At 40.7% G+C, this 144,179-nt stretch overlaps 6 protein-coding genes and 1 pseudogene across 10 annotated transcripts; 4 read left to right on the plus strand and 3 right to left on the minus strand.

Moving 5' to 3' along the window:
- Nucleotides 1-378: 378 nt before the first annotated feature.
- mamdc2a (MAM domain containing 2a) lies at nt 379-34,746 on the plus strand. 2 transcript variants are annotated; one of them, XM_076731890.1, is made up of 15 exons: nt 503-616; nt 813-938; nt 8,956-9,206; nt 10,882-10,966; nt 11,100-11,237; nt 14,698-14,954; nt 22,624-22,717; nt 23,879-24,025; nt 25,332-25,597; nt 25,731-25,827; nt 28,381-28,527; nt 28,876-29,135; nt 30,296-30,380; nt 30,572-30,634; nt 34,712-34,746. In XM_076731890.1, the coding sequence occupies exons 1-14, from the start codon at nt 589-591 to the stop codon at nt 30,631-30,633; spliced, it is 2,043 nt and encodes a 680-aa protein (XP_076588005.1). In that variant the 5' UTR covers nt 503-588; the 3' UTR covers nt 30,634; nt 34,712-34,746. The 2 variants fall into 2 exon arrangements, with proteins under 2 accessions (XP_076588004.1, XP_076588005.1); XM_076731889.1 differs by lacking the exon at nt 34,712-34,746 and having other exon boundaries at nt 379-616; nt 30,572-33,224.
- Nucleotides 34,747-40,972: 6,226 nt separating this feature from the next.
- zfr (zinc finger RNA binding protein) lies at nt 40,973-62,363 on the minus strand. Of its 2 annotated transcripts, XM_076730214.1 has the most exons (20): nt 62,241-62,363; nt 61,983-62,064; nt 57,368-57,647; nt 55,900-56,038; nt 55,202-55,420; nt 53,178-53,416; nt 52,548-52,751; nt 52,137-52,455; nt 51,388-51,581; nt 51,166-51,285; nt 50,204-50,349; nt 49,250-49,406; nt 48,411-48,613; nt 47,851-48,001; nt 47,465-47,606; nt 45,248-45,345; nt 44,305-44,400; nt 43,351-43,462; nt 41,799-41,896; nt 40,973-41,402 (listed from the first exon to the last, which is right to left on the minus strand). In XM_076730214.1, exons 1-20 carry the CDS (start codon nt 62,275-62,277, stop codon nt 41,220-41,222), a joined length of 3,219 nt encoding a protein of 1,072 aa, XP_076586329.1. In that variant the 5' UTR covers nt 62,278-62,363; the 3' UTR covers nt 40,973-41,219. The 2 variants fall into 2 exon arrangements, 1 of the variants encoding a protein (XP_076586329.1); XR_013077161.1 differs by lacking the exon at nt 45,248-45,345.
- Nucleotides 62,364-66,082: 3,719 nt separating this feature from the next.
- uqcc3 (ubiquinol-cytochrome c reductase complex assembly factor 3) lies at nt 66,083-67,633 on the plus strand. The gene is made up of 2 exons (XM_076731051.1): nt 66,083-66,380; nt 67,403-67,633. Exons 1-2 carry the CDS (start codon nt 66,264-66,266, stop codon nt 67,532-67,534), a joined length of 249 nt encoding a protein of 82 aa, XP_076587166.1. The 5' UTR covers nt 66,083-66,263; the 3' UTR covers nt 67,535-67,633.
- Nucleotides 67,634-71,243: 3,610 nt separating this feature from the next.
- On the minus strand, nt 71,244-78,835 carry LOC143321254 (VIP36-like protein). 2 transcript variants are annotated; one of them, XM_076731483.1, is made up of 9 exons: nt 78,616-78,825; nt 77,889-78,007; nt 77,255-77,372; nt 75,508-75,590; nt 75,327-75,347; nt 74,936-75,097; nt 74,530-74,644; nt 74,146-74,259; nt 71,244-73,439 (listed from the first exon to the last, which is right to left on the minus strand). In XM_076731483.1, exons 1-9 carry the CDS (start codon nt 78,818-78,820, stop codon nt 73,297-73,299), a joined length of 1,080 nt encoding a protein of 359 aa, XP_076587598.1. In that variant the 5' UTR covers nt 78,821-78,825; the 3' UTR covers nt 71,244-73,296. The 2 variants fall into 2 exon arrangements, with proteins under 2 accessions (XP_076587598.1, XP_076587599.1); XM_076731484.1 differs by lacking the exon at nt 75,327-75,347 and having other exon boundaries at nt 78,616-78,835.
- Nucleotides 78,836-101,992: 23,157 nt separating this feature from the next.
- LOC143320641 (RNA pseudouridylate synthase domain-containing protein 1-like) lies at nt 101,993-102,466 on the plus strand (annotated as a pseudogene).
- A 3,464-nt stretch (nt 102,467-105,930) lies between these two features.
- Nucleotides 105,931-112,245, plus strand: tm2d2 (TM2 domain containing 2). 2 transcript variants are annotated; one of them, XR_013077202.1, is made up of 5 exons: nt 106,051-106,406; nt 106,940-107,027; nt 107,115-107,230; nt 109,249-110,126; nt 110,163-112,245. XR_013077202.1 is itself a non-coding variant. In XM_076731316.1 (4 exons), exons 1-4 carry the CDS (start codon nt 106,144-106,146, stop codon nt 109,460-109,462), a joined length of 681 nt encoding a protein of 226 aa, XP_076587431.1. In that variant the 5' UTR covers nt 105,931-106,143; the 3' UTR covers nt 109,463-112,245. The 2 variants fall into 2 exon arrangements, 1 of the variants encoding a protein (XP_076587431.1); XM_076731316.1 differs by having other exon boundaries at nt 105,931-106,406; nt 109,249-112,245.
- A 3,315-nt stretch (nt 112,246-115,560) lies between these two features.
- Nucleotides 115,561-130,191, minus strand: htra4 (HtrA serine peptidase 4). The gene is made up of 9 exons (XM_076731082.1): nt 129,765-130,191; nt 122,675-122,774; nt 122,389-122,593; nt 120,119-120,313; nt 119,953-119,985; nt 119,237-119,351; nt 119,078-119,135; nt 117,693-117,788; nt 115,561-115,726 (listed from the first exon to the last, which is right to left on the minus strand). Exons 1-9 carry the CDS (start codon nt 130,189-130,191, stop codon nt 115,561-115,563), a joined length of 1,395 nt encoding a protein of 464 aa, XP_076587197.1.
- Nucleotides 130,192-144,179: the final 13,988 nt, after the last annotated feature.

A 144,179-nucleotide genomic window follows, 5' to 3' on the forward strand; every position in this document is an offset into this window, starting at 1 on the left:
TCTATACTTATTTCTATACACCTATTCTCACTTACAGTGCGTGTATGCATATAATATTGTTATGCTTATGTATGTCTATTTTTTTTAAATTGTTCTTTTTGTATGTACCCAGAGTGTGTACACATACATGGCCAATAAAGCCAATTCTGATTCTTCCATGAGTCTATGCCTCATGATCTGAGCTTTCTGTGGTCTAACAGCCCACAAAGTAATATGCAACACATGAGAACTTTGCTCAGACTTCTACTGACTCTTTGAAACTCATACTTGTGTTCATGGTGGCGGGGTGGTAGAGGGGACTTCCACAAGGACCCTAAACCAGTCTGGGTGCGGCCCTGGCTCATTAATGCGACGGAGCGGAGCAGCAGAGTGGGCGGAGAGGCGCTGCGACCTGGCCCTCTGCTTCTCCCTCCCGCCTCCGGGACATCCATTCATCCACCCGGATAAACACTCCATCCCTCCTGCTGCCACCGTTACATCATGTGAAAGACAGCCAGTGACGGTTTCGACGACTTGAACGGGAGCTGAACGGCAGACCATCAATAAACTTCAGAGTTGGATCCTAAACTGACTGCAGCGGCAGATACGATGAGTACCGTCTGCCTCACTCTGCAGGGTAAGTCCAAGTCATTTTACTTATCAGGCGAAATGCAGAATTCTGTGCCAGAATTCTGCAATGACACAAAGTTGTTTTCCTAGTTTAGTTTTTGTGCAGTTTAAACATAAGCACAAAACTTGGATGAAAGCAAAGCTGACTTGTGCATATCCCATCAGCTCTGCAGCATGGATGCTTGTCTCTTGTCTTGTTGCAGCGCTGCTTCTGTGTGGATTCGTCAGGGCGCAGCAGCTGCTGCTGCCCGGGTCCTGCAACTTTGAGCTGGGCACCTGTGGCTACGCATCAGACCCAGAGTTCGGCAGCTGGAGAATGAATGAAGAAGGTACAGTGTCAACAATCACCTCAACTTATTGACAGATATAGACGTGCTTGGAGTAGTGCAGCATCACTCATATTTCCATTTAAATATGCATCATGAAATCCAGCCGTTTGGAAAGGTGTGTGGCTTTTAAGTGACTCTGCTGTGGAACCAGGTAACAGATATTCTGTTGTCACACTTAAATCAAATGTTAGATGTGCTGGCCCATCAATCCAGGCAGATGAGATTTAAGAATGTACAATGAATGAATGCTGAATGATATTTAATGTTAATTTAAGCACATACCATCCACAAAGCATCATAAAACACATTTAAACATGGCCGGTGCTTTGTGACTTTCTCTGATGGGTATCAATCTGTGACCCCCCATGAGGCCATAACAGCATTTGATGACTTTGGAGATTTTGGATCAAGCCTAGGTGCTGCTGTGAACAAGACCTGACAGTTGACCCAATAGTTGGTGCAGTTAGCTCCAGTAATGCCCGATCACATGAACTCCCCTCGTCTTCTTTAACCCTTTAAAATCAGCAGACAGTTCATTGAACTGAGAGGTGACTTCACACTGACTTATCTGTCTCTGAGAGGCAAAAACATACATTTTGTCCTATATGACTATATACAGCACTGCAAATTTATTGTCCACAGCCAAAATAAGCTTTCAAAGGCAGATGTTATTAAATTAATATATAAGGAGAGACTACCACTGTGTTTGTAATGTAAGTTATTTTATTCAACAATCAAAACTACGCTTCAAGAATTAGTTTTGATTGTAACTGTCTGATTTGTATTTTATTTATTTATTTATTTTTTTCAGTTGTTGATTAAAATAGTTGCATTTAGGTAGTCATACCAGGACATGTACAATAATGTCTCTACTGTAATGAGAAATGCAATTGTTTTGCTTATATTATACATAAACATTACGGATCATATAAGCAGGATCATTACAGCTCACTGACATGACGGGATCAAATTTACTTTGACAGCCCAGATGAAGTGGGGTTTAGAGATTTGCCTACATTAAAAATGTTGGCTATGCTCCAAATGATCACAGTGTTGAGAAGCTCACAGGTATGCACAGGACACACAGATGGCTAATTACAGTTAGATACTGGAGCTGTATGCAAATACAGATTAGTGACTACGGCTGCAACACACCTTACACACACAGTACCTTTAACTGCATGCAACAGGTGAAACGGGCATTTAATTGACTGAAAAGAGGACTTAATTCATTCTACACACGACACATAAAACAAAACAGAGACTATTGCTCCATGGCACCAGTTTCATGGTAGGGCTTGGACACCATTGGTTAAGCGATGATGAAGTGATTGTTGTCACAAAGCGTCATGTCAGGTCTCCCTCTGGACTCTGCCATTGTGATGGCTCTTGTAGTAAAAGCCTACTTGTTCTGGTGACCCCAGCAGTAGATTAGTTAAACGTGCAATAATAGTGTATAACATTAAATTGTTAGATGGTGGCTAAAATTCTTCAAACCACATCCACTCCTTCCTCAGTGAAAACACTGAGGGTACAGTATTATTATACAAATATGTTTCATTTTAAAAGTTTAACTACTGGACAAAAGATGTGTCCTCCTTCACTGTAAAGTTTACCTACAGGGTCTGAGTGCTGCAGATTTCAAGTTTCCACATCACACTTGTAAATCTCCAGTCAGCGTGGATTTATGTCTCAATGGTAGGTGGGGTGATTTTAACATTAGCTGCAGTGGTCAGGGATTTTAATCCTGTCCAGAGTGCACATGTGGGTCATTTTTCACCCCCACCCCAGTAATACTGTAATTACAGCCACAATTACATACTGTTTGTCTGTGAACTGGCTGGTCCTCCTGTAATTTAGATCCAGTCCAGAGCTACGTCCTTGTATTTTAAAGTGCTCTGAGGTTTTTCCATGTGAGGAGCTGCATGTCCTACCTATTTTATTTTATTTTTTTATCAGCTGAGTGTGAAATGTAGCTTTTGTCTGGAGATGGAGGATGTCCAAAAATGTCCAACAGAGAAGCCTTTTCAGGAACCAGTAAGCCATCAGGAGAGCTGGATCCTGTAAAAACTCTTCAGTGCTGCTGTAATGTCAGCTACTGGTATGTAGTGTATATTCTTTTTGGGCCCTGTTTTTGTTTGTTTGTTTACATTTTGTCATATTGGCACCATTAAAAGTAATCTGAATTAGCTATTAGCAGTTCCTATTTGTAGTGTACCCATGAATGCACAGTGAACTGTCACCAAATTACTGTGATACTGAAGAAAACTTCAACGCGATGATCCACAGGCAGGTTCTGAAGTGTATTTTTTCAATGATTTCTGAGTAGATTTATGGACATTTCTTGGGAGAGACATCATAGATAATGATTTCTTTGGAAGCGTGAGTCAAACTGAATGATATCAGTATGTGGACCATGTCTGTGTTCAGATTTGAGTGAGTTCTGACTCTGAGTATGTCTCATATTACTCCCTCCGTTCCTCACCCCCAGCTCTTCAGTGCCCCCCTGGGGGGACTTCTGCTTTTGTCTTTCAGCTCGGTCCTGCTGAATGTCCATGTCTTCTACAGACGATGGTTAAAATGCTGTCTAGAACAATGAGCTAAATTACAGAGAAGCACAGCGAATGCTTCATTCACCTCCTCCCCCTGTAATGTTAATCCCATCCGAGTGGGTCTAAAGTTGCATAATGGATCATGACTGGCTTCCAAACTAGTTGTGATCCTGCTCATATATTCACATTGAAATGTGAATGTGAAGTGTGAAATATGGTGAGCACAGTGGAAACAGTCTTTGATGCCATGCAGCATTAGAGGCAGGCCTTCATTCCTGCATTTAGAAAATAACTTAAATCAACATCCACTTATTCACCTTTTCAGCAGCTTTCAGCTGCATCCTGCAGTCTACCTGGACCAGGTGGAGTTTGCTCAGTTGTCATGGAGATGTTACAGTTGCCATCAAGTGATCAAAGAGACTGTGATGACAACTGAGCAAATGCTATCCACCACGAGTGGGGGTGTTATTTGCATATTTCCCATGGCTGTTCCAGTGCAGTTTTGTCCTGCTTCCACTCGTTGTACTAAACTAGTTTAAACTAGTCCCTAATCTGCAGTATCTCTTTGATAAGTCTTCTCTCTGCTCCTGTTTCCACCTGGCATTAATATGTGTCTTGGGTGGTCTGAACATAAGTGTTGAGCTGTAAGCACAGGTGTGAATGCACTCAGGATGTATTGAGAATACATAGAGATCTGATGACAGATGACATTCAGGGGTGATCTGACTCTGTGCAGGACTAAAAAGGAGTAGAGCTCAAGGGCAGCGCACACTGATGAAGCACGATGTGTGTCAAAACACCTGCACAGACTGTAGTCAGTGCAAGCCTAGACACCAACTTGATCATCGCAGGTGGACAGGATGCATCGCTAACACAGGATTTTAATGTGGTTGTTCATCACTGCCCAGTTTTCCAGTGTGGATGTGCCTCGAAGCTCCAGGAATCTCCATCTTTTCCATCTGCACGTCCCTGCTGCTGTACCCCGACTACTTCCTCTGTCTCTAGGATGTGTTCGGTGTGCTCTGCAGGCATTTACCCACACATGGCAAATGCAAAAGCAAAAAGCAAAACAAAAAAAATTTGTGGTATATTAAGAATGAAAACAGTCTATTTTGTTCATTTTTTATATTGTCTTGTTGAGTTACCACATGGCTTTTGACAATATTCTTTTGATATTTGTATAAGATCGTCAGAATACAAGAAGGTTTGGACCAAGACCTTCAATTCAATAAGCAGTTGTAGTTGTAGCATTGTAGAATAATGACACAAAGTCATAAGTTAGTAAATGTACCTAGAGAATATAATGAGTCTGGTGGAGAGGTTTAATAGATCCTACTGGTCTGCCTTGATTTCAGTCCCGTTGGTCAGTGTGAGTCAGCCTATACTGCAGCAGAGAAATCATATGATCACTCATGTCATCCTTGCTGTCGTATTACAGAGGAAGTGGTTGAATTGACTCATCAGTGATAACATATTGTGACAGATGACTGCATTTCCACTTTCGTGGCCATGAATCAGAATTTTCCAAAGTGAATCAGATGTTTGTCTCTGTGTTTTTCTTCGTTAACATTGGATTGAGTCGTTGCCGTCACGGTGTGGTCCTTGTCACTTCTGTCTGCACTGCACTGTCCTGAGGATGCTGTAGACAGCTATGCGTCTCCTCTGATACACATGGTCTTACCAGCTGCTTCTTTTTCTGTAGAAGCCATCTGCAACAAAGAAATGCTTCACTGGTTCCCACATGCCAGCATTACCAATTACATTTTTATAGGCTGTTTCTCACTTCTCAAAAGAGAATCTGCAAAACCACTGAGAACAAGCAGTTAATGAAACTACTAGTCACAATGGCTGTGCTGCAAAAGGATGTTGACAATGTGCCATCGTGTTACCTGTCATGTTTGCTGCTTATTTTTGGAGTCGCAGTAAAACGCATTCCTTATGATGAGAACATTGTGCCTTTATGAGCAATTGAAACTGATAGAAACATCTTTTAGAAGCTTCTCCTCAGTATGTGCAGTTGTCAGATTTGGATTTTAGCAATGTCTAATGTGAGCTATTAAGGAAAAGTAAACTATCTCTGAATGTTTATGCTAACTTCTCTGAGTTCATTAGATTCAGGCTCTCTGCGTGCTTGTCACGGTCATGATTTCAGTGGATTAATGTGTACGCATATGTTTACACTGTGCAAAAGAACAGTAAAGTAGAAGAGCTCGGACAGTCCTTTTCTGTCGTAAGTCAGCCAATTTGAGACTTAGTCATTATATGAATACAGTTTCATCTTTTTACAAACAAATGCATTTTAACCTGTAGAGTTTAGAACCTTTAAGCAATAGCAGTGCAGTTACATTTGACACTACCAGTGTAGTCTTCAGTCAGAATCTGTTGTTGGTGAAGTGTAGTGTGGTGGCACTGAGACTCTTTAAATGGGTCAAACGCACCGGAATGCCAAGCCACAATATTCCAGGGTAGCTGTGTTTCCACAGGCAGAGCTGCCAGGCAGGAGTCAGGTGGGCTCTGCCCTACTTTTTTCATTTTTGGGTTAAGAGACGAAGGGGGTGTGATACAAATGGCTGCAAACTGGACATACAAGGTGAAACCAGAGTGCCAGATTTGTTGGTGAATCTGGTGCTGGGGAAGAATTCAGTCCGGGTATGCTGTGAAAATGTGCTCATTCACACATACATGATCGGATTCACTTGAAACACACCTGCACTGACGTCACAGCTGAAGCTCATTTAATTCATATCAGTAGGCAGAGGGAAGGGAGGTGACACTGACCAGAGCTGTACACACATCACAGGACAGTGTCTCACATGGAAAATAGGAACTGAATGTTGTAACAGGCACAAAATGAACATGCTCTCAAACCTACCCAATCTGACTCGAAACTGTGAATGACATTCTGTTGAATGAATGATGTAACTCGCACAATATTTTGATTTGTCTCACAAAATTAGAGAATGATTCTGGAGATATTAAATAATTTTCTCATAACATTATGAGAAGAAATTTGTTATCATACCTTTATAACATTTTTATGTAAAATTAGGACTTTTACAATTTTACTTTGAAAATCCCAACTTCATTCTCATGACATCATAACTCCTTTCTATTCTTGATATATATTTATATGTGTGTGTGTGTGTGTGTGTGCATGTGTGTGTAATTTTGGTAAAACTACAACTTTATCATCATAGTCTTAGAACTTTTTGAAAGTTACAACTTTATTTAAAGTTTTCTTTAAAAAAATCCCTAAATTTATATACATTTTTCCTCATTAGTGGTTTCCTCTATCCATTTTCTATCAGAGAAAAGTTTTTTTTTTTTTTTTCTCATATTATGTCTGAGCTCTGACTCGTGATAACAAGGCAGCCTAAGTTGACCTGACTTGAAACCTTACGCCGTCCATATGTAACTACACTGAGTTATTGGCAAAAGATCATTTGATTAGGAATTTTACAGTGTGAGGATGTGCTGAATTTTCGTCTCCTGCATTATATAAGTGTGTCACCACATTCCACATGTCAAGTCAGACATTCCGATCGACTCCCCCTTTTGTCTTGTTTTCCACCAGCTGCTGCACTGTGTGAATCAAGCCACAAAGCGCCCCAAAGCAGCTCCCCCTGTTTATGATGATCTGTCAGCACAGTTTATGTTCCCCCTGTTAAGACAAGTGGCGGTCCTGAAAATTGTGTGTGCCATCTCTCTTCCAGCCAAGCTTTTAGATCTCGGTGTGAACTCACTGTAGCTAGAAGGCCTGCGACACAGAAAACAGCTCTACCCCAAACAGAAGCTCCTGCAGAGAACCAGCGTGGTTTGCACTAAACCCATAACCAGACTGAGATGGAATGAACTTGGAGATGGTGATAGACTACACCCACTGTGGCAATAAATAGGCTCATAAAAAGAAGACGGGACCACGGTGGTGTTTTCTGTTTGGTTGCCATGGCAATGTGGGCTTGAGCTGAGGAAGCTGCACCGAAAAAAGAACCCAAGGCAGAGTTTGTGGTTAAAGCCAGGATGGATGTCCTAGGTGATTATATCCACTAAACAGAGACATCAGAGACAAAGACTTCAGGCTGTGCTGGAACAGGATAAACAGAAGGACAGGGATGGATGGAGAGAGGTGGAGAGCTGTCAGGGTCTCGCTGCTGTGTCACAGACCACCACGATGAATACTCCTTATCTCCCTCTCTGGACTGTTAAGAGCTTCTCTTGGCCAATTTCTGACTTCAAATATGTTGACGACTTAAGGTGAAAAGTTCTGCTAATATTAGTGGCACTTCAGTCTGCAGAGTACTCCATAAACACTCCTCTCCTCTCCTCTCCTCTCCTCTCCTCTCCCTTCCCTCTGCTGGTCGCAACTGAACAAAAGTTGAATTCACAAGAACGAACAGTGCCCCATGTTGTGCTGCCGAAAATGCCGGATTCATGCAGTAGTTGTCGCTGATAATGGAACAGAGCAAATCACTGCTGAAAGTCTACTTGTAAGATTCTCCATGAACTTCATTTGACCAAATAAGGGATCACAGATACAACTGTAAATCCCCCTGCCTCCCCTCCCCAACCTGATTTAGAACTGAGGGCACGTAAACCAGCTTTCTATAAACACAGTTTATATCCACTAAATTACCTCTCTGCTCTCTCAGACCTGCGTGAAAGAAGTCTCTCAGCTGTGACATACAGGGAAGATGGAAACTCTACTTCAGGGTCACCTCATTACTAATTTCCTCCAGAAAATACATCATTGTCTCTCTTTAATTGGTACTACGGCCAGTAAGTAATACACATATCCCAAGCCTGACGTGCATCTCTAGTCTGCACTTTAATGACACTGTCCACTTTTCCTCTCAGCACCTTTCTGTGTCCACCTTTTGTTCTCCCCTTTTTTTCTGGAGCTCCAGTGGTGCACTCAGTCAGCAGCCTGCACTAATGACAGTACACTGCAGAGCAATGTCGAGGTTGTGAGTTCACCTGGAGCAGTCTTTCACATTCATCATCAGAGTGAAGAGCTTTCTGTTCTCATGAAGCATCGTCACTGCGACAGCCCTGCTTTTAACTCCCTCCATGTCTTCACAATCTTTCTGTATTAGTGTCCAGACCGTTCAGTTTGAGTTCAAGTTCATTTCATGGTTGTGTATCACTGACTCTGCCAGAGGATTCTTGAGCTCAAAGACAAGCCTCTTAAGCAGATTTGTTTTTGAGCTCAAATACATGTGGCTGTTGCAGTAAATACACAGTTTTATAGGTTTATAGGTAATAACACACCTCCTATTCCTGATCACCAAAAAACAACAGCTGAAATCTCTAGATATAAACAAAATGCAAATATGAACATAACCACCTTTAGCTGTCTGTAGATAATGTAAAAAATAACCATTGGGAGATGATCAGTATGTGTATCCATCACAGCAGCTGTCAGTCTGTGTAATATTCATGAATATATGTTCATTTTGTTGTCATAGGACATCTGATAACAGTGGACGCAGCCTTCTTACATGATCAAGAGCAGGCAGTTCTTGTCAGTCCAGTTCTGGACCATCAGGAGTGGAGCTGTGTGAGGCTGGTGTACCAGATCACTGGGCAGGGTTCCCTGCAGCTTGACCTCAGACCAGATGGCGATAACTTTGACTACCGGCTCTGGACAGCCAGCAAAGCCTCCGACAGCTGGCTCATCGCTAGTGTGGACCTGCCCAACACCACAATCCCCTATCAGGTGGGTTTGGCTGGAAAGAGTTAGGATAAGTTACTTTTAACTAATATTTTGCATTGCAAAGTTAGTTTGAATTCACTCACTGTGTGATGGGAATGGGTTCCATTCATTCACAACTCTGCTTTATATAAGCTGTTTACAGATTGGTGGTTAGGTGGTATTGGTGCTTGCTGTTAAGTCTAAATCCAGTTCCTCAGCCATAGCTGGTGGTTTCGACAGCCCGCCGCACCGAGTGTCACTGGAATTGATAGGACGAAGGACATAGAGGCAGCGTGTGTGATTGATCTGAAAGCACTAACAAATCAGACATCAACCATCATAAAAGTTAGTAAACAAGAGACACAAGAACTAATTTGCTAATTGTTTCATGGTGGAAACCTCTTAAAGCAGAAATAAATGATCATCAGACACAGACACTTTTGCATATCTCATTTTCATCCAATCATTACATCCATTCAGTGAAGTAAATCGAAAATAAATACAAAGAATAGCACCACTTGACACTGACTGTGTTCCTGCTTTAGTTCTTCAGTTGAATTGCAAGGCTACATTACAATTTCCTCTATACAAGACCTACTTGAAAGAATCCCAACCTTGACACTGATATAAGCCAACTTCATCTTCCTTTCCACAGCATGGTTGATTGTCTATCCATAAATCATAGAAGTCTTCCAGTCAGGTTTTTCAGGAACTGTAGAAATGAAAGAGATGTGTCCTGCAGTGGTGGACTTGAGTACAGTTTAATACACTTTAATTGTAATATAAATATATATTATTTTTGCTTGCTAATCTAAATTTAAAGAAAGCTAACCCTCCTTCAGTACAGAGTGAGTTTGAGGCTGAGGCCCACAAGTGCTTTAAAAGAAGCAATGATGCCATCTGAGCCTCTTTCTAAATTTAACTAGCTTCTTTATTGTTAACCAGAGCGCTAACCTCCTCCATAACAGCCCCGTTTAGAGGAACACTTCTTAAAATGAATATACAGAACCTGAGAAAGAATAAATGGCATAACAGGGTGACTGTGAGGTTGTTCCACATGCCAGTGCTGAGGGGAAAACAGAACGACATGATGTTGGTATTTAAAGTAATGGCATGACAAACATTTCAGGGCTGCCTCCATCGTTATCTTAAATTACTCAAGTATGGCTACAGACCAGGGTTTATAGCTCTAGACTTAGAACTTGCATTACTGGCCCGTGTGCTCCAAAGCACTGACTGAAAGGGTCGTCTGTCTGTGGGCAGACATGGGCACATTTACAGTTTGTTAGTTTGTCAGAGTTCATTCTCTACACTGCCAATAACAGAGCAAACTTCAGACTTAGTTGGCATTTTAAAGAGGTGGAGGTGATGTGTTGATGTGATATGATGTGATGTGCTAAGTGATATGGTGACATAACAATCATTCTGAAGTCTCTGATTTTAATTTACTGTTTACTAATACTATCACTGACTGGACTCAGACCAAATGATATCTCTGACATGCTTTCTCCATAACCTCTAGAACACTCCATTCCTCAGAAAACACGAGGAAGCTGCATGTTGTCAATATGCTGTGCTACAATGTGATGTGATTTTGGCATCATGGAATGTAGATCTAATTGAATGTAATATGACTTGTTGCAATTTTACTGGCTGCCTTATATCCCAGTGTGGTGTAAGTCTGTTTTTTCTTCCACAGATTTTGCTGGAAGGTCGACCTGGACGTGGCTCAGGGAATAGCGTGGCCATCTTTGAAATTCACATTGTTCCTGGTTACTGTATAGGTCAGTGTCAGCATTATATCAAGTCAGATGTTTCACCTTTGATGTATAGTCTGATGTGAAGCTGTATGTCTTCCTGTAAAATATGTAAGATATAGTAAGGAGTAAGGGTTTTCTTTGCTGTTCTTGTTACCAGAGTGTAATTTTGAGGAGCATCACCTTTGTGGCTACAGCAACAGCTGGAACCCAAATGTCAACTGGTATGTTGGGGGGAGTGTGACTAGAGAGCCTGACTCTAACCTGCTGGCAAACCACACCAACAATAACCAGAGAGGTAAATACACACGTACATGCACACACAAATGCATACATATACACAGAGAAAAGATAAGCCTCTTTATAGTATCAGATATTCTTCTTCCTTCTATTCTCTTGAAAAGTTCGAGCTTGCTCCGGCAGTCAAATTTAAGTAGAGTTTGGATTACAGTGGATTCTAACAGCAGTCCCATTAGACAAAAAAAGTATCAAATGTCCATAGAAACGTTTCAAACCATTACTGCAGCATAAGCCACTTCCTGTCTGTCTGTTTCTCCCCAAACTAAAATATGCTAAATATACAGCTTCCATATGTCACTTGTGTGGTTTACTGTATACATCTGTAGCTCCCAACTGGTTATTACTGTGCAGAGAGCTGCGCAGTACTGAGGTTTGACTTCTGCATCTGACAACTGCATTTTGCAATTTTCAGTCATGACTGCATCGTAACAGTGTACTGACATGGCTTAATTTGTGAAAGAGGAGCAAACAAGCAAACATTTTTATTATCAACCCAGAGTAAATCATGTTACAGGAGTACCAAGGCTTTCACAGCAGAGTGGATAAATGCATTTAGAAGAGTAAACTTAAGAAATTAGGCAGCTGCCTCAGCGTCTTTATACAGATCACTGTCCCCATGAGCATTCTCCATTATAACAACTGACAGTGTAATATCATCTACTGTATAATTTAACGAATTGTGTCATCCATGTCCATGACTGTCAAGTCAATTTGACTGTCTACCACCTGAATCATGCACCACTTTGCTTTAGCGATACATTTTTTTGCTTTTTCATGTCATGTTGAGTATTCCTTTTTTGTGTGTGTGTCACAGTTCGGCTCTATGATGGCAGGGTGTTGACAGCTATAGTAACATTTTCTCTCTTTTTTGATTCCCTAATATTACTACTTACACTGTCACATTTCTTCTGTTTCCATCTGATGGTTACAGAACTTGAAACTTATTTGTTAGCTTTTGTTCATCAGTTATGCTCATGATCAAATTTCATAACTCTACACCTCCTCATGAACCGGTGGTGTTAATCAACAGTCATTGGGTCATTCACAGAACACACAGTATATAGAATATGTACAGTATGTGTGGAGGGTGGAGGATGAGTTGAGGAGTCTCACAGACTGAGGAAAGAAGCCGCTCTGTAATCTGGTGTATCAGCAGCAGATACTTATGTATTGCTTGTCAGAGAGCAACAGGCTGTGGCTGGGGTGAGTATTGTCTTTTAGTAGCCGTTGGGCTCTGCACAGTCACCTCACCTCACTGACATCACTAATGCTCTATATGCATTGTTCATTTGCAAATACTAGCCACATTCTAATGATCCAAATTTTGTATGTAAGACACTTTTAGAGGTCTTTGAAGTGACTATAGACCCCTGCCCTGATATAACTCTTTTTGGTGTACCCTCTGCCTTCAGCAGGACTTCTTGGCGTGCTATATGTTGCTTGCTCATAGTCTAATCCTTCTGAAACGGAAAGGCGCAATTCCTCCATCTCATACGCAGCGGATCAGGAATGTCTTATATAATACGAGGGTAGACAAAAGTAAGCACACACTGTGAGGTTTGTCTGGTAAATTCTCTGAGATATGGTGACCTTTTCTGACATAGGTAGAGTGCGAGCGAGACCTACATGAGAATCCTCCATGCAAGTGTGATGATTTTTTTTGTCTTAATTTCCTGGTTATGTAAAATAAACAGATTTCTACTTACAACTGTTGTGTGTTCTTGTCTTCGTTGTTTGAGCTGGGTTATGACAAAATGGGGGCTTGTCTGGAATGTAAGCCTGTTTGGTAAAGATTAAATCCAGCCTTAGTATGACAAATGAGGAATTTGGTTTGTAACACTTTTGGTTTGTATTCTAAACTGAGTTTAGGCGCTGTTTAAAAGTGTAGATTAAAATGATGTTAGTATCTGTCCAAAGACTAGGGCTGAGACCACTCAGATACTGCATGAATGAAAGAGCTGAGGAGCTCTGACTCTGTTGTGGCCATCCTTGAATTTGCCACAGTACATGTCCAGTACATGCATTCATGTTGTACTCTGATGTGTTTGTAATAACCACAATGGCTAATACTTTAAAAAAAATAAACAAAAGGTGTCCTTTGTCTGGTCTTGCTGGTGTGTTACATTATCAACTTTGTTCCAGCCTGGCACGTCTCAAGAAGGCTAGGGATGTTGTAGAATCTGCTTTGAGGAAGTTGTTACCTCAGATGTTGTTTTCAGGTTGGCCGTTTGGTCAAGCAGCTTTGGGAGGCAGTGCTCTAGCTCATGCTTTGGCTGGTTTTGTTAGTGTGAGCGATGTTGTAGCTTGGGCTCCTCTTTGTGTAGGGCATCTTGGAATGATTTGGTTTACTTCTGAGCCTTTGTTTTAGAGGAACCGTTGGGTAGCTGCTTTAGTTCAGCGTTGCATGTCAATTCCAGTTTTGTGTGCATTTGGTAGCTGGAATTTTTGGAAAGGCAGCGCTTCTTAAATTATAGTTTGTTGCCTCCCCTTGTCTTGCATTCTGTTGTGTTCTGGCACAGAACACAATCAGCCTGTTGATTGGAATAGTTTTATGTGGGATGTTGTGATTTAGCCAGATCTCGAGAGACTCGCAATCATGAGCACAATAGTCTCTGATCTCCCTTTACTTGGTTAGTCTTATTTCATCCATTTTATTTTCCTGTAACCAGAAAGCATGCTTATGGTGCCATTTGGTCTGGCTGGGTGGTCAGAAAATGCTGTGGACAGTGATTGTCTCAAGGTCCACTGCGCTTAATCCAGTTCTTGCATTTTCTTTCTTGATGTTGAGTGTTTCGTTCTTCTGTGCTGTGTAATATGTGCTACGAGCCACTGACCGCGTCATCTGCATGCACCGCCATCACCATGGTGATAGTGGTAATGAGCTTCATTTAAATAATCTTCAACTTGAATGAGGCAAAATCCCTGGCCACAACACAATCTGTGTGGAACCTGAACTATTCCCACTTCTAATCAGTTCATGGTCATGGTCTTTGTGGTGCCGAATCCAACCGTATATCAAGTTGCAGAGACAAGTAGTGCTCTGTAGTTTGGCAGTCAGTTTAGATTGATGGTTCTGGAGGCAGAATCTGTAATCAGGAAGGTGTGCTGGCCAGTAAAATGAGCTACTGTATTGTTTGGTTAGAATAAAGACCTGCATGTGTTGACCTCTGTGGCTTGTGGTTATATATCTCATACGTATTTAACAACATGCTGTAGTCAGCGCTCATTGCAGTCTGTAAAGAACACATTTGTTTAATCTCCAAACACTGATGGAAGTGTTATGAGAATCACTGTTCATGAGTCATCATAGCAATCAATTAGTGAATGTCTTTTTCATTTGCACAGTCTTATGACAATTTGGAAATTCACACACATCCTGTATATGTGACTGTATCAGCCCATTACCATTTACCTCCAGCTCATCTATCTTATCTCATCTATCTTCCTGTCTGCTCTAGGTCATCACATGTATGTGGACTCTGTGTACGCCAAGGACTTTCAGGAAGTGGCCAAGCTGACCTCACCTATGACTACGGTGCCCATGGCCGGCTGTCTGTCCTTCTACTACAACCGAGACCAGGAGAGAGGAAACATCTTCTCAGTTTACACCCGAGACCAGCTGGGCCACTACGAGGAGATCTGGAGACCGGAGGTGTATGCTACCGCTGGCTGGACTCTGATCAGTGTTGACATCAAGGCCCCACACCCACTGGAGGTCAGTACTGGAACCAACATGCACAATTATATTATTATAAACAGAAGTTTATCCAGATTATCAAAACCACTTTATCTGGACAGGAACTTCCACAACTACAGTAAGTACAGTAGGTGAAAGTGTGCTGGTATCAATTTTCAGTATCATTATTGTAGCCAAAAATATCTTGGGAAATGGTATTATCACAATCATTATCCAACTATCATGAAATGCTACTATTAGAGTTGAAATGCAAAATGACTCGACACCATGTTTGCCTTGGATTTTATCAGACCTAACAACCGCTGAACAGTGAACAGCACACTGCAAGTTTGATGGACTCTGCAAAAGCATGAAGACAAAGCACACCATCAAAAAATTCAGTTGACTGGGAAAGACTTTGAATGCGGTGTGGTGTCTGTGTGTCTTCATGCATCTGCTCATTTTTTCATGCATGCTCTGATTTCTTTTGGGTGTTAATTACAGTGTGTCTGAGAGCTCAGCACACTGCAACCAAAACAGAAAACACAGCCATATAAAGAAACTCTGCAAGTGTCACAGACAGCAAGGCAAAGTGTATCCAGGCTGGGACATGCTTGTTGAAAAAACTTACAGTTAAGCTCATTTTTCCAACTTCAGTAACTTCAAACCAGGCAACAACAAGCATGTCCAGTTTCTGTTGTCATCTGTGGGACTGACACCTTTTCTGTATTTGGTTGAGTTTTCTCTCTTTGTAGTATCTTCACTAAATGCTGCACATGTGTTAAGCTTCAGGGCCACCACAGTTAGTGGTTAAAATAACATTTCAAAGACACAAAAACACACAGAACACAAAGTAATAGCAATGGACCGTTGCAGAGTAACACTTGGTTCCTATAAGCCACCTGCACCAGCGGCTTCTCTGCACACTACCACCTCAGTGCCAGTAGACATATCCTATAATATCAAGTAATATGAGCAGTATGTCCCTCCAAAGCTGATATGAAACCTTCTCCACAGGCAGAGCTGAAGCTGACGCATGAGGAATGCCATGTGTGTGATATTGAGGTGGCCACATACTGGTTTTGGAGCCTCAAGGAGGACATTCACATCCAACACCAAAATTACAGTCTTACCGAATGCACAACCATTTGTTATCATGTGACCAAAGTTCCATACTTCAGGTCATGTAGGTCATGGTTGAAAGCTCCGAGAAGCTACTAAGTAACCTTGTGTTGAGATTATTTTGTCACACAAGATGAAAGTGGTAATAAACAGAAATTATACTTCAGAGTACACTCAAACTTCAAACCTGCTCTGATTTGTAATATTTATTCTGTTTTTGAAAAATATAAAATCACCCTCTGATGATTAGCAGTGGTCTGTCTGTAGGGAAACAGTGAGTCAGCTGGAGAACTATGGTCTTACTACTCATTTTGGATTGTCATTTTTTGCTTTAATGAGTTGAAGGAAACTGAAACAAATGTCCCTTATTGTCTGTAGAAGCATGGTGCCAGGCTCTCCAGGCTTTTGTGCCACAATACTGATTTATTCTCATACAGCTTCAAGAATGAAACTGTAAACATAGTACTGCTGTATACTTCAACTAAGGAGTTTTAGTTTAACGGTGCAGTGTAGGTGTAGTGCAGTGGTGTATGCTGGCTGCAGGAATGAGACTGAAAAGATGGAGCTAACTGAAATAATGAACTTGTCAATTGCTCCTTTACCAACCATCTCAGCTGCTGATGTTATGAGTTCATGGTATCATGAAGGGAGTGTATAGGTGCAATGAGTACAGCAAACAGGAGATGCTGTGAGGACCAGTGCGAACACAAACATGTCTAATCCTGCAATGAATCATATCAGAAACAAAAAAATAAAAAAGAAGGAAAGAGAAAGAGTAATACAAAACTGTTATCAGCTGTTTCTGCCAGTTTAGTGTCGTAAAATGGAAGGCCAAGGTGTTGCCTGTTTCCACCTCAGTTTGGCTAACATTTCTGTGGTCACTGCCTGGATCTGTTATCAGCTGGTCACACTGTTCATCACTGTTCAATCAATGATTAGTCATGCTATGAAAATACTGTTGACTGTTGATAAAAGTCTCTTTGCTGGCCAGGAAGAGATATGAGGGTTTCTGCAGGATGATATCACAAGGTTCTCAACAGCTTGAGAAATCCCATGCGCTAGCTCTGCAAAATGTTGCCACTCCCAGTTTACAGAAACTTACATTGATGTGTTTCAGTTGTAACAGCTACACTGAATATTTAATTTCTGCCTTAACAAGGTTTTAAAAGTTGACATCTCTGGCTTTTTCTCACCACCTGGCTGGGTATTCACTAATGTGAAACATGATCCCCAAATGTAGAAACAATGAGGCCAGTCATGCCTCTCTCATACCAAATGGGTCTGGCCAAAACAGTGTTCCTGTTTGAATAATTAAAAGCAAACAACAGCCAAATAACCCAATCAATAACCTATCCTAGAATCAGATGCATGCAATATATACAGGCCACTTACATAGAAAGGGGTGCACTATAGAACATTGTACTAAAGAGTTAAAAAATGGCATGAGGAAGTGTCGATGTGAAATATTCCAAAGTACTGTAGAAATATATACACACCCGTACAGTTATTAATATTTATGGTTGTGCAGTATACAAATCAAATCCAAGAACATAACATTAATGATGACTACTTTCCAGCATTTATTGCAGTGCATTTCAGACATATTCAGTTTATATATAATTACTTCTGTGGCTTTGGAGGAGCTTCGTTAAATCTGAAAATAACCCTGATAGTGTCATCAGGGTGATCTCATCTTGGGCTTAGACATTGAACATTTCTAACAGAAACTGCAGAGAAGGGGCCAAAGATGTGGGTGGATGTGGCAACAAAAGATGCCATGAAGTTGCATCATTGGAAATGTAGGATCTAGTGATGTTGGAGCTTGAACCATAGGGACCAGAAGGGATGTTCTTAGCCTCTGTTCCACAGATTTTGCCACTCTTTTTAGATCTGTCTTGTAGTCCCCCAACATCATGAAAACACAATACTACTTGGAGTAACTGGGGTAATCAAAGTACTTTCAGGTGGGAGGTATGTGAAACTTGCTGCACTTCAACCAAATACATCCCTGCTGTCTAAGTGAGCTGTTTGTTCATCGCTGAGAGTGCTGCCTGACCAATGGCAGTTTGAGTATAAATGATCGTTACGGCCTGTGGGAGGAAACTCATCCTCGGCCTGCCTGTGTTGGCCTTGTTACTGTGGAGGAGTTTGTCTGACTGCAGCAACTGAAAAACTGCACTTTTGACTCTCCTTCCCCTCGTTCTGCACAGTCTAGTGTAGATGCGGATGTATATGTAGGTGCAGGCTGACACCACCTTTACAGAGGCATTCTACACCACCCGCACAGGGTTTGTGTCCTGTCTGAATCTTTTCTCTTTCCACATTGTATGTTTTCAGCAAGACATCTTTTTGATTCAAGAACTATAAATATAATGCAGTAATGGTAGATGAGACCTGTACAGTTCAAGTGTCCTCAAGGTAGATAATGATATGCATTCATAAAAAGCTCTTTTGATTTCCAGTTCTTCCAGGACAGACATTCATGAGTCAGATGGTTTGCTTTTTGACAGTGTTCACCGCAGTGAACCAAGCCTTGTCTACTCCTCAGACAGGAAAAAGACTGGAGCACACTGATGTTTTCCAGAGATGTCAGCAGCATATCTCAATGGAATTTGAGTTGAACTATTGAAGAGTAGATTCCAGACTGGGAATTGCCAGAGTTTATGTCCCAGTGCCACCCACTATGTATTGTAATAACCAAATTGTCACAGGAATACAAGTATATTGTAAAGTGACGGACAGTAAAGAACAGAAAGTGCAAGTATTGCAGCAAAGGTTTATAATACAAAGGGGGAAGCATGAAAAATGTATTAAGTTCTGTATGTTCAGGGTATGAGTTCAATATGTCTGCGCACAGTAAATGAATCCTGCTGTCATCGGAACGATTTGTCATTCAGGAGTTCTACACAGCGTTAAACAAGATCTTGTGTGTTCGTACAAAACACACCCATTTTGTTTCTACATGAATAAGATCACATAAAATGATGCAGTTACTTGTTGTTTAGATATATAATAAAGTAAAAATAAACCTATTTGTACAGTTATTTGTATCCATATACATACACAAATAAATAGCTATACATGCATACACCCAGAGAGTATGTACAGTGTGTGTAATGTCAGTGCAAAGGTCCATGTCATTTATTTATGGTGGAGTATGGAGGATGAGTTGAGGAGAAAGAAGCTGCTCTGTAGTCTGATGGTACAGATACTTCTGTATTGCTTGCCAGACAGCAGCAGGGTGAACAGGCTGCGGTTTGGGTGAGTAAAATCGATGATCAGCTCCTTGGTTTTGTTGACAGTGAACAATAGGTTGTTCTCTGTGCACCACCCTGCAAGGCAGGGTTCATTTTCATTGTTCATTTCCTCTTGATATGACTTCTCATTGCTGTTTGAAATCCAGCCAATGGTGATGTTGTCCACAAACATCACAACAGAGTTCCCTCCATGTTGGCGATTGCTGTTGTGGGCGTACAGCATGGGGCTGAGCACACAGCCTGGGATGGCTCCACTGTGGAGTACTACAATGGAGGAGGTTTGAGTGCCAATCCAAACTGTCTGGATCTGTTTGTGAGGAAGTCCAATATCCAGTTGCAGAGTGTGGTACTCAAGCCCAGAGTGCTAAGTTTGCCAATCAGTTTCATGGGAGAGATTGTGTGGAATGCTAAACTGAAGTCAAAAAGCAGCATTTGATGTAGATTTTGTTATTTTCAAGGTGTGTGAAGATTGAGAGGTGGTCAGTGGAGACGGCATGCTCTGTGGATCTATTGGTTCTGATTATAAACTGGTGAGGGTCCAGTCTCACTAGGAAGTTGTCTTGTCTTGATGGATGCTGGAAAACCAGTCTCAATGCATTTCATCAGAATGGGGGTGAGTACCACAGAGCTGCAGTCATTTAGACTGTACACTGCAAACTTTTTAAGTACAGAGACAATGGTGGCTGTCGTAAAGCAGGTGGGAGCGCTTTCAGACAGTCACTCTGAAAGTGATATGGTTAAAATGTCAGTAATGATAATATATAACTAGCTAGTTGGCACATGTTCTGAATACACTGCCAGGAGTATTATCAGGTCTAGCAGCTTTGCTCACATGCACACTGAGAAGGATTCTTCAAACATACTTTCATCCAAGCTTTCTGGTTGGGAATGATTTTATTGTCTCTGTGATCACCACGTCATCAGCACATTTTGCTGATGCATGATTGATGTGGTTCTCCTCGGTTGCAGCTGTCAGGCTGATGTAGCTTTGTCTGTCCACATTTGAAGTATTTTTTCTGATGGTTTGATCCTTTTAATCAGCTTGTAGTAAGTTGGCAGGAGAAGCAGGGAAATGCGGTTTAATTGTTTGAAGTGGAGGTGGGCGGCTCTGTTGCCACCAAGAATGTTTGTGTAAACACGATCCTGGGTATTGTTTCCCTTTGACATCTGGGAAACATTGTCCATCAACTTTGACTATGTGTGAACACCAAGCATCATTAATGTAAACGCAGAGTCCACCTCCCCTCATCTTACCAGAGTCTTGTGTTCTGTCAGTGCTGAACACAGTCCACCTGTCAAGTGCAATAGCTTGATCCAAGATGTTGTGAGGGAGCCAGGTCACTTTAAACATGTGAGCACACCAATTTCTCGTTCCCTGTTGCTGAGTTGCTGGAGTAAGCTGTTCTTGGCTTTTGTGTGTGCTGTCGTTATTAGATGGTGCTGTGTTTTGAATCATCATGTGATAGTTAGGTACACCATGCCATTCTCCCAAATGAACAAGTTGACAGTCCTGTGAGGATGTAAGCCTATGAGTGTGTGTATGTGTGCCTATGTATCACTCACATTGTGGGAACATAACTCAGTTTACAGAGTCACATTGTGAGGACTCACCTTACTTGTGGGGACAAAATGCACATCCCCATAATGCAAATCATTGCAGCTTAGGGTAAAGACTTGTGTTAAGGTTAAGGTAAGGTTAGGGTTAGTTTAAGGTTAGGGTAAGGGTCAGGGTTAGTCAAGTAGTGGTTATGGTTGTGGTTAGGGTAAATCTCCAGGTAATGAATGTAAGTCTATGTAATGTCCCTAAAAGTGAGGAAAGCCTAGGCTATGCTGCCCCATCCTTGGACTGAAGGTTAGAATGAGATTTATTGAGAATGCTGACAAATACTCTTCATGACTCTTCATTTCCTTTACATTCATACTGAGAGTATCAGAGGACTTTGAAATTGATGCATAACAAGCACAAATTGTTACATAAAAGTGCATGCCCACTGGGCATGGGGCCGCTGGGGGCCACTGGCAAGGTGTTTCCACATTGAAGGTGGCAACCCTAGTCTCTTATCCGTCTCTCTTCATCCTCTTCCTGGGTCACGCTTGTGGTGCCGTTAAGTCCGGCTGGTCTGCCTGGGTGGTCGTAAGATTTTTGGGTTTTGGGCAGTGATTGCCTGATGGTCTGCTACACTTAATCCAAACTTTATTCTTCCCTCCCCAATGCTAATGAGTGTTTTTTCAGTCATTGGTAATACATTCACCTCTAATAAGGTTTGAGGTAGCTATACACAGCCATCACCACTATTGAAACCTCTGCAGAGCTAACTTTAGTTTCTTAGGCAGACTGGAGGCCCAGTGCTTCTAAGGCAATAAACTTCAAACAATGATATACCCATGTACCTCCTACAGCTGAAGACACTTTTAAAAATGATGTCATTAAAGTTGTGATTGTTGTGTTTTGAAAATCGCACTTTCACAATTTCAATATAAAAAGGATTCCTCGTTCAGTGCTAGTTGTAGGGTAACCCCTTGGCTGGAGGTGCACTCTCATTTCAACTGATTCAAACTGTAAGTGTGTGTAGCATTGCAGAGTATTGTAAATACTGTGAAAGAGCTGTTGGTCCTGGTCTCAGCTTTCTGAAGTCTGGTCCTGCTTAGTTGGTGTGTGAGAGATAGTTGGTGCTAACCCCTGCTCATTTTCTTTCTAATGAACTTATTTCAAGTGTCTGCTATTAGTCTAGTGTGCTTTCAGACATATCAGTGCGGGCAGACGTTGCTGTGAGCCTCTTGTTTCCGTTCATTTAGTTTCTTTTTATGCTGCAGAAAGATCACATTTTTCCAAATATCATGAAAGAAAAACACATGGTGCTTTTTTTTCTTATTGTTGTGTTGTGCGCAACAGCGTAGACACACGCACTCACATGCAGTCACTCCTCTGTGGCTTTCCACTGCACATTCAACTGTGTATTCTTCCCTATGACTCCACGGTTTCCTCTCCTTGTGCATTCAGCCAGAACACCTCCCACAGCCTTCTGCTGCCTCTGTGGAAAGAAGCTTGCGTAACATTACTAACTGGGTCGGCTCCTCTGTCCAGCCGAGCCAAGAGTTGTACAGAGCTTTTCCACCAAACAGCGCTGACTAACCCATGTTACTGAATTTACTCTGCACTGATGTCACTGTCTGGCTTCTACAGCTGTCTCGTCTATCAGTGTCTGTCATGCTCACAACATGTGTTTAACAATTTGCGGAGCATGTTCTCAGGCTTAATAGGTCTAAGTCATACACTGCTCATTTACCATCTGTTCACGGTTGCTTGTTATGTCTCTGTATGTTACCAGGTGGTATTTGAGGTGGCTTTTAACAGTGCCAGAGGTGGATACGTGGCCATTGATGACATCTCCTTTTCCCCTGAATTCTGCCACACTGACACAGGTTAGAGGAGGCATTTATGTCTTATGGCGGTAAAGGCTGACCACAGACACGGACTGTATTATATCACCATCCGGGTTTAATTTGGCTGGCTGTTACATATAATGGACTCAGTCTGAAATCTGACTTGTGGCCACTAGAGGCTGCACTGTTAATTGCACCTCACAAAGTGTTGGACTTATGGAAGAGTACTAACTATTTTGTTATTAGTATTACAGTTAGGAGTTTAGGCTCTGAGATTCTCAACAGCTCCCCCCAACAAGCCCTCTGGGTGGTACTTCAAACAGGGAGTTGAAGGCAAACCAAAGGCTAGCACATATCACTCATATCAAGAAACCTGGGTAAAATGTACGATGAGTAAGGAAAGGAAATGAATCAGAACTGAGTTAAACTATTGAGTTACATTCAGAAGACAAGAGAAAACAAGGAAGAGTCTGAAAACAGGAAAAAGAGGAAAATGAAGAATGAAGAAGAGAGCTAAAGGAAGTGAAGAATAGGGTTAAAAATATGACAGCCAGGGAGAGAGGAACAGAGGGACAAAAGGTGAGAGATTTAAAGGAAGAAGGGAGGAGAGAGCAAGAGAAAGAGACAAACAGATAATGGCTAGAGTCACACACCCAACATACATAGCATCAGTGTTAACTGTTAACTTTAGGTTAAGTGTAGGGGTTCAGTAAGGGGGACTTAATGACATTGGGACTAGAAGGTAAAGTTTGTCTGACAGTCCTTGGTTATAAACAGGAACCTGAGTATCCTAATTTAACCTGAAAGTGGCACCAAAGTAAAAGCCACAAACTCAACTAAATGGTTATTGTGAATCCTCTTGTTAATTTTATTAAAGTTTTCTCACGAGTGGAGGCTTAAAAAGTCCCATACTCATCAAAGCAAGCTAGCTAGAACAGCAAGTAAGTGATATTTTAAAGTATAAAGAGTGTGACTAGTTCACTCTCAGAACTAATTAGACTTTGGCACACCGCTGCATGGCTTCCTCTCAACATTAAAATCGGTGTACGTGTTTGTGCCTTTTTCCATGATGTTATATCTGTGGAAGGTGTAACCTTAACCCCCACTTCCTGTTTTACTTGGATGATGCACACTATTCATATCACTGACCTCTGTTAAACAGGCAGGTTCATATTGGAGATGCTGTGTTTTGTGTTCCAGAGCCGACCTTTGACCCCTCGATAGCCAACTGTGACTTTGAGAATGGGCTGTGTCTGTACTATCAGGAGAGAGCAGAGAGTAAGGTGTGGAACAGAGTTTCAGTCAAGCCTAATGCCTACAGGATAGGAGACCATACCACAGGAGCAGGTGAGTCACACTGCACCGCAGACTCCAGCACTGACTGCTGCTCCGTAACAACACTGAGATGGATCATTTAGATATGTGGTGTGTAAAACAAATGCCTTCTGTGTTTTTCTGTATATGAGCACAAGCATTATCGTGATCTAGAGTCAACATCTTTCTTTATGACTTCATATCTGTTCTAAAAATAGCAATCCTAGTAAACTTGATGTCATTTATTAATGTACAGAGTAGTGATGTATATGGATCTCATATATCTCGACCAATGAACTGTGTTTTTGAAGTGGTAGGAAAGAAATGCAAAGGTATTTGCCATTGTTTAGCACTTTTACATTGCAGAAATTTCACCAACTGTAACCAGGGCCTCCTCTAACCTGAATTTGATAAACATTGTGAGGCTGTGGCTGAGGTTCCTCCTTGCACTTGTGTTGTATTTCACACGTGGGAACATTTTAGATACACACCACTAAAAAGTTAAAAGGATGAGTGTGTCATTTTCATGGGCTGCTTGGAGAGTGACGTGACCAGTGGTGGGACTTACAGTCATGGAAGGTCCATTTTGTGGTTTCGTTGAATCCAGGCCCTGCTGGCATCACAAGCTGGCCAGAGGCCCAAAACAACATCCAGCACAACAAACCGCTTCAGGGTTTTTCAGTTTACTTCATTGTGTGCATTGTGATCCTTTTTTTCTAGAATCTTGTTCCATCTTTTAAAATACTTTCCCTGCATTGTTTATGTGTACAGTATTAGTATAATCTCCTGGCCAGCATCCTAATTCAGTCCTGGGAGCTCATCCCTGAACTGGGGGGAGAACAGAGGAAACCTGTGATAATTACATTACATTATATTTTGCTAAAGTTATGCAAGTGAGAAATGACTACATTCTAATAAATAAGTATCATGGGAAATTTGGGAAAATGGACACATTTCATCATTCAGAGTTAAAAAATGTGCGGATCATTTCCTTCTAAAATAAAGCTGTGGTGCAACTCGTTATGCAAGGAAAGTACAGTGACCTGGCTTTCATTATCTCCCACATCTGCCACAGTTGATAGGTGGGTTTTAACAGCATACTGCATATTATATATCATCACAGTGTCGTACTGGAATAGGAATTTTGTGAAATTGTTCCACTGTTAGTATCTGTGGTCCTTGCAACTCTACACCCATGCGAGAAAATCAGTGTTCTCATTTGCTGCCTCATGATGCAGAGGGCATTTTACTTTACCATTACCATTGTAGTTAAACACGTATTTGAACTAACTTTACTGCTGCTCTGTCCTTAATGATGTTCTTTGTCTTATTTTCTTAGGTTGTTTCCTCCTGGCAAACACTCGTTTCACTTCGAGGCCTGGTTATATGGGTCGGCTTCATGGTCCCTTTTTACCAGGGAACCACAAATACTGCCTGAGGTTCTACTACCTGCTTCATGGATTTAGGAAAGTAGACAATGCTCTGGTTCTGTACATTTATGACGAGAATAATGTGGCCCAGGAGAAGGTATGGACACTGGCTGACACTTCCAGGGCTGTATGGACCGAGGTGGAGATCACCTACATGAAGCCCATGCTGTCCAAGGTATGAAACAATAGATGGGTGATGCATGTGGAGGTTGTTTTTTTTTATGTTTTTGAATGACCTGAATGGAAGAATTGACTGGGATGCTAACAGGACGAATGTTTCAGTAGCAGTCTTTTTCTCTGTTTCCCAGTTTGTGTTTGCCAGCATATGCAAGAACTTCTGGGAATGTGGCCTGGTGGCCATTGATGACATCACTGTGACCCTGGGGGACTGTCAAATCACAGCAGGTGAAAGACTCACTAAGACATTCACTTTGAAGTTCCAAAAACTTTATATTGTTTTCTTAGATCAGGTCAATACAACACAAGAAAACCTTCTGCCAGAATGGGAAGAACATAAGTATCACAGATTTAATGATAACTTGCAGCCTTCTTGGGCTTATATGGGAGACTAACACTATTAAAGACAGAGAGGTGTTGTGCTTTGGCCCCAGTCTTAACGGGCTGCTATAAGTTCTGCGTTTTAAGAGGGGACCATGTGGAGGTTTATGTTTGCTGTGCTTGAAGCTCCGAAGCTGTAAATCTTTTTTCACTACAAAAAGGCTGAAATTTACAGGAATGGTAAGGGTTTTAAAGGCTCCAGTGTGTGTATTGGGTGTTTATGTCCCACTTAAAGCAATGAAAGACATCACTCAAAGCAAGTCTGGAAATGCATTTTCTGTTTTTTAGTGGACAGCATGTTCTTATTCAGCCATAATGGTACTTGAATATTTAACCTCTTAACCTTGTACGGAGCAACGAAGTCAACAATTCTGTGATAGGAATGTTCAGAATTGGCTCCTCAGTATTCTTAAAACAAACAAACAAACAAACAAACAAACAAACAAAAACGTAGTATTTGATTTGAAAAACACAGAAGTGTAGATATGACATGTATTTGCCATCAAAGGCTGAGGTAAAGGTGAACTGACCTCAGTCACAAATACAGACCAGATGGACAGATGTGCACGTCACTGCATTTGTACTCTGATCTCTATTATCTATATAATGACTTATAGATTAATATCCTCATATTGTTCTGAAAGTTAAAAAAATGTTTCACTTTGTGTGTAAGCTGAGATCAGACAATTGGCTCCTAAAATAGATTTTTCTTCAACTGGTTAAAGGAACTGGTAGGGCCCAAAGCTTAGATGGCTGCGCCTATACTCATAGAATGTGGAGTTACGGTATGTAACCAACATTCACCCTTCATTTAAAAGAGCCACATACCAATGGTGTGACTTCATCACTCTCTCAGTAAGTCACAAACTTTTGTTTATAGGGCTGGCCAGCCTAAAAGAGTGATCACAGCATCAGCGGCAGAGATATCCTAACCTTTATTTCTTATATGGGCCAAAGTTTCCCATAATGCAACTCCTCAATGTGTGTCCTTTCATCAACAGTGTTTTCGTCAGAATTGACAAAGCTCCTCAAGAACCACAGTAGACATTATGTTGTTGTCACAACACTGTTTTTACAGCATGAATAGAGCTAACCATGAATCTATGAATCTGAACTCAATGTATAAAATCAGCGTCTCTCTTTAACTTCATTTTGAACTTGATCTTCATATACAGCACATGTATATATATACACACACACACACACACACACACACACACACACACACAGTGCTTAACAAATTTATTAGACCACCACCGAAAGTATGGTTTATGCCACAACTGCCTAATTAACAGCATTGGTAAATACACCAATATGTAGAAACTCTTTAACCGAAATGATATTTTAATGCTAAAATATAATTATTATTGTTATCCATGAATTTTCAAATGTACTGATTTACTAAAAAAAATGAAAAAATAGTAAAGCACATTATTATTTCTTGATTAATATGTCAAATTATAGTTATTTACTTGCATTCCTGAACAGAAAATTTTGGTTTAGTGGTTGATTAATTTCTGACTTCTCAGAGAAGCCCAGTGAACCGGCTCAAATTTGGGTATAAAAAGGTGAATTCAGTTTGAATTGCTCATTCCTGTTCAAAATGGTAAAATGTCGAGAGCTCACTGAAAATGAACGAGTCCACATTAAAGCACTTCATGATGCTGGATGGTCTCTGACACAAATAGGGAAAGACATAAAGTGTTCTCACAGTGTGGTCAATATGCTTTGGAGTCAATTGCCGAGACCGGTACTTACAAAAGGCGCCAAGGAAGAGGCAGGAAACCAAAGTTAACTGAAGCAGATGTCAGACACCTCAAGATTTTAAGTACTAGAGACAGAAGACTACTGCTGATCTTCAGGCAGAGATGAATGCTTCTAGATCAGAGTCTGAGAAAGTCTCCAGAATGACCATAAGCAGACGACTGACGGAACAAGGCTTAAAGGGAAGAATAGCTGCTAAGAAGCCATTATTGAGGCCTGCAAACATCCATCGTTTTGATGGCAGATGCATTGCACCCACAGTGAAACACGGTGGAGATTCCATTATGGTATGGGGTTCTGTTTGTGGAAATGGCGTCAGCAAATTAGTGAAAATCGATGGTATCATGAACAAGACCGTCTACCACAACATCTTAGTGCATCATGGAATATTTTTTTTTTAATTTATTTTTTACACACACACACACACACACACACACACACACACACACACACACACATACATATAGACAGTTTATGAAGGTGATTGTGGCCAAGTAAATGTTTTAGAATCAATATCATTATGTTATTGTTTTTTCACTGAGCTGTGCGCGCTGTGCCTCCTCTGTTTTCTTAGTAAATGGAGCCTTGAGTGTCCTTGCTCATCTTATACACTGACTGTGTGTGTTTGCTCCACAGGCTCCCTCCCAGGTCAGTGCAACTTTGAAAGTGGAATCTGTGGCTACATCCAGGATAAGACAGAAGACAAAGCCGACTGGATGCGAGTCCGAGGACACACCCCCACCTCCTATACAGGACCCAGAGGAGACCACACCACTGGGGTGGGTGAGTCGTTGCTTTATTCATTCATTCCGGCATGACGGCTGGATGGAACCCCGTGCGCGATGTGAAACAAGAAGGATTAATACATCATCCCACTGTTTAAGATTTTAATCTCAGACCAGCAGACTCTGACAAACATGTAGTCATATAACTCTGCTGAAGACGTCTGAATGTTGGAGCTGCTGGATGTTTATATGCACTCTGTTCTCATTGTTCTCATTTACACAGTAATCTGTTCTTCTTTGTGTGTTGTCCTCTTACAGCTGCAATAACAAGTCTTGGCTGGGATCGAAAAAGTTCCACAATGTAAAGTGTGTTATTCATGGTTCTGTCCGCTCTGTGCTTCTCCAGGGTACTTCATGTACATCGAGGCGTCCCTCATGCGTCCTGGTCACAAAGCTCGGCTGTTGACCTCTGACCTGCGGGGCTCCTCTTCCCCTCAGTGTTTGATCTTCTATTACCACATGTATGGATCAGGCACCGGGATACTGAGCGTGCTTCTGCGTCACAGCAGCAGAGAGCAGGACACGCTGCTGTGGAGACGGCGCGGTGAGCAGAGCGTCAGCTGGATGAGGGCAATGGTGGACTACCACTGTGATGTCCGGCACCAGGTACGTAGATGACACGAGTCACAGACTGTCTCCTAACTTAACAGTAGTGAGAAACACCATGAAATAGCAAACAACAGCTAGTAGCTTTGCTTGTATGTACTCATAATTGAGTTAATCTGGCTTACACAGACTGTGGTACAACAAGCTGTAACTTATTTGTTCTAAGAGTACAAAACCTCCTCGTGCATTATGGTCACATTTCTTGCAAAATATTTTTTATAGCCCTTCTATTTGTATGTTCAAATAATTAAGTATCTGTTATGAGTCTTTGAGTGTCATGAAGAACACTATGTCAGTATAATATAATAATATTATTATTATTATGGCTGATCAAAAGGTCCATTTCCAGTTCCAGGACCACAGCTGGGCCATAGGGTCTCTTGAAAACTTAAAGCTTTTTTATGATATATGATATCACGGCTTATCGTCAAATTTACCTCTGCAATGATATGCAGCATGAATCCATATTTTGTTAGATGTGCCTGTGCATTAGATTCTCTGTCCCCTACAACTGGTCTGTGTCTCGTGATGACAACTTGACATGAACCAAGACAACATAACCTGGCATGAACATGGTATAGCAGGCCTAATTATCAGACTTAAAGAAACTATTGTCATATGTGGTTGGTTTTGACACTGGCTGTCATAATTGTCAGCTGCAGTTGTAATATTGTTCTTCACACCAACTTCAGTGGCATGGTGGCATGTCAGTCTCATGAACACCACTTCACATGGAGTGTTAAACTCTCAGAGTTAAGAAAACAGTCTCACCACAAGGTCTATTCAGGAGCTGCTCTGGGCCTTTTCAAGCCATACTCAGCCCACACTAACAGAGACATACTGGTTATTACTTTGGGTCAGATGTGATTGGTTGTTGTAGTCTCAGGTGAATTAAATGGCTATGCTACACATTACAGCCTGTCTGAAGAAACTCACCAAACATAAACAGTTTCTTATTATCTGTTCTGTAATTTTTCACTTAGTTGCCTGACCACCAACTTTATTTAGCATTCTGAGTCATGTGTCAGAATTGAAATAGAATTTTTAGTCTAAATAAATCAGGTCCATAATGTCACTCTGGTCTGTGGCTAGTGGACATCACAATGTCAGCTTCACATAGTCTTTGGTTAATGTAGTCACATAGTTTCTGTTTCTGGCAGATTATATTTGAAGCCATCCGAGGCCCATCACTACGAAGTGATATCGCTATTGATGACATCCATTTTAAAAGGGGACCGTGTGAAGGTTGGTATAATACATAGTCCGTGTCACTCTGAACAGCTGTTGTCGTGTCTCACTGTCACCTCTCTGTCAGACGTATGCAAATGTATTTTTTTCTGTTCAGACCAAAATTTGAGTTCTTTTTCCTGTGAAACTAGACTTTGAAATGATTAAGATATTTGTACAATAACAGTGTTGTTTTTGTCTTCCTTCAGATCCTGGAGACGTCACTCCATACTCGGGCTTCTCAGAGTATTTCAATGAGATTGAGAACTGAGGTTGGCGAGGAGTCTTTCTCCATAAATGCTTGGTAGTTTTTCAGTGTGGGTGGCTTTCACAAGTATGAATGTGGACAATCGACCATGACAATTTACACAGTTGTAGAGCAACGGTTATGCTGCAGTCAGGACCTCCACCACACTGCACTGCTGTCTCTCTTCTCTTCCCAGTCCAGCAATTTCAATTGTTGTGCTTTAATCCTCAATGTTTCTGTGATCACAGTGCAAGATAATGGAAGTGTGTGATATTATCCAATTACATGTCACAACAGTCGCACCTCATTCTCATGACACCCAATCACACAACTACAATTAAGTCCTCTTGACACTATGCACAAAAAGTTGTACAAATATTTGCCAAATATGCCTGAAGGTGGAGGAAAATAGGTATTTCAGTTACAAAGCAGTACTGCTCTGTCATTTTCATTCACAGCACACACAGACCATAGAAAGATTGACTCCTGGAGGAAACACAGCATTGAGGATTGCCTGACATCACCCAAGGCCGAACACATCTAGATCAAAATTTTTCCTCTAAGGCCTGATAATCATTTAGATCTTTACATTAAAATAGTAGTGCTGGGGGACACAAAGGAGCCTACATGACAAGTTTGGGAGCTCACATTCTTCAAAAATCAGATATGTTTTAGTACAAGTGTGGTCTCGCTCTATTGACATACCAACAGTTAAGTCAAGTTTCTTACTAAGTTCTCGACAGAAAAACTACTCTCAGGAGCACTAAACGCTGATGTTTCAAAGGCAGAGACGGTGACACCATTAGGTCAGGCAAGATGGGACTCGCTCAAGATACAAATTCTGACAGTTTGTACAGTATTTTTTGACGACTATTTAGCTTTTCATTAGCCGTTGTCGCACATTTATCTGCATTCATATGCAGATATTTGTGTGTGGATCCTCTTGAGGGCCCATGAGAACAAACAAAACAAACACATACTAAATGGCTCCATAGAAAACCGAGTAGCACTCCCAGTGACTAGAAAATAGACTTGACATGTAAAATAGCTGGGGCTCAGAAGGAAGTCACAGACTCCAGAAAACGAGTGTATCTGGGAGGTCTGTTGCCAGTGTGACATTTAAGAGTGTGTGACTGTGCACTGCACTAAAAGGCAGAAAATATGTACAGTAAGCTTTATGCATCAGCCATTTAGCCTCCTAAGGGAGGCCTGTATGCCAGATGTCCTGTACCAAAGGAAGAAAAATGGAAACGTTTTAACGTGAACCATATGGAGGAAGTGTTGAATTTGCATGAACAGCAAACAGCAGCAATAGCAAATGAAACACAGCACAGGGGAGGAGATCATAGAACAGGGAGGACACCTCATACTAAAAGATCACATACACTCATAAAGGGGAGGAAACTAGAAACAGGTTTGGTTGTAATTGCCTGTCTCTTGCCTCCCCCATTTAAGAAAAAAGAAATAATGGCTCATTGATTTGTCTTTAAAGATCCTCCCCACACATGTATTAAGTTATACATAAAAAAAATGTGTCTGATGAGATTTTTGAAGAAAACAAAAATACAATCACCACATTAAAATCCTTAAAAATGGCACCTACTCCTTCCCCATTTCACAAGTTTAAGTGCTAGACACAGAATGTCTCCTACTCCACTGTAAAGTCCATTCTCACTGTATGCGCACTGGAGGCCTCAGGTTTCCCCGTCACACTTTGGGACTGTCTGTGACGTTCATAGGGCTGCGTCTTAAACCCAGATTTTCAGTCAGCACAGAGAATTTGTGCACTTTCTGCAGATGAATGTGAAAACAGTCTTCTAGTGTCAAGCTCTGCACATACATCATTCTGCACAGTGAACTCAATCATTCTGTAGGAACGAGAGGAAATACATTTCTAATAGGAGGGGGATTTTTTTCAAAAGCAATGAAGCTCTATGGCACAAACATATCAGGCTTTAATACACACAACACTTGTTAGGAGGATACGTTCATTTTTTGTTTGGATATATTTTGCCAACCTCATCCTACACATGATTTCCAGTCAGGAATTTATGAATTGCATGTTTGATAGTTGATTCCAGCCCAAGGAGGGAGAAGTAAAACTGACTCAAAAGTCAGATAATCAACCTTTCAGCTCAGGGAGCTCAATTGGACTTTAAGAGAACTGGAAAACTGTATGGAAGAAAATAAGGGGTGAAACAAATATTTACACACTGTGGTGCATAGTGGCACGGGGCCTTGACTGCTGCCGTGTAGAGAGGAAGCAAAGTACACAAAGTACACATCCACACAACATTAGCATGAAAGCATTAAGAATCTGCAGTACACTTTGCTTTTGCCGACAAACCTACCATCCCTGTGAGCCTGGAGCTGCCAGTAAGGATCAGACATTCATTTTTAGAACATTAATCTTTTTAACAATGCTTCCTTTATTTGGACTTCCATTACTGCACTGTGTGCTCATTCGCTCTGTTCTGTATATATTTGTTTATAGTATCAGTTGTTTGAATTTCGATGTGGTTTGAGGTCCAGGAGATGGGGATGCTTAGCTATGGACAGGTTTCAACTTTGAATGCCAATACATAAAACTCTGCTGATATTTCTTACATATCTCATCTCAGAAGGCTGCGCTGGTTATTTTTTCATCAGATTTCACTCAGTAATAATTCCACCTCCCCTGGTCTCAGCACTTAGATACTGATCACTTTTTTTTTTTTTTTTGTAATGAATCCTGTGTCATCAGTGCATCTGCATCTTTTCAAAGCATGGATTCAGTAAGGTGCTGGAAACCTTCCCTAGAGGTTTGATCCATGCTAACTCAGTAGCATCAAATGGTTCTGCTTCAAACCTCTGCAAACACCTGACTGCTCAGCTGTGCATGTACTGCAGATGTCCTGTACACCACTGTCGAGCTGTTATTGTACCGTGGTCTTCACTCAGAGGTAACATCTCTGCTGCCCTCTAGACTCTAATTCTTGTTTATCTCACTCTTCTGTTACCTCTAGACACTGTAGTGCATGGACCTGTCATAACTGTTCTGAGATGCTGGAGCCACCATGTCAGGCACGAATAAACATACATCACACTATTGGTCCTTAAAGAATCATTTGATTTTTTACAACTTTCTACAACTCACATGGTACTCACCAAAGTAACTGCCAAGATCTGGGAACACAGTGGCGTTGTTAGAAATACAGACGTTTTTTCACGATTCAAAGTAATGGTGTCAGTATGCTGCAAGTGAAGTGCCTGTCATCTTGAGGAATTGCACAGCTTTGCAGTCACTGATTGGCCTCTCAATAGGTCACAACAAATGATTTCATGTGTGCAGATATTTGTGACTCTAGCCCATCTTTTTATCTCAGAGAATAGAACCCCTTCAGAAGTGTCTCATGTCTCCATAGTGTACATCAGCTTCAGGAAAGCCTGAAACTCCTGCTCTTGATTTGGATGAGATGAGTAGTTTTCATCAGGGTACCCATCACATCACATCCTGACGCAGAGTGCTTTCTGTTGCTGATATTTTGATAGTGACAGCTAGCATTCACAAAACAGAACAGCTTCTTAATGCAGTCAGCAAGCCAAATATCATGTCAGTTTTGAAATAACTCACGGGCCATACAGATTAAGGTGTTGGGCTCCATGTGGCTGCAGGCCAGAGTTTAGACACCAAGATTTAGTTGTCTGCGTTCCATGGTAACAAGTTTTGACAGATACAGAAGGCTGAATGACTTTCCTTCAAGATGTCTGGGCTCAGGCATTCACAACGACTCAAAGTTAAACTGCTGCTCCTTCACATTAAACAGTTGAGGTCTCTCAAGCATCTGATCAGGACGACCCTGGACACCTCCCTGTGGGGGTATTCTGACACGACCAGCGGGGAGCAGATTTGGACCACAAGACTGTAAATTCTCATATAAAAGCTAGTGTTCAAATAATGAATGAGTCTTCAGTAATAGCCAGTACGATCAAATAAAGGCCAGATGAAAAAAACAGCCTGCAGGAGGCTGCAAGACTTGAAAATTCTCGAGGAAATGTTGAAAGTGACCTGACTCTGCTGTTACACTGATGGAATCTGACAGTTTCTTATCTTTCCCATGAGGAACTGGAGCACATGGTTGGGAAGAAGGACACCAGGCTTCCTGTCTAAGCCAATGGATGGACGGAACTCTGGGAGCTTATTTAAAATCTGTATCTTTATGATCATCTGCTATGAAAATAAGACCCAAGTTGTAATAAACTATAAAAAACAGTCACTGACCTCTTGACCCTGTCTGCCTGATTGCTTCTTTATATTTCAGTAACATGATCCTCAGGAGATGCTGCATGTTGACATTAAGCATGATGGACCGGAGAATAGTGATGTTGGTTAATCAGTCTGTCCATCAACAACTGCTATCCATTCACCATGATATATGGATATGTATGGTCCTAATGAGCATGGTGTTACACAAATGATGTAAGAGAAAGTATCTTATGGTTTATTATTATTGTACATTCAATAGTGATCCTAAACTTTGACAGCTGGAGCTAATGATTATCAGTTTTTACACATTTCTTTCCCAACCAAACCTCATTGCTTGTGTGTGCTTTGCTACATTTGGATGAAATTTATCTTCCAAGTAGCATCTTATGGACCACACACACCTAATGTAACACATCATGAGTGTTACTGCAATTAGACAAGCTCATGTTTTGAAGCATTTTATCTTCTTCATCTTCCATTCTTTTTTTTATCCATTCTATGGGCTTCATGTAGGACATAGTGTCAGATAGTATGTAAAGAATTAAGGAGAATTAAGATCAACAGGGTTAGGGTTAGGGTTAGGTAAAAGGGTTAGGGTTAGGGTTAGCCACAGGCAGTTCTGTACTGTTTGATGTGTCATACATCTGTGACTCATACTGCACCACAAAAACCAGTATTTACAAAAGGAATATCACCAAATATTTCTACATTTTTAAGATACTATGAATTTTGCAAAAAGTTGACACTGTGCACAAGCTTCCAATCTGCCATGTTGGTATGTAGCATGTATATCACTCACACATCTGTTATGTCTATTCTATTCACTGAACACATTTTGACATGTGTCAGCCTGGAAAGCACAGGTCTAAATAATTAAATGAATAGTTGCAGTATTGTTAGCTTTAATTTATCTACTGTTAAACCTGACTCAATGATGTGTGAATTCAAGCCTGCAGGAAGCTTTCTATCAGCGTCACCAGAACCAGGATCACCAGAGAGGCTACTAAATAACATTTGTCTGTGGCAAAAATGTCTTTTTCACAACATGTACAGTGTTTAATTAAGAGCCACACATACATTTTCAAGGATCAAGCATCAAGAAAGAATATTATAGTTTGTGTTTTAATTGCATGCGAAGCCATAACTACCCAGGAAAGTTCTGGTCCTTGAACCAGTCGACACAGAGGTCTGTGTGCTACCATCTCTATTCTATCGGGTCACTGATTCTGCCCACATCTGAGGGTGGAGTGGAGCTGAATCCCCTCTCCTGTCTGTAAGGTGAGAGCACCCTCTACTGGTTGGAATATTCCTCTGATCTGAGAGAACAGAATCACTTTCACTCACAGCCTCTGTTCTGTATGGTGTTATAGTGGTATGGTCATTAAGTTTCTCTTATTTTTGTCCTATTCAGAATGTAAGGTTGAAAAGCGCATTGCTACAGAGGCGAATCACAGCTGGATCACCAACCAGAGGAAAGCAGGCAACTGGCCCAGGGCTCCAGACCAACAGCTCCTTATTTGTTGTGTGACAACTGGTATGTGCTGATTTCACAGAAAACGTATTTGAGAATATGCATCACTAAACTGACTTAATAAAAACCTTAACATGGGCCCTGGCTGGAAGGTCCCTGTGTCAAAATCTAGTTTTTAGTCCTTCATTTTTCTCAGTGAAGGATCATGAGGACCGTAAATTGTTATGTATCCAAATGGCCATCATTGTCTGGCCTTTCAGAAAGTTTCTATTAACACTGGGAATAGGCTATTCATCATGCCTGCACTGAGTGGTGCTTTGGGCTAATCCTAGAATAGGTACCTGGGGGGGCTGGAAGGCAGCAGCTGGTCCACATCTTTCCTGTGGGGGTACTCGTTGGAGAAGGAATGGGTTCCTGGAGAACCAGGGGAAAGGGCCCCCCTCAATCCACTGGAACACCCAGATCCATCTCTTCAGCCTTGCTTGGGAAGGCCAGAGTACTCCAACCCCAACTTCCTCATCACCCTCAAAACCATCTCTTCCATCTAACTGGAAACATTGGTGTATTACTACTACCCCACCCAATCCACACAATTAAACCTCTCCCACCTGAACAACCTGCTCCACTGGGTGTGATCCTCAGGGCTACATCTGTCTGAAGTGGTTTGTTAATGAAACAAGAGTTCTCTCCACCATTCCCCCCTCTGTGTCTATGTCCCAGTTTCAATATCATTAGGATGGTTGATTTCACTGAGACAAGGGAATCATTCCTATCATGTATGTTTTATATGAGTCCTTAAAAAAAAAAAAAGTCATTTCAGTGATTTAGAAGACAGAGAGGAGGAGAAATGGACTTCAGTGGCCACACTTTCACAAGTCTTCCCCCCCAATTTTGCCCCTCAAAAAACTTTAGGCCAACTTCAAAACATCTGCACATCATCTTGGTTAGAACTGCATCAGCAGCAAAAACTAGAGGAAAGCAGACCCAGTCCATACTTAACAAAGTCCAACAGAGCAAATCAAATACTTTACACTGGATTGGTTTATACGCGGCATGTTTCATGGCATCTTCTTAATCAAAACCTCCCACTCCTCATCACTCTAGGTCCCAATGCTGCTTTAAGGTCTCCATTACACCACTGAACGAGACAGTGATAGATGGAATTTAGGCCAAGTGGAAGATTACCATGGTCATCAATTTGCGAGACAATATCAGTGAACAGTAGTGGTCTGGATCCTGGACGTCTGTCGAGACCTACACAACAGTCACCAAATTTTCAGAGAAGCAGAGTTACTGAACTTAAATGTTTTCTTCACTTATATGTCACTTAAGATGCCAACAAGTTTTTCCAATATCGAATTTCTTAAGGGTGGAGAATGTTCTGAGACTGAAACATTAGAAAAATCGCCATCAGGCAACAATTAAAAATCCAAACAGGACTTTGTCTTGTGACTTCAACCTACAAAGGACCTGAGCTTTGATAGACTGTGGGAAGCAAATGAAATGCCTTGATGAATAAGTCCTCCAGGCTCAGCACAACAGAAGGAGACACTGAAACTCAGGACCAGTTGAAGTGCCAGTGAGCAGGTTGGGGTCAGTGTATGCTGCTGTAGACCCTGGCCTACAGTTTCAGCGATCTTGGGATTCTGGAACTTAAAGCACCAGGTTTCCATCAGCTCAAGGTTAACAGACTCACAGTCTTCACTGAGGCCACTTTGTGGAATATGGCCCCAGCAGTTATTTATTGTGGGTGAAACTTCTGGTCCAGATTCACATTCCAATTGTACAAGTAGTAGGGGTCCATGTGGTCTTCATCTGAATGCACTTAATACAGACTGGCTCCCACTATAGTTCATAATTTAATGACAATGATGGGCAGATTTTCTCTTTTTGGAGGCTGGTCCCAATAAACACAACAGAGCATCCCAAAGCTTCAAGCTGTGACACAGCGAGGAAGCTGAAGACTTCATGGAGGCTTCAAACTGGAGTCATTATGGACAAATACTAGCTTGTAAAGTAGGCTTGATGCAAACCCTGGCTTACACTGTATGACAGAGAGCAAGTTACTCAGCAAAAGATACACAGTTCTTCAATCTGGAAATGTATTTATTCTGCTACTGGAGTTATAAAGCAGAATGTAGAGCACGGCAAGCATTCACAAGAGAACCTACACTGAAGGGCAATTACATTTCTGTCCCTCCCACTCCCAGTCAGGATTTTTATTCTTATTTCCAGTACTGAACTTAATTTAGCACCTAACCAAGTTAAAAGGCAAGCAAGCCAATAAAGTTCCTCATCAACCGGGAAAACAAAATTTTTAAAAGTCAAAACAGTACGCAATATGAACATGGCTATGTTTTCCACAAACCAAAATGTTTTTCTTTTAATCTATTTAAAGATTATACAAATACTTTCATATATATGAAAGCGAAAAGACGTAACACTGATGTTTAGGGCTGACAACTTCACTACTAACAAAGATCTATCAACACTAAAAGTTCTTCTGAATCTTTGTGCGATGCCTCATAGGTCTTTTATCTTTAGTGTAGCCGAGCGCTGAGACGTAACAAGACCACAGCATCACACGTCACTTGCGTTAAGCACAGTAATTCATATTCAAAAGAAAAACTTTGAAAATCTGGTTGGCCAAATGAACGCTTCACAACACTAACAACATCACAGTCCACCTGAATGCAACTACACAGATGAATGAAGGCATTTACATTGATCACTGCTTTTCCTCCTGACTCACAACACAGGGAGGTCTGGCTCCGTTTTTCATCCTGTGATCTCCACCGACCCCCACGACTTAGAATCAAACAAAACACAGTTTGGAGGGGAGCAGGAGCAGCAGCAGCAGCAGCAGCAGCAGCAGCAGCAGAAGCTTAAGAGGCCACTGTCATTAGCACTTCTATTACTTCTATGTACACTTCCAGGGCTGTCCCAGTTATTAATACAACCCCTTGGATCACTGACAACATCAGACAACAAAGAAGAGGTTATAGGAAGGCCGAACGTAGATGGAAAAAAATCTAAAATTGAAGTTCATCACCTGAAGGAGCTACGGTTTAAACTGAACCAGATTATTTAAGATAGACGAGCTGCCTACTTTTCTGGCTTGTTTAAATAGTAATAAACACAGCCCGGGGCTCCTGTTTATCACCATTAACCAGTTTGTACATCCATCAATGTCCTATCGTTTTATGTTAAGATCAATGGTCTGAGGGACAACTATCAACTGTTCAACCTTCCACACTGTTCAGCCACCCTTCTTTAATGTCTGAACTGGCTCTTATCTCCCTGCAGATCCTTATCAACACTGCAGCTCATATGCATCCCTCCTTCATTTCCTGTGATAGAGTTTCTACAATAGTCCTAAAATCCTTCTTTCTTGTCTTAGGTGTCATCTGGGTCTGCCCCTGACTGTTTTGAAGTTGCCAGTGTTCAGCCACGTATTTAAAATCTCTCTCTAGACCCTAGTTAGAGAACAACAGACCAAGCTACCCTTTTATCAGACCACCCTCTGAGGTCAGCTGAGGGTTGGTCAAGGTCTTTGACAAATTTCAATCTGGCGCTCATCACATGCACAGTACTCAGAGTAACAAATGATATTCTTACGCATGCACACAAAGTTGAATACTCCATTGTTATCCCACTAGAGTGCTGCCTTTGACAGCATTGATCAAGCCATCTTACTCCATAGGCTGGATAACTGTTAGCATTCCTGGGACAGCTTCAAAAAGGTTTCATTCCCATTTGACTGATACTATTTTAATGTCTGGATCAACAGTCACGTGTTCTCCTCAGCTCCCCTGCTGTGTGGGGTCCCTCAGGGTCAGTCCTTGGACCGATCCTTTTTTAATTGTACATGTTTCCTCTGGGTTGTTTAATTAGCTGTTTTCAGGAGGTGTCACTGTACGCTGATGATACACAGATCTATTTCTCTGCTCCACCCAGCAGCCTGAATCAACTGTCACTCCATCCATGATTGCTTAGCTGCCACCAAAGAATGGATGTCTCTTAACTTCCTCCACCTAAACCCTGACAAAAAAGAAATTCTTTAAATTGGTCCTGATAACTTTTCCTCTGCAGTTGATCAGTTTATTGGTCCATTTCACTTTAATATCAAATCTGCTGCCAAGATCTTGGTATCACCTTCGATCAACGTTTGACCAACGTGTTCTGAAGCTGTACCCGTTCTTGTTTCCCTCCACTGGTTTCTTGTAAAATTCAGAATAAACTACAAGATCCTGTTGATTATGAGGCTCTACATGAACTTGCCCCAAGTTACATCTGATCTCCTCAGGCCGCATTCCACTTCGATCCTCTTATCTTGGCTTTTTATCCATCCCAGCTTGGACTGCTATTTGCTGTTTTATCCTCAACCCTCTGGAATCATCTATGCAGTTTACTGAGTCTTGGGACTGTTTTAAGTGGCTTCTAGAGTCTCATCTTTATAGGCAAGATTTTTTATAGATCTGCTTTGCTTTGTTTTTGTATCTCTCATTGTGCTGTGTTTTATATTAGAATTTAGTTTTATCTCATTTGTTCATTAGTATTTTTGTGTACGTGTGTGGAAAGCACTCTGTAACTGTGTGTTTTAAAAAGTGCTATATAAATAAAGCTTTACTTACTTAAGAAGCACATCAGATAAAAACTGCTTTATCTAGTACAGGTTCGAACCCCAACTTTAAGAAATCTACAACTAAAACAGCACACAAATTGACATTTTTTTGTGTAATACAGTGTGAAGCTGCAATTACACTGGTACATCTTAAAAAGGGTGGGGGTCAACAACAGCAACACTGGACTTAAGCCAGTACACAGGAGACAGCGCATACAACATGTTAGTACATTTTTGTATGTAGATTATTTTAAATTAGTAACAGAAAGTTAGAAACTATCATAATCTTTCTTGTCCTTTTTGCCTTCACCCTCGAAGCTGTCTGTCCCATCACTGTTGTCACGGCGACGCTTGCGGCTGTTGCGGATGTTGAAGCGAGGGTTGATCTGCGGCAGAGGGTCCATACCCAAAACTTTGTGGATCTGACGGAATGCCAACAGCCTCAGAGCAAACTGTACAAAAACACAAAGAACATTTCAAAACAATCAGCAGCCAGCAGAGGGCGTCTCAACGTCTTTATGAAAGATATCCCCAAAACATTTCATGTGATGCCTGACATGCCCTGGTGAACAGCTGGTACCAAAGAACAGGTAATGACACCAGACAATTTAATGCCACATTATATCCCAATATTTAAATCAACAATAACTGAACACAACATAACTCTACAATATTCAAATCAAAATTCATAAAAGGTCCTGCTCGACTATCTGACTTTCATTCAGTGCATTCACCATCACATGACAGGTTCAGTCATTTCACCTCTTAAGACTGACCACCACATGACAACTTTCAGTACAATGTCTTCATGTCTCAGTTTGATAAGTTTAGAATTTAAGAGCTTGTACTTGGGCACTTGAGGTAATGTCTTCTCTCTGCTGCTCTCCCATAGGTGTTAGGGTATCAACAGGCTTCTTTTCACAAGGATCAACCAATCCTGGCCCACCTGTTAAAGGAAGTAAAAGAACATTAGGTAAAGTTTTATTTCATCATGTTTTCGGTGTCCTCTCGATGGTAGATGGTAAATGGAGGTCTGTGAGACTTACACAACTGGATTGAATATTCACCAAAATTTGAAATGTACAGATGAAACTCTTAAAATTACTCATATTTTGATCAACACAGACATGTTGCCTGATCTTTTTGTGCATTTTGATCACGCATTTGGTAAGTAAGCTCTATACACACATGTAACAAGATATTTACTGTCACTGTGTCCTACTTTCATGCACAATTTTAGGATGTTTTGGCAGCCTTTGACCCAATACTTCAGGTTTTCCAAATTTTGCAAAGTCAGTCAACTCTTTGACTTCATAACTTTTCATCATCACTATTTAAAGTTCTGAGTGCAGAATTGCTAAAACTTGTTGTTGTTTTTGATAATAAGCTCCACTGTTCAATCACAACCACATTTCAGATGTCGACTTGGACATGACCCTAGATCATAGTATGTAGCGAAAACTTTTTTAGTAAAATTTTGCATTTTGTGGTGAAATGGAGGTTATCACTATAAAGACATGTATGATTTCAGTGAGAAACATGCTGCGTTCACTTAGAGACTATTTTTCCGGAGGAGGACAGAGGTCTGATAGAGAGCTTCATCAGATGAGGCAACGACAATCACCTGACGTTTAATATCAGCAAAACCAGTGAGCTTGTTGTGAACTAAAATGCTTCAAATACGGATGCTGCTGTAAAGAAGCCACAAACTACAACATAGATGCTTCACACTCATCTTCAACCCAGCAGCACAGAAGATCTAAATCACACACAGTTTCAAGATTACTACGAAATTCTTAACAGTTCATCCTTGAATCTAAGTGGACATTTGTGCCAAATATAATGAAATTCCCTCCAGGTGTTCTGGAGATGTTGTGTTCATGAGAATAAGATGGACAGACAACGTAGTAACATAATGCCTCTAGCCACTGCCGTCGCCAGCGTGGGGACCTAAATACATCAGAAATGTAGAGTTTTGTCGAACAGGAATAATGATGTCATAATGAATTCCAAAGTAACGAGTAACATGTTACCTTAGGACAAAGCCAGGATAGCCGTTTCCTCAAAGCTAATAGTCTTTGTGCTAAGATAAGCTAAAGTCTTCTGGCTACCTTCATATTAAAAACGGACATGGTATGTAAAGTGGGCTTATCAGCAAAACCAAAATGGAGCCTTTTCTATCTCAGCACAGGACTCATTGGAGAGAATTTCTTAGAGAACGATATAAGGTTCTAAGTCAGGTTCCATTAGTGTATGTAACTACAGTGAGTGTTAACGCAAAGAACTGTCCCCCTTTCAGCTGAGCCACTTACTGGTCCATGAACAGAGAACCACACTTATTTTATCTAAAGGACAGTAACACTTATCAATACATCAGAAAATGAAGACTAAATATCTTACCAGGGAGTAAAATTCCAGACGAAATACATTCAAAGACACGTCTCAGTGCATCACCTGGGCTGAGGGGGGCAGAGGCGCTGCTGATGGCCTTCTCAACTAGCAGCTCCATGGCCTGAACACAGTGAACAGTGAACATGGCTTACATGCCTGGCAAACACACACAGTCTCTGCTTGCATTAAAATAGTCAGTGTTTAAAGATGACACCAGACTGTAATGACAAGAACTGCTTAAAAAGGTGAACTTGTGGAAATTTTGTGCAAAAAGGAAATAAAACATTACTGTCACACCTCACACCTCTTGGCAGTCATTGTTCAGTTTATATAAAAATTAAATATACAAGACACAACACAACATGTAACATTCTTCATACGGCTATGAGACGGTAATAACTTTGTAGAGGGGCCTTGTGGGCTGCATAAACTATTGCGTAGGTACTCACACACACTAACAACTCTTTTTGAATAAATGGTCAGAGAAACTACAAGAAACTGCATCAGGAGCTAAAGACTCTTTTACTTACTGTTTTCAAAACCCAGGACTTGGTTGAGGCTCCATTTTTGCAAGTGATAAGTCAACAATACAGTCATAAAAGTACTAATATGTAACTCTGAAGGTTTGAAGTTTGGCTGTTGCAAAGGAGATGCGTTCAGAGTGTTTTCTGCTTTTTTTCTGTTTGTGTGCTTAATCACTTTGAAAAAATGAACAGAATAGGTTTTGGTTTCTGCTGCTTGCTTGCTCCTGATCAGCCACTCTTGAGCTTGAGTTTGCAACCTTAAGGAATACTTTACTGTTTTGTTGTAAAGGTTGTGAGACTTCCACTTGAATAATTACAGGGTCATCAGAAAGTCTTGATTTAACAATCAACAACTGCATGTTTTGCTCATTAATGTCAACTCTGATCAGGGACAGACCAGAGTCAAACAGTGCATAGGTGTCTCATGACATATACTTACCCATCCTGGGAAGGGCGACCACGTAGGAACTCGCTGACAGAGATCTCGCAGGATTCGGATGATGATCACACACGACTGAAGTCCATTGGCTCTAGCCTTTTGATGCAATAAAGTTAGGTTTACGGAGTGACCAACAGTGACAAGGGATGGACCAAAAACAAGTGAATCAGTTCTGTCATAGAGGTCCAAACACTACTGTGCATAATGGAAGCTTGAGTATGGTTTGAGGTGTGTATAAGCTGCAAGAGTTTGCAATCAGCTGCCATTCCCAGTAGTCTTGTGCCTCACAGTTAGTAAGGGAGTTCAAAGTTTGCAAGATGCACAAGAAATGAGGACTTTTCTTGCCATCTTCTAAACCCTGACCCCAGGTTTATCCAGGTATCTCACAAACAGGTACTTAAAAGTACAAGAGTACACCTGAGAGGAGAGTATAGGGACTGAAAGAGCCAAGGAAATCTGCTTTACTTTGCCTGTGCTTTAGCTCAGGTAGCAGAAACACAGGAAACTACTCAGATGTTCCTTTTTCTCTCAATCCCCATTCTACAAAAATATATAGAATAAAACAATACAAACGTTGAACATGAAAGCACTTCTTGATGGCACAACTTTGTGCAAGTTATTGTGCAGCCTTATGGAATCACATGTAGCTCTAATGCAGTACTTGGAAAATTGAAAGGGGAATACAAGGATGCCCGTTCTTTGCTACAATTTTTTCATAAGAGCTTCAAATGAACTTCGATTTATAATCAATACATATGATGGACATGAACCAGATCCTTGTTGAAATAAGTGGCATCCTTGAATATTTTTTGCTTCAAATAGTAATAGTTTTCCTCATTATTATAAAATGAAAACCAAATGTGTAAAACACAAATAAATAAATAAACAAATAAATAATGCATCTCATAAGGCTACAATAAGAAAGTAAAATGATGTTCCGAACCTGGAACCACTTAGCGTGGCGCAGAGCAGCCAGAGCGTCAAGGCATTTTTGCCTGTCCAAGACGTCCGCTGGGTCTTTCACCAAACTCGAAGTTACATCTAAAAATGGATTTGAAGTGTCAAAATGGTGATGAGGAATGGGTGTTTGACCAGGTCAGCGAGGCTGGCAAAGAACAAACACATTGCCACACATACCAATGGTTTTTTTCCAAGACAACCTACAGTTGGTTGCTTATTTTGCAATTTCAAAAAGGTTATTGGTATTATTTTAAAAAAAAAAAGAAAAAAAAAAACTGACGACAAAACCAACACACTGTCAACATAAGTGAAGACATTCAGATTGACTGTGTATAATATGTTAAGTCATTCTAATCTGTAAAAAGGGTTATGAATTTACTGACTCAACATTGAAGACAAATGGCCTGATGTGCTTGAAACAATAATGCTAAATTACATGGGTTTAGGTCAGAAATGTCTTGAAGCCAGTACCATTTTATCAGGTAATTGTGCTGGAAACCTTGTGATTACCTTGTAAGTACCATGGTAATTTTGAGTTTTAACAGATCTTCTTTGCTCAAGCATTGTGACAGAGGAGGGTTTCCATGGCTACTGATTATTAGTCTGCCCTTGGTGCAGAGAGAAAGAAAGGGCAAATGGCTAAGAGGGAGCGACCTGATAAAAAGTGGCATGGCAGTAGTAGGTGTGGCAAAGTTTTTGGGATGTGAGAAAACCTTGGTCAAAAATCCTTCCGAAGCCGTTGGGCTAAACCTCTGATGGGAGACAATGTACTGGATTTTTTTTTTCTCCAAAGAAATAATGGGCTCTTTGTGCTGGACTTCTAAAAATTACTACAAATATCAAAAAGGAGGAAGCAATGGGTGCTGAAGAAGAGAAAAAAACATGAGAACTACCAGCAAACAAAAGGGGTTAGGATATCACTGCATGCATACCTAACATCAGTAAGCTGGAATCAGACCCCTAACAATCATTATATACCAAAGGCTGTACTCAGGTCCAACCAAAGATTCCTCAGTCATAGCCTTCTTGCCTGAATCTTTTATAATACTCCCCTAAGAATAATTTGAAATAATCAGGTTTCAAAACAATATTGTTCCTGGTTTAGCTTCATAATTCCATTGTCAATCAATTCAAAAGAGAGAATGGTCCTCTTGATATTATTTATCCTTGTCTTTCCATTGTCGGTGCAATCAAAATGACAAAAACTGGCCAAAAGCTTTCTTTTTGCTGAACCAGTCTGAATATCAACTCCTACTGAGCCCAATTTTGAGTTGTGTGTGTGAAGGAACATGTCAACTCAGGGGAGCACTTCAGAACAGGGGACCTCAGCAAGGTGAACTGTTCACCAGTACACAAAAGGAAGATTTGTTTCCTGTGAGAAAATAACATCCAATGTCCTCTGCCAAATCTGGTTTTCAGAAAGGGTTGCAAAATCCAAATGCATTTGCACAATTCATTCCAAATCAAACTTGAGGACAGAAGTGCCTCCTGTTGTCTATTTGTTCATCTGCAGGAATTGTCTTTTTTTTGTCTCCTCATCTCAGAAAGAAAATTTGGAGAAAAAATACTGTAAATGCATGTCTCCCTTTGAATACAGCTAACAATAAAATGGAACCAGAATGCCCTGGAACACAGGAAACAAAATAGAATCTCACCTGGGAAAAACTAGACTTAACACAATGCAAACACTGATCATGCTTTGTTTAAAGGATATCGATAGCATTTGAGAGGTAGGAGTTACAGAGCAAAAGTCCTAAGAGCAATACTGCTGGCACTTGCCTCTTTCATCAAATTTACACTAGGAGTGATCGGCCTTCACATAAATAGAACCTTAGACCAATAAAGGCAGATTATCTAAATGTAGTGTTTAATTGAAAAAGTTGTTTAAACAAAGATGGTATTAAAAATAAAAATTTTGCCCAAAGAACCCTGAAGGGGTAACTTCACTTCTTCAATTCTAAATGTGATGGTCCTGCACTTCCTTGGTTGCCCTGTCATTTCTGATTTCTGAAGATGATAAATGAAGAGAAGGTTGCCAGGATGATCAAATTTAAAGCCAAACAAAACTATTTTTGGTGGAGTGCCAGCAGGACCGTGCTCTTCAGGGTGTCAACCAACATATTGAAACTGATTTCATAGAAAGATAGCAGAAAGACAAGAAAAGAGGTGCAATGGGAAAGGCTGTGATGGGGTTCCCAACCTCCGTCCCGGCCATTTTCCTCTCTGATGATAGGTGAAGTCAGTGTGATAGTCACTTGCATCTTTGGCTCGGTGGAGGAGGTCAGAATGATGGCTGCTTCCTGGATAGATCCCTTGACTTCATATTTTTCTGGTGTTACCATCTGGAAGAAATGGCGTAGATGCAAATGTGCAAAGATTATTTTAAAGTTCATTGTACACACATTTAGTTGAAAGTCACTCCTCAAAGTAATAGCAGGGACCATACAGTACCTAGTTGTCTACACTATTTTTACATTTTCACACTAAACTATTTAACTAAACCAAAGGCAACGACGTGTCTTACAAAGAAAAGTATCTATTAGAGTAAAGAAATTCATTGTGGTGTGATATTTGTAAAGGTAGTACTGTTAGTTGTTTGGGGAGGTGCTCCACAATGCGGGTGAGGAGGTCCTTGGTGGGCTTCTCAGAGCAGAGCAGGACGAGGTTGACATTCTTGTCCCCACGTAGAAGCAAACCTTTGGCTAGGACTCCAACCCTCATCACTCCCTTCAGGGCTCTAGACAGTTACACAAGGAAGATGGAAAGGGAAAACATGTCATCATTCTGACCATTCTGGCTTGTTCAAATAAACAATGTATATTACTACTTTAAAAAGGAAAGAGGACTTGACTTAATAAGAAAATAACCATTTCGCTCAAGTGTTCTAACAGCCAAATTCAAAAGTGCTGACACTGTTGTGTTCAGAGGACAGATGACATGAGCTGAACCATGAATCATGCTATCAGCTTCATTTGTCCAACTTAGTGTATGAACTAGCCTACAGAATGCAAAAAGTAAGGTAGGCAGATTCACTCCAAAAATGCACTTTTTTAGTATAGTCCTGTACTAGTTTGGATGATGGTAGACAAACCATTCTAACTTAACTGACAGACAATCTGACAGAAAAAGCAGCTCAACCATCACACCTGTCTTTAGAAGGTTCTTTCTTCTCTTTGTCCTCTTCTTTAGTCTTGTCCTGGTCCGTAATAATGTCAGAGACCAGTCTGAGGGCACGTTCTGTGATGGACACGATCTTCTGGATAGACTGGAGCTCATCTTCTGATGGGTAGATGGCTGCATGCTTGGTCATGACATAGCGGTCATCTGAAGAATCAGGTCGACGGGGGGGCTGCAAGAAAGCGCAAACCTGTGTTTAACGGTTATTTTAGCTGGATTAAGATGTTTTGACATTTCTCAAAGAAAATTATATCATTAACACGCCTAGGAGTGCTACTGACACAAAGTTCATCAAAAGTAAATCATAAAACAGATGGCTGGAAGAAGGCACACGCTGCATTACTGATTTACAATTTCAGTTCAAAATCAAAATGAGTGTTCAATTAGTTTTCACAAGTATTTTGACCAATACTATGATCAGACCTCTTAAGGTTCATCTCTCCTCACGTCACTCGACCAGAGCCATTGTTAACATTACAGGTGACCCATAAACATCCATCTCCCATATTTCAACCCTTTCTGTTTATGTTTGTTTGTGTTTTCTTTGTCAATATGTGAAAAATCTTTTGTTTTGATTTAATAATCACAATAAGATCCACATGTATTATGTTTCTAAAATCTTTTAGCTACTTATTTGATTCTGATGAGGCCTCTACAGAAATAGGATTGTTGTACTCTGGTGTTTGTGTGTAGATGGTTTTAACAAAGGTGTATGGGGTTTAGATGTCAACAACCACATAGTAAAGTAAGAGTAAAAAAAGTAAAAAAGTAAAAGTAAGTAAAGTTAAAAGTAACCAAAAAGCCCTACCACAGGTCCCTGGGGCTGCAGGCCAGGCATGCCAGGTCGGACTCCAAGTAGACCAGGAGGCCCCTGTGGATACCCTCCATCTGGTATACGACGTCGGTCATCCCAGTGGTGCTGCTCTTCCTCCATACGTCTCCAGTACATGTCTTCTTCATAACGCCTGAAAATATAAACTACAGCTAGTCTCCTTCCCAGTTTAAAACTGTACAAATGGATGGTTGACAAATTAAAGGAAAAACCAAAGTGAAAGTTTTGCAGCAAGCTGTTGTTCCATCATGACCATGGCAAACAGCTTCAATGCTCCCGGCATAGATTATCCAGGTTTACGAAACTCTACTGGGGGGATAAACACCATTCTTCCAGAATATATTCCCTCAGTTGGTATGTGTGTGAAGAGCCTCAGTCATCTAATGGTACATTCAAAAGCGGCAAGCCAAAAGAAAGCGGCCGGACTTGCCTTTTTTTGCCTCCCATCAAAAAGGCTTCTTCAGCTCTGACTTGAAAGCATGAGGTCCCAGGTGTTTAATCTCTTTAGGGTTGTTTACACCGCGAGTTGTCAAGGTAGGTGGACTGACAACCCATACGTGACCAAAGGGCCTTAAATGCCTGGAATTCAGGCTGCGTTCAGACTGGCTTCAGGCCTGTGTGTAAATAAAAGTCAGTTCATTCAGATGAATGAGACTGCAGTGACACAGAAGACGCCCAGAAGACTCTGGCACAAAATGCAGGGTCACCATGTCGTCTTGCACGGTCCTGTCATAGCCAATCAAATACATGGGAGCACACATCCAACATCATATCGATACCGTCATGGTCACAACAAAATGACTCAGTCAGAACTGAAGAAGCCTTCAACATTGCTGAAACATCTTGTAATATAAAGCAAGTTAAGTAGATATGTATCATCTACTGTGCCTTTCCTCTCTAACAACCATTGGTAAGAAAAAAAGACCATACCGCATCTCCATCCTCCAGCGCTCCTCCTCCTCTCTTCTTCTCCAATACTCCTCTTTCTGCATCTGCTTTCTCATCTTTTCTTCCTGAATCTTTCTGGCTCGGATGCTGGGCTTGACCTCCACCTGCAGATCTGGGTTCACTTTTTTCTACAAAATATGCAATAAACAATTTGACAGGTGCAATATAGAAAATGGAAACAAGCAGTCTCCCTTCAGCTACACTGTGAACTTGAATGTCTTCAGTTTAACATGAACCAAATAGTACTTTTTTTAGTAATAGCCCAGTCAGTATGTCTTTGTTTTTCCCTTAAATTGGTCAATAGGGATTTAAATCAAAGATGTACAGCATCTCCATTATCTATAACCACTTCCCCTTAGAGGGTCATGGAGCCGATCCCAGCTGACATTGGACGAGAAGAGTGGTATACCCTGGATTGGAAAGGCTGGTCGGCAATAACAGGGTTAACACCTTATTCCCTTCCACACATGCAGCCTATCCATGAAATTTTCAGGAATGTTTCATTGCCTAAGAGCAGGGATTGATATTGCTGCCAATTTTACACCTCCTGGTAACATTTCAAGGAAAATTCTGGTTTGGTTGTGTTTTGAATGAAATATCAAATGCACCTGAGCATCATGCACAATCTACATGATGCTCATGCTTTATAGTTTGCAATCCATCCATGTCACTGACGAATGCCATGCTTAACAACATTTTTCAGCTTTATTCACTTCAGGTTGGTCAATGGCCAAAAAAAATGGCCATTCCTGTAGACAGCTTATTATTCAGCTCTGCAGCTCTCAAACAGGATGACTTTTCTTTGTTCATAAATATGAATCACATTACTAAAATATGTACTACAGGAACAAATACGCATCTTCATTTCCTGCTTTGAAACACCTGAGAAATACATGCATGTATTAATATTCTGTGGAGTGGTGCAGGGCATGTCAGCTACAAACCTTGTACTGCAGGCGATGCCTGCGTCCTTTTAGATGCATTTCCTTTGCATTTGGATCATTGAAACTACATTCACACAGTTTGCAATGGAAGCGGATGACTTTGCCTTCATCGTTTCGGACCTAGAAAAGAGTTCCACATATTACACTCAAGATTTAAATGTATATCTGGTCAGTAAGTACACATCTATTGTTGGCTCTAGCCATGCAGCATGAAAAACTTACTTCCTCAACATAGTCATGGCCAACAGGCTGGACGTCACTCTGCAGTGCAGCCAGGGCCGATGTGGACAGAGAATCTGACACTTCAGTCTTCAGGTCCTGACTACCTGAAGAGGGCGTTGCAGGCTTGGAGACCTCCACTTTCGCCTCCGCTCTGGCCTCTTCCATCTTTACGGTGGTCTGTAATTTATTTCCACCTGCAAAGGAATTACATCATTTAATCAGAGTAAAAACAAAACAAAGGTGGTAAGAGCTCAATGTGTTTTTGGATTGATTAAATGGCTTGACAAAAGATTTTTCTAAACAGAACAATCACTAGAATTATTATAGAATTAATGAGTCATCTAAAATGACCACCATCCAGATAAATGTATAGACCTGTAATGAACCTAGTACTGACACTCCAACCATAAAACTCAATGCAGTTTAAGACTTTGGTAAGAGGGGCAAAAAAAAATAAAATTAATTTAATAAAATAAAATTTAAAAAAATCAGCGTACCCCATCATGCCTGACACACTGAAGAGTCACACAAAGATGACCACACAATCACACAGCTGATCTTCTAAGAGATGGATTAATCGTTCAACATTTGACCACAGAAAACATCTGCTTTTTCCGATGAAATACAACAGAAGCTGTAATGTGTGCTTTGACAATAACAAAGCAAGATTATATTTCAAAAAACAAACAAACTGTTATTTAATATTTCATGAATTTCTGAAAAGGTGAGTAAGACATGTGCTTACTAACCAACAAAATTGATCTTAGGCGCGTTGACTTTCTTTCCAGCTGAGGCAGAGCTGGCAGCAGATATGCTGTTGGCCAACGGGTTTTTGACACCTGCCACACCACTGCTGACTATGTTGACGGGTTTCAGGTAGGGGGGGCTGGAGCTGCTGGCAGACGAGGAGGAGGCAGCCATACACAGAGAGCTGGTGGTGCTGGAACTGCTCAGAGTAGCTGTGGTGGTCTTGCTGGGGGCAGCTGTGGTGGAGGAAGATGTCTGAGTGACCATGCTGGGCTCAGTAGAGGGAATGGGTTTACCAAGTTTGGTATGAAGCTTCACAACCTAGAGAAGAGAATTTAGGTTACAGAAGGAACATTTTCAGTAAGTCTGACAACACAGTAAACTACTGATTTCCAACAATACCATATCCATACCTTCTGGTGCTTGGCTCCACGGATATGGGCAGCATAGGCGTCGGCACCAGTACAAGAAACATCACAAAGTTCACAGCGGAGCTGGTTCTGAGCATTGCGGGCCAACACCCCTCCACCACTTCCACTGCTGGTGCTGCTCTGGGAAACCTTCAGTGCCGCTTCCTTCTTCTTGTGCTTCTGGCCTTCTAGATGCTCCTTGTAAGTCTAATGCATTCAATGTTTGGAGGGAGACAAAGCCATTAGTCACACTAATATTTAGTCACTTTATAGGATTTTTAGACCGCAAATCTAAAGACATCAATTGATCTACACTCATCCATGGTTTTCTCTCCTCTTTACATGTTTCTAACCTAAATGACTCTGCAAATATGTGTATGTGTACTGGAAAGTGACTGAAAAGACTGACACTCTGCAGTGACCACAGCAATGTGCCCCCAACAATACTACACTAAGTTACTTTTTTAGCGTGATTTATTCAGGGTCTAAGGCCCTTTGGATTATTTTGCATGATGAAAGGCATTGCCCTGGGGGGTCCTGTGGGGTTACAGGTGTACAACAGAAAACACAGTGGACTGTAAACGCTTAGCACATTTGACAACATTGTGTGATAGTGTGGTATACTGAACTTACCTGCGGGCCAGCACAACTGATCTTACAGACGTCACAATAGTGGATCTGGGGGGGCTTGGGTGGCTGCTTGGGCCGAAGCTGCTTACTCTGAAAGGGGGGTTTCTTGGTGAAAGTGTTCCCCGTCCACGCTGCTGTTGCTGCTACAGCTGCCACTGCCTGCTTCTGCTGCTGCTGTTGCTGCTGGTAGTAGCTGGAGGCTGCTGAGTAAACTGCTGCCTCATAGCCCGAGTATGAGGTTCCTGGAAAGGATAAACAAGGGCCTACTTATAACCGAGTCACTGCTATGTCATTTCAAAGCTGTTTGAAACAGCTCCATGAAAAAGAAAAGGTTGATGCCTTCGGTTGGTCAGACTTGGAGACGAGCACAAAATGATTCTTGTAAGCATAATTTTTATTTGGAAAGCTGCATAGACTTGTGCATCTTGCCCCAATATGTATATGTTGTTTCGCCAGAGTCTCTGTAATATCTCTACTCCCTTAACCTTCCATCCAGCACCATGATCAGGCAAAACTATTGACATTTCCATCAGCCTCAGCTGTGCTATGTCTTTAGCAAAAATTTGCAAATATTAGCATGCTAACAAGCTTAACTAAGATAAACTAAGTAAACATTATACCTGCTGAAAGTCAGCATGTCAGAATTTTGAGCACATCACTTTGAGCATGTTGGCAAGCTGAGCAGTGCTTTCAGCTAAATGCTAACACTCAATAGCACAGGTGTAGTGCTGCTGGAGCACAATGGAACAATGCTCGGCCACTGGTTTCTCCAAGTGAAGAAAGGAAATATTTGCTTGAAGATTCAGTCATCACTAAAGCTATGTCATGCACGAGAGCCAATAAAAATAAATGGAATTGTCAAAACTGTCATATTGCCATTTAAGGTGTGTTTCTTGATGCATAGCATCAACTCATTCATTGAGTAACATGCAAGGAAACATGCAACCTAAAAAGCTGCTGGTAGCCTTTAAGCAGCACACTGCATTAAATTATTTTTCCTCTAGTCTGTAACTGGCTAATGTTAACTAGTAGAGTCGAAAAAGACCCTAAACATCTTTTCATTCACCATTCACTCTTCTGGCAGTTTCTTTATATGTGATGCATTTGCAAAGAAACATTACAATGACAGCCTGCTTAACTTGTCCTGCATCCACAGTGCCTGCAGGAAATGAAAGCTCGCTTCACTGCATTTTCATATTAGATGACACTGACCTCTGCCTGTACTGCAACTTTTCCCCAGAATGAATGTTTTGAATGCAGCTTCACTTGTTTGACGGATGAAAGTAAAATGAAATCCTTCAAAACACAAACTACTTGTGTTTATTCCCCTCATGCAACACCACTTAAAACCTACTACATCCATGATATCGCCTAATACTACTTAGCTAGATGTGCTGGCTGCCATGTACTATTCCCAAAATAATGAAATTGTTCACACAGTAAGTCAAACATCTGATCGTGTGGTCAGTTACAGTTGACTAATGTACTTTATGTAAACTTGCCACCATAGGAACAGTTACATAATCTTCTAAACAAGCATGTGGATGTGTGTGCGTAATAAGTGCACTCTGGCACTGAAACAAAAAGCACTACACCACCTCTGCTCAATCAGCTGTACACTCTTATGGCCCTATCGTCCACAACACAAAGCGGCCCAGACCAAGTGTCATTGCTAGTTGTCATTAATTATCAATGTCTTAACTATACTTTATTTCCCAGTAATGCATCTTACAATGCTGTTTTTTATTGTTTTTAATCAAGACGTTAGTGAATGTAGCACATTAACTAGCTAACTTAATCAAGTATTTTTATTAATTAAAAAAATGGTGTCCATACAAATCATAGGTCAGAATCATGATCTTAAATTTTGTGTGTGTGTGTTTTGATTTCTGTATCTAAACAGGAAAAAATTCTTCTTTTTTTGATACATCATGTACTTACTGGCGTAGCTAAACACTCCTCCTGGTTTTCCCAGAACAATCTTTTGTACCATTTCAAGCAGCACTCCATTAGGTGTCAAAGCTTACCAGAGTAGGTGACAGCATTGGTGCTGTAGGTTGGGCTTTGGGAGTAAGAAGGGACCACAGATGCAGCAGCAGCCACAGGCTGGACAGTGGAGGTCACTGGGTATATGGAGAATGTGGATGAGGCTGGACTGGGAGCAGCTGGCTTTATCACAGTCACCTGTCGAGTCTGCTGGCTCTGGGTGTACGATGTTACCCCCTGGCTATATCCTGGTTTGGGGGCTAGGAAACACCAAAGTGGACATACATATGTCTCAAAATCAAGTTCTTTAAAACACACAGCAAAATGTTGATTGAGTACTATTGAATAAACTTGCTAAGTACATCTACATCATGGCATACAGGGTACATAAATTCAAAAGTTCAAGACTTCCACTTGATCAGTTTTGGCTGTGGGACAGTTGTTGTCAGTTAAGTAACCCATCATAGTTAACACTAGTTAATACCCCATTCAGACCACACGGTGGCGTGATTAAGGGGTTTCTATGAATGGATCGATGCTTGCCAGCTTACCCTCCTCCTAACCATGATTGGGCACAGGTTGGAGGCTGCTGGCAAAAGTAAGGTAACAAGCTGTCTCATACGAATGAGCCAAGGCTGGTTGAACACTCAATTGGTAGAACAGTGTCATATGCATGCTTGTTGTCTGAAAGTGATAAGTATAAGTGAATGAAAATGCAATGAGTGTGCATTTAGCATACCTGTCTGGTAGTAGGAATCTGCCACACTGGGTTGTGGCTGTGCAGCAGCAACAGCTGCTGTCGCAGTGGGCTGTTGGTAGTACTGCTTACTATCATAAGCTACAGCAGGAGCTGTGGACCGCACATACGAGTAAGAGTCCTGTAAAGAGAAACAGTAAAACAGAGTTAAGAGGGCTAGAGGTTGAATCCTCTGCTACTCCGGTCTGCATGTCGAAGTGTCCAGGGAAAGACACTGAACCCCATATTAGCCAAGATGCTGCCATCAGTGTGAGTGGATACAAGGATGGGTGAGTGACAAAAAAAAAAAACTTAAAAATTAAAAAAGGGTTCAGTTCATGTTTTAAAAGTAAAAATAAAATGATTTCAGAGGTCAAGTAAGAGCACAGGCACATGGAAGGGCCCCACTGCTTTACCCTTTGCTTCTTCGTTTACCATTTACCTGACATTCTGTGCCTTGTGCTGGTCAAACAAGGTTAAACAATGCAACAAAGGGTCACCTTTGTGTGTGCTGCTTACGGCGCACAGTAAAAGCTCTGTTGTGTCACGCCTGTACAGTTTGTCATGTTATGTTATGGCCGTAATATGATCCTCTGTAGTACAAATGTAGGCTAGTTGTGTTCAAATAATGTTCGCCAAATTGGTGATCAGCACTGACCACAAAGTCATGTTAAAGTGGACTTCCCATCAGGTATGGAGAACTTAACCAGCTAATGTTAGCTCTCCTGATACACCTGATCATCAGCATAATACTGGTAATAGTTCAAATATCTTTGGAAGCCCACAGACAGTTTTGCGAAACAGTTGAAAAAAGGCAAGAGACAAACAACTGTAAGTCAAATGAAAAATGAATATGAAAAATACAAAAAAGAACAAATGTAATATTTGCATGTGGGCCGCACATGACAATGTTGATTATTTAACTTCATGGATTAGAACACTGTGCCTTCAAAGATTACTGTAATGGAAATATGTAACATGGGGGGTTACTAGTGAGGGTTGATCTGCATTGTTTTACCAGCGCAAGACTCAAAGTGTCATGTAATGGAAGAATAGGGTATACTCTCAATTCAATTTCTGTATCCAGCTAATTTTGTTTTAAAACAAACTTTTCAAATTGACTGTGAAATTTCATTATTTATTTAGGTATTCATTCATCTATTATTAAATGGCATGACTGAATTTTACCCAATTAACTTATTCATAATTAATATTATAAATTGTAGACTCTTTACTTTATTGCTCAATTTATTAATCAATGGAATGCTGTAAAAAGTTCAAACACTGACATGACACCCGCGATCCTCCACAGATTATGACGGCACAACATCTGGTCCCCACTCCACCCACAGAAATATCCGTGCAAATCCATGGTGACTACTAAGAATGTGATCCAAATGATAAAACCAAGTTGTTAAAAAAATTCTGCAATCTGTGCGGCAGTCTTCAAAGGCAAAAACTTGTGATGTACCTGGTAGTTCTGTGAGGTGACCGGTGGGGGTGGGGGTGGGACTTCAGGCTGGCGCTGAGGGTAGCCATAGTCAGTAGCAGCATGAGTTGGCTGGTATCCTCCATAAGCTGCAGCAGTAGCAGCGGCCACAGCGACGGGTGCAGGCCTAGCTACAGCAACAGTGGCTGCAGTGGGAGCATAGGCCGCTGCCACAGTGTGTGCCGCTACAGGTGCTTGATGAACTGTGTAACTGGCCACTGTGGTGGGATGTGTATATGCTACCCCGGCAGCTGGCTGCTGACTGGTTGGGAACACAAATGAGAAATGCAAAAGGTTAGCTTGTCACAACTTGGTATCATTCCTATTGTAAGTGTGTGTGTGTTTGAGAGTGAGAACATGTTTGGCCCCATATACACAGTGTGTGTGTGTGTGTGTGTGAGTGTGTGCTGAAGTGGGACAAGGACAGGCTGTGCATTTAATTTATAGCTTGGTCTCAGATTTCATATGTGGACAGCATCACCTCTACACTAGACAGAGGTATCGTACATGAGTGGGGCATACTGTGCTTTCAAATCAGGTCAAGTTTTACAGTTACATATACTATCACACATAGTGCAACACTGAGTGCAAGTCTTCGGTGCCACAAAAAAAGGTTTAAAAAATTGTTTCTGAAATAAAGGTGACTGCACGACAGCGGTGGTTGAGGGAAGAAAAAAAATAGAAAACAACAACAATCTATTAACATAATGTCAAATCTCATCTCCTATGATTTGGAACGGATTCACAAAATGTCAAAAATCTATTTTCTAATGTTAGTTAACAACATGATGTGCTGTACCCGCACAATCTACAGTGCACACATGCTAGAGCTATCTTATAAGTCATGTTCAAAAAAGGAAGCATTTTCAAGTATGTCTTTATTAAATGACTAAATAATTACCAGTGCAAGACGAATGTGAAGTATATTGTGAACTCTCTATGCCACCACTCAAGACACTAACATGACATGAGTGCAGCAGTGATTAGCAGTGGCAAACGAGACCGAGACCAACACACACTGCAGCATTAAACAACTCAAACAAACACTGGTGTGGAGAAAATAGGTCGGTGCTCTGTCTGTTTCACCTCAAAAACCCTGCACCACTCACGCTTTTTGGAGTTAATGGTGCAGCAGAGAGGCTGCTCTCCACCATTGGAGATATTGACATTAATAACACAGTGAACCACTCCCCACTCCACCTTTGTTATTCACATACAGGCTGAGACTGTAAGATGTTTTCAAATTAATTCATTAATGCTTTCAACATAAAAAGGTTACATATTACTTATCTTAATTCCCAGTTCCCATGTTTCATATTGTATTTCAGTCGACAAAGGACCCCAGTGAATGGTTTGGTATATACTCACTGGAGCAAGAGCCTGAAAATACAGCCCCCTGTTCCAGTCATTCAAACAAGAGTCTATTTTGAACCGAGAATCAATTCTGAATCAAATCTGACACCCAGGAATCAGAATCAAATCAATACTCGTGCCAATACTGTAGGGGGTGACTGTCTCTACATCCCCCCCTCAATATGAACAATGTTGTCCTCACTGTCAACAACTTTCACCGGCATCAGAAATGAGACAACATGAGCAGCCGAAGGTGACCAAATCACAGTCCTCATTGTCTTTTGACGTGTATGTCAACAGCGTCATCGCATAAAGTAACCGTGGTGGCTATGTGTGGCCTCTTGATACACCACTAACCCTGACACTAAACTATCAATCCACAAGGGCTGGGAATCTTATGAGACGCTTCAGACTCTGTGTCACAATTTAATGAATTGAAATACTGAATAAATGGAAAGGGCTGCAACAGTATATTAAATTCATGGTTCGGTATGTAACTCAGTTTTAAAGTCATCGTTCAGTATGTTTTGGTACAGCAGGGAAAAATGAAAAAGTAGAAAATTTGTGTAATTTGGAAGTTGAAAAAAATATTAACATTCAGCAGCGGCTCATTGTCCATAATTCTTACTGCAACAGTTAAGGCACTCAAATACTGTATTCTTCTAGCTGTCACCAATCAAAAATAAACAGAAAATGCCAGTAATGCTCCATCGTTAGACTCTGGCCTGTGGATACTTCCTGAATCACTGCTTGTGCCTATTTATACAGAGCAGCTCAAGCACTTTGGCCATATGCTTAAATACTGTATTCTTTATACTGAGTATGCTCACATATCTGCTGAGACAAACACAGCTATAGCATCAGTGATGACTTTGGTTTGAACCTGCAGTGAACGGCTGCCTGAATGCTGCTGAAGGAAGGACTTGACTGGAAAATCTGTTTTTGTCTCGCTCCACTAATCGACACATTTGGGTAATACCATTGTAAATGACATGTTTGAAGTGTTTTCATAGGCATATCTGACAACAGGTAAACCATGTCGACACACAGTATGACATCACTGTCCATTTTCACCTTACCCAACCGGGAGCCCATAATGGCCCCAAACACTGAAGCAGTGACAGCACAAGAGCTTGACCAATGGTGTTTAAGCTGAGTAGCACGCTACAGCAGATACACAACTGCTGGACTGCCCAAATGTTCCTAGTAAAACTTGTGTTCAAAACTTTCTGCTCTGCACGTGCGTGTGCATGGACAAAAATAGTATCATGATTTCATGATTTAAATGAGTTGTTGTTTGAATTGTGAAATGAAGAAATATTCTGGCTTGTGATGTGACGACGATGCCACAACTCGAGACTGTGGACATGTGTGTTACGGTTTCACAACAAAACCAGTTAACCTGGTCCTGATGAAGGTCACTGTCTGACCGAACAGGAGAATGCAGAGATAAATGCCCGACTTTAATATTTTAAAAATTTGACATTAATTATGCTACCTTGGAAGCATATTACAGTCTTCTACCTGAATAAGGATTTACAGATCATTGGGTAAGAGTTTTTTGCAACACAAAGATTGGTCCGTGTGTTCTGGAGTAAGGGTGTTACAAACACTCTTGGCTTGTAACTTCAGTGTCACATAGAGACACAAAGGGAAATTTTAATTACACATAAAATATTTCTACATAGCTACAAAGACATTTTGCACATGTGCACATTTTATCTCGATACACAAAACTTTAACACATGCACATTTATTAATTAGATAAAATTAATGAAAAAAATAGAACGTGACTGCCCAACAATGATCTTATAGCAGACTTAATGCTGCTGACCTGTCGTGACCATAGACCATATAAAACATGGACATAGTCTCTATGACATCACCCACAGGTGGCTGCAGCTGTCATGCCTTGGCAGTGCCTGGCTCCACCAAACTCCTACTAACCCAAAAATGGGAAAAAAGAGGTGGAGCTGAGTGGAGCTAAATGATGCCTGGTTGCTGCAACCTAGCAGCTAGCTGTCACTCGAAGCTGCCTTGTCCATAATTATGCATAACTTTAAGTCTCATGTTATCTAGACAAGTTAGTTGTATAAAAATTCACCCTACCGCACAGTTGCCAAAAATCATTTTTTGTTCCAGCCTGTTAAGATTTTCCAATGTAAAGTTAGGCATTTTAATATGGGGGTCTATGGGGAATGACTCGCTTGGCAGCAAGCCTCAAGTGGCCACCCGAGGAAATGCAGTTTTGGCATTTTGGTGTTGGCTTCATTTTCCTAGCCCAGATGTTGCTGTGACCAACTATGCACACTTCCAGGAAATTTTGCCCGGCCCTTAGGATGGCGGGTCGAGGGAATTTACAATATTGATTTTTCTTTTAAATAATTAAAACAAATCTCTTAAAGTTCCCATGAAACGGTTCCAGAGTGCTATTTGTTTCTGGGAGCTCCCACTTAACACGGTGGAAGTGGGACCAAACACACTGACGGAGGACAGTTTCATGATTAGGAATACAGTACAGAGGAGGTTCTGGCACTTCGGGGCCAACTGCAGAGTGTACTGCACTGCTAAGAGAGCTAACTAGCGAATGGCAGCCACATTGAGCAGCAGTAAGTGTTGGCTGTAGAAACAAGTAACAAGTGTTTGGATGCAAACTTCATATATTGTAAAATTTATGTATTCTTTTCCAGGCCATGAAAATGAATTTGAAACACTCCTGAATACCATTAAGAATAAAATGATAATATGTGACATAAAACCGAGGGAGGGGTCTGTCAGCTGGCACCACCCGCCGGGTGTTGGCCTCCTTGAGTCCTTGGTCCTTCTAAGCAACATGAATGAAGAACTACGACCGCTTCCATGACTTAGAAATTCCAGCCTCATCGTATTACAGACCGCTGTACAGTACAGTGTTTCGGCGATTGACCACCCCTTAAACAGGTTGATGTATTACTGAGACTGGACTTGCTGTGTAACATTTTCGCTTTGCAAAGGGCATCAACGTAGCCCCTCATGTTTTGTTTGTTTTTCTTTTTTTTAAACGCAGTGCAATTTTCAGCCTGAACTCTGCGTCCAACTGCAGCAGAAGGATAACCGCCCCCTCCCCCAGCTTGAACAATGGCAACAGTGGGAACCATTACAGCCTCTACATGCCTGCACAACATACAAACTCAGCTGACGTTTGAGCTGAAAACAGCATGCAGCATATTGTAAGCGAAAAGCCGAATGTTTGTGCTATCCTTACCTGTACTGGGCGGCAGCGCCATGGGTAAATCCAAAGTAATTGCCGGTAGCCATTTTGGCATCTTCACCAAGCCGGCTGGGCACTGCGGAGGACAGACATACAGGGTGACGCTAAGCTAACGGTTAGCAGCAGGCTCAAATGAGCGGTCCAAGGACTATCCATTAACGTCACTAGCGGAATATTGCTTCTACGCTTGTAACGTTACTTAAGCCTTTCTAGTTGACTGTAAAATAATCTCCACGTTTTAACAATACTCACCATAGGTGAAGGAGACCACTGGACATATGGGAATCATTGGTTTCGTGTATTCTACCAACACCCGCACTGTAGACCAGCCTATTTATATTACGTGTCGTACCCGGAAAAGGCGTCACTGCGTCTGCGCAGAGAAACGGGAGGGGGGATGGGCATGCTTCTCTGGGGTTGTTTGTTTTGTATTCACCAATTTTATTTTATTTTATTTTATGAAAGCTACGAATAACATTACAAGGAGTATTCGAAAAACGGATAACATGAATTCATAAAAACAAAAAGAAAGAAAATGCACAAATGTGAAAATAATAATAATAATAATAATAATAATAATAATAATAATAATAATAATAATAATAATAATAAAGCATTGTACAAAGACAAAATACATAAAATAGAAATAGAAACAACTCAGGAGCAACAGTGTGCAACACTATTTTTCTGTTCTCAAGTCTGCTTCTAGTGATCGGCACCTCACTTTACTATCATAAAATTACTTTACTATCATAACATAAAAAGGAAACAAAGGGTCTAAAAATGTGCAGGCATATGAATTCATTGCTTGAACAGAATCTATGGAAAAGTTTTATATGAATTTCTTTAATTCTATCGGGGACAAGAAAAATCCATTAGATTCTGTCCACACATTCATATTAAAGACAGGGATTACTTCTGAGAATGTACATATGATAACAACATTTTAATAAGAGCCCCCAGTTCAGTGGATTTACGTTGAAGCACTCTGGAATGATGTCAAGGAGAAGTGTGTAGTCCTCTGAAGGTGTCGTCCACCTGTTTTCCTGCATGCCCTTTTGTCCAGGGCGGTGGTTGTTTGGCAACACTGTCTTTGCGCTAGTGTTTGTACAGTGGCGACCTGCCTTGTTTCTTATTTAACTTTTCCAGTAGAGTTTTTAAGGCTGAACCATAGACACTACCTTAAGCAAGCACAATCCAAATCATTGCTAGGTAAATACTTTTTAATGAAGAGAAGACCTTATGTTGACAAGGGTCATTCCACATAAAAGGTATTTTGTGACTCAAACAAGGGCTCAGGCAAACGTTTGTCCTCTGCCTCATGGGGTTGAGAAAAGCTACAGAGCAGAGAGAGATGTAGGGGGTCAAGCAGATCTGTAATGGCCTGACTGATCTGTGTTCAGACACCAATAAAGTTGTGAGAAAAAACAGAACATGCTGACTGACTTACTCTGTCTGACACAGCCATGGCAAAAGAATCTGTGTCTAAGCAAAAGAATCCAGTCTCCTTCCAGCATATAAAGAAATGAAGTCAAGGTCTCATAATCTTTCAGTCTGGGAACCGCCCCAAAAGCCAAGGTCAGTTAACCATGAAAATGCAGAAACACATCCCCACTACAGCTCTCTCAGCTCTCAGTAGACAGTCGCTATCAGTGATTATTATTATCATTATCAGTGCACACAAACATTGAATATTTCATGACATCTCAAACAAAACTCTAGTGTCTCTAATTATAACGTCTGCTTGACACTCAGAATATCTGAACCCTCAGCAGAAAACACACCAGTCCTTCCTCATCTTTTCATCAAAAACCTTCAAGCGTCTGTGCTGATGCCTTCAAGGTTCCATAGCTGTCATAAATTCCACTCATTACACTGATAATCTTTTGTTCTTGCATCTCTCGGGATTGTTAATCACATCATTTACATCTGGAAATGAACAAACCTAACAACACACTCATTCACTGTCTGATGGAATAGATTGTAAGAATCTCCATGCAAATGAAAATAACTGGAAAAGGAATCAATCTTAACCAAATCAGTGTGAACAAACTGTGATTACCGAATATTTGTTGTTAACCAACTACGTCTCCCTTAGCTCCCAGTTGATTTACCATTTATTGACGTGATGATTTTAAATATTTTCACATACAGTGAAATTAAAAGCTAATGCAGTGTTGCCTCAAGGTAACAAGGTATTCTACCACCTTCTTCAAGCCAGTGATTTACCCATATTCATATCCTGAAAGCTAATAGACCTTGAGAATGGTGCTTTGCATATTGTTCCAGTCACACCCTTTGTGATATTAGTTCTATTCTGGCCTCTGACTGTCAGACAAAATGGCATATATTAAATATTTCAAGGACAATTCTTTCTGTTCTTTGTCATGGTCATCAAAATTTACAATATTGATTTTTCTTTTAAATAATTAAAACAAATCTCTTAAAGTTCCCATGAAATGGTTCCAGAGTGCTATTTGTTTCTGGGAGCTCCCACTTAACACGGTGGAAGTGGGACCAAACACACTGACGGAGGACAGTTTCATGATTAGGAATACAGTACAGAGGAGGTTCTGGCACTTCGGGGCCAACTGCAGAGTGTACTGCACTGCTAAGAGAGCTAACTAGCGAATGGCAGCCACATTGAGCAGCAGTAAGTGTTGGCTGTAGAAACAAGTAACAAGTGTTTGGATGCAAACTTCATATATTGTAAAATTTATATATTGTTTTCCAGGCCATGAAAATGAATTGAAACACTCTTGAATACCATTAAGAATAAAATGATAATATGTGACATAAAACTGAAAACTGAAAAATCAGATATAGTCTTGAGGTGGCCATGGTGGTACTCATGAGGTTGAGTAGGTTGGTGGTTCAATAAACAGCTCTTCCTGTCCTTTTGTCAGTGTCCTTGAGAAAGACACTGAACTCCAAATTTCCTTGGATAGGTAGACCAGCACCTTGCATGGCTGCTGCACTGCCTCCAGTGTGTGTGTGAATGGGTGGGCTGAATAAGAGGCAAGCTGTAAAGCAAGTTGTCCAATGAAGGACCAGTGTGTAGTATTTAGTGGTTTAACTGGTTTGAGTCTTTTGGTCCTTCCTAACGTGTTCAGACAACAGAAAACACATGAGTCAGTTCAGTCAGTCAGTGCATGTAGAATGGATTAACATGAGAACCTAGAATACTTACATACAGCACAGCAGGGGTTGGGTGTGAAGATATTCACTTCCCTCCTTGGGAAACAGACTCAGAGCCTACAGGTGGATGCTGAAGTGGAGGTGGTGCTTTTGTAATCTTTACTAACAGCAATGAGAAAGGTGTTCTACTCTTCATCAGAACACTCTTTGGGTGGTCTAACATCCTTGGAAACCCTCTCCACACACACCTTTGCCATGCTACAATTGGGTGGGCTGCATCCTGCAATTTCTGTAAATGTCTGAAACCACAAGGTCAATAGCACACCACATAATCACACCCAGCAGCTGGCAGTTATGCACCATCATGTTTGTCCTGACTTAAAAAGACCAGTAATTACCAATACAATGCTCAAAATATCATTACAAAAGCACTACAAACTGAGTGATGTAAGGAGAGCTAACAAAGCAGAACTGAGTGTAGTGAAAAGTACTGCACATGACAAATAATGAAAACATGCTGGTTTTTACAATGTGGATTATTACAGGGTGAAGAGTTCAGCATGTTATCAGTTAAAGCACATGTCGTAGTCAGAAGAGTCCAGAAAAGCAGAGAAGTAACTGATAAAAAAAAAGATTATTGGCAAAAAGGGAGAAATATTATGGACAATATTAGTGAAGCTGAATAACAGTTTTAAGGAACTTAATGTGGCAGTAAGCTGGACACCATAAAAGACAGAGGCTAGTAAAACAGTTCCTAATAAGCATTGAAAAGTTTGGGAGCGTTGAGTGGTCCTGGTTTACATTGTGGTCTTGCTACAGACCGGTTCCTCTCCACCATTGTTAGTTGTGTCAGTGAAGTGTACTGCACCCTTTTCCTCAGTGCTTTATTGTCATGACTTTACACACTTCCATCCAGCAGGTGGTGGTATACAGCTGGTTTCCGATCCGCCAACGAAGAAGAAGAGGGTCCTCTGGCTGGTCGCTTTAAAGCGAAGAAGAAGACAAACATCCCGGCGAGCACTGCTGCTACTGACTGCTGCTGTGTCCGACGTTACCAAACGACGCTCAGCGGAGTGTGTATGTGAGTGTATCGGCGGTGGATCACACAGGTACTGTGTGGCCTTCACTGCCCGCAGGATGAGCGGCCTGCGGACCTTCCTGAGCTCCTCCATGCTGGTCGGTCTGCTTGGGGTCGGCTATGGGATGTGGTCTTTGATAGTTCCAGGAGAAGAGAGGCGGAAAGAGATCATCAAGGTGATAGTGCTGAATGGCTTTCAGTGTGCAGACAAGCTAAGTGCTGACAAAGAGTGAACTGAACGAGGACTGGTGAAGTGTCTCATTGTGTGGCTGTAGTACCGGTTTGTGTTTCAAGGTCTAATGGGTCTCCGTTGTCTGCAGAAACCAATGACGGTATAACGGAAGTGGTCGTTTGATAACAGTATAGCGTGCAGCTGTCTCTCCTGCTGCTCCTGACGTTTCCTATTGCCGATGGTCATGTGACATATAGCGATAAACATAGAAAAAAGTGGAATTAAATGCAGCCGAACAACAACAATCAAAAGCAAAAGAAACATATGACAGTATATAAAAAAAAACTAGATGGAAATATAAGGAAATAGATAAATATGCTACATAGAGTAAAATGAGTTTTACATTAGTTAATTATGAGCATCCAGACATAAGGCACGCTCTGGGGTCTTGAACCTGAAAACCAGCATCATATGACCTCATTAAATGAATGAGGAATTGGTGCTTAAAAAATCGAATAGAAATGCTTTTGTAAATGTTCCTACAGCTGAAAATGACTGTTTGGGATCACAGTAACCTTCCTGTCACTAATGCATTACAGGTGACAGGTACAGCAGCTCCAGGTGTGACCGCTCATGCACTCTGCTGTCTAATTCTCCTTCTTACTGAAGCGTTAGTCTCATGCAGGCTCAGCACTGAACCTGCTTTTCATATGACTGAGCAGAGATGTGTTCAGGGCAGACCCTGGACCCTGTGACCTACAGAGACCCTATAATGTTCCAAACAGATGAAAACTCAAGACAGGACTGAAAATCGGCTCTGCTCATAGACTGTATGCAATCTATGATTCCTGAAGTATCATGGAGCACGAAAAAGTGGGATGTAACAGTTCTTCAAATAGCACAGCAGTGCAGATTAGAGGCCCTAACAGTCTAATATCTCCAGATCAGTAATGAAAATTGTTGTCTTGTTTTACTGCCCTTCCTCACCTCACGTATTTTGTCTGCTGATTGATGTTCACCCATCAGAATCTGCCTGAATCGAACCCAGTGAGAATGGAAGAGACGAGGAAGAGGAACGCTCTGGTGATGCAGGCGCTGAAGGAGGCTGCTGAAACCAATGAGAATATTGCAAGAGGGCTCGGACCAACGAGGAAATGAACAGTCCCAGCTCTGTGCCCTGTCTGCTGTCTCCATGTATGCAGTGCTGCTGGCGTGCTGCCCCGTAATAAAGATGGACATTACGTTCTTTTACGGGGAGGCTGCTGTCTAATGCAAATCTGTAGTGTTTTCATTGTATGTGACAACAAACCAATGTGTAAGTTTTAGGTAATTAAAACTCTTAACACAACCACATCTTTTCTCTCTTATTCAGAGCTTAGACTTTCCAGGAAATTGCATCTTGCAGTTTTCATTCACTAATTTATTCTGATCACTTTGCTGTCCGTTCGATCAGTATTAAGCTATACACGACAGATAATAACTATAGAGAGGTGATTATTGAATCTCAATAAATTCAATGGCTGTTGACCACAAACAGTATCAAAAATGGCTTTTCAATTCTTGATTACATCTTGAACACCAGTAGCAGAGTTTATTTGAGCGTTAGGGTTGTATGACATGAGTGATATGTTCTACAGAAGAAAAGCCATTATGTTGTATTTTTTAAGGCTGGTAAACACGGAGGAAGTGTTGAGCAACAGCTAATGAGTACAGGGAGGCTTCTTGCTATGGATCAGACTGACTAATACGAATAAAGGTTTGTCTAATTGAATCCTGGCAAAGCTTTTTGTCTGCAGCTGGGGTAAATAATGGCCCCAGCTAGTATTTGAGAATTTACAGGAAGCATTTCACGATGAATAAAAGCAGTGCTTATGGCTATTTTTACAATTTCATTAACTTTTTGCCAAAGAACCATAATGAAGTATTGGGATTCACTTCAGCTCCACATTCTGCAAAGGAAAACAGGAGGTACCTGTTTTATGATTCTGCACGTCTGATATCAAAGCTCTTTATGATGTGGAAATGCATGTAACTTAATAAATACATATTACACCATGCAGTCCTCCTGACGTCTCAGGCCAGAATGAAAACATGACGATCGTACAGCAGCACAGAGTTGTGGTGAGCTAGTTTTGGGCACATGTGTCCTAAAAGCACCTACTTCAAAGATGGCAGAATGTAATGTATTCAACAGGAATCCTGGTGCAATCTGTATGCAACTGTAAATAAGGTGGCACAGCATGTGGGAAGGGAAATTAAAACCACTGTGGTCATTCTGCAAAGCTCTCTAAAAGAAGAATCCTTCCTCAGATAATGATGTCTTGCAGAGAATGTGTCAAAGCCTGGGGTGGAAGAGACAAACGAGTAAAACAAAAAACACATCTGAACCAGAATGAATTTGAAGGCCTCGAGCTGTCTGGTCAGACTCTGCGCTCACCTTTCCGTGTGGCTGATAAAAGTCTACTGGCCGATCCTGCAGTGTTTCACAGAGCATCGCAGACAGCATCACTGCTGCCGCTGAACAACAAACAAACCACATCCCATCAAATACTTCGATACTGCTGTAATGCTTTAGGTGGGAAATATGAATCACAGAAAAGAAATGGAAAGTGTTAAGGTACAGGAAAACTTAAAGTGATGAATTTGCAAAGTGCTGTCATGTCTCGCCATCAGCTGTTAAATTTGTCAATAGTTTTTTTAACTGCCTCTTTACTGAAATTCTATTGTCTTTGGGTCTTGGCTCTGGGAGAGAGCTGATGCTCTCCCCATGGCGTCTGGAGATCGATGCCATTATACAGGCATCAGCTGAGGCTGATGGGAATGTCATTAGTGTTGCAGGTATAGACCATAAAGCAAAGTCCAGGACACATTATAGCACACACAACAACAGAGCATGGCCTTCTTGGTGCTAACCCATATTTCAATTATTCTGATTATTTGTTCATATCTTTACCAATTTATTCGTTTCGTACAAGATTTAATGTACATGCACTGATCTTCCTCGCTGTAATAGAGGCTGGTGTTCACATCAGAGTGATAAACACGCACAAGTGTTCACAAGGTCTTCAACACTGATCGAGTCTCAAACTTGAATCTTTAGCTTGGTTTGTAAAAGTTTCCCTCTATGACACTGATGTTACATGAAGCTTCAGTAGACTCCTGAAATTAGTGGAACTTAATTAGGTTAGGTTCACCAAGTATTTTATTTATACTGTGTTTTGTTTACATTGTAGGCCTACTCCCTTACAAACTGAGTTTTTGAAATACATTTCCACCCACTTACAGAAAATCCTTAATGCCAAGGGCCACCATGGGCCATAAGGATTTTGCCATATACTCAACCAACCTCTGATTCCAGGTTCCTGGACACTTGCCGAATCTGGCCTAGCTAGTACGTCACAGTGTAAATATCCAGTAACACTGCTACAGTGTGACGGGGAGCCTAAAGTACTGTACACTGTTTAGCTACTCCATCCATCTCTGATCTTAGGTGCAACCTTGTGCATTTGTTTTTTTATTCTGAAGTATTTCTGAAGTATTCCTAAAAATCACTTGTAGACAGAGACAAAAACTTGACCAAACCACAAACCACTTGAGCAAAGTCACCATAGAAACTTTTACTGAAATACAAGTAGCATGACAAGAACATGAGAACATGTACTCTTCACTGAATTGGCCTAACACATTAAATAACTAACTACAGGGATGTTTGCTCCAGTGAATTTAATGATTACAACACACAGCTCGACAAAGAGTAAAGAGCAATAAAGACAAAAAGCATCCAGAAAGACAAGGTGAACAGAGAAGTGACAGTTAACCTAAAGGACAGCAATGTTTGAAGACTGCCTGCAAAACCTCAAGAGGCAGGTTTTATTGGTAAAGTTAAAACAAAGCATGTTCATCAAATGCTTCTCAGTTCTACGACTCATCGGATTGATATGGCTTCACGGAGCTATGACAGCCAAAATGGTAATATGGAACAATACACAATACAATCAAATGAAAATCTCCCCAAAAGTTAACACTAAAAAAAAAGCGAATGTGAAAATATGAGCATTAATTCTTGAATTGGGTGCTGGTGCTGTTTGAACCTTCCATACATTTACTGTGAACCCCTGCTGCTTCTCCACAGATAAGCACAGAGATCAAACTTGACAGTAGTTTTTCACCAAATGGGGCTATGCAGTTTTGGCCTCTTTGTTTTTACCCCCCTGGTGTGAGCATGAGCTTTGTTCAGAAAAATACTAAGTCTAAGAGACGGGAGGCCTGCAGACAGGAAGTGCAGATGAACCTTTAGCTTAAATATCTGTATCTGACTTGGTCTGCCTTTAGGTGACATTTGCATCATCATACTGCACCACTCAACCAATAGTATCACATACATATCACACACAAGTGCAAAGACGAATACCACTAAAGTGGACACACAGATCATTCTGCAAGAGTACAGTTTCCTTTAACAGAAAAAAACAAATCAAAGGTCAAGTGATGTCACTTGAGTCAGCGATTGTTGTGGATGAAGATTACAAGTTTGAAAATGAGTTTAACACATCTGCAGTCCACTTCTCACCTCTGCTTCAGGCGAGTGGCTCAGGGCTACATCTGCTACGACTGCCATAACACACTCCAACCTTCAACTGAAATGTTGGCGGCCAAGTTGCATTGTGGGTAATATGAACTTTCTCTCGTGAGTATGTTAAAGTGGTGCAATGCTAAATCAGACTATTCTTTTAATGTCAGCTTTGGCTGTGCCACCGCTCTCTCGCAGGTCACATCCACTGCAAACGTCCATAGTAGAGCAAACAATATTATATTGACAATAATATATATTTCAAGATTGTTTGAAGTTGTTGGGTTTTTAAAAAAAAACATTTTTGTGTTTTACACGCACAGTGAAACATGTTAGCAGCTGATCTGACATGTGGCATATCGACACATGTGACACCGTGGCTCTTTCATGCTAAAGAACGAAAATGGGTTTACTCTACGAACACAAAAGACAAAGTTACAAATGAGATGCATTATTAAAGAGCAACACCCTGTTACAGCTTCTACACACACCCTTAGTTAATTAAAAAACCCTGACACACACCCTCACTCAACCCCATCAGATGGTTTCTCCAGTGTTCCTCCATGTCTCCATCTAAACCATTAGCAGTTACTGCAACTGCTACAGGTAATACTGTGATAATTACTTACTCAAGGATCTGCAATAGTCCTGTTTCTACTACTGCTACACTGCTGACAGCTGACTGCTGTGTATATATGTGGGCATGAACATGCTTTATAGTTCAGAGGTGGAGTTCCAGGGTACTTCATAGATTTCCACTGATTTATTGAAGGTCAAGTGTTTTTCTCTGCTAAAAGGAAACACTTTTGTTGTAATGAACACTATAGAATGGGACTAGGATCTATAGAAAGTAACAGAATGAGATGCAATTTACTACATTAGAAAAGGGCATGAAGTGGAAAGTTACCCCTAAGTGAATGTCAATACATTAAATATTGACATTTATGTAAATTCTAAATTTCATGCATCAGAGACATGAGTTACTTTGGAAAGAAATAGACCGAGAGCATAAAGACAGTGGAGGGCCATGAGTGGGACGCACTGGTCACCAGCCTGATGGACACTGGCAGCCGTGACAACTGTGACACAGCTGCATCCGGTGGACACCGGAGGGTAAGGCACCAACTTGTATGATGGCAGCAGTTATATTCCAGGTTTAACAAATAAAACAGCATTCATATTCACGGACTCTTCGATTTACTTAAACGCACATTTGACTTCATGATGCTGCATATGGCTATTCAATTTCACAGTGCATGCCAGAGCAAAAGCTGAGTTTAAATGAGTTAAACTGATGCAAGAACAACGTGTTTCTTTGAAAAGAGGTCTGATGAAAGTCAGTGCCACAGAAAATGTCAGATTTTGTTAACATGAAAACAGGTGCTGAGAATAACATTCAGTGCACATCAGTGACAAACAGACTTTGAATAAACCTGAAATCCACCGATCATAACTGAGAATGCTCCCAAAAGTAAATGACGCCAAATAACTTGCGATGCCAAATAGAAAAACTAAAAGGGGAGTTCACACCTGCAGAAAGAACTGGAGCATAAAGTAAGAGCCTGTCTTTATTGGTCCTAGCTAGGCACTTCAGACAGCACTGCTAACTCACAGTCCTTCCTTTGACGAACAACATAACAGTACAACGTATCAACGCAATGTATCCATCATACATTTACAAACAGCACGTATAAATCCGCTAAAGCTGATCCAAGTGCTTTGCCTGGCTTAAAGGTGCTCTCAAATGCATGGGAGCGCAATACAATTTGACTTATTCAGTGCAGCAGGAGGTCTACAATGATCCACAGGTTGATTGGTCTTCACAGCAGCGAAAGGTCAGATTCAAGCTGCACAGCGGCAGCATCAAGTGGCAGTAAGAGGTATCTACACATTCAACTTCAGTACCACGATCCCGTAACACCGTCAGTAAACTACACACAGCATCTATGATTGATTCTGAAGTTTTTGTTTGTCTTCTTTTGCTTAAGAGGTGAGCATCTTAAATCTACAGTGTCTCGATGAGTGCAGATGCTGCAGGCTCACTGCACTGTGCTTTAGGCTGAGATGAGTGTATTCTTAGACAAAGAAATTCCACTGAAGCAGTTTTATCTCATCTATCTTCCACGGCACACACACACACACGCACAAAAAAAAAAAAAAAATTCACAGCTGGCTCACCTGTTCATGATCTCCTCACCTGTCCATCTCAGCTGTTCATGTTCTCTTGGCTCTGGTTGAGTTAATGTGATTGTATGGTTCAGTAAAGCTATGGCAGTCTTTGCATTGTTGTGTCCTGTATTGATTAAGAAACACGTATTCTGAAAACATATGTTCATCTGTTGTTCTCTGATCAATAGAAGCGCTTGCGTTTGTTTTCCTTCCAGCGCCCGTAAACCACCAGCCCGATCACTGCCAGCACACCCAGGCCGAGGATGGAGAAGAGGAGGGTGAAGAAGAACTGGACCCCGCTCATCCCTTCTTCCTGGACTTCCACTGCAGAGTACAAGGGTGAGATTCATTATGGGACATAAACTGGCGATCTTCAGAGTACCAGACACTGAATGAAGGGCACATGAGACAACAATTTCCCTAGAAATTTCATGTTTATAGAGTGATTTCAAAGTGTTTTTAAATTCAAATTTAATTGAGCATGAAATCTAATTTACACTAGCAATTCTGTGTATTTGTGAAGGGAATACTACTTAGCCTATAAAACACATGTATAATGTCTTCTGTGGTCCAGGAAAGTCTTTCTAAAGTCTTCAGGGGAGTATTATTGAATAAATGCTGCGTTCATTGAGTGTAAAAGGCTTGGCGAATTCCTTCCCTGTGAAACTTGCAAGTCTATTATTAGAGCGCCCTCACAGAGGCAATATCTAACTAATATTTGTAAATGCACAAAGCATAATTTATAACTGAGCAAAATCACTGCAGCTAAAGTCTGTAATTAGTCTAAAAGATATGGGCAACTCCAAAGAAGGGAAGCGTAATACTGTACTACTGTGTTGCATTATGGTAAGTGAGGGATCCAGTGTTTTTGGAGATATTTAAATTAATTTAATTAATTTTTTTTTAACTTTTTTAATCTTCAACTGGTCATGATGTTGGAAATGATGAGTTTGTAAGTTGGCACAGTATTGAATCTTGGTGTCTACGTTTCTGAACTCATCCAACGTTCTGAGAGAGAGGTGATCACTACCTTGGAACTGTTCCATGTTGTCGACCCTGGGGATGGTGACCTCCTCCTCTTCCTCCTCCTCAGTCCTCTCTACTGCCAGCTGGTACAACTTCATAGAGATGATGTCATGGTTGTCTAGAGCAACACGGATAAGTCAGTAATTACCACTTGAAGAATTCACACAATGCCCATTCGCTGCTTCCTCTGTCATTTCAGCATCGGTGGTGTTGGGGAGGAAAGCTAATATTGCCTCTTAGCTGACAACTGACTAGCATTGCTTTCTAGTGCTGCAGTGCTTGTAAGCCAATTTCCTAGCAGACAGGCTTCAACTTCCATTCCACTCAATTTAATTGGAGAGGTTCCCAGAGGTCAAGCAGCCTGCAGATGACTCTTGAGATTTCATACCTGACAGGTCTCCAGTGGCAGAGGAGGCGCCAATGAAGTAGCCTGTAGGTAGATGCAGTCCTGTGATGTCAGCACAATCTTTCCACTGCTGCTTACCGTCTACGTCCACCTTGAGCTGGAGGGTGAAGGAGGCGTCAGTATAAGTCACCGATGAAGGATGAACAAAGTTGTCTTGACATACTTTTTTTTATTCATAGCTATAATTTCAGAGCCATCAGTGGGATCCTTTAACCTGAAAAGACTTCAACAACAGGAACTCTTTAGAAAACCACTGTTGGTAAACACACCTTGTTTGTAAATGACTGCATTTTGTTTGTGTTTATGTTTGACATAGCATCCAAACATTTTTGGACTTGGGCTTGTGAATATAATGCATCAATTCCAGTGTAATTACAGGGTTTCATACCGTGAGTCTGTTTCTGGAGTATCTGACAAGGAGAAACGTGTCGTAGATCGCGTTGCGCACCATAGCCGTACAGCCTCCGAGCTCAGTGGCCCGTCCATCAAGATCGTGGTCATATGTTAGAGTTCCATTCCCCAGCATCACCGAGACATATGGGAAAGCCCTCTGTGAAGAGGATGGAGGAGTGAAACACAAAATAACATGGCTACAACACAGACACCTTCACTGATCACCCAAATCCACAATTACACCGTTGTACTACTACAATCTGACATCAGGCGACACTGATGAATCAAACAGATGTGTGTCATGAGAGAACATGGGATGGTGAAACGGTGACGATCATGCATGAACACTCTCAGCTCATGGAATAAACTGCTGCCTCAGACGCTACCTGAGTTCCAGGCTGCGTCCTCTGCACATTCAAGAGGGTTGCAGAAAGAGAAATATGACAAGCCTTTCAGATCACTTTGACAGGTAAAGGAAAAGGCATGCACAGCTTTTACATTGTGTGCCGGGACTGTCAATCAATTGTGGGCGTGGTGCAGGGCATGAAGCTACCAGCTGTGACTCACATCATGGCTTTTGTCTGCATTGGGGTAAGTGTCCACAAATATTCCAAGTCCAACAAACTGGTTCATGTTTCCAAACACAGGGCCTGTGAGGAAAGAGTGAGGCACATCAGGGCACAGAACACACAGCACAGAATGTCTGTTTGTTTTTTGTAAATAGCTTTAAAATATTCCCCTTTGTCCCATGTAACAAAAATCGCTGCTATAGACAGCACTGTGGCCACTGGCAAACTGCAGGCGCTGATACTGTGACAGCTAATAATATGCTGTGGGGAAAACCATGCAATCTTCATTATAGGCTACCTTAGTATTATATTTAATGTAAGTAGCATTCAACAGTGGTTATTTAGCTGTAAAAATTAAAAGTATAAAACACACACACACACACACACACACCCACAGAGCTAAAGGCTGCTTAAATGTCTCTTTAAATGTTAATTCGATAGCATGGATTATGCAATATTTAAACAGTTACCTGGTGAGATTTTGAAAGTTACTTTAGATTTGCTCAACAAAATCTGGAATGAAGGAAAGCTCCATGTTGGTGGAAAAGTTCTTTATTGCCTCCAAGTAAGGATCCAGTTAATGCAGGTCACTATAGGCCTAGAGCTGTAACCCCTTTAAAGCTAATTTAAGGAGCATTTCTGAGCGCATGACAAAGTGACTTCCATAGAGTTAGATCCACTATCGATGCCACAGGGATGTAATGACAATGGAAAGACTCTTATGGAAGAAGAGTATTTGTATATTTAGATATTCAAAGAGCATATGACTCTATGTAGAAAGAAGGGCTATTAATGAAAATAAGTCAGCTTGGTATTGAAGGTAATATGTATAATTCAGTATAAGATCTTTGATAACAATGGACAATTTGTCAGTCCATAAGATATTAACAACCAATTCAAATCATTGAATGTTACCATATCTCAAAGACTGACAAATTGTCCATATTTACTGCTATATGTCCACATTGAATGTGTTCTATGTGAAGTTTGAGCCCCTACATTTGCAGACCACCCCAGAGAACTACTGGTACCCGTCAAGGTGGATTGTGATATGGAGACATCGTATTTTTACCGTTGCCTGTGTTTTGTCACTACTGAACTTCTGAAGATGCATAACATTTATTCTACCAAGGCTAAATGTCTTATCTCACAATTAATGAAAGTGAAAAATGTTCTGCAATTTCTGTACGCTCCAAAATGCTACACCACTCCATCCAGGTTACACAGACAGACAGGGGCCAGTACTTTTTATAGTCCTGTTGACAAACAAACCAAAAAGACAACATAAACTCATGGCAGAGGTAATAATAATAATAAAGACTGAAGAGATACACCTTTCAAAGTGAAGTGTTTCTCTGGAGTATTAAAATTACTCCACCTCCACGGACACTAATCCATTCCAAACACTTTTAGAAGCAAAAATCTGAATTTAAGAGATTCACACAAGCCGTTCTTCTTGCTGCTGTCACATTGTATCTTGTGTATTTAATGTGCAGAAACTGAAAATTGAAATTTTAGGAGTAGTTAAGGTTGAAGCTGAGTGCATGCACGCTTGTGTGCAGAAGTGAAGAAGCACATTTCACAAAATGCTGGTTTATTCCTTTAAAAACTGTTCATCGCAACAGCTTTGCTAAGCATAAAGATGATCTCTTAATAATAGGATTTGTAAATGTGGTCCTTTGCAGCATCTCATTCCTTTTCATTGTGAGACATGCCTCCTCTAGAGTGGCCCAATCTCTACCTACCAATCTGCATGCGATCTTTGGTCAACCAGAGGGCCAGACCGTCCCCATTAAAGTTCTTCTTTCCTTGGCCATGGATTTTAAAGTGCACCTTGAGCTCCCAATCCCGCAAGAACAAAGGCTGGAGAGCAACACAAATGAAGATAAGCAGGTTATTCTTGTGCTATGCTGAGCCATTTGTAGCATCATGACATCACAATTCCTGAATTTTAAACTTTGATTTGACACCAGTATCAAATAAAAAAATACTTGACACCAATGCAAAAAGTAATAAAGTCCTGGGCATACAAAACAGGACATTATCCCCCTTTTTTCAAATCAACAACCTGTTTTACAGACCATCGAATAGCTAACTCTAACTTGCTTCTTGAATCATAGTGACAGGTCGCCCGCAGGCTGTTCTGACATCCACTCGTGTAGCGCTGCCTGTTTGTGCCTCTGCCTCCAATCACCTGGTGACAGGTTGGACCAGTTGATGTAATTCCCTGTTGTGTCATGTAATTTTCCTACCATCAAGTGGGCCTGTTAATGTGTACGTCAGAGTAACTTTGTGAGAATGTGGCAGGATGTGATCGGTGAAGGCGTGGGACCTCTGGTAATGACGTGGTGTGCAGGGTGGTTTGGCTGGTCCACTTACAATTCGACTCCACACTGCTCCCTGTCTGCTCTGCAGGTCTGGGGTCAGCCTCACATGGTCAGGTGTAACCACGGCAGTGCCCATCAGATCCCACTGGGAAGAACTAGAGAACCCCAACCCTGCAAAACAGTAATATGTCAGTCACTTAAATATATGTTACCTCCCGCAAAATACACATCAAGTAAACTCCCAACTGCAGACCTTTGTGTTTAACCATTAGTTTATTATGGCCAATTCGGCATGTGAATGATTAGTGTAATTTCAGTAACGTTACTCACTGGTGTAACGGGCGTATAAGGAGCATGAAACCAACAAAATGACGAGACTTTGATTTAGTTACATATTTAACGTAATATAAGCTGCACTTGTCGGAGCTGAGAATAGACAGCTAGCATAACTTAGCGGGTTAAAGTTACGTTGTAAGCTAGCCTTTATAATCACTAACTAGCTAAGTGTAGTGAGCTAACAGTAGCTATCATTTCCCGTACTGTGATATGTAACCACAACAGCCTGATGGGTACAGAGTTCCTCTTAGTTAATCATTATACTCAGCAGCTAATACAGCATTAGCTATCCAAGAATTAGCTTCGGCTAAATTGAGCTAAATGCTACTTTACGATAGTAGGAATTGTTATTGCTAATAATGTTGACTTAGTTTAGCTCAGTTACACTGGTTAGCTAACGTTTGATTTCACGTATCCGCCAGCTGACAGTAAACTAAACTTACCCCGGTACGGCTTTGCCAAAGAATATTCCCGCTTCAAAAACTCCTCCATAAAGTCCTGGTCGTCTGCCAATGACTGGCTCATCAAAATACAAACGGTAACAAACAAGCATGTTAATTCACGGATGTTTTTGAAATAAAACATTGGATATAAAAAATAGAAACTTCTCAATCGATCCAGTTTTGGCTTGGTCTCGGTGTCAACCATCTTTACGCTGCCACAAGTCACGTGGTTTCAAGCAAGCCAGCAGGGAAAAAGAACACTTCCGGTGACTTCTTTTCAAATTAAAACCTCTCTGGCAAACTTCATGAACTTCATTTAAATCAACAGTGAATTTAACAGTATTGGGAAATAGCTTATCTTAAGACCAGAGGTAGGAAAAGTATTCCTATTACTATTTCATATTTACTTCACTTTTCATGCCACTGCAAATAAAGAGAGCAGGGTTAGCTACTGAAAGTGAAGTCAGGCAGTGCAACAGGACTGAAGCTGCTAAATGCATCAGTCAAAGAAAAAAGGAAGCCACAAGACCCTCACTAGGCATGAGAACAGTGTAACAGTACAGCATATCTACCATGTCAAGATGTCAGTTTTTTCACTGCTATCCAGGCGAATCAATGCACCATGAAAAAAGGAGTCCTGCTGACATTACTTTTGAAGCAAGGAGTCCTGCTGACATTACTTTTGAAGTAATTATTGCAACACGAACGTTAATGCTGTTAAGATTTAAAGAAGAAATTGCTCAGTCCTTACTGAACTCAGACACACATATTTAATATTACCACATTGAATTCCCAGAACGCAATAGGCGTGATCCAAAATGCAGATTTTATGTCCTCAACTTCACTGCCAGCAAATTGTGCAGGCCCAGAGAAAGCCATCCACATGATGATGAAGCTGACAGTCTGTCCTTTGGCTTTGTTGCAGTGATGGTCACCTGTATGTCAACTTCAGTGTCCACTTGTAAAGTATAGATGTTTTTAATGTTTTTCAAACATTTGCATCTTTTATTTTGAAGGTTACATCGCTTCTCTTCTTGTTCTACTCTAGATAACTCTGACAAGCTTGACTTAAAAAAAAATAATAAATAAATCCCACAATTTCGATTCTGGTCATTTTCCTATTGGTTGGCTCTTAGATTTTGCTTTTGTTTGTCATTGTGAAATGAACTACCGTTGCCATGATAATTACATTTATATCTGAGCATTTGAAGAGGTCTAAGCAATATATATATTACTGCATGTGTGTATGGGAACTATTGATGTTTCAAAGCTGGTTGGTGCTCTGATAACTTTCATTAAATGCTTTCTGTACAGAATAAAATGTACCAGTAGTTATTATTTAACTCTTCAGAGGGAACTGGGAAAAGTTCAGGTGTTATGTTTGCCGTTATGATCTCAAGTTTCGTATGAGCCTGTTTCTTTGAACAGCAGGATTTTATCAACAGTTAATCCATGCTGGATGATTATATATTCTAATCTTATCATCAAGTTTCTGATTTTGAATTATGGAGAGCAAATCTTCGAGGCTTCTATCAGCCTGGTCAAATCACTCCAGTGTGGAGCAGAGTCAACAGTCTGAGGTAAAGAGCAAACAGTGACATTCCAGCCAGAGATTACCATGTTGTGTTAGTTTTGGTACACTTTGTGCTGCTTACCTCTTTAAGTCATGAATTCATTTTTTGGTCAATTCTTTGGCCATTTGACTGCAGCACAGCAAGGTGTGAACACAGTATTGTCACACTGGCAAACAAGTTTGCAAACAGTTGCTTATTACACATCCAGCAGACACAGAGCAACATCATAAATCATTTGGAGTCTTGTTCCTGTCCACCTGATGAATGTAAGTTAAATATTCAGTCTCCCTTTAACTCTGTTTTTGGCCTCCACCACCCCCTGAGGAAAAATATCTGTCTCTTCAGCAGCTAATTGCACCGCTATGGTCAACATTGTCTGTCTGCTGTTCACTGCTGGAAAGGTCAGTAAAGCTACATGCTCCTCCTTCTCATTATGATCAGTATTATTACTTTTTAAACAATTTTAATTTAACAAGCAAATCCTTAACTCATCCTTAACGCCATAACATAAGGTGCTTGGCTGATTCTCTCCTTGAACAGAGGATAGGGAGGTGCTGATGAAGAATCTGTGCAGGTGGTGGAGCAGCATTTCAATCATTTCAGACCTTTTAAATGATGTGTTTGGTCACACTACTTGCTACTTACAAAAAAATGTGCAATGCTGGAAAATAAAAACAAAACAAAAATAAAAAAAGTTGCTAGCTTCATCTTTCTGTCATTTAGGTGACATACAGCGTGTTTATCAGAGCTTTCTTGCTGTTTCAGCTGCCTCCCGCTGCTGGAAACAAGGCCAGATACAAACAGCATTTGAACAGTTTCTAGATTTGACAGACGTAGATAATCAGTCATTGTATGACCTACACTTTCTAATCCTGCATTTCGTGATTTGCCTCATCACAGAAAACATCTAATGATGGCGTGCAGCTCAGCAGGGAATTACATCTGACTCAGCTCTTTGCAGAGTCTGCTTGCTCGCTCACCCAGCCTTGTTGTGTCTCATAAAAGAATGGTGCTCAGTTCGATTAATGGACAGAGCCAAGTATTGACAGGTAATGCTGGATGCCAGGCTAGTGTCAAGATCCTGGGAGAAATTACAGTAATGCAGTTAACTTGAGAGTGATACTATTGGTCCTCCGAGACAGACAAAGACACGGAGCGGGGATAAGAGGGCAAACATGAGGGTGTTTATGATCCAGTGGTGAATTGGGCCCCTTAGTATTTCCTGTATATGTCCTCTGGGAAGATATTATTCATTTACACAGAGAAAGCTGCACAAGTCCAGCCAAACCTTGAAACCTGAAACACCAGCGTCTAGCACCTCTCCTGACACCCACGCATCACCATTTGTGTATCCCGTAACCAACACATAGTCTGCGGGGCCATAAATTCTGCCTCAGCTTATTGAGCAGAGAGGATCGCAGGGCATGCTGCGTGCAGTCGCCTCCCGCTGTGGCAGACTTGCACTGTAATCCCTGTTTGCAAGGTCAAGAGATATTTTAATGTCCGTTGGTCGCAGTCAGATTCAGTGCTCATCTTTATTAAAACCATCCACACCTGTTCTAGTGTAAACAATTGGGAGCAAATGTTTCCCAGGGGGAGAGAAGCACAAGCCCATGCTCTGTATTTCAGTAACGTAACCTGTGAGTCGTCCAGGTTCGGAGGTAAAGAAACATTATAGTACATTGCTACAATATAATTCAGTACATGAGGGTCAATGTGTTATATCTTTGTCTTTAAGTCATTTAAGTCTGTAAGTACAAAGCACAGCTAACCAAATGGGCAGAGCAGGGAACTGCCTCAGGCCTTACTGTTCCCAACTCGTAACGATTCAGTTTTATTTTGTGCGACTGTCACAAACCAGCTCGATGCATGTGACAAAAAGGGGAGACAAGTCAGGTTAAAGTGTCAAATGAGTTTTTTTTATTTTTTCAGAAATAAACATACAAAGGGAGGCAGAGATGAATTGGATCAGCAGTGAGTGGGATGTATGGATGAATAATTAGTGTGTATGTTATATGTGCTGGAGGCAGTAAAAAGCCCAAAGCCCACTCAAAGCCTGGAGACGTGGAGCCGAGAGCGACAGAGACACGATGAGACCAGGCAGGGAGCTATAGGCTGTATTTGTACTACTCACACTATGATGACGTCAATTTGAGCATGCAGTGCTTTCCAGCTCAGCTGTGGATTTTGTGTTGGCGAGAAATGCCCAGATGTAGACTAGATTAGCAAGAATTTCTGATTATGTGGATATATATTTTTATTTCTTTTATTATTGTAACAACAACAACAACAAGAATTATTATTATTACAATTTTTGCATGTTAATTCATCACTAAATTCAGTTCAGATCAATTTTGAATTGAGAAATCAACTGTGTGGGGGTAGCTAGCGAGCAGTCACTCTCACAGAGCCCTCTTGCTCCACAGTCACTTTTTAATTTGTCTGAAAATAATACTGGAAAATATCACATTGAGTGGAAGAGGTAATATTGATTTACATTTGTGATAGACAGTTTTCATTCATCAGCTCTGGACCAGTAATGTTATGTCATTGTGTGTTATCCAGATAACGTATCCTGGTACAGATCACGTGTCAGTAGGTGTCATGTCATGTAGCACCTCTGCTGTCTTTCTCTGAAGCTTCATGTTATCAGACCACTTCCACACGACTGAAGTTGGTCCATTTTCATATTTTCATGGGCGTTGTTGCTGTACATGGTCACAACATAAACAAACATTTTTTAAATTTTATTTTAATGACATTTTTATGACACAAATAGTGTTCAAGCTGTGGCAAGTACAGTAGGGAGACTATGCAACTTTTGAGAGAGGAAATAATACATTCTTAAAAATGAAAAGTAGAAATGATGAGCAACAAAATGCACCCTTCCTCAGTTTGTTTTTGGCTGATATGTCCTGTCTTGTTCTGGTATGACCAGTAGCTTATGGTAGCTAATGTTAGCTAATCTCAGCAAAATTTAGGTTGATGTTATTGTATAACTGAAGTGTGTTTACCTGCATGCAGTCGGCTTCTTTTAGCATTTACCATCATCTTGTAATTGTCATTTGTGGCCATAGTGGTTGCTGTTCAGCAAATATCGGACCGGACAGGAAATTTTTGGCCTCTGGTATTGCTGCTTGCAGAGTTCTCAAAAAGTGCTCATCTAAACAACTTCACTCTGAACACTGCACTTTCTTGGGGTGCAATATATCCGCAAAGTGTGAAGTCAGTCGGATGAAAGGTTGTTGAGAGATGCATAGGGCAGACAGAGATTCCCTCCATTGTACTTAGATTATTTAAGGGGTGTTTTATAGAAGAAAATCATACTGAAGGCTGTGTTGACAGTTTTTGACAATGACATCAGCTGGATGTGAGCTATTAGCATTAATCACACAGCAGTTTCTTTGAAAAATGGACACTGTGTGGGTTGAGTTTACGCAGCATAGCACACACAGCTAACCTGCTGTGTCCAGCCTCCCGACAAGCCCACAGTGTGAAGCAGCGAATGATTAAATAATGAGGAGACCTTAATGCTTCTTCTGGCAGGACATGCCTGCGTTAATATACGACCACTTACAGCAGACAATAACTGTCCTCTTTGTCTGCTTAAAGACTGCAGACATTAAGAACCGGCAAACACCTCTGGACATAAATATTCACACTATTCAAATCAACAGGCCTGAGAGAATATTGTCAGAGCAGTGAAATATAGTCTCTCCTCATTTCAGATGCACTTTAATGGGCTTTACATCCCCCCTGGATCTTTGTGCTGACAATAAGGAAAACAAATCTTCTTAATTGAAACGCTCATTTCCTACCTATTTTCTCCTCAGGATGTGTTACCTCAGAGACATGCCACTGTCAATAATCCACAGCCATGGTGAGGACATGTAGATGGTTATTTCATGTGTGAAATTTTAATGATAAATCCAAATAATATAGTGATGCTTAAACAAAATTAAAGTCATTCTCCTCTGTTTGCATAGATGTTATAATCAGGAAATAATCAGCAGTTTTATAGTCTGGAAAAATGAATGGAGCAACTTTTTCTGCATCTTGACTCGGCTGGCTGGCAGGTGTAAGATGGATAGCGGCAAGTTGTCTGAGTTTTGGGCAAATTTATAAATGCAGAGAAGGCTTCTTCTTAAACAGATTGACTTCCTCACGCAGTGAAAAGCTACTCCAGAAAATTAGCAACAGTCTGCCAGCTTCTGTAAATTATCCTGAAAAGTGCATGAGTGTTGAGTTCGTAGCACTGAGCCTGAGTGCAAGCTGAAAGGAACGACAGGCGGATGAAGTGCCGTTCACGGGAGCTAAAGTGCCGAGGTGTCAATCAGTGAAACACTTCTGACACTGTGAGAGACAGTGTTTGTCATATTACATTATTTTATATCACTTAGCAGTCAGAATATGAGTCAGTGCTCAGTTGTTTATAATGAGATTGTTTGTGTATATTTGTATAGGCTCCCTATTATAATCAGCATTGAGTGTAAATTGAATATAGCAGTTTACTGTATATGTAAGAACATAAATGTTTAATTAGCTCCACTCGTTCATGCACCTTAACGCTTCAGTATAATGACGGTTGACCAGCTGCGTTCTTTCTGTGTGGAGTTTGCATGTTCTCTTAGTGTCGGCGAGGGATTGCTCCCACAATCAAAGGTATGAAAGTTAATTGAAAATGTAAAATCCCTGTAGTATACTGAATGCTGAAATGAGTCTGTCTGTACGTGATAGACTGTCCAGGGTGTAGCCTGTCTCTCTCCCAGTGGCAGAAATGGATAGAAGAATGAATCCACTTAAAATATTTAGTACTGCTTCAAGCTCAACATCTTTTTCTCACTTTGATAATCTTTGTGGCTGATATTCTTGAAATTAATCAATACTAAAGTGATGATCAGGGGAAACAGTGATCTTTGGCTTCACAGTGACCACTAATGCCAAAATTCTGTTCATGTCAAGTCAGTTATATTTATAGAACCCAAAACCACAAACTGAAATTTAGCCTTAGTCTATACAATTTGCAACACCTTCTATAATTAAACCCTTGACTTGGATTAACAAATCGTACAAACACATCCTTCTACAAAAAAGAAGCGGGAAACCCGAGGCAGAAGAACAGATGGGTTCCCTGCTGCTGCTTGAGATTAAGAGACTGAACCAAAACAGTAAAGCTGCTGGCTGTAAAAAGCAAAACAATGAGCTGAAAGACAAAGCGACACACACTGACGGGTTAGTGCACGATGAGAGACACCTTTCACTTCACACACAATTGACTGATTGCTCTCAACTTTATCTATCATTTAAATCCAATCTGGGCATTTTGTGTCATGTCAAATAGATGTAAACATGCAACACGCTTTAAATAAAATAGTGCATTTGCATTAGTCAGCTATCCAGATTGCTAAATGCTCCACCAGTCACACAGTAAATCATGCTCTTCACACCTCATAGCATAAATTAGTTTTGAAGTGTTGCAATAGGATGTCTAGACTTGACTCCACAGTGGGCACAGAGCCTGGCATGCTTAGAGGCAGAGAAATATAAATACATTTTTCACTTTCAACGTGCATGTCAAATATTGAGAGTCGTACCTAAGAACTTAACTATATTAAAAAGAATGTTTAGTTTAGCTCCTGATATCCATTAGATATAATGCATACAGTCTGTCTAGTTCTTCATCATTTTTCCAAACATCTGTCATCCACCATAAGAAGCAGCAGGAGTTGTTTTAAATGTGTGATCAATGATAACGTCAGCCATGGCCATTTCATTCTGCAGCCGAAGTGTCTTATCGTGGCCTTAAACACAAGCGTAAAGGCTTGTTACACACATGATGCTGACTCCTCGTCTTTCCGCCCATGGACACGCAGTCGTGAGAGATGTTGGAGTGAGGCTCCTCACAGAGCATCACTTTCCACAGAGCTCATCAGTGGAGAAGCTGTTTTACAGTTACAGCTCTCTTTAATGTCCAGCCTTCAATCCATCTTTCACCTCTCAATAAACTAATAGCTCTAATGTGTCAAAATTGATCTCCAGGGGCCGTCTGCCTCCTCCGCCTCCCACAGCTCTCTCTCATCCCCTCTATTTGCTTACCTTCCTATATAGCTGATTTATGGCCCTGTTGGTGCTGGAAACACCACATTGATTTCTCATTCTTTGCATAAACCTTTGTTTTAAAGTTTGCTGTCTGAGCAGAATGAACTGGAAAAAACAAAATTTACTCGAGCTTGGCATTCACACATGCTTCAACAGAGGAGTAAAAGGTTAATCAAAGTTTCTGTGACTTGGCATTCATCACATATTTTAGCGCACTGGCTCATTGTTGATGTAACAAACTTTCACAGCAAATATCTGAAAGTGTTGTTAAAGGTCAGTTTGGATGCTTCCTTGACTTGTTCTCCTCTTTTAATGTAGTTTGAACTATTGTAGTCTTTTTTTTTTTTTTTCCAGCCTACTACAGTTTGCTTTGCGTGTATCACAATATAAATTGTGCTATAAAATGACAATGACAGTGTGACAGGCGTCCCTCGTAGAGATTGTCAGCCAAATCTTCAGCTCCCCTCAACTTTACAGAACTCTATACTGAGTTTCAGCTCATCATTTAGCTGCAGCTTAATATATTATTCTGTCCTTATCATAGGACAGACTACAACAGCTCAGATGGGTATTGCTGTTCACATTCAGACCTACTGGGGAAATATGTCCTAACTGTGTCTGACTTCTTCCAGAGGGGATCTGAGGAGCTGGGAAATGTGCGGAATGCTTAGCATCACCCTGTGAATCCTCTGCTTCAAATCCCCCCACTCATCCCGCAACCCAAAGGTTATCTGCTGCCAGGCTCGTCTGCATACATAGTTGGATTCTGAAACACCTTTCTGGCTGAACCACGCTGGTGTGAATCATGTCCTACAGCCACGTCTCAAATAGACATCACATACTGAGGGCTGCGGCTCTGCCCTCTGCATTCTCCTCTGCTTTGTGTCAGAGAATAGAGTGTAACTGAAACTGATGGAAATACTGCAGTCTACCACTGAAAGAGCATCGTAGTGAAAAAGAGTGTAGTCTGTGTCCAACTGAAAGTACTGCATTGAATGACAAGAGGGGAAAAGAAGATGCTGCAGTCATTCCACGATCATGATCTTGAGAGCAGGGTCAGATCAGCCCACTGGTGGACTCTGAGCCAAAAGTTACAACAACACTGTTGGCCTCCAGCTCTGTGCATTATGCATGTATCAAGCACTATATATATACACACAGTTTAAATATAATTTATTTTATTTCTCCTCTCGTAGCATATTGTTTTCTGCATGTAAACACTTTGTTCACTTTAAATTGATCTACATTAATATTTAATTTTGAGTTACTGTGCTGACGCTTCGTTGAATGACTGGTGCAATGAAAAGCGTTAAAGATGCTCTGTGGAGTTTTCTTGTAAACAAACAAAAAAATCTGTTTACATTCAGTATAAGTTGCAAAAACACGTGCTGTGTACCTTTCAGGTCAAACAAACTTGCTGAATGCATTTCCTTCCTCATTATGTGCAAAGCTGATTTTTAAATATATCATCACTGTGTACATCCATGGAGAGAAAACACTTTTGTTTGTGTAGAACGAAAATAACTTCCAGTAACTAATGATTGGTGATTCTCCCGAATGGCTCCGGTGGAGTTTAGCTGTCCTGCTGCAACATGTAGTGTGTTGATCTGATGGTGACAGACAGATGGCTCATCCAATCACCCACCAAATATTTTTTACATCCCTTCCCTTTCTCCATTCCATTTCCATCGACGACATCCCACATGGTTGTTTATAACAAACCATCAGGCATATCAGGTTCCATTTTTTTGCCTTTCATGGCAAATTCCACACCATGTTCCTTGACGCTGACCAGTCGCAGCACACTGTGTTCTTCTGCGAACATCTGTAAACACAGTGAAGCAAAGAGGAATGATGTTGTTGGTGCCACTAGGTGGAAGCGGAACAGGGGACAAGGCATTTTTTCTTTCTTTTTTCGGGTTTTCCAGATACAAGACCGTATCACACACACTGCTCTGGACGCCATTGTTCCCAGATGGCGGTCCCTATCAATATCCTTCCTGATGGCATCATACAAGCCATGAAAGATGCCAAGCTATGATTGGTTGGGGACCAGCATGTGGTCTATCATGTCTCTCAACCAAGCCAGGATAAGAATTTATGACAAAAGTATTGTATATTCTGAACAAGGTGTCAGTGAGTATGATGAGCTACATGGAAATGAACGCTGTTTTAATTAAGAAAGATAATTAAACTCAATTTGTTTTCCCACTTGGAAGCTAAATTGGTTTGAACCTGTGTGAATGCTGAGAGACATATGACAGATTAACCAAAATTTGAAACGTGAAAATTTCTCTCATAATTACACATTATTTCCCTCTTTTCATTCCATTAGATATTCATACCTTCTTCAGGTCCCTCCATGATTAAAACTGGAAATGAAAACCCTACAACATACATGTAATGTGAGTACTTCTACGGTTCTACTGTAGAGGAGATCTGCGTCACTTTGTTTAAATGAATAGGACATGAAGGGAGTTCTGATAAAACACACTGCGCTCTGATGGCTACACTTGACTTTCTCATTGCTCGTCTTCCAGTCAGCCCCACCTTGAGACCTGTGCCTGCTGTGTGTGTGTGTGTGTGTGTGTGTGTGTGTGTGTGTGTGTGTGTGTTTGATGTCAGCGCAGGCCCCGTCTCTTTCAGCACCTCAGCTCTGCTGTTAAACTACATTCCTCCCACCTCTGAAGGCCAACTATGTTCACTCACACTAACCTGTTACCATTAGGCCATTCATCAATGTTAAACTGTCCAAACATGAGAGGTGTTAGGGAGACAGCGCGGCCAGAGTGCTGTGGAAGCTTTCCAGTGACCCTGGCTGTGGAGAAGATTTCCAGTCAGAGGACATTAAGTCGGCAGGAAAATGAAAGGGATGTTTTGAAATCAGAGATGTTTTCGATTGCAAATTAACATCGTGATCATTCTTGTGAATAAACGATGCTTGATGCTACGGCTGATGAAGCCTACTTTGGATGCACTGACTCAGAAGTATTGATGGCATCTAAAGGGGAACAGTTGCCAGCACACCATGACACAGTGAGCTCCTGATTGACTGAAACATTTCGCAGAAGTGTGTTGTTTTCACCTGTCAGTGTATATTCTTTCACTCTTTCCATCTTGGTGGCTGCAGGGTTCCATTTGATGTTTCAACATGTTCATCATCTCACAGCAGGCTTTTGGTTTTGGAGTTTTTTCCCAAATCCTCTATGATAAAAAAAAAAACAACCTTTTTCTAAGTCAATCATATGTGTGTGTGTGTGTGTATCTATATCTGTTAGGTTTTTGGTAAGAGCATGGACCCAAACACTGTGACTCAGACAAAGAGGCTGGAGATGATGACAAGTTTAAGCAGTTTATTGATCTTTCCAACAGAGTAACACGGTCAAATTTGAGGGATCCAATCACTTGAGCAGACAGGCAGGCCAGAGGGGACAGGTCTGAGGGAATCCAGATTCAGCAACTCACAAGACAGACAGACAGAGCGTAGGTGGAGCACGAGGCAGGCACCTGAACACAGAGGACAAAAGTCAGGGAGGCAGACAGACAAAAAACAAAAAAAGGTTGTTTTGTTCATTCATGAAGGTACCACTTGGGCGAACAGACAATTTGGAAGGCCGGTGTTTATATACTGTGGTAGCTGATGGGTCTGGATTGAGTGGATCAAACCTGCTGGCCACTCCCTGCAGTAATCACATACACGCAGTACAGACGGGGGAGAGACAGACAGGAGACAGACGGAAAGAGAAACACAGGAGCACACAAGGCAATATATATATGTATGTATGTACAGGTCAGAGGATCACCTCAGGATACATTTTCTCGGTAATCTGCGCCAAAGTTTGTACCAATCCATGTAGTAGATGTTCAGATCATCACAGCATAAGTGGAAAATTTGACTTGCTGGTGGTGCTAGAGGAGAAGTCAAGGAATCACCAAAGTCATTAGAATGTATATCCGAGGGACCTTGAATATCTGTTGTAAATTTCATTGCGATCCATCTATTTGGTGTTGACATATTGCAGTCTGAACCACAAATGTCAGCCTCGTGGTGGTACTAGGGGAACATTCAGTTCTCCATATCTCTGTAGCCTTTGTGGTCCCGACGTGCAGTTACATTTTGAGAAAGTTCATGTTAGCTGTAGTGTATCTACGGTGGCTATGTGTGTAGGCTCTGTGGCAACACGGTAATCCCGTACTGCAAAACTACAAATCCCCTTTCACAGAGATGATTGGGTGGGATGGCCAAGGATACAAAGTGATGATCTGCTTGAGGCTAGTGGCATGTCGCTACATCAGCCTCTACTAGCACAACACACCTGAATATACCGTTGGTTGAATTGCACTGTGGGTAAAGGCGCCAGGTGTTGACAAGGAAGAAAAAAACAAAATAAAAGATGATATCTCTTGTTCTGCTGAATTGATTTGTAGAATTTTTTAAAATGTCCATTGTGAGTCTGACAACGTTATAACAGTGCAATGCTGAACTGGTGGAGTACTCTCGTGAGTAAAAAAATGTAACCAAGCAGGGACTGACTCTGAGGTAAGTTTCGCCTGATAAAGGTTCCTTTCCCAGCCCTCCAAGCTGCTTCTGTGTTATGGACCATATCCCCACATCCAAAGGGGTCCGTCCAGTAATGTAGAGGTTTTACCAGGGAGAATGTGTTACTGGGCAGTGCACCAGTGGAGATCTGCGGGTTTATCCTCAGTGACAGGTTTCACACGCAGCTTGTGGGCCAAACCCACAAATAACAGCCAGGCGTCTTGTTTGCCATCATTCTCAGGCCTGTTTCAGATTACTGACTGGCTCTTTGAAGTTGGCTGTTGGACAGGCAGGGTTTTCCCCTGCCTCTCTGCCAGAAAAAGATTGGGTCATCAACAGCTCTGCCACCCACCGCATATCTTGAATGACCTCTGAATAAGAAGTGTGCTTACTTAGGCATCTGATCAGAGAGACATCGGGAAGCTGTAACAAAAGGTCCAGTGTGAGGTATTTCCTGATTTCACAGCAAAGTCTCTGCTGAAATACAAGCCTCGGTGTGTTGCTTTAAGAAAAACCTGCTGTTACCCCTTACCATTGTTTCATCAAAGGCCGCGACTTCGAACTTGTATCAAGCTATAAATAAATGGACAGTCATTGACAATGAACTTTAATTACAATGACAGCAACTCTATGTTCTAACTAAACAACTTCAAATATTGTCATTTCACCACCGTCATTGATAGCACTGTTTAATATGTCTACCATTGAAAATTAGCTGTTTTAAAAAAGCTAAAGTTCATCTTTTTGCAACCTGTGCATCACAAAAGTGTGATGCACAGATGATGAGTGACTGGGTCCAGACACTCGGCTTGACAGCCTCGATGTAAATGAATATAGTGTTTCTGCATGCCAGCTTCAGGAGTTCCATTCTCCCAGCTACAGTATACTGTCCTTCATATCATATCAATAATTACATTTCTATCATTTTGAATGAGGACCTTCAGAATGTTGATCAATTAGCTTGTGAAAAATAACATGAGCTGCTTTTAGTTCACCTATTATTAGAACGTGTCACTGCCCCGAAAAGTAAAAGTAATCTTAAAACCCTGAGAGTCAACACTTAGAGCCCCGTTGTGCACTCTGCAGCCTCAGTCAGATGAAATATCATAAATCGAGGCAAGCTTGTTTTGGTCCAACAAGTTCTATCTTCTTACCAGGTAGATTTTATGTTACAGAATTTCCCTTGTTTCAAGCTTTGTTGTCCTTAACGATCTTGCTAAGATATTATAACTTTTTTACTGAGACTTATTACTTGTTCTAAGTAACTTAATGCTTGAAACTAGAATTTCCAGAATCATAAAGGTGTTTGATCGACACTGACCAGTACAAAACGTCTTTATCAGAGTCAGAATGTCTTTGTATCCACACAAATGTGCTTGTTTTTAGTCAGAGTCATTTTTATGTTATTGTAGCATCTTTCACAATAATCTCCTGGTCTACGTTTTTGGTTGTAGAGAAATGAAACAATGCCAGTGTAAATTGATGCGGTCTTTGTGTTGCTCTCAATGCATGTCACTTATTCCTTCATTAGATCCATGGGGAGATCTACCACACAATCTTGTGCTGTAACCAGGACTTGTTGCCATGTGCGGAGATTGTAGAAAATGAGAATGTGAAAAACACTGGCAGTGATTCTAAAGCAAACAAAAAATAATAATGTAACATAATCCAGGCTTTTTCAGAAACGTCTAAGACAGACATTCTTGTGTGGTGCTAGGTTTGCTTAAAATACACACTCTTTATGTAGTGAATGTGATTTAAGGTGCAAAATCTATGTACTATGATGTAATGAGTGAAATAAAAGAAGGAAAAATCTTAACTTGCGGTCAATTTACTAGATTTCTCTCATTTTTGTCACCTGAATTCTTCATTAACAAATGGAGATGAATGAAAGCAATGAAGGCCACGAGATGATGAAGCTATCTTTGTCAAAACACAGTTTCCAGCGTTAAAAAGAACCTTTGGGCTCACCGCTTAACTTCTAAATCTAAATGTAAACTCAAACCTGATAATAATGGGATAATCTTACAGCAGTAGCGTGTTTCTGTTCTGAAATGCAGCCTGAATATATGTTGAATCAATAAATGTGGCCAATCAACTGATCCAGCAGCAAATCGTTTCTTTTTAGGACCATTCATTTGAGTCATACTGATCACTTTGTTATATTAAACTGACATAGAATAATTGCCTTTCTTCACGCTTTATGGTTTTATGTGGCATCTCCACCGAGCAGCACCACCTCATGTTGACACACTGTCGAGCCCCTGCAGTGCTGAACATCACGGGTGGCACATACAGTATGTATATCCTGAACCTGCCGCCCTCACTCACAGAAAGTCTTCCCTGGGACGTTCCTTTGCTGTCATGGCCCATTGAGCAATAAAAAGCCTGTAACCGAACCCAGAGCCTAATCCAGGCAGGACAATCGCTGGCAGAGGCTGCACCTCCACAGAGCTGAACCCCTTCAGACTGTCCCCATGCAGGGCTGTATGGGAGGGAGAGACCACATCAGTGGAGCTAATGAAACCGCAGGGCACCAGCGGTGGACAAAGTACACAACTCCATTCCTTGAGTCAAAGTATAATCAAAGTATTGCCAAATATTACTCCAGTATACGTGAAAAGTTGTTCACTAGAATTTTTACTTGAGTTAAAGTACTGGAGGACTTACTTCTGCAAATACTTAGGCATTGTTTTATTGCTCAATGTCTTTGAACTTGACTGACAGCAGGAGGAGAGGTTCTTTACTGTGATTGGGTTTTTCCCCTGTGACCAACACAGCAGATGGCCTAGAAAAGAACATTAGTAAATTATTAAATAACGAGTAACAGGAACTTGAATAGAAATGGAGTTAAAAGTACAGTATTTGCCTCTCAAATAGAGTAGAAGTAAATAAAAAAACTTATGTAATGCACATATACTCCAAAAATGTAAGTACTCAAGTAAATGTACGTTGTTACTGCGAGGCATTGGAATGATATGGGAAGACAGGAAATAAGGTCTGTACCAGAATGCTGGACTGTCACTCAGATGTCATGATGGTGCAGATGCGCTGTTCATCACTGTTTGTGGAGGGCTGTCAGATGGGGCAACACACAACACGTTAGCTGAGGGGAACAAAGCAAGAGATGCTCATTTTTGTGCCTATAAAGGTTCCTGTGTGCGCACTTGGTTCAAGTTTGGTGTGTTGTTTTATGCTTGGTAAAGCTAGATTTTAACCAAACGGTCACAAACAACTTCATCAGCCGGTAAAGAAAGTTGATGCAGCTTTTTCCGACACATAAAGTGCAATACCAGGAAAACTCCACCCACTGCTGGGTGTCATGCTGAGTCCAAACGTGTCAAGGAGCAAATCAGCTTGGACACAGGCTGGGAGGCATCAGAGCGCACTGGACAGTGGACAGGATTTTGTAAGACAGGGCATCCAGAGAAAAAGACAAAACAATATTCAAACTGTTACTTTGATGCGTTTTAGTGACTTTAAAACGATGCCGATAGGCTTAGCCTGCAGGTATCAACGTGGCATAAAAGTGTAACCCAACAGAGTCGTGCGTTAAAGTTTATTTTTCCTTTGGAAGTCATGCGCAGTTTCTCCGGGCCATGCGTCTCAGGCGACGTGCCACAAGCCTTTCCAACAAGAGTCGGAGATGTGGCCCTTCACGGGGCTGTCTTGGCCGGACCATCGCTCGTCTCAGCCATCTCCTTATCCTCCCGAGGACCATCAGATCCCAGTTTGGATGCCAGCGCGGACGCGATGATTCGCACGTCGCCAGCAGAGCAGTGTGTGATGTCGTGCCGGCCTGCCGAAATTCTGGAGGGAGGGGAAATGACAGAGGATGAGCCGAAAGTTTATTTGGAAGCCAGGGACCTGTGGAGACAGTTCCACAAATGCGGCACTGAAATGGTCATTACGAAATCTGGGAGGTACGGTAGGATCTAGGTCTAATAATTACGCATGGATAGAAAGTTTTACTGTGGTTTCATGAACGCATGCCTCATGCCGTTCTCTCTTCTCCCTGCAGGCGCATGTTTCCCCCACTGAAGGCCAGGTGCACCGGAATGGACAGAAAAGCCACATATATTCTTCTGATGGACATCGTGACCGCTGATGACTGCAGGTACAAGTTTCATAACTCCCGCTGGGTGGTGGCGGGGAAGGCGGACCCGGAGATGCCCAAACGCATGTACATCCACCCGGACAGTCCGGCCACGGGCGAGCAGTGGATGTCCAAGGTGGTCAACTTCCACAAACTGAAACTGACCAACAACATATCGGATAAGCATGGATTTGTAAGTCTGGATTTTCATTTTAGGAATTTTAAAGACGTTTAGGCTTTAAGAAAGTTTTGTTCAAGGCGTGCAGCAGCTTTAAGTTTAAGGCCTTTTTTGGAGACGTCAAGTGTTTCTCAAACATTTTAATTCAGATTTGTGTGATGCAGAAAGTAATCCTATTGAATTCAGTATTATCTTAATATATGTTTCTATATGTTGCTATATCTTCACCATAACGGTGTAATTCATTTGAATGTAATTTAATTTATTAATTTATTTATTTTTTTTAACTTTGCAGACAATTCTGAACTCCATGCACAAATACCAGCCGAGGTTTCATATCGTGAAGGCCAATGACATCCTGAAACTGCCTTACAGCACCTTCAGGACATACGTCTTCTCTGAGACGGAATTCATCGCCGTCACAGCGTACCAAAATGACAAGGCAAGAGGCTTTTCTTTTCCTGTGATGCCAGCCTTCACTCAACTTTACAGAATTACAGCTGTTCTTTTAAACTGTTTCAGTAATAATAATCAAGCATGTGACACAAAGAGATTCACTTTGCTCTTCTTTTTTCACCATTTTTCAGATTACGCAGCTGAAAATAGACAACAATCCTTTTGCGAAGGGATTTCGAGACACGGGCAATGGGAGACGAGAAAAGAGGCAAGATAATTCTTTTAAGCTCTTTATTCGTTTCATTACAAAGTAAAACTCTCAATATGCAAAAGGCAGATTTCTTTAGTGGCTGAAGACTTTGTTCCGTGCGCTCTGTGCCACATATGACGCGGGATGGAACAAGGATTCAGAGCCTTTAATTAGGCAGAAGTGGCAACACCACTAAGTTAATGTGCGTTATACATGTAGGAGATCTGTCCGCAAAATTTACCTCTGTTAAATTGCAGTATCGTCATGCAAAATGTAGCCAACTGCAAGTATCAGAAGTAAAAGTACGCATTATGCAGAACTTGGCCGCTTTTTATGCTGCTGTTGTTGTTATTATTAATTTTTATTGGTATTATTATTAGGTGGTATTATTATGATGAGTCATTATAGTAATTATTTTTCTGTATTATTACTACTGATGCACTCATGTATAAGCAACATTTCAGTGTTGAAGCTGTTTCCTGTTCTTAATACATTTTTTGTAGTTTAATCTAAAGCAACATATATTCATCATGTTTGGTGTAAAGCCTTTTTCAGTAAAGCTGTCAGATAAATGTAGGCGAGTAAAAAAAAAAGCACAATATTTCCCACTGAAATGTAGTGGAGTAGAAGCAGGGAGTGACAGAAAGGAAATCTGGTAAAATACCTCAAATTTACAGTATTGAGTAAATGTACTTAGTTACCTTCTAATACTCCATTTTTCTTTTCTTCGTAGATTTAGTCTGCTGTCTGCTGCCCCCCCATCAAAATTATTAATATTTGTCTTATTTAATCAGCTAAATGTTCATCTGAGTTTCATGTGTAAATGATTTTTCAAAGGCTTTTCTTCTGAGCCATCAGTACAGTTCTGGTGTGGAAATAGACTGAATCATTTATTCTTCGTAAAAACACTGGAATCAGACTGTAAAATAACCACAAAAAATAAATCAATAATAACCACAGTTTCCTAAAGCCTAAGGTGACGTCTCAAAAAACATAACCTAACAATTAATCCATTATCAAGATAGTTTCCAATTAATTTTCTCCCAGTTGATCAATCGTTTCATATCGCTCACATAGCTGGAACAGATCAACTTTATTCTACAGAATGATACTAAATCACAGAATCACTCAGGGTATTTTCACAATAAGCATTATGCTGACAGGAGCAACCATCACTACAGTTTCATTTTTAGAATTTCAAACAAGTGCAAATTCAAACTGTTTCAACCCTAAACTTGCCAGAGCAGCTGTAGAAAAAGGTTTTTGGATGGAACACACAGAGAGAGCATCTCATGGTCCCAGCCTGTGAACATCAACCACATGAGGCTGTTTGCAGTATTATCAAGCCAGTGAGCAGCCGCTCTGTCAAATCTGAAGAGACAGACTATACCTCACGCCATATTGTCAGCTGTATGGAGATGGTGAATAAGGAGCACAATGGTTCCACTTCCAGCTGACTGATGTCTTTCAGAGTGATTCTAAAATAATGAGTTGCATCTTCAGGAATTTTATGTTTGATTATTGATTGTTTTTTCTTCTACAGAATATAAATTATTATATCAATGACTTTGTTTGTTTTCTTTTATTACTTCAGGAAACTACAACATTCATCACAAAAGTGTAAAGAGATGCGGATGACTGACATGAAATCCGAACCTGTAAAGGAATCATCTGCGCTCTACTCAGACAATTCCAAATCTTCAGGTACAGAAAATCAGTTTTTCACAGACACCGCTTCAACCTTTGTAATACTCAATCTGTCTTTTTGGAGTCTACAAACATGAATCCAAACTTAACTTTCCCATTTATCTGTTTTTTTCTCAAGATTCTCATGAAAGTGACACTGACAAAAACAACCATGCTGAGGACAGTGCTGGACAAGAGGTGCGCAAAACCCACCACGAAACAAAAAGTGAGCCAAAAACTTCTGCAGCAGAGAGGACAGTACAGACTGCAGCTGAGCCCAGTCCAAGCTGTGTTATCACTCCATTAACTGATGGAGCTGGTTGCTGCGAGCCACAAGACTCAGAGAAAGAACAATTGTGCAGATCGTGCTGTGATTTTTCACACTCCTGCATTTATCCACCGGAATTACACAAACATCTGCTGGATCCAAGCGTCTCCAACAGTCTTCTCCATGCTAGCCAGGTGAACACCTGGAGCAGCTGTGCCACCAAAGCAGTGCCGGGTAGACTGAGTCTGACGGCACCTGTGAGGGCTCCAGGAACTCCAGGGTTTCCCCTCAGTCTTCAGCAGCACCCGCTGGTAAAGCTACGCAGACGACCAGCGAACCAGCCACACGCTTATTAAAACACAGAAACACATAAAGAACACATTATTTCATTTGTCGTCCTAAGTTGTTGTAACCAGTGTTGGAAGAATTTGAATCGTACCACTCTATAAAAATACTATTAAAAATCCTGCATTAAAAATAGCAAAGTAGCACCTTAAGTGCAGCACTTGAGTAATCATGATGTAATGAATCCAAGCTGCATAGTAATTTAAACATGAATTACCCCCAAACTGCTCCATTAAAGAACAATTTTACTGGGCAAATAAATAATGTTATAAAATATTATTTCAAATTCAACTGTAAAAAAATATCTGGGTCATTTACATTGAAGAGTTTTTGAGCATGAGTGCAAAAAACAGAATTACTCACCGATTGCCTTTCAAGTGTTATGTGGCCTCATTTCTATATTATGTATTACATTATTACACCATTCTATCAGTATTATAGGCTACTTCAGATCTGAGCTGTTATTTCTAGCCATCAAAGAGCAACTCATAATCTGTTGCATGTATTTTCTCCTCCTGTTAACAGGACCTGGTGAGCCTCTCACACTTTGGAGGCTTTCTGTTTTATCCCTACTCCGGTTTCTCTGCGGCATCAGTCCAGTACCTCGTCCCACCAGTGCGTTCTCGAGTGGATTTCGGAGCCTATCCAAGCGTCCACAGAGCGGACCACTTCACCTCGCCGATGATATCTTCAGCTGTTCCTGCTGTGGGTGGTGGTGGATTGAAATATCTCACCCCTGATCTGCTAATGCGACTCAAAACAGAGCAGAAAAACCAAGCTGAAAGTGACAAGTCACAAACAGGGTGAAAATATTGACTTGCGGGCGGTTATTGCTGCTTTAAAGGGTCCCTGCATGTGGTCTGCCCACTCCCTCCTTCGCTCCTTGTGGGAATGACACTAAACCTAGTGGTAAAGTGGCACACACTTTACACTTTATGCCAAAATTAGTGAAGACTGAATCACTGTGGTGCGAAGAGTATTTTATTTCAATGACTGTAACCTAGATTATTAATAACATATTAGGTTGTGAGTTTATTGAAAGTAGATGCTGCTTGGTGGATTCTAAGTATGCTGAACTAACGGCACTTCTAGATTTATAAAATGTCTGCCTTTGATCCCACAAACATTAAACTGACACATTTTTGACGGAAGTTTGGCAAATGAAATATGAGAGGACCTAAGAAATAACGCAAATACATAAAACCAAACAATGCAAACCTTGTGAAGATATTTCCACAATTTTCAGTGGTGAAACTCCCAGAAAAGTTATTAACCAACTGTTTACCGTTTACCATTTACACACATTTAAAAAAAAAAAAAGATCAAATTCATGGTGAAAAATGATATTTGCGCAAAAGATTCCCTTTGTGTGATTGGTTTTAAAGCCTTTGAAACGCCTTCAGAAAAAAAGAAGAAATCTCTCAGGGCCTTCAAAAAATGAATGTTATATATTACATTTGTCCGGCAGGCGACTTTTTCTAAAGCCTCTAACCCTAACCCTGACATACAGTTTACACACCACAGGGAACTATCTGGGCTTCAGTGTCTTGCTCAAGAACAGTTCGGCATGCCGACAGGAGGACACAAGGATTGAACCCCAACTTACACGCCAGCAGTGCCAACCATGAAATGCAAAAATTGCTTTAAATATGCTGCAAATGTTATTAAAATGTCCGATTTGTAAGACCCCTTTGTGTTTGTCTTTTTCATATCCTGTCCTACGTCATCCAGAGATACATGACCGTCCTGGCTGGCAGCTGCAGTCATTTTTATTAATGCCTATAAGAAACCACACTGTATTTGAAATATTAATGTACTTTAGTCACACTGAGGTCATGAATGAAAGTTTCCTCAACACTCTGCTCAGAAACAGAAGAAAAGTTCTGTTTTGAATTACTTGGATTTTTCACTTTGTATACTAAGTTAGTTACTCAGTTGTATTTTTTGCACATTTCATTTAAATACTGTAGTTCTTTGAAGGACACTCCTCTGGAAATTTAAACTCAACTCACTACTTTTGAACTCTGATAAGTGTCTCAGTATTTTCTCTGTAATTAGCACCACGTCACATGGTTCTTCACAGGAAACTTCTGGAGGGAAATGAATTATGGATATGTAAAATCAAGCACCCCAGCGCCTGGGCTACCAAATTCAAGTACTTCAAGTTTTGTTCTTCTATGGTTTCACAACATTATGTAGTTGTATAGATTTACTGGGATATTGGTGATTTGACATGCTTTCTGAAATATTGCAAGTCATTTTCATAATTTTACCCATGCAACTCTTGCATGGACTTGAAAGTTAGATGCTTCTGTTATTTAGCCTAACCTCATTTAGCCTTTATAGAAGGTGGACAAAATAATAGAGACACCTCTTTGCCAAGTGCAATACACTTCAACAGCATCACAAACTACATCCTCCAAAATGTTTCACCAAAAACTGAATATTTTAAAGCTCATGCACTCTTTCAAATGGCAACTCAAACACACATCTGGCATTCTCCAGCACAGCTGTTACGAGCACACTTTGTCAGTGGTCCATTGAAGAGGAGAGATGGGGCTGAATGTAAGAAAAGAACTTCCATGTTTTATTCTCAGACAGTTGTTAGTCCATATCTCAAAGCTTTACCAACATATACAGACATATACTTTCTTTTGGTAAATGTACTTAGCCTTGCCTAGTTATCGGTGATATTTAACCAGAGAGTCGCAGTATTATGACAGCAGCACATGGCTAGTTATCATAAGCTATTAGCATATAGTCATTAGCAAACCAACGGTGCTAACATGCTAGCTTATACATATTTGCTGCCACTTCACCAAAAAGTTGTCTTTCTGGCTCTTTAAAGCAACGTTAGCTTAATTTATGAGAAACAAGAACACTACGTCCGCTGTAGAAGAGGCTACTAGCAGCTACTTGCTCCTCATGTTAACTTTACTGTTGAGTTGGATGTTGTGTTCATGTTTTTGTGGTTAAAACGATCTTTTACACTAATGTCAATGAGGCTGTTTTACAGCTTTGTGGTTTTTGTTTGCAGTCAGTGTTTTCATTTTGAACCACTCTCTACTTGTTTATATACTGAGTTATATTGTATTTTATTATATTATTATATCATTATAATATTATATAATATGTATTATTATTATATTATAATATATATTATTATAATACATAATGTATCACTATAGTTATACTTAGTTATATTTTAACAAACTGCTGTTATTCTTGTTTATATATTTTGTTACATTTTTAAACAATTGTTGTGTATATTTTGTGTTTGTCTGCATATTTAAATTGCTATTGCAACAGAATAATTTCCCAAATTGGGATCAATAAAGAAAAAGACTCTCTGCCTGCCTGATTGCAGTGCTGGAAACTCAGCACATTTACTCAAGTATATTTAAGTACAACTTCAGGTACTTTTACTTTACCTCCATTGTATTCTTCTTTCTGCTTGTACCCTACATTTCAGGGAGGAATATTGTAGTTGTCACTCCACTTACAGCTACATTTGTTTGAAACTTGATACTGTGCATAATATTGACATTTAACAAACAAAACATATGATTGCTTTATAAACTACGACATATTGTTACAGATTAAACCAACCAAGAGTATACAAAGAAGTTCAGACCTGCTACAACATGAAATGCTGCCGACACATGAAGGCATGAATAATAGTAAAGCCATAATGTCACAGTATGAAAGGGGACATTCTCCATAAAAAGGTATTTTACTCTTGTTTCTGCAAGTTAATTTTGCTGATGATACTTGTATTTTCAGTAGGGTCGTTGTACATGGTCGTATTTATACTTTGATTGAAGTACTTATTGCACCACTGCCTGATTCAGTCAAAATGGGAGTTACACAGTGAAATATGAAGACAGCCACATTGTCTCTGCAGGGCTGTATGAGAGGTGTCAGTTAAAGGCTGACATGATGAGCATGGAGCCTGCCAGCCTGGAGAGCCTGCGTGTGCTATACCAGTGATGACTGCATCGTGGTGGACAAGCACTGGGACATCCGCATTGACAAAAAGATGTGGTATGAGAAACACACCGTGCAGGCACAACTTCGGCAACGCCTCCCTCAGCTGGCAGACCCTCGCACCTACTATGGATTCAGGTCAGAATCCCACCAGATTACCTCACATACATCACGCTCACCAAGAATCACAGCCTCAAATCGTTTTCTCTCTCCCCAACAGGTTCTGTCACCAGCTGGATTTCTCCACAGGCGACGCTCTTTGCTCTTTGTGTCGCCCTCAATAAGGCCGCTGCTGGCCGAGCGTACTGCTGCTTCAAGGGCTGCACTGTCACCAAGGCCGACCTCGCCCTGGTTGTAACACAAGCACAGTCACACAAAATATGTGCACAACAGAGCTCGTATCATATATGTGTCTCTATGTGGGCTGATTAAAAAGATCTGCAAGGATATGAAATGAATTCAGAATTTCTTGCTTCCCAGGTACGTGGCTGGATGGAAGAGGAGACACAAACTTTGGACTTCTCCATTGGCAAGAACTCCACAGGAGGAAAAACACACACGATGTGTATGGAGGGAACAGAAAGATGTTACTTCATATCAGAAGAAAAGTTTGGAATAAGTTTCTATTCTATTCTATTCTATCTGAAACCAAATATAACCATGAACTACAAAGCTTTCTGATCACAAACTCATGTCCATGATACATTCAAAAGCACTCCACTTTATCTTTGTTTAAGTTATTAAATCAGAATGATGTTTTAGTTTTTTCAGGGATGTTTCAATAAAGATTGTGACTTCCTCCACTGCTGCTCCTCATAATGAGAATTAGCAACAACCAGCTCTAAACATAATAAAGGTTGATCTCTTGACTCTTGACTTGTTTTAAAGCAAACCAGCTCTGCTTTGTAGCACATCACATGATTCATGGCCTAAAAGTGTTGTGCCTCCACACAGAGGAGCTGCTTCTACTGCATATTATATGACTCAAGTTTACTTTTGAAATGTGTTTCTTCATCTTTAAACTGTTTAACGCCTCTGTTATATGTAAAATATTGGATTCATCAGGTGTTACATGTACTTGTGTCCACAGATGTGTTATAAAAACAAATGTTTCATTTTCATGGAGGCAAATAAATGCAGCTTGTTGAAAATGGTGTTAATGAACATCTCAACATGCTCGAGGCTCATAATTAAATGGTGTGGTCAGAGTTTTCCACTGGGGACAGAAGGACATGGGGACACTGATAATGGTCACCATATTTACAAATGAACTCTGGCTGTCAGCTGATGCTTTAGAATGGACAGAATCAGAATCAGAATCAGAATCAGAATCAGAACACATGACATCATAATGTCCATTCTAAACCGGGTGTATAAATAGAGAGAGAGCAGCTTCATTTCACCAGAAGATTTCACAGTTTTCACATCGACAACACAGAAATCATTGTATCAAGACAAGTTCAGAGACCCAAACTGAGCGATCCTTGAGCATCAAACCTTTTCAGTAAGTACTTCAACAGCACTGACTGTCATACTTTCACACGCAGGAACAGATCCAGTTAAATCTGTAACAATGCTTTATATTTTATAAAATAATCATTGCTTTTATATCTTAATCTGCCAAGTAACTTGAAACTACAGCTGTAACATAAATGTAGTATAGAAAGTAGAATTTATGCCTCTGAAATGTGGTGGAATAAAAATATAAAGTAGAAGAAAATGGAGCAGTACCTCAAAACTGTACTGACTGTAAAAACATCACTGATATTCAGATTCTACTCAAGTAAAATTGCTAATACTGTAATGTGAAAATACTTCATTATACAAATGTTCCAGCTTCATGCTTCCAACCTTCAGCATGCACTGGGGCGGTTCGCAGCCGAGTGTGAAGCAGCTGGGATGAGAGTCAGCACCTCCAAGTCCGAGGCCATGGTTCTCGATCGGAAAAAGGTGGTTTGCTCCCTCCGGATTGGGGAGAGTTCCTGCCTCAAGTGGAGGAGTTTAAGTATCTTGGGATCTTGTTCACGAGTGAGGGAAGAATGGAGCATGAGACTGACAGGCGGATCGGTGCAGCGGCAGCAGTAATGCGGTCGCTGTATCGGTCCGTCGTGTTGAAGAAGGAGCTGAGCCGAAAGGCGAAGCTCTCGATTTACCGGTCAATCTACGTTCCTATCCTCACCTATGGTCATGAACTTTGGGTCATGGCCGAAAGAACGAGGTCCCGGATACAAGCGGCTGAAATGAGTTTCCTCCGCAGGGTGGCAGGGCGCTCCCTTAGAGATAGGATGAGGAGCTCTGTCACCCGGGGGTAGTTTAGAGTAGAGTCGCTGCTCCTCCACATCGTGAGGAGTCAGCTGAGGTGGCTCGGGCATCTTTATCGGATGCCCCCTGGACGCTTCCCTAGGGAGGTGTTCCAGGTATGCCCCACCGGGAGGAGGCCCCGAAGAAGACCCAGGACACGCTGCAGTGACTGTGTCGCTCGGCTGGCCTGGGAACGCCTCAGGGTCCCCCCGGATGAGCTGGAGGAAGTGTCCAGAGAGAGGGAAGTTTGAGCGTCCCTGCTCAGACTGCTGCCCCCGCGACCCGGCCCCAGATAAAGCGGGTGGAAATGGATGGATGGATGTTCCATCTGCCTTTAAATCGTACTGAGCAAGTAGAGAAATTTAAAAGTCATGTTAAAAGTAAAAGTTCTCATCATGCAGACTGGCTCCTTTCAACAACTCACATTATGACATAATTATAATTTTGGAGTATTATTATTATTTGCATAAACATGTAAGCAGCATTTTAATGTTGGAGCTGGTCCACTTGAAGCTAAATTTAACAACTTTATATGTTGCTGAGGAGTTAAATTCATGTAAAATCCATATTTGTAAAGTAACTGTATCTGCTCCATAAATGTTTTGAACTAAATGAGTATAAAATGCTCTATAATATATGATGTTACTCAGTGTCAAGTGTCTAAAAAGCAGCTTTCTGTCAATGTGTGTGACAGGAGTCCAGTAACCAGACAGTTTCCTCTGGAATAGACCAGGGACAACTAACAGCGGGACAATCGACCATGCTGTCGAGGAGATGAAGTGGGGAGAGGTGGTTTCCACTCTCGAGGCGGCCATCTATGACCTGATGGCCAACCCTCCACCTGCTCCATCGACACCTCCTCCTCTCGTTCCTGTTGGGCTGGAACTCAACATCTCCCCTGAACCAGTAGAGGATCAGGGTCGAGGATATGGTGGGTGTTTCCCTCCACGAGCAGTTCCTCAGGTGGTTGAGCTGTGGATCACCACTGTTCCCAGACAACATCGTGCAGCCAGGTCACCTGTTCTACCATCAGGCTCATGGGCAGGGACAGGTAAGCTACTGAGCATAGATGAGGTCATTAGGAATAGATCAATACCTGTATTGATAAACATACAGATACAGATGAAGCCCTAAAACACATTTGAATGTAAAACCTACAGTTCACAGGTGGATGTTACTTCACGTGTGTTTTTCCTCCACAGAAGTCACAGCAGCTCATTCAAACAGTTCTTAGAGTTTATAGGGAGGGGAAATCCTGACACCTGGTGGACACATGTCGCCATTGCAGCTCATCTAATCACCTGTCCTGTGTGAGGCTCTCTGACGGATTCACCCAAAACCTGCGCTGTGTTGGACAGCTGTAAGTATTCCTAACCCTGTACCCTATACGTTTTTATCTTCACCTAACCTTACCTAACCCGTAACCCTATCCTCAGTCTTCACCCTAAAATTTAATGATTTACATTAAGGGGACTTGCATTTTGTCCCCATAAGGCAGGTGAGTCCCCACAGTGTGACTGTGTAAACAGATTTTTGTCCCCACAACGTGATAAATACCTGGTCATACACACACAGACACACAGACACAGACACAGACACACACACGCACACGCACGCACACACACTACACTGCTCAAACATGTCTTTAAGCTTATTCCAGATGAGCCAGGCCTACGCACCTCTCGACGCGCTTTTTGATGACGTCATACATCAGACCCAAACAAACATCCGAATGTAGCTAGCTAAATGTAGCTGTTAACTAAGCATGGCTATCTCATGAGGATTAATGTGGTATTTTGGGGGTGACAATGATTTCGCTAAGCTATATTCTGTTGTGTGGACAGTTCCTGCTGCTACTGACGGTCATTCTGTTACAATGTCTGGAAGGAATTCACTCCCAAAACTCGTCGACGACGGAGACTCCTGCTGCTTCGCCTGGTCAGGGAGCTACAGCCGTCCCGTTCAGCGAGCAGCCGCCCGAAATAAAATATGAAATACCAGTGGAAAGTGCGAATTATACAGAGCCCTATGAGTACAAACCTCCGTCACCAGTCGTCCTCTGTAACTATCTGTAAGTAACATGGTCAGCGGTCTTGCTAGAAGGCTATCGTTAACATGTTAGCTAATGCTAAGACAGCTGTTGTGAGACTGACACAGCAAACTGGTTTCAGAAATCTGTTGGATCGTGCTGACTTATAACGTTGCGTCAGGAGTCCAGTGCTCAAGCAGCACTTACCACAGAATGTAACTGTTCCTTTAGAATACGTATAATGAAATGGGGCCAACTCTAAAAAAAGATCTTTCACTTAATCCCGTGTTGAACAGCTGCGAGCTGTTGTGGACTGGTCTTTTAATTGAACTAAAATCCCGCATTGATAATGTCTTGTATGCTGATTTACTGTCATAAGAATTAAAAATAGATCCTATGTCATGTTCTACCTATGTTTTTGCGAATCGTAAACAGATTTTATGAATGGAGTTTGGCGTGTGCAGTGTTCAAACCGGAAGTGGTTGAATCCAGTTGTAGGCTGTCAGTTCTTTCACAGCAGGGACATGCTACCTTCCTCACTGTGTCTTTTCTTACACATTGAAAATGCGATGAAGACCGGAGGAGTTCATCTACTGCCAAGACCCTGTCGATCACGCAGGCAACCACAGTGCCTTCCTGGAGATGGGCCATGGTTGTGTCGGGGTAAGTTTTGACTTTTTTGATTTTTTTTAGAGCTTCTTCCGTTGTTAATCACTCTGCACTTAATTCATTTACTGTTTTTATCTTCAGTGGGGCGGCCAGACTCAAAAAGAGGTGAACCACACGCCGGTTATCTGCACTGCACTTGATGATATTGAGTGTGCCGGACCCAGAGAGTTCCTCAGAGGAAACATCCCCTGCATTAAGTAAGGGACACTCTGCTGGACACTGTATGAACTACACATGTCAAAACCATCACACCAATCCTCATGCAAAACTGTATCAATTTAATGTGTGAATTATTAAAATTGGTAAAAATTCTATATTTTTTATAGTAGAAGAAATTTGCAATGAGAATAAAAAATGTGTGTGTGTATACATATATCTATATATATCTATATATACACACACACAAAAATTAGTTTAACCCGAATTACTAAAATGTAACAAAATATAATAACTCAAAACAGACCTTCACATTACTCCTTACAGGCGCTCATTTATTAACGCTCATTCAACACTAACATAATATACACAAAACCTCTGAACAACATGCTTACATGTTACACTCTTGTTAGCAAGTATCTTACTCATTGCTGTCTGGCTAATACTCTGACAGTCCTTTCTGTGTAAAACTAAAGTTCACAGAAAGAACTACTCAGCATGACAGTGCTCGCCAGGACTATGAGCTACAAAATGAAGCTTGCTGCACTTTACACACATCTCAGAATCATGTTACTGTACTGATACTGCATTCAGATCAGATGTCAGCACCAGAGGAAAGGCTGCAGTCACCAAAATCAATAGCTTTCTTGCTGTTGGATGAGTGATATAATTCATACCAGTCTAGCCATGGGTTTTTGAGATGGGCTGGTCACAGAAATCTGATATGGCACTTGCACAACCTTTGCACATTGATGGTGATAATATTGATGGTCAGAGTATTGTCATGTCTAAGCACCTATGCGTTGGGCTTATAGTGATGGTTTAGCTTACAACTGTTGCTTGCTTGCTCCAATGAGATTTAAACTTACTGATCGGCTGTGATCCCTGTCTGTCACACCTAGTATAGATCATAGGTAATGTTGTGGGAAATGATTTCTAGACGAACATGAGGGTCAGGTGGTATGACAGATGAACACACGGCTGAACAATTAATTGTTTTAACATGTTGAATTTAGAGTCTAAACAACTAGTTGATTAACCAATGAGTCTATCAACAGGAATTATTCATTTTTATATTTGATGAATCATGAAGAAAGTACTTTTTAATCGTATCATACTGTTTTATGGTTCTTGCACGGTTTGTCATTTTTTATACTGTTTTTTTGTAGGACTTTTTTGGTTTTCATCAGCTAGTGGTTGAAATATATCCCGTCAACGATAAATGTGTGGATTTAGTTTAGTTGACTTAGTTGACATGCATGGATCTTTGGTGAAGATGGCAGCAGAGATTGAATACAACACCTGTACATGAGCACTGAGGCTGATGCATACACACACAAAAAAATCTAACACAATTGAGGAAATGTTGGTATTGAACACACATGGAGTGTTACAATATGTTCATACATGGACACAGTATGCACTGTTGCTGTACATATTTCCAGATCTGCAAAAGTGTACAGTAACTGATGCAGTTAATTCAGATGACAGTCTTTGGTATCAGGACATCGCCATCAGAGGGCACTGTTTACAAATGTATAGACTCGCCACTTGTCACTTGCCGTGTTTTAACAGTGCACCATGTTCTCGCAGCATCTCTCTGCATTCATCAGCACATGAGATTATTCTCTGTAGTAATTGCATAGAGATCAGAGACATGCAGCGTCCGGACGTAATCAAAGCAGCACCTGTACAAAGACACTAATGCAGTGTGGTGCTTGAATAAATGCTGCCTTTGTGGAGCTTGTAATGTTTAGTTTCGGTTAAACTGTGTCCACCCGTGATATTGTACAGAACAGGTGTTGCTTTTACACAATGTGTGGATCCATCTGCAGGTGTTCTCCACTAACTTCTTTCAGAGTCGAGTAGTTTCTTTCATCATTATTGATATTTACATTTTTCCTGCTTAAATATCGGCATATTTATTTCGTAACTTTAGATAGAAAAAGGATTGAGGATTGAAATCTAACATTAAATGTTCATGATTTATTTTGTACATATTTTGTTCCAGCTATTGCCTTAAACATCCTCTTGTATCTTTTAATGTGGGTCTTCACAGATACACTGGACATTACTTCATCACCACGCTTCTGTACTCCTTCTTCCTGGGCTGTTTTGGGGTCGATCGTTTCTGCCTGGGCCACACCGGCACTGCTGTCGGGAAGCTGCTCACCTTGGGAGGTCTGGGAATCTGGTGGTTTGTGGACTTGATCCTGCTCATCACCGGTGGCCTGATGCCCAGCGATTACAGCAACTGGTGCACATACTACTGAGACCAACAGCAGTGTGACTGAAGCCGCTCCTTAGTCAGATATTATCAGTTAAGCATCGAGAACTCCAGGCACTTAGCCTCAGCCTGCTATGGATATGAGTCTGTGAACTGGCTCGTTCTGAGTGGATTTACAGTTCAGCTGTGCTAAGTGGAGTCCAGGGACCTGCTTAGGACTCCTACAGAGTTCCCAGGGCTCCTGAGAAAAATGAGGACTAATTTGATTTTATTCTAATCTAATTCACTTGAAACTTCCCACTTTGAGAATGCATAAGAATGACTCATAGCTTTCACCAGAGTGTCTGTGATGACAGCATGACTTTGTGCCAATTTGTCAACCATATAGTTCAGTTTATATGGTCTGGATCAAGGAAAGGTGTTTACATTGAGTTCTGGTCTGCTTCATGTTCCCACTGACTTGACTGACAGATGGAGTAGGAAAACCGTCGCAGTACTCCTGTGTTTAACTGATGTATTGGTGAAATTCACTGCACTCACGTGGTGGCGCACATTTGTGTTACCACGATCACCCAGTCATTTGCAAAAAGATACGCATTGCTTATAAGATTGCTTCCTTGACAGTAGACAATCAGTAGGTTTAAAAGCAGTGTAGCTCTTGAATGCCTGCTAAAATCACCTATACCTACCATCCTGAAATCCAGTGGCTGGTCCTTTGGCTTCTGCACCACAAACCACCACCAGAGACCCTCTTAATCACTCTTAGAAGCATACTTTAGGGTGGTTAATTTGTGGTGTGAAAGCAAATCAAACCAACCACACGATCTTTTGATAGTAAATATGTGATTTTAGCTGGAATAAAAACAAGTTGAGACACTCCCTTCTTTCTCCCTCTCTGCTTGTTTGTCACTATATGTAGTATCCAGGCTCCAGTCTGTACAAGCATCAGTTAATTCTTTATGAGCTTTCTGTGACACCAGAGAAAACAGAAATAAACACGTTGTGCTCAGCTTCATCCCCATGTTGGTCCATGTTACAGTAACGAAAGACTGACACCACCCAAAATGTCACACCGGTGAGTTACCTGTCAGTCCATATGACTTCATGTTCATGCTCCTGGTTCGTTTATAACAAGTCAGTGTGAACATGAACCAGAACTAACTTTGTCTTTTTTTCTTTGTTCGGACCAAACAAACTGAAGTACAGGTGAAAGTGACCTGAAATCCCTGAAAATGCTCTTCGAGGGTATATGGCTCCAGTTTGGCAATTAGCCTCCACATCCTGGAAAGTTTAGGGATTTGATGAATGTGTCGTGTAAAATGATAGAAAACACGTTCGGTCTTGATGTACAGTGGAATCCGTGTTTCTGCAGCTGCAGACACTGCAGAGTGACAGCCTCGTTCACAGTCACTGCTCACAGACATAATATTTCATACTGATCATGAATCCTCCATTGCAGTTAAACTCTGAGCAATGATCTTAGAAATATTCTACAATTTCCTGAGGGCAACAGCCGACACAGACTTATCATCACATCTTTCCTCCTTCAGATTACCAAACAGCTCAGCTTTGACGCTCCGCTGTCCTCTTCCACTGATTTCTCTGTCTTCTCTGCTTTTAATAGTCTCAAGCAAGTAGGAACACAGAACTCAAGACAGTGTTCACATAATGCAGCGACGATTCAGTGTTTTTCGGTATTGACTCGAACGTTTTGAGACGGGGGAAAGCAGTAAAGTCCTTAACCTGGAAAAACTGCGTCTGTGCTGTGTGGCAGCTCTTCTCTCCTCTGCATTCAGACGAAGAGCCTGACCCCGTTCAAATGTCTCCCGCTAAAACAAATTTTGATCTGCATTGACTTTCTCCAGCTAGGCTCAGGCCACGCATTAAATATTCAAATCTTCATCTTCCACTTTGCTAAATTCCTCCTCTTTACCTGGGCTGAATGTTTATGTGCTCCTTCACAGATCGAGCAGGTTTCATTACCTAAGGATCCATAAAACCCTCTCAGGTCATAAAGAGTTGAAGAAGACATGATCGTCAACACGTCTGCTCTTCTCATCCAGCAGTGTGTTTTAGCAGGCCGTATATTTTCAGCTGGCTCAACATCTTTTGGGGGGGGGGGGGGGGGCATTAAGACACTGCTTTACATTTCGCAATTTTCCACTTAATTCCCAATACGGCAGTTTCTGTGTCATAATGCACACGTGTAAAAAACTGTACAGAGAGTTCTTCATATATCTTCATTCTGAATGTGATTCTTTGTCCTATTTCATTGTGGAATATAAATGCAGCTCTGCTGAATAGCCCTGTATTAGTTTATGAAAACCGACTGAAATATACTGTGTTCATGCCTCTTTGAAAACTTTTATCGTCTGGAGTCTCTTGGCCTTGTAAAATAAGGTGTGGGTGTGTATCTATATATAATCTTGATCTGCCCAACACAAGCTTCACTTGGGAAGCAGTTTGTATTCTTAACTTCAATCCACACTGCTATTTATTTATGTTTTATGTATTTTGAAAGAAAAAAAGTTTTCCTTAAAATGTTCTTGAGCCTTATGTTGATTATACCATTTCCTTTTCAGATGATCTCCTCCAATAAAACTCCAAAAATAAACTGAAAGGGAGAACATTGAGGGATAGGAGCACTCAGTTAATGAAGAATGTTCTGTTGTAGATCTTTCCTGTGTTCTTCAGCTTTTTAATTAAAGCTGTGTGTGCTCATGAAAAACCCAGATTCCCCTGTTGTGCCGGTGAAAGGGAATCCAAAGTGTCCCACGCTGTATTTATCACTTCACAGTTGTTACGCATCAATAAAAAGGGTCTGGTCCAGTCTGTTTCCTCAGTTCTCAGATTCGGTAATGAGCTCTGGTTGGCGCAGGGTAGAATGTCAATGAAGGAGATGTTGTCTTTAACTCAGCACTTCAAGATATTGACTCAGATTTTGAGACTGGATTGATTGAGCAGCGTGAGTTGCTCCGGTAATGTGATCAACAACAGTGGAAAACATACAGAGAAAAGCGAATACATCTGTGAAGAAGCAACCAGGGTTTTGTGATTCAAACCGATTTGACCAGGAGCTTATGGCGGCTGATGTCAGTTACTCTCAGCTAAATGTAGGTCAATATTACTGTGGCATTGACATCTTCTTTAGTGCTGTTACACTGTGTTTTAGCAAGTCTCATCTTCTAATTGGCCATAGTGGTTGTTGCCATAAAGTTACATCATCTCACTTTAAAGGCAAATTCACTGGTTCAGCACATCAAAGTCTGGGAAGGGGTCTGGAGGAGGACTACTGTATCTGTGAAAAGGTTGTTTGAAGCCGTCAGTGGCTCCGCAGGGAGCTGTGTGAATGCTGCTGAATTGCCTCAAATGATGTCACTTGAGTCAGCATTGGTTGGAGCCGAATACTACAAGTTTCTAAAATGACAGCATCAGTTCTTGTGTGATATTTAATGAAAATGACAATCAATTAAGCAATCAATCAATCAATCAATGGAGCCACTTTATGTTTGTCCTTATGCAAATCTTTCACCTTTATTTATCTCAAGTTTTTATTACATTGACATACATCTGCTCATATTCAAAATCCAATATCAAAGGGATAAATGTAGCATCACCTGCAGTACAAAGAACACAACTCCATACACATAAACCACAATACACACTGGAGATCAGTGTGTTTACACTGGCCAAATGACAAGTATTCAATACTATCGCCTCAAAATATTCCACATACCACCTTTTTAAAACTAAAGTGTATACACAGAGACAGACAGAGCTAGTTTACGATACTACTTTACTCAAGGTTTCTCAGTCTATTATCCTGCAAAATTACCTGAAAAAATACACAAAGTCAAGCTGTTCAAAAATACTGACACTATAGTCAAATGCGGCTCAATCAATAGCTCTCCAAAATATGCTGCCCACACAGTTAACTTTTGAGGGATTGTTTCATCCATATTAAAACCCTCACCTACCTCTGATTGTATCTCGCCATGCAGATTTTTTTGGCCAGGTTTTGAGATATCTGTCTGTGACATTTGTTCAAAATAGAAAAATGTGAGTGGAATTCTTTGCTTACTGAAACATTACAGCACCTCCTTCCACGTACGTTGAGCCTCATGCAAGAACCACTTGTATGCATGAATTTGTTCTTCAGTGGTATGTTCGAGTGGTTTGAGAGAATTTCTCTCATTCACCAGTTTTCTCGTAGAACTTTTCTCTTAGGTACAAACCAAATTCAAGAGTGGGCTAGACCTGTTGTGTGAGTCATGTACAGACAGTTTGCCTTTCGTCACAGGGGAAAACACTCTCACTCACACGCAATATAGAGTAAATGTGATACAGACTTGACTAAGATGAAAACAGACTGAAAGCAAAATGAATATTCCCCATCATGTTTTGCCAATTTACTGAGAGGTTATTATGATTTTATGGGCGTATTGTGACAGCAGCTTCAAACATTCCAGTTGTTTCTGGGGACTTCTCTCACTCAGCTGCTGTCGGTCTGCAGGTCCACCCTCTGTTGCACTGTGTAACATCAGAAACTGTGAGCTGAAAAACTCTCTCCTCTAACACCTCCGTGAGTGTCACACGACCACCTGTCAGGTTAGTCACAGAGCGTTTTACATTGGAAAGGTGCCTTTAGTGTCTAACTTTATGTCAAAGCGTTCCCTCTTATTTCTGTCACAATACTGCTCTGCTCTGGTGACACATTGTTGGCAGCTATATTAATATTTTCTAATTGTTTCAGGTAATATCACTACTGACACTGCTGCGAAATTTGTTATGTTTCTTTTTTCTGCAGAACTTGAAGCTCCCTGGTGTGAAAGTCTTTTTGTTGCCTTATCTTATTAATTGCCATTCTCGTGAATGTGATATCTCAGGAACGCTTCAAGGGAATTGCTTCAAATTTGGCACAAATGTCCACTTGGACTCAAGAATGTAGTGATTAGAATGTGTTGGTCAAAGGTCGCTGTGACCACACAACATATTTTTGACCATGACTCAAGAATTCAAAAGCTAATTATGATCAAATTTCATACAAATATCTCAAAGAATTAAATGAAGAAGTGATGACGTTTTATGTCCAAAAGGTCAAGGGTCAGCTTCACTGTGACATCACAATATTCTGTCTGGGTCTGGACAGATTTAGGTGTAAATACAACTGACTGGTTGGTGGAGGCAGACAAGAGTGATTCTGGTTTTACTCTGATGTCTCGTTTCCTGAATGAAACCTGCCTACAAACAGAGGGGAACAGGCAACATTATACACATCTCCTCATGAAGGTGCTATTTATTCGGTTGCATTGAGCAGTTTACAACTGTGTACAGCTGACAAAGTTTGGTGAATCTGACTCGGAACATTCGTACAAACGAATCTCATGAAAAAAGTAAGCTTCAGCTAAGAATATGAAAATGTTCTTGCGTGAGGCTCAATGCCCATTACTCGAGACAATCCACAGAACACACTGTCAGCAGCTTGTATAACACTTCATAGTGAGGTCTGTGCACAGTAACGGTACATCATCTGTGAATACAAGCCGGTGCTGAAATGTTTCGATGCACCACAAATGGAACTCCACTAAGCACCATTGTACTGCCGTTGCTTTCTTAAGAGCGAGGCAAATAAAAAAATCTGCATGGATTTGGGTCAACTACACCTTTAACGACCTGCTTTTGATGTTCACTGCAATCGAAGAAATCCTCTAATTTTACATCTGTCCTTAATCTCCTTCATTTCTGTCTTTCATAACCAATACAGAGTAGGCTGTGTGGGCATGTCACAGTAGTTCGTGAATACCAAGGTGTGTTTACAACTGTGGCGTTTCACCTCAGTCAGCTGGAACATGATGTGTCTTGCTCCATAATACCATGGGTGTAGAAATTTGCATATCTACTGCTGATGCTTTCATCCTCTATGATTGATGGACATTTATGTTAAATAGTGGCTCCAGAAAGAAGGTCTTGCTCTTTCATTCTCAGAAATTTACAAAATGTGGTTTAGATCACTGAAACATTTTTCTCTAATGTACTCAAAGTATTTTGCTCTCCTACCCACAAAAGAAACGCAGGGCCCATCATAACAGTTCTACCGGTGGCACAGTATAAGTTCACATTTTCTTTAATGGCTGACATTTACAGTCAGTCAGTCTCTTCAGGAACGATAGTTAGCGATACGTCCTGATCTTTTCGTCTCACCACCACTGAAAGCGTGGCACCGCTCTGGACGGCTTTGCTCACTTCCTGCGTGGTGTGGATGGGCTGCCCATTGATGCCGATGATGACGTCGTGATTGATCATGCCAGCGCTGCAGAGGAAACAACGCCATGGATCACTCACACAGAAAGCCTCATTACAACAGATACACCCCTGCTGGGTAGATCTCACACCCTTAGGAAAACGTCATTGACCTTTGGACAAGTCTTTTCCTGTCGGGTTCTTTCCCCCTCAACAGCCAAAGCAAACAATTGGAGCTGTGGTGTCATGGATTTATGATGTGCTGCAGTGCTTGACATTTGCATATGAGGTATTTACTCTTGCTGATGATCTTATGCAAGACTGATTGACAATACATGCAAGACTGTTAGATTAAAGACAACATTCTGATTTCACCAGACAATATTGAGGGCTGCAATGAATAATACAGTGAGCAATTCAGCATTATCATGGTAAACTGACATCCTGCGCTGTATTGGTTGTATGGTAGACTATGATTCTATGCTGTTCAAAGCTTCAGGCTTCAATGTCACGGGAGGTGGTGTTGGACTATTAAAAATATAGAGAGTCTTAAGAGTCAGAGAGAGAGATCCTGTCTCCACAAAGAGAGAGATGTCAGAGCTTTGCCTGTGGGAAGCACAAGTATAATGAGCAACCAGACCACAGTTCAATCTACAGCCTTGAGAACTGCAGGGATGCTCTTATTCCACTCCTCGGAAAATATCCAGAGGCCTCTGAAAGCCAGTTCACAGCACTGCTGTTGCATTTTGTAAAACCTAGTGCCTAAACAAGCTCTTCCTGTGCATCATACTGATTTGCTCCAGGTAACGTTTTCTAATAAAAAAACAACAACTCACTGGTGAGGTATCTTACTTTGAAACTTAGTCCAATGGGAAAAAGACACATTTAATCTTTTAACAATGTATCATCTTTTATGCAAGAGTGAACATTTTAGGTTGACCTTGGTGAATAATATCAACATAGACTGTGTCAATTAGGATTATTCATTGCTAACTATTCCTGCCAGGGTGAGAAAGTCTCTGCTACAATATACAATATGTAACACAGCCTCCTGAAATCCAGTTTAAGAACTTACAAGGGATCAAGTGACTGATGACTCTTAGGGATGAGTCCATACGGAATTACCACCCAGATCTGCACCTTCCCTCATTTCTACAGAGCATTTGAATGTATTTTCAGTTTGTATAGTTTCCCAGCATAAAAAATCTTCTCTCATTTATCCCATTTCAAGTCACAACAGACAGCTATTTCCAGCCAAAAGCCACTAATAAACCCACTGCACCCTATCCTCAAACAAAAAACAAAAGGAGCATTTAGCTTCTAAATATTTTTCCCGATTTGGCCACTGTGTTCACCAGCTACTCACTAACTTTGTCTGTCTGCTGTTTGGCCGGGCAGGTAACGTACAGTGGGTCTATCAGAGAGTTTTTTATTGAAAGTAGCTGTCTGCTGCTGGAAGTGAGTTTGGTGGAAGTGGTGAGACTGAAACAAAACATGTAGGCTCTAAAACTGAAACAAGGAGCCGAGAAATGTTAAAATGTTCCATAGAGCTGAGGGGAACTACAGAGAGCCTGCTGCCTGCAGCTCTTCATCTAACAGTTCACTGTGGCTGCTCCTTATTATAACACTACCCCCTGCAAAATTTCAAATTGATCTGTGGTCAAAGGCACATTTTTGATGTACGATACCGGTAAGTGCTAAGCTCACTCAAATATATAAATATTGCAGTACTTTCATCAGTTGGCCATGGGCTCAGTCACCATTGTGTTACCTCTTTGGCAATAGTGAACAAAGATTTAATTTAACAGAAAGCATTGAGATTAGAGCTTTACGAGGAGGGGACTCGCATAGACAACCAGTAGAATATAAGTTTTACATCCATCACATGAGAGGAGGATCTGATCTATAAGAAAAGCCAATCATCAGTAAGACATATATATATATACTGTTAAATTTTGTCCTTCTTGTTATGTTGCAAGCTGAATGGAATGGGATTTCATATCAGATAGTAGAGGAGATTGTTGCTCAACTCTTACCTGGATGCAGCTGTTGCAGGTATTACCTCATAAACGTAAACCCCTGAGCTCACATCTGGAAAGTCACTCTCACGCTCCTTGAGATCTCGGATCAAACTGGAGAAATGGAGAAGAAGAATTAGAGAAACAGTCTATTCCAACTGAAACAACTCAAATTGGATCAAATGTTGTTCAGAAAGACACATGCAGCCTTGAGAACTGCAGGGATGCTCTTACTCCACGCCTCAGGGAATATCCGGACAACTCCAAATGCCAGTTCACAGCACTGCTGTTGCATTTTGTAAAAGTGCCTAAACTCCTTACTCTGCAGAATACTCACTAACTCCAGGTGATGCTTTCCAATAATAATAATAAAAGAACGCTAACTGCTGTAGTCATCTTACTTTGAATATCTTTCAACAATTGATAGATGGCAAGTCAATTGAATGTAAATGCTTGACTTTATGATATGAATTTTTGAACAAGGAATTATGAAACATTAATGCATTGAAGACCACGTGCATGACAATCATTATGAGAAATCTATCACGGTGTAACATATTACACACCACAGGGAAACTATTTTCAAGGTTGAATTGTTTGTTGAATGGTTTGAATGCTTTGTAACTTGAAGAGTAGGATTGACAGTAACTAGTGAAATAACATTTTCTGATGTGTATGTCATTTGTAAAATTTCTCTAAACTTCTAATGGGATAATATTGAATGGTGCAAAGCATCACAGGCCAGACAGTAAACATTTGCACATACATACATATATATATATATATATGCTGTGATAAAAGGTTTTACTTATATTACCCATCCCTACAATGCTCTTCATGCATGGTGTTTTCATCTTGCACTGTTATCAGGTCAAAATTTAATTTGTCTTTGGCTGACAACCAAATACCTAATACAAAATACAGTCTCAGCTGGCAAATGCTTTACATGCCAACACACTAAAATATAATGGTAAGCACAGTACACATAGTACCAGCTGATCACCAGTGTGTTAGTTTTGTTGCTGTGACAATTTTTTAATGACAAAGGCTTTATATTTGTAATACTTACCAAACCTAGCATAGCAAATTTATATATGTTGATGTTATCCCAGTGTAAAATCTATGAGCCAAGCAGGGCCAATGGGGCAGGTCAAAGATCAGATCACTATTTATCAAATAGAAATAAATCCAAAAGCTTGAAAACCCTTTTGGTTTATGTGCTCATTAACAACTTCCATTGAATGAAAGGACAGCATCTTGGAGTCCGACATCCAGTTGTCATAATACTTCCACGGTACAACTCACAGAGCCATTAGCCTGGACAGAGACTTTTGAGTCTTGTTGGATGTTTTCCGAAAATGAATATATGGTGTTTTGGAAGAGTTTTTCTGATGTTTACTCACGAAGGTGAGAGCTGCAGCATCCGGACACCTATGTATTTCTTTTTTTGTGCTGTATTTCCTAAAGGCAAATGAAATGAATGAGTGAAATATTTGACTGATTGAATGAGATCATATAATAATTCCTAGAAAACACCAACACCAACATGATGTCCGGCTCACCGTTGACTTGTCTGCTGTAGGATTCAGCGAGGAACTGGCGTATCCTGTCCGCTGGGATGGCAAAAGAGATTCCTGCAGCCACTTTCAGAGTATTTATGCCTATTACATCTCCATCCTGTTAAACACACCAAGGAAGGAGAGCCATGAGATTGTGGTCTTAAGTGCTTCATTGATTACATTGCTCTGCTTGGAAAAGCAAAACAGCAGCAAGAGTGTTATGTGTTTTTTTTTTTTTTTCCAATGCACATAAAATAACACATAGTCTATTAAGTGTTCTTTTTACCTACAACAAAAACCATCAGTCTTGGTTATTGCAGTCACTTATCTGTGTTTTCACAGTGAAGGACAATTTATAAAATGCACTGTCGGTATGGCAACTGTTCTCCTTTAGAGAGAACTGCGTTTTTAGGGAAAGGAAGCTGGGGGCAGCAGCCTTGATAAATGATTGTGCCATCTGTATGATTTTATTCCACAGCAACAATGCAAAGGCCTCCATAATCAGGTCCTGTCCTAAAATACTGTGAGGGAGGCTTAATCTTCAAACTGAGCGAACAGACTTGAGACTCTGGGTATTTATTAAAACAAAATCATGACCTCAGTCCTCACTGTCATAAATAAAACAAGAAAGTTTGCCTACATAGCAGAAAGCAGAACAAATATGCAAATTGTTTGGCATTATCCATTTTCATACGATGTAGCACTATAAATCCTCTTACCAAGTTGACAAGCGGTCCTCCAGAGTTGCCGTACTGTGAATCAACAAAAACATTTTTTTTACTCATTATTCAAGGAGAACAAAAACCTGTCAAGATAGATGAAATGAAATGCAGAACCAAGAAAGGCAGTGATTGTATTTGTCATGCTAATTGTGCTCTCACTGACATTAATGATGGCATCAGTTTGGATGTAGTCCATGTCAGAGTCCTTAAAGCCCAGCTCCATGCCATTGCGCTGGGCAGTGCTGATAATGCCGGTGGTGACGGTGTTCTGTAGAGAGAAAGGACTTCCCACTGCCACCACAAACTCACCGGGGCGCAGGTCTGAGGACTGTCCGAGAGGAAGCGGAGGCAGTGGACTCTGCAGCAAGGCACAAAGAGACATAACAACTCACAGAGATGGATAACAATTGATTTTATGAATGGAGCACAGACACAATGTGGGTGAAATAATGTCATTATTTCATTTATTAGCTGATGTTGGCGTTGTCAGACTATTTAAGGTCAGCAGGCTGACTAGCCCTCCTGGACACTGTAACTATAAGTTAGTATAGATTGAACAGAAGGTCAATGAGACTAGAAAGGCTTGATTGACACAAAGAGCTGTGTTTTATTAGAAAAGCCAAGAAGTTCTTGTCTATTCACAAACCTCTCAGAATTCCAACAGACTTGCTTGCTTTAGATTCTTCAAGATATTTCAGCGGCTTCATTCAAACTGTACCAAGCCTTTGGGATGAGAGGTGAAAAAGGCTTGCAGAATGTGAAGTAACTGCAGTTGCCTTTGACTTCTTGACTTCTTGATACAACTCTTTTGGTAACAACACAAAAGACTGGGTGAAGAAACCTACAGCTTATATAGAGCTTAAATACAGCTTAAATACAGGGTTTTAGAACAACAAAGTGTAACAGTTTATGGAGCAGTTTGTCTAGTCTGCCCAAGGGTGAACCCCACCAATTCCACACACCAAAGGCTGTTTACAGGAGTAGGGAATTACTACTGAATGTGTGAAAAAGTCTTTTGTGGCTCAAAAGGGAAATCTAATGAAATACCTCAAATGATGTCACTTGAGTCAGTGTTTGTTGTGTCTGAAGGCTTCAAGTTTGAAAATGAAAAAAAAAATAAAAAAAATCTGGTGTCGTGGAGTTAGAAAGCAGTGAGCTTACCAGACCCGCTCCTCATCTCTGCTTGAGGCTCGCAGCTCGAGGCTACATTAGCTATTAGAAGCATCACACACACGAATGTAAGACCACACTGTGTGTGGTCCAGTTGGATTGTGGATGATGTAGGTGCCAGGTTTTGACAAGGACAGAGAGCGTGTGGAATAAAAGAGATGATGCTTTTTTTTTTTTTTTTTTTTTTAAAAAATAAGTTTTTTTTTCATTATGAATCCAACAGTGCATATTAAAGTGGAGTACTCCTATCATCAGGTTTTCTTCCATCAATGGAAAATTTTTTACTTGCAGCTCTGCCTCTGAGAAATGATTATGGAACTTGGATTTTAATAAGGAAATACTTGTACCTTTTGGTTTTCTCCAAGTGTGCTAATGTACCTAACCTGCTCCTGGGTCTTCCATCATTTTCCATGGACACTCTGGGATATGCGTGTAACCACCAAACTTTGCATCAAATAAAATCATTTCTGTTATTCACAAAGTTTGTCATGGAGGTAATTCAAATCATTTGATTGCTTCTTTTCAAGCTGAACGTGTGTGTTGAATAACCAAACTAAACTAAGCCTTAGCTTGTTTCTGCCTGCCTCCTCTTATTCTAGGCTGAAGCCATTTTTCTCAGAGGGTAATGCTCAGCCAAATTTATGGCCACATTTCCCAGGGCATGGAGCCTTATGAGAAATTTGCCTTTTAGGCAAGCCTTAGAGCACCTTCTACAAGGAATGTAACACGGAGAGATATAGCATCATAAAGCTGTCACCACTCTGTGGTTGTTTTAAGACAAATTCTTTCACCTATAGTGCAGTCAAATAAAGTGATGGTGGTTTACTCTTGATCTTGAGGTATTCTTGTATTCAGATCAGTACTAAAAATGTTAATCATGTACTTCATGCTGAGCGTAGTCTGACTGAAGTGGTCGGAAGTCGAGTCCCCTCTACCATACAAAGCAGCTGGTTGTGTGGACATGTTTTATTCAGAACTGTGCTTGCAAATACACAGAAAATAGCTGAGGCTTTGAATTTACAAGGCATGACCAAATACCACCCCAGAGCAAGTCAGACGACAAATTGACCATGTTAAGGAATAGAGTCTAATTTTGGTGGGCACTAGCCCTCGTTGGCTTCCTCCATGGAATATGCACCCCCTTTATGTTCAGGATTAATAGACTTTGATGTTAGCCATTGATGACAAGCTGCCAGAGGAAAATGCAAGACAGAGTTTAGCCTAAGGTCCTTGGGGAGCTGAGGGGAAACAGTGAGTACTCACATCTGGTTCAATTTTGATGAGTGCAATGTCCATTTTCTGGTCCACGTCCTTGACTGTAGCATCGTACTGTGAACCACTTTTCAGCTCTACTTTGATCCGCTGCTTGTTGGTGAGTACATGAGCATTGGTGATGATCCAGCCGTCCTCTGACACTATAAATCCCGAGCCACTCGACACAGAGACCTCCTCACTGAAAAATGGCAGTCTGGCAAGAGGAAGGGCAAAAGGACTTCATTATTTTGTAGTGTTGAAGTTGTTCTAATTTTCTTGCTTCAGTTGGTTTTACCTTTGGAATAGTTCCAGATGCACCACAGATGGGGCAATCTTATCGACCACGTCTGCAATGAAGTTGAACTTGTAGCGCATACTTCCTGGATGTTGCATTCCTTTGAGGATAATAAAGAATAATAGATAGACAGGTTAGGGCGCTCATTTGCTCTAAAATGTGATAGATTAAATCTATAAAACTTTATTCAAAGCTATGTGTCATAGCTCTATGGACGGCAGAGCCAGTTGGTTGCGTTAGTCCTTTTTGCCATACTGTGGCAGTGCAATGCTAGATCAGTGAAATACTCTTGTCTTTTTTCCTGTTGTAAGTTAATAAGTCATTACCGCTTCATCTTTTCTCTGCAGTAGCCCTTTCCCGCCTTCAGCTTTGACTCCCACATCTGCCTGTGCACCTGTTCCCAATCTCCTACTCAGCTCCTTAACATAGTTACTGGTCACTTTCCCTCACTTCCCACCAGACTGTCTACTGTGTGCTGCTCTGTCCTTAAATATCAGAACAACAGAGTCTCTTGACTGCTTTAAAAGGTCTCTTAAGACCTGCTTTTTCTCCTTTGCCAACCCCTGAAATGACCCTGATAAGATTTGCATTCCGCATGGATACCCATGATTGTCTGTATATGTGTGCATGTGTATGCTAGGTATTATGCTTGTATTTTAAGTACCCATGTTATGTGATAATCTTTCTGTTGTGATAACCACGTAATAAATTATGTTTGTTGTCAAGCACATGCATTTGACCTCTGACCTTGCCTTTCTTGTTGCTTGCTTTGCCCGCTTGCCTTACCCCTTTTTGCTTTACTTGGCTGTTTGGACTGACCACCTGTTGATGAACTGTTGACAGGAAACTTTTAAATTAACCCTGGCTGTCTTGTCTCACCTGCAAGACTGAGCCTGGCCTTAGACTGTGATTAATTAAATGTGGATGCCATTTTTAATATATTCTTTCATTGTTCATTTTAAAACATATTAATGAAATCTGAATTTGCAACCAAAAATAGTGAAAGTCTAGAGAGGTATTCATTTATCTTCATACGAGTAAATTCTAGGCTGCATTTTCAGAGCACATGACTTACAATTAGTCTTACTTTTTAGGCAAGTAGTGGCACATCATTGCTCTACTTTAATTTCACTAAGAGACTACAGAAGAGTACGTGCTAAAGCCACATATTCATCTCTGCTGCCTTGTGCTGCCTTGCCAACACTGTACCTATACAATATATGAACTGATATCAAAAGAGTTGAAGGCTTGAGTGTCCAAAAGAGGAAAAAGAAGGTCAAATCTCAACAGTTTTAGGCTTGTAGTAGGTTGGCTTTCATTTCAAATGCAACCTGCTGTGAGCACCTTTCTTTGTGTCCACTAAGGGAAGTGAAATCTCCTCCCCGATAATCTCTCCAACGTTCTCTTCCTCTGCTCTCTAAGCAAATACACAGTTCCTCCTCTGAAGCCACCACATTCTCAATGATGCTGTGTTTACAGAGTTACATAAATGAACTTGTCTCTGCAGAAACATCCTTAAATGCAAATGAAAGTGAGTCTATTGCCAAGAGGTAGTTTGGCAGAACACCAACTATTTTGCCTGTCAGCGAGCTCTACTAACAAATCAACAGTACGCTTGTCATTGGCAGGCAGATCCTGTAACACTGTCTTCTCAATTACTCTGTATGGTTATGCCAGCTTATGTGACTGTGGATCAACCATCAGATGAATACCACGTATACTTGACATGCCATCATAAACATAACTTTAATCAGCCTGGTTGCAGCATCCTTTTCACATTAGGAATGTTGGGCTAAAAAGAAAGTTTCTATGGGGTACTGTGATTTTCAGAATCAAACCTTTCCAGGTGGCATCCCTCCAGGAAGTTGGCATCAGAAAAACAGACCTTGCCATGTGGCCTGCTTATGGTGGAGGTGATCAAATTTTTGGCCATGCTAGCAGCCTGGCTCTTGGTGTGGCAGTGTTGTTTGGTCACCACTTATGGCCAAATTGAGAGAGGGGAAATCTGAGGTAAAATTTTCATTTCTCCTATACGACAAGATGGATCGGCATGAAGTTTGTACAGACACTCATAGTCCCAGAGGACATGGGTGATCCCATGGCTTTTACTTTTTAGCCAATATGAGGTCAACATTTCTATTTGTCCAATACTTTCGCTGACACTGCTACTGGTGGAAATAATCATTCCACAAAGCCCAGTTTCAGCACAGCAGTTGTGGACATCGACCAATTCACTCTGAACATCTTTTGCCAGAAGAGTGTGTCCAGACAGAAGAGAAAAGGATCTATTCAGATTTTTGAAATATGAATATGTCTAATGTACTTTTACAAAGATTGTACTAAACCCTATATGACTTTTTGCTATTTTTATATGACCATTTATTATTATTCTCTTTATTCATCTTCAAACATGTTTCATGTTTATATTAAAATTTTTTGGTTGTACACACTGTTGTAGACTGTTGAAAGTGCAAGTTCATCTATCTATCTATCGATCTATCTATAGATCATCATATTAGAGCTACAATGATTAGTCGATTAATTGATTGGTTGATCGAGAGAAAATTAAGCCAACTATTTTGATAATTAATTAATCGTTTCAATCATATTTCAAGCAACCATTTGCTACTTTTCTTTTTTTAACTTTACGACAGTTAATGAAGAGTCTTTGGGTTTGGGACTGTTGGTTGAACAAAAGAAGCACTACGAAGACGTCACTTTGGGCTCTGGGAAAATGTAATGAGCATTTTCCATGTTGTTTTTTTTTTTTTTACATTTTATAGACAATTAATCAAATAATTGTGAAAATAATCTGCGCATTAATTGATAACGAAAATGATTACACACATATATATATATACACACACATATTTGTGTATATTATATTTGTAAAAGTGCTTTTAATACATTATTTTAATACATTAATAATACATTTTGCAGTAAATTTAGGGAATTGAGATTGCTTTGACTCCAGCTCCTTTTGAAAGACTATGAGAGACTAGACTATATAAATAAATATCGTTTCACAAAGCTTTAGCAAAGATAACAGGCCATGGCTTTCAACATCATAAAATACTGAATTAACATATCTAACAAGATGTTGACAAGGTTTTCAAAATATTGGAAATTAAGACATTAAGACACATTTCACTTATTAGGAAAAAGCAAAACAGCCAGTGGGGAACACAGTCAGTGGTTCAAGGTATGAGTGGTTTCTCTTTAGTATTATGGTAGATGCTGCAGAGCATACATAAGAAGTGCTTGCTCTTTCTCTCTCTTTCTCTCACTCACACACACACTTACACATGCATTGCATGAAGCAGACAGAGCAGCTGCAGATATACAAACACTTCTGGCCTGTCTGTTTCCAGTTCACCCTGCTTACTGAGCACCAGTGATGGATGGTGATGGAATGCACTGACAGCCCTCTTCACATGCACACTGCCATCTGCAAGTCACAGCCATCGTTTTACCTTGTCTACACTGGTGGCATGGGTTACAGGGGTTTAAGTTTTCTTATTTAAAAATTTCATTCTTTACCTTTAGAGGGTCATTTCACCCAAATTACTTACTCCAAGTTGAATCTAGGATGTGTAAATGGAGATATTTGTTTTGTTAGCTGTGTCTGCCCTAATAGAAGTGAATGGAGATTTTTATTTGAGGTGCTCACAACGAAACATATATTAAAAAGAAGTAATGTCAACATGTCTTTCCATCACAGGATGCACTGTCACTAGTACTTGCCTGGGAACTATTTTTTGGAGAAAGTTGTTCATAAAAGAGAAAACAGTTCACACTGAGGTCTCTGGATTATCCCGAGTGAGTTATCTGTGTTACTTTGAAATTATGTTAACATCTTTTGTATAAGGTTGGGGGCATAAATCTCAGACGTGTCAAAACCTGAAGAAAAAAATATCTGCATCGTTACAAGCAATAACGCCATATATAAATCACTCGGTGAACTGACCCTTTAATGTTAATGCTGACAAATCTGTTTGGTGAAACATCAATTCTGACACATGTAATTAGCATGCATTCTGCTGGAAACCCATTAAAAGAACTGAAACCAATTAAAATAATTATTAATTATATTAATAGAATCTGTTGTGACACTGATGGAGGGCTGTTGGGCTCCTGAAGAGCTGCTTCCACTACATTACTAGTGTACACATAGGTGAAATTTTAAAGGAATAGTTAAACTCATTGGGAAATAATGCTTGCCAGGCCCGACCAAGAAACAGCCCATCATCTAACCTCCTTGTAAAACTGGCTACATATAGACCTTTTTCAACCACACACTATATATCCTCATATTCACTTTCTTAAATGTCATGTTACTCAAGGACTATATGAGATGAAAGTTCCATGTGAGAAACCAAAGTTTTATGAACTGGCTAGTTCATCTTTGTCACATCCTGGCCCATCACAATAGTCAGCATTTTCATCCAGTCATTTGACTACTGTGAATCCAGGCTTGTAAAACACCTCTTAATAAGGAAGTTTCCGTTTATTATGTACTGTTTTATGCCCCCCTCTACATTGTATATCTGTGAGCTTTTACATACCTGCAGGAAGCATACTAATGCATGCTGAATTCTCTAATGAATAACAGTAAGAAGATGCACTTTATAAAAATGGATAGCACAGGATGGGATAATGAAGAGGACATATTTGCAGAGGAGTGTGGTGTTAAGATTCCCTCGGGACAATGAAACACCATCACTGGAGAATTTGTGACTGCGTTTCGTCTTGTTTCTCTTCTGAGCATGAATATGCAAAACATTAGAGGAACGTTATATGAAGCTTTCTGAGAAGACACAGATATACTGTATATGCTTTTCATCCACGGTCTTGCACTTTCCAGAATGGCTTATTAGCCTATCAAGTCAAATTAAAGAGCACATGTGATGATGAGTGGGGTTTACCATACACCGACAGGAAGATATGATCATGTTTTGAACCTTTATTTGTTCACGGAGTATTTACAGAGCATGGTGACTCTTTACTAGCAACATAATTCCTTCAGTACTGACTAATACCACCACAGAACAGGTTTAAAGGGGAACCTCAGTGATTCAGTAATGCACTTCCATAACACAGAGTGACTCAACAGAAGAGGCCAAGGCATCCTGTTTTAGTCTCTTGTATGGGTTGAGCTCCAAATACACTGGATCCTACACTTCCCATAATATAACTCAACAGCTTTCATCAGACTGTACCTGCCTACTTAAAGCCCATGTCTTTCAAACTTCCCATCCCAGTTTGTAATATAGGATTTCTGTTCAAAATGTGTAGCCTCTCAGGTCAGGCTGAGATAATGTGTATGTTGTGGGACTTTGGAAAACTCTTCCAGAGCCACAGATGACATTATACATGTTTTCACAGGCTTGTGAGTGAGTTGTGCTCCTCATAACAAGTAAACTGACTTTCATGTGGAAATTTGCTTCTGTTGCTCTTTAAGTGTCTGTCTGGGAATCTCAGCAGTATTTGTCAGGGCATGGTGGAACTTTCCCCCTGCTGATGTTCCTCGATTATATATTTACACTTTTACCAGGGTGACTTGTATCACGCTTTGTAATCTCTGGCCCTCTGGAAAAGCAGCAGGGATATAATCTGTATCACTACGTTTTGGAATGTTTGATATTTGGGATTTATTTCAGTGGGTCACTAATTGGCCACAGAAGGTGGAAACGTCATTTTCTGCATCACTATCTTGTTTAGTTGGACTTTATTGCAGAGCTAAGATCAATCTCATCTCTCCATGGCACAATCAGACGTTGACAAATTATTAGTTTGATATTATTATTATCAAACTATCTACCTTCAGCATATTGTTCTGTGTGAACTTTGCACCCAATCTTAAGGGATTGCTCATGTGTAGGCTTTAGTCTTTATGACACTGATGTGATGCTGGTACTGATCTTCTCATTAAACTCTTAAGACAAAATTCCCCAAAGCGAACATATTAAAACTGAAAAGTCTGAGTTGAACAGAAGGACTTCATTCTCTTCTTCCCAGTGAAGATCGCAACCAATTTTGCAGATGACTGATGCTTCGAATAGCCAATGAAATTGTGAACACACCGATATGCCACATCAGTGGGTTCTTTACAGCTCCAGTCACCTCAAATCAAGGATTTCAGTGCAAGTAGGGATATTTCACGATTTGAAGTGATATAGTAAATGGTCTAAATATAAAAATATACAGCCAAAAGATCCAATAAAGAAGATAATGTAGATGAATATAAATATAGATATTTATGTAGATGAATATAAAGGAGAACGCTTAGATATATCATTAGAGCAAACATGAAAATATTCAGTTTCTATGGTATTGTTACCAGTTTTTATTAAACTTTTAAGCATCTATTTACAAAAAAAAAAAAAAAAAAGATTCAGGGGAAAATAAACTCCGTCTACTTCAGTGTTCAAACCTCTATCACTCGGTGCCAGTAGCACTTACAGTAATTGCAATTGCTGGGGATAAAAGTTCAGAGTGTTAACATTTCAAAAGAGACCAAAACCGTGCATGTACTCCAAATGGTTCAAGAACAGCTTTCGATTTACTTTGAGTATGTCTTTGAAACATGAATTTTTACTGGACAGCAAGTTACCAGTCGAAGACATACATTCAAAATTATAAATAAAATACCTATTATTAGCAAATCTACTGACTACTGATCGAAGATTAAATATCCCTGTTAGTATTATAGCCCTCCAATTATTATACCATATGTGATTATTATTTATGCATAGCAGGTACACAGCATTTTAATGATAGTGCTGTTCGATTTGTTCGATTAATTTTGTTCAAATTTTTGTAATATACTCTAGTAGTGAGATTTGAATTTATTATTATTACTATTATTATAATTCCTAGTGGAGAAAGTAATGAAACGATAATAGAAGAATTAAGATGAAACAAGTAATTAGAAGTAACAAGAACAATAATAATAGTGTTCAACATCGATCAACAAGTTTACTAATCATACTTGACCGAATTTATTATTATTGTCGACTTCAACGACCTTTGATAAAGATTTCCATCATATAAACTACAGAAAGAAAGAAAAGTTAATGACACAGCTCACCTGAATCACACCAGCCTCTCTGGATGAAAATGACCGGGGGGGTCTGATCGAGCTCGGCTCTCCTGTTCTCGGCTTTGAGGCGGCAGATGCTCGGGTACGTCCTGCCGTCGCTGCCACACACCGGGCCGGATGAGGCGCACACGCAGGAGCTGTGGTGCGCACCGAGCTTCCCCCGCACAGAGTCGCACCGCAGCCCGTCACCGCAGGGGAGGTTACCACCGCTCAGCTCCCCGCAGGCTTCACCCTCCCCGGCCGCGCACACCACGCAGCAGCCGCATCCGTCCTTCACCTGCCCGTAGTAACAGGCCTGCGCCGGGACAGGGCACAGAGAGGCATCGCAAACCTGCGGGCAAGTTTGTCTTTTTCTCAGCAGACCCGCATGAACTGCGGAGGTGAGGAGGATGAAGTAAGCCACAGACTTCAGCATGGCCTCAAACTGATTCACAATAGTCTTCCTCTTCTTGTGCTTATGTCCATACTAATGAAGTTCATCCAGGGACAGCACACTAATACAGTCTCATTGCTGCTGTTGTCATAGCCATAGGACTGGCTAAGGGCAGGTAATTATCTTCTAGTAGCAGCACGCTCATCTTGGATTCTGCTCCACGTTCCTGTTATTATAGAGCCACGATGGAATGCAGCTGCATCAGGTTTTGGTGTACATGTTTTTCTGTACAGACTCAAAGGTCTTCGCCTCCCACTCATGGTAACAAATCTGCGTGTGATGATAGATTCAGTGATGAAGTTTCTTTCTGTGGTTTGGAACTGGCCTTAGAGGTGAAACTGAGGGTCAACACCGTCCCATTTTCACAATTCTAAATAACCTCCAGCTTTAATGACATGGTTTTAATCCATTCTTTGTAAACAAAACACTTAAATATGTTTTCGGAGCTGTCACGACATGTCATCATATGCAGAAGCCCATTTTTGCAGTTACACTCTCAACTCTGTTAAACACTTTACTTTGAGTTGAGATCAGAGACAGGATCTTCAAGCAATGTAGGGTTCTTTGCTCCTGATCTTCTTCTTTGTTTGGGCTTTTCCATGCCATAAATATCTGTCTGCTCTCGTTTTGAGGGAATGGTTATCAATGGATCAGCGCTGGTCTCTCGCTTGTACCTGTTGGAGGGCAGTGTCTTAATATCATCCTCAGCTGGAAGTCATTGACTAACTCCATCGTTACTAACTCTGTGTGACTCATCATGTCATCTTTAAGGGGCTTCTCTGAGAGATCCAGTGCAGCTTTTGATCATAACCTGCAGCTTGGTGATATAGACGGACTGAAATCTAAACTCCTGTGAAATCTAATTTAAACACTCAGGTTGTCGTGATGCCCCTTAAAGTTACGTTGAGTGAGAACACACAGAGCTCAGATGATCTTTGATAGCTGCTTATTGTGCTTTCAGTGAATGGGCAAAATGTCAACAAAAGGTAATAGAAAATACACAGAAACCATTACAAGTGAATAAGAGAAACAAGTGCAGCTCAAAATGGATATACACATACCAACAGGCTTATTTCAGAACTGACAACACTGACAAACCAACAACTAATATTGAGGCTGACACTGGCCCAAGGATGCAGTTTGACTGATTACTTGTTGATTATATAACTGATCAGTTCACTGCAGCATGATGGCCAATACCCCAAGTCATTTTTTAAGTTAATTCACAGCCAAATATCCCAAATTTGTCTTGAGGGGATTCACAATCTGTACAGCATTTGACGCCCTCCATCCGTTGACCCTCGATTTGGATCAGGAAAAATGGACATGCAGTAGATATCATCTGTCCAGAGTATAGGCCAACATAGTAAAATTACATTATGGACAGTAAAAATGACAAACTGGAAACTTATACGAAGAATTTATCTGGCAGGACGTTGAGTGTCTTCAGGTGTCGCCAAACTAAGAACTAAACTAAACTAGCTGCCATAAGTACGTGTAAGTATCTGATTAGGTTCATTATGTTGTTATTATACCAACGTTATTCTCCTGGGGCCGTACTCACATACATTATGAGAATACCCTGAGGGAGCTCCCAGCTCCTAGTTAATAACTAAAAAATTCCAGGAAGGAGTCCTAGCTTAGGAGTGATTAAGGAAAATTCTCCGAGAAACTCTGAAGAGGAAGAGACAAGCTTAGCTGAGTGAGGAGGTGTGGTTGACCCTGCTGCTAGGTATGACACATTCTGACTAGTTGATTAAAAAAAAATGAATGAAAATGCTCTTTTAGTCATAATGGGTACAGAATGGACAGTGAAATATAAAGGCCTAACCACAGAATTCAGTCTTTATTCAAAGACGGTGTAGTAGTGAATACTATTTTATATCATGAACATCTCTCTTCAATACGTTGTAAACTACACTTTAAAAGTTGCCTACAGAATGTTTGAAAGCACACGCTTCTACTTGTGCAGTAACCTGTTCACACGATGATAGTCGTTACATTTATTTACCATGTTGGTCATTTTAGTACTTCATGTATTTGATAGGCCTATTGATGGTGGAAAAATTGGCTCAGCTTTCATCAGTTTCTGTGCCTTTGTTGGCATGTAACTGTATTATAAATCAGCAAACAAGCATTGGAAGCTCAATAGCTCAATTAGTTGACTAGTAAAAAAAAACATTTTAAGTGGAAAATCTGGCCCTGGGGTTACAGCAGAAGCCAAGAAGCAGGTGTGGCAGAATATAGCGCTTCAGATCAACGCCTCATTCCCTCAGGTTGTGCACACAGTCAGGAGTGCAAAAAGCAGTGGTTTGTGATGCAGTCTAAAGCGAGAGGGGCCATTGTAGAATACAAACAGGATTCTTCAGGCACAGGTGGGTGCTATACCACTTGCTTACAACTTCTGGCAAAGTTATCTTAAAAACAGAATTATGTGTGGCTGTAAAATGGATTGTTTTTAGGGGATGGACCACCTGCTAAACAGCTATCTTGAGGAGAAGAGAGTGTATTTAATATCCTTGGACAGTCAGACTTTGGCGTCACTGGGCTGACAGACTGTTCAATGATTCAGCTGATGGAAATATGACAAAGGAAGGACAAGCTGTTTTTCATACACCAACAGACAGATAAACAGAGTGTCAAGAACAGTTTCTATTCACGGGATAGGACACACTGATAGGTCATTTCTCACATTTCTGTTGTATAGCTACATGCTCATTGGCCATGGTGGTATTCTGTGACATGAATGAAAACAAATATAGAACAACAATGAATAAACTGTTCTTTCCCCTTTTCTGCAGCATGAAGCCATCAGAGGAACGGGTTCCCACAATGTCACAGGTGTGCGACCCTCAGCCTGAATGTTTCAATTAAGGCCTGCTGCTGCTGCTCCAGCACCATCCCTGCAGGACTGAAAATTGGAGATTGTGATGGACGTCCTCAGACAGCATAAACAAGCCCCGTATTTACAGGAGGGGTACAAACTACAAATGTAGCTTCTGAAAAACGAAGTGGCAAATAGAAATTATGCATTCAAGTGTCTTAATAACAACATGCGTCTAATGTACGCTTCGTGAAATTGTATGGTATGTTGGTTCAATACAGCCATGAGCTTTTATATTACACTGAGTGTAACTTTCCTGAAATGCAAATTTACAAATTGGGCTCTGTAAGGAAGCCCCCCCTGTGGATGGTGACTTTCTTCATTATCATCCTTGTCTTCACCATTACTGTCCTCAATGGGTTCTGGGATTTGTCTGGCTTTGCAGATGCTGTGAATTACCACACAGGCTGTAATGACTCTACAGACCTTATTTGCCGTTCGCTGCACCTCTCCATGTAACACGTGAAACTGCCTTTTTGCAGCTGATCAATAACCTGCTGAACTACTGTCCCTCTTTTTGTATGGCTTCATACAAATAAATCAGCAGAATTTAATTCAAAGCAACTGAAAATAATGTGAATTTTAATACATGACAGTCCACATACATGGTGGAAATATTTAAACTACTACTACTACTACTACTATACCTCGTATAACTCATTTGACTCATTTGTTGCTTTTTAACTTATATTTCCATGTATAATATCTCTGCGGCAGCCCTCTCACCTATTGGAATTTAGCTGTGGTCCCTGATCTGGATGGAGGTCAGGTATAAGGGGGCATGGTTTGCATGGATAGCTACTGTCCCCTAACAAATGGCAACAACTTGTGGCTGGCCATACTGGCATCTCAGACTGCTCTCAGACGACATCATGTGTTGAGCCTGGCCATTTTGCAAAGATGTCCAAAATCTTATAGCCCACACTGATGCTGTGGTACTTCTCTCTGTCTTCATTTTCTGCGACAATGCAGATGTACTTCCCATTGATTACACCAACAACTTTGGGTAAGCCTGCTATGGCCATGAATGCCCTTTTGTGAGCCTGCAAGATACAGACATCCAGTGGAAATGAGATGAATTATGTGACAATATGAGGCTGTGAAAGCACTGTAATTGCTTGTGTGATCACTCTGCTGGTGGAAGCCTGCCACAGAGCCAAGTCCTCACTGCTGCACTGTTGCATTTTTCCAGTTGCCAGATATCTTCATGTTGTGATCACTTTCATTTCAGGTGTTACAGGTTTGAGTGGGAGATGCGAGCACATCTCTAATGAGAGACCACAAACATTATCCCTGCATGATGTAATCTGCAGCGTTTCATTAACTCACTGTCATTCAGCTTTTGGAGAATATTTCTTCTACCTCTTTCCAACACTCTGCTTCAGAAACTCTTGAGCCTACTCCTAACAGTTTTCACCTGAGGAACTCTGTTAAGAGCTAAGATGCTTTGGGAATAGCTTTTATCTTTACTAGGATCTGGTCTTAACTTTAAGGGGAAGTTCTTCGAACACCTCAAAGAATTTCCTTAGAATTTCATCAGTAGGAGCAACTCTTTGTACTGGCAGGCTTTATGGCCCCTGGTGAGCGTTTAACCTAAAATATGTCTCCCACAGTACTAAAATTAGACTTCAGGGAGTAGTTACAACTTTATGGAAGTTTTATGAAATGAAAATGATCAAATCAAACCAACTACAAGCTTCAATCTAGCCAGCTGATGGTCTCTGTGCAAAACATTGACATTAACACCAGCCTAGTCTGGTTCTAGACCTCTTAATGGCTGCCCACAGCTCGCTCAAATAGGCATGGTGTGGTACTCATCGAGAGCTCTGTGATTGGAAAAGCAATCCACAATTCAGGGCTTTGTAGGTGGGGATGTCATTATCCTGCAGCAGAGCGAGAAAAAGCCACATATGTCCTTGAAAAATACATACAGAAAAAAATGGGAAGAAATATGCATGAGAACAATGAGCTACATTGTTGGATTATTACTACTGTTGCATGAATGTGTAAGCAGAATTTTACATTTGCACTTTGTGAAGGTGAAGGTAGTTTTTACATATTTTGCTGCTGATTTGTAGTTTATTCTGTAACTATACATTGTATTTTATAAGCTTATAAAGTGTTTTGTGTGTGTGTGTTTACATGTTCATTATGCAAGTAACTTGTAAATATATGTCAAATTAATGAGGAGGAATAAAAAGTACAATATTTACCTCTGAAAGGTAGTGGAGCAGAATGATATAATAGTAGTGTGAAGCAGGCGCCACTTTCATAAACATGAAACAGGTGGGGCTGGAAGCTTGGTGACGCAGTGACTCTACCTGCAGGGCTAGTTGATGAACTGCTGTAGCAGGCTAGCTGACTATCTACGCAAGTCAGTCACAGCTTCCAGAGGAAAAAAAAAAAAAAGCTTTCCAAGCTAAAGAGCTCGCTATGGTTAGTTGCACCTGTTTTAATATGTAAATGCTCCCATGCACAAAGCCAGCTCCATGAAGAACTGTCTTCGGCCTCATTATCCAACATCAGAGACTGACCTCACTAAAGGTGCGGTCACATGCTGATGTCACAGCTCCAGTGTGTTAATGAGTAAATACTGTAGTTTTTACTCTATTTGCAAGCACAGTGCTTCTACTGACCAACTGTGCGCAGCAGCACGCCTCAAAGTAGAAGTCCTCCAGCTGCAGGATCAGTTAGCCAGGTTGGCGCACCAAAACAGCAGGCACATGTTTGAATTTGTCTGACAAATGGTCTTCAGCTGAAGTCAGAGTGAATATTTTTGCGACAGAAGTGTATTTTGAACATATCAGTGTTTTTGTGGCTGAATGGGAGCAAATCACTGCAGCCAGGTTCCGCAGTCCGGTGTGAAACACTGAAACCAGAGCACTGAAACTGGAGGCTTTTAAAATAAATGACCATAGTTTTTGCAATCACATGTTGATCTATCACATATACTGTTCTTGTGTTTGTATACTGGATTCGGATGCATGTAGTATGTCCATAAGGTGGCCCATCATACATAACTTTCTTTCCAACAGGCCTTTGAAAGCATATGAAAATCTGATGTATGGCCACATACAACATATGTAAATTAGCCAGCTGTATACAGTATGTCAGTGTCTTACAACAGTATCTAAACCATTCAAAGTCAGATTTATGTGCACATGTGTGTGTTTCAAAAATTGCTGTATTCATAGACTGTATGTCTAATAACATTCCCCCCTCACTTTTCAAAATCATATTTTATCTGCCTCACTTTCAGTTTGATTTTTTCACTAAAATACCACTAAACCAAATTCTCTTACTCTCAGATGTCAGAAGGTCTGAGTATTTTGCCTCTTAGGCAACATAAAATCTGCCATACCTTACTGATGAAGATTGCTGGGGCAGACGCAGCTTCCGAGGAAGACCTGAAGACACTTCTCAGGATTCAGCTACTCTGCATTTTTGGGTAAGAAAAAAAACAAAAACAAAAAAAACAAAAACTCATTAGCTGTGAAAGCTGTTTAGAAAAGCAACGTTTGTCAGTGTGTACATAGAAAAGCCTTTCACAGAACCTCTTAAAAATGATGGAAACCATGGAAGAGATAATTTGCATCATTATGAAGCCATGGAAGAAATATCTATTTTGCCATTCTCCAAGTGTCAGCATAGTTCTGCCCTTTCCCAACATATCATAATTAGTGGTTGAATCTTCACTGAGGTTTTGCAACATTATATGACATTGTTTCATGGTTTCTAGGTTGTCATTATGCCCTGAGCAGAAGACAAAGGTGGGGAGCCATTTAATGCTGACCCCAGCACCGACAAGTGCCACTGTATTACTGTATTTCATAATCAAAGGCAATTAGATGTCATTGGATATTAGAATTCAAATGAAGTAGCATAATGAAACTTTAGAAATGTAAAGGAACAATGCATACATGTAGGTAGCTTCAGTAAAAGGATTAGAAGCTGCAATCACTCTTGAACTAACTGCCTGGTCTTAAAACACATACTGTTGTTAAATATAACTTAGCCCAAGTGATTAAATGACTTTTCTGATGCTGCTGAAGGTCTATTTGCATTGTACACAATAGTGCAACTCATCAAAACACTGATCATATTTCAAATTGTTACTTGAGATATTTTACATTACTAGCATCTTTAAATTGTATAACCCTAACCCAGATGCTAGAACTGATCATCAGTCAAAGATATTACAGTAAAAGAGGGAGCTCACACACACACACACACACACACACACACACACACACACACACACACACACACACATTTTGCATCACAGAAATGTGCTTAAATCAAACCTATGCCCTTGGATACATTTTCAAAATACTTAGATAATATGAACGGATCAAAGTCACTTAATATGTGAAATATTTCTTGGTTGTGTATATTGCACAGTATATTGAACAAAACAGAAAACACATATTGAGATATCAAGGATATTATAACATTATATGCCAATCAACAATTTCCTCTATATGAGGCACATATAGGTTTACAGAGATCTAAACTGGATCAAAATGTGTATAAACCTACAGTCCATTAAATGCATGTTCATGGCTGTATATCATATTTTCAAGTAGGAAAATATGAACTACCACAATCACATATCCTTACTATCCATACTTTTAGTCTTTCTTCCACTAAGACCACAACTACTAACAAACAACATGATAATGTAGTGCTAGTGTTGGTTTCATTATGAGAAGGTTGCTTAGATATGTATAAAACATCTTGTGTGCCCATTCATCAGTGGTGTATTGATAATATTTCAATGCTATGAGGTTTTCCATGCTTTCTTTCTTCTATGCAGCCGTCACACATATCAAGTAATGTATCAAAACAGTTTGTGTTATTCTTTAATGTCATCTCTTGGAACATCTATCTTAGATACACCTCAGGGGGTTGACTCTGTGATGGTAATTGGATGGGCTGATTAAAACATATGGAGGAGCGTTGTTTTTAATGAGGTCTTGATGATAATGCTAACAGTTTGGGTAAAAGTAATGATACTGGCATTACAAATGTCTCACCCTTTGGCTAGAGTTCAATTACATGGTGTTGTATAATATGTTGACTGCCTTCCAGGCTCCATTATATGATGACGGAGAGCAGATGAACTAAATAGTAGCATCTGGTTCATTCTGCCAGTGAAAGGGCTTTTATTTATGTTGACAGTTTCAAACACCCTGGTTTGAAAGAGAACAAACAAATTCAATAAACTGGCTTTAATTGAAAAGTATAATATGAAAAACACATGTAAGACCTCAGTGTCTGCTTGCTGCAGAATTCTTTATGCGGTATATATTAATATTTACTGTGTTTTATACATTCAGCCTCTGCAGCACTAAAGCACATTGTGCGATCTCATGGTGAGGACTGTGGAAGTTAACATGGACCTTTGACGTCACACCACATTTCTCCTTGAGTTGACTGCATAATGGCCAAAGAGGGACATTATAATGGCAGGCTATGGCAGAATTTAATTTCTTGATTATTTTGTTATGATTGTAATTACAGTATGTCCACATTGCACATGGATTACATTTAACACAGTGCAGTTAAGAACCTTTACATCAGAGGCAAAAGAAATGACCTGACATTTCCATAATGGCTGACTGTAACTGCGCAAGTCATTTTTTTCATTTATAGCGCCTGTCATTCTGGCTGCTCCTTCAGCATACAAATCCATTATTTCCCCTGGAAAACTCATAATTCATAAGCTCATTACAGAGGGTGTGAATTAAAGAGGCTGCTTGCGTCCTTTGTGCAATTTCCTGATCAGGAGTGGCCTAGTTTTGAAAGTCAAGAACAGTTTCAAAAGCATTTATTCTTCCAACTTCTAGAGATTCTTTCAGTGACTTTGAAAGGAGTCAGATTGTCCTCTTGTAATTGAAAGTTCAGATCAGACAAAGTGCTTGTTCACAGGGCTTTCTGCACTTAGCCATGACTCGTCACAGGGCTGCTATGAGCCAGGCCTTTGTGTGACTTGGCCTTCTCCAGATTTCTGCCTTTTGTCACCAGTGCACCATTTAATCCTCACCTTGTGCTTCTGCTGTTGGTCTCTAGTAGGGAGTTGAGTAGATTGAATTGTCTTAATGCCAGTAGGGGGCAGAAGCGATCCATAGTTCATGCTTAGTGGGCTCTAGTGCCTTATACCTAATTTGGGGCAGGAGGTGCAGCAGGGAGGATGCCTTTAAGCTCCACTGCCTCTATAGACCCAGATGCATCAGGGAAGGTCTACTGCTCCAAGGTCAGCCATCTGAGGACCAGCACTGACCACAGCGCCTCTCCTCTACCACTGATGACCGCTGGTCTAATTGGGTATGGGTTACTTCGGCAATACTGAAAATGAAACTGAAGCAAAATGACAGCCCCTCTGGACTATCAGATGCAGCTTTTTAAAGGTCCCATATGGCAATTGTCAGAGCCAGGGCTGTTTGAGTGGAACTCTCCATATCCTATTTCATTAGCCTTGTCTGCTGTTGTGGATGAGATGTAATGTGGTGGCAAAGTGCATCTTAACACCCCCTCTCCGGTCGTAGCTCTGAGATCACCACCAGGGCAAATAAGCTTAGTCATGGATATTGAGTTTACTCCCTCACTCTCTTTTGTGTGTGCTGATTGATGGCTCGTAATCTATTAAGAGGATTTGGGCTAGTTTGAAATTGAGGGCAGAAGTGCCTGAGAATTAGCTTTCTTAATGTCAGGAAATTCTGGTCCAAAACTACGGGAACAAGAGGTGAGGGCAACTTTAGGGGTGATCTGGGAAAACTCATTAGCTGTGAAAGCTATGTAGTCACAACATACAGTCTATGTGTCCATAGATAAGCATTTCACACAACCTCTTGACAGTGGAAAGCATGGAGCAGACATTTTGAGTCATTACCAAGCCATGGCAGAAACATCTATTTTATCACTCCCCAACCTCAGCCCTTAGTCATCCCTGCAGACTGTAGCATCATCTCTGTGTTAGTTCAGAAGTAACATTAGCTAGGATGTAACAGAGGAGTTACACTATAACTTAGCAAAAGGCTCGCAGTGTGGAAGCATAGCTGAATCTTCACTGTGAAGTTTTACAACATCCATGTTTTCTAGGTCTTCATTACACCCCGAGCATAACACAAAGGAAGTTAACTATTATAATAGAACCCTGCTTCTGAAAAGTTGGAACACTGTATAAAAATGTAAATAAAAGCACAATGCAATCATTTACAAATTATCTAAGTTTACCATCAACAGGTTTACAAAGTGTTCTTCAGCCCATGTAGTAATATCATTTAGACAATCATGTGTTCACAAAGTGATGAACCTCTCTCCATCCTCGCCTGTGAATGACTGAGCCTTTCCAGGATGCTCCTTTCACACCCAATCATGATACTATCACCTGTTACCAATCAACCTGTTTACCTGTGGAATGATCCAAACAGGTGTTTTTGGAGCATTCCACATCTTTCCCAGTCTTTAGCTGCTCCTGTCCCAACGTGTTTGAAACATGTTGCTCCATCAATTTCAGAATAAGCTGATATTTACAAAAATGAATGTTGATGAGGTCAAACCTTAAGTATATCGACTTTGTACTGTTTTCAAATGAGCAGATGTCAAAAAGGATTAGCAGATGATCACATTCAGTGTCCTAACTTTTGTTTTGAATTGGTTTGTTAAATGAAATGATTGAGTCAAAGCTACCCTGACGTCCTCATCATCAGTATGAGCACAGTTATGTATTGGGAGAGAAACTATTTTAATCCGCTCTGTTGCATGAGTGGACTTTCAGATGCAGATGGTTTACTCATCTTTCATCTGTCTAATATTTCTTTAGATACAAATGATTTATTCTCAACAGTAATAGTTCCTTTGTAATGGAGATAAAAACAAATTAATTCCAGGCTTTTAGACTGCCCCCCCCATGTTTGGGCCCTGGGTGCTTAGTTCCACTATTCCCCTTACCACTGTTCCAAGCAGGGGTATAGTCTATGACAGACACAGTACATCCCCTTCAGCTGGTGCAACAGGCTGCTGGAACATAATACTTCCAACATACTGCTTAAACATATGTCATGTTGTTCACTCCATATGACTAGATAAGCCCAGTAAATGTCTAAAAACTGATCTAATATGGATGTGTATTTGATATTTCTTTGAGTGCTCGATTTTGATTTATTGCTCAAATCAGATTTTTGTCTGGCTGTCAATTTCAAAGGCGGATCCTCCATCTGCCACCTGGCTTCTGATTTTTATACGCAGTCTCAATATATAACTAAATGGTTTTGGACAGATCAAATGACCACTGTGTCCACAGCTCTGACTGAGGCAGCGTTTATAGGACGTCATCATCTCCTACAACAATCAAGCCGGCAGAGGAAAGACACATTTTGCCACATGTTTCAGCAAACAGGCTCAGCAGATCAGGTAGATTAATTTGTCTAAGTGGGATATCCTGAGGAGCGACCCCTCCTTGAGCGACGTTTTCCTCCCATATCCTCCCACCTTCTACTACAAATGAGCCCCCTCCATGAAGGACAGACATTCACAGCTGGGATGGGAGGTCACTGGCTCAAGAGATCTACTGGGAATTTCATGCAAATCACTACTCCAACATTATGCAACAGAACGAATTTGATGTCAAGACAAGGAGGATATATAAAAATAAACATAAATTACTTGTAACTCCATATGTTGTATACTGCCTTACATCCCCATGTGAATGTTCTTACGCTGCGCATATGAAGAGGCGTCTGAAAGATAGCAGAACGCAAATATGCCATAAAAACTGATAGCGTAGATTAGATTATTAGAGCTTTTCGTCACTGGTGTTTCTGGAAAACCATCATGGTTTTATCAAAGTTAAACAGCAATTTATTTGCTCCCATGAAAATTCACCTTCGCTGGTGCTTTCACCTTCAGATATGAATATCATGATACCCATCAGCTCTCCCTGTGCGCCTGCTTCACCTGCGATGATCTAGGGCTTACGGGCAATGGTGGTCGTTAACGCAGCTAAAAACAGAAAGATTAAACACCTATGTTAGATAATTTTTTAAAAAATTACCATACTTATTTAGACATTTAGACTGAATAACATGACATTGTGTTGAGCACAGCTATGTTCCAGTGCCGGTTTTCTTTTAGTAATTTTTGATTTTGAATGAGACTTGACTGCTTCTGGAAAACAATCAATTTTTCTTCAGCTTTGTGTTACTAGAATGCCAGAAGCAAATCATGGAAGTGAAATATTTTTTCCACCAGAGGCTACAGAGGTACTTTTATTAGTGCCAGCTTGACTAGGACCGAGCACGTAAGAAATACTGGCTTTGTAATTTGCAGCTCGCCTTCGGAAATTTACAAGAAAAACAGTGAGGCCCTTTACAGAGGATTTATATCTGAAATCATTTTGATCAGACAAGTCTGCAGAAGATTCATCTTTGTTGTTCTGCTTCTTATTGGATTTCACTTTGTTTTATGTGAAAGGGTTCTGAACTGTTGGCTTCCAAGAGTTTGGTGGCCATTTGATAAGAGAGCACAGTAATGATTTGGCAGTGCAGTTACCCCTCGGGAGCGGGCAGCAGTGACAGCTGGGAAAGGACAAGAGTGTGTGTTTCTGTGTGGACATGGTGAATGTCAGGCAGATGTAGAGGGAAGCCCATCAAAGTGGAGCTGAATTAGTTGTTATTTATGCTGTCATACCAACTTCCCCACAGACCTTAAGGACCACTCCAACTTTTTAAGAGTCTGGCCCTTCGACCACCGTATCTAATCTGTGGCAACGAGAGGAATCAATGCTCTGATGCTAAAACGTTACAGTAAAAAGTCTGATTGCAAAGTTTCATCTTCAATTCCATCTCAAGGTTCTTGGAAGCATAAAATGTACTTTTCTGTGTTCAACTCGCACATGTTTGTGGCATTGTGTAACCTCTACCAAATCCTTTCTATGATGTTCAATGTAAACATTGTAATTTGAAAGAAATCACACTGATTTGCTGTTCTGTGTCATCTCATTACTCAGACTGACACTGACATCCGTCCAGTTGACATCATTTTCATGGTTCAGTTGCAAATAAACAAGAAAAAGAAATTCACTAATTTAATTGTTGATATTTCTTTTAAATCTGTATTGACTGATTTTTCGGGCCACTTGGGGCAGTGGAACAAGCTGCAAACACGCACGATATTTAAATATTATCACCTTATAAAACTAATATAACAAAAATGTTAGCAAGCATTTGCCCAGGAGACACAGAGGAACGTTTGGAGTCCTTTTTCTATCCACCTGACAAATGCAAGTCCAATATTTGCTCTCCTTTTACATTGTAGCTCTGGTCTACTCCTGAGTGAAATATTTGATCTTTAGCTGCTAAATGCTCACAGCTATTCACTAACTAAATCTGTCTGCCACGTCGTGCTGGGCAGGTGGCTTACAATGGATTCAACAGAGCTTTTTCACTGGAATCCGGTGCCTCCTGCATGTAGAAACTATGCAGATGAGAGCAGTGAGTGTGAAACAAAAACACTGAGCTGAAACACACTAAATTGCTCCACAGAGCTCTGGGGAGCTGCAGAGTCAGGTGATAATCCTCTGTGGTTTTTTTGTCACTAAGAGTGATGCCTCTCACATAACACATCACCATTTGACACACCATATTCCTTTCATGATAAAGTTGTCATGGTGGCTATGGTTATGTACTATTATTATCACTGTGGTTACACCGGGATCTGTACCAATGAAAGATCATTTCAAAGTAATTACAAAGTTAGTTATGATCACCCTTAAAACAGTCATATCTAAAACAATATCTATTATTGGAAGTCAAATCAATCAATGAAGCTGACACATTCCTACTTGTATTATCATGAGTGACAAAATCAGTGTTTTCTGGCTTAATGTTGTCTTAATGACTTCTTATTTAAATATAAATAAATGTATTTAAAGCTGTAAGACTATTAGAGGGAACTGGAAAAGCAACCTGTTGTTATAAGCAACAACAAAAAAACAAATTACTTTTTTGTTCCTGAAGTTTTCTGATGATTTTTTTTTGTTAAAAGTTATTAATCTACAAATCATATACCTAAAAAAACAAAACAA

The sequence above is a fragment of the Chaetodon auriga genome, chromosome 5, assembly GCF_051107435.1.
Source record: "Chaetodon auriga isolate fChaAug3 chromosome 5, fChaAug3.hap1, whole genome shotgun sequence".
Lineage (NCBI taxonomy): Eukaryota > Metazoa > Chordata > Actinopteri > Chaetodontiformes > Chaetodontidae > Chaetodon > Chaetodon auriga.

Bases quoted from the DNA above. Each gene is read 5' to 3' on its own strand.
- htra4 (XM_076731082.1), bottom strand. From the start codon at position 130,191: ATGCTGAAGTCTGTGGCTTACTTCATCCTCCTCACCTCCGCAGTTCAT. The intron at 122,594-122,674 runs GTAAAACCAACT...TCCTCTTGCCAG, and splicing joins CATCTGGAACTATTCCAAAG to ACTGCCATTTTTCAGTGAGG. The intron at 119,352-119,952 runs GTAAGAGGATTT...TGTGTTTAACAG, and splicing joins GAGGACCGCTTGTCAACTTG to GATGGAGATGTAATAGGCAT.
- tm2d2 (XM_076731316.1), top strand. From the start codon at position 106,144: ATGATTTCGCTAAGCTATATTCTGTTGTGTGGACAGTTCCTGCTGCTA. The intron at 106,407-106,939 runs GTAAGTAACATG...AATGCGATGAAG, and splicing joins GTCGTCCTCTGTAACTATCT to ACCGGAGGAGTTCATCTACT. The intron at 107,028-107,114 runs GTAAGTTTTGAC...TTTTATCTTCAG, and splicing joins TGGGCCATGGTTGTGTCGGG to TGGGGCGGCCAGACTCAAAA.
- mamdc2a (XM_076731889.1), top strand. From the start codon at position 589: ATGAGTACCGTCTGCCTCACTCTGCAGG. The intron at 14,955-22,623 runs GTCAGTACTGGA...GTATGTTACCAG, and splicing joins AGGCCCCACACCCACTGGAG to GTGGTATTTGAGGTGGCTTT. The intron at 29,136-30,295 runs GTACGTAGATGA...TGTTTCTGGCAG, and splicing joins ACTGTGATGTCCGGCACCAG to ATTATATTTGAAGCCATCCG.
- LOC143321254 (XM_076731483.1), bottom strand. From the start codon at position 78,820: ATGGTTGACACCGAGACCAAGCCAAAACTGGATCGATTGAGAAGTTTC. The intron at 74,645-74,935 runs GTATGAAACCCT...TTCACCCTCCAG, and splicing joins ACTCCAGAAACAGACTCACG to CTCAAGGTGGACGTAGACGG. The intron at 74,260-74,529 runs GTATGAAATCTC...GTGTTGCTCTAG, and splicing joins TGCCACTGGAGACCTGTCAG to ACAACCATGACATCATCTCT.
- uqcc3 (XM_076731051.1), top strand. From the start codon at position 66,264: ATGAGCGGCCTGCGGACCTTCCTGAGCTCCTCCATGCTGGTCGGTCTG. The intron at 66,381-67,402 runs GTGATAGTGCTG...TTCACCCATCAG, and splicing joins GGCGGAAAGAGATCATCAAG to AATCTGCCTGAATCGAACCC.
- zfr (XM_076730214.1), bottom strand. From the start codon at position 62,277: ATGATTCCCATATGTCCAGTGGTCTCCTTCACCTATG. The intron at 47,607-47,850 runs GTACTACCTTTA...CATTTCTTCCAG, and splicing joins ACCTCCCCAAACAACTAACA to ATGGTAACACCAGAAAAATA. The intron at 45,346-47,464 runs GTTGGGAACCCC...ATCCATTTTTAG, and splicing joins GGAAAATGGCCGGGACGGAG to ATGTAACTTCGAGTTTGGTG.